The sequence below is a fragment of the Zosterops lateralis genome (genome assembly GCF_965231275.1).
Source record: "Zosterops lateralis genome assembly, chromosome: 19".
NCBI classification, from domain to species: domain Eukaryota; kingdom Metazoa; phylum Chordata; class Aves; order Passeriformes; family Zosteropidae; genus Zosterops; species Zosterops lateralis.
Window position 1 is genome coordinate 10,532,651 of NC_139779.1, and position 120,722 is coordinate 10,653,372.

Below are 120,722 nucleotides of genomic sequence, written 5' to 3' on the forward strand. Positions count from 1 at the left end.
TTCAAAATCTGATCCCAAGGAAAAGTACTGCAATTAAAACCAAGACATGCTAAATCAAACTACTGTTTTCATAAATAACATTTTATTTACAATGTGAAGACTCCCAAAACTGCTGATATATTTTCAAAATGTTCACTGTGTTTTAGAGTTGGACAAGAGTAACCACCAAACATTGCATCTCTAAGTAAATCTTATTTGTAAAGAAATGCAAGCACGCAGCTTCTTCCTAGTTATAATAAATAGCAAGAAATCCATGTGGGGAATAAAGCTCAGAAGCTGGAAAAGGGCCCTGGAGGATATTCTTTGGCCATTCTTGTACCATCACTGAAGGCTCTGGACTTCTGCAAAACAAGAACCCAGCTGCATACACTGAGCAGAGTACCCTAAACAAATGATCTGAGGGATTCAAGATAAGGCTCTTGTGGTTCATTGCCACTGTTCAGTTGGACATAACTGTCCTCATCATTTACGTTGTGGGAGACAGAAGCATTCTGCAGCAGCCTAGAAAGACAAATCCCAGGCCCCAACCACCCAAAAACACTTCAAAACCCTAAAAAGGTTAAAAATCATTCCCAAATGATTAAAAACCAGTGGATTTCACCCTGCAGTATGTGGATGGTTCCTTTTTTCAGATCCTGTGCAGGTGAAGAACTGCTAGTGAAGAACTTCAGCACAAAGAACACCGAAACTTTCTAAGCAGCCACAATTATGTACTATATCAATTTGTCAGTTCCCTTTGCTGTTTAGATAGCATTTTCCATAGAAGGCATCCATAACATCATGCTCCACCATACCTGCTCACTGCTGTCTTCCAGTTGCACCTTACTGCACACACAGCCAATACTGACCATTTCTTGTAGGTTTAGATGTCATTGGTACACTCTGCTCAAAAGTTACTCAAGCAAATCCTTTTGGAAGACCAGGGGAGTTTACTTGCCTAGGAAATAGAAGCTCACTGCCAGGACATTAATTCAGAGGCTGTGTCCAGACTGTTGCCCTGCAGACATGGATTGTTCTGGTGGCAGAGAAGGTGCCTTTTTAATACACAACATCACAATCATTCATTTTGAGTGTTATATGTGCCAGGTGCTTTCTGCTGGTAAGACCATTATTGCTATGATATGAATCCACAGAAGAGTTGAAATCTAGTATTTCTCCAGTTCAAGATTCTTCCTACTGTATCCCTCTGTGTGAATCAGCACATAAAAGTAACCACGGATAATCCTCAAACCACAGCCCAAATACAAAGAGTAAATTTATTTCATTACCTCGCTAATAACACCTTATGGAAGACAGATGGGGACTCAGGCTCTATTTGACTTAGTTCATTCTAGCAGAGAAGGGGGTAGAGGATGCCAGCTGCCTGCCTCACAATAACAATGTGGCAGAACAAGGTTGCATATCTTTGGCAAAGCAGAGGATGAGCAGCATTCTAGCATTCCCAGCTGCAACTTGGATGAAACTGTTCTCTCCTCCTCACCAAACCTTCCAGCTTTAACCCTTTCCTCCCAACGCAACTCTATATCACCTCCTCCAGCCACATGAGCTATGAAGCTGGATAAAATTAACTGGAGTCATAGAGTTAAGTCACTCTTTCTGTGGAACAGTGTTTATCCAGCGTGATTACAAGATGACTAACTGAAAAAAATTGGGTTTTAAGACTTCTAAATCTATCAGAGGTGTTTGCTGTATGCTGTTAATCAATGTCCAGATTAGAAGTAACTTATATGCTTTTAGCAGATGGAGTAATTAACAACTGTAATGTATTACCATGGACCATAACAATTGCTCCATCAGTACAGAGCCTGGAAATTCAGGAACTTCCTTCTAGGAAAGATGTTCAGTGTAATCACAGCCTCGATGGAGTTTTACTGTCAGATTCTTGAACCAAGTATAATATATATGAAACACCTAACCAGCTAATCTTAGTATTCCTTCTAGATTTGAATTCAAGAACAAGCCTTCTGGAAGAAAATATTTTGATCTAAATTCCTTGGTTTAAAGTATTTAGTGCCACTTTGCTTTTCTACTTCTACTAGTTAACCAGCTGGACTCCAACAACAGATTGAATGAGGTTTTCATGTAATTGGCTTATGTACAGTAACTCTTCTAAAAGAAGAGGAAAGCATTTAAAATAATTTACCTTTTGTGCTAGAGGGTTACAGTGACAGTAAATATGCATTTTTTTCAAAGTTCACAAATAAAACCCCTCAATTTAACATGCTATACAAAATTGCAGGCACTAGTAATACATCATGGGGACCCCCGAGGCAAATCTTCTTCAACCACAAAAGAAGTTGTCACTTTCAAAATCCAGCAAATTTGTGTGGTGAGATGCTTCAAACACCATACTGGTTAACAGGGACATTACAGTCATTCATGGCTACTGAGTAGCTATTCATGTCTCTGAACCGTTGCTGCCATTGGCTTGTACAGACACTGTTGCAGCAGTTTGTGTTTCACGAATTTTCCTCCAGCTGCACTAGCCAGGGACCAAGTGTCTATAAAATGAAAGCCAAAAGGGCTGTGCACAAGCTGGCAGAGCAGGAGAGGTGCCAGCCTCCACCAGGCTCAGACGGCCCTGCAGTGTCCTAGGCAGCAGACAGGACAATAATGTTATTGATAGTCTCATAAAATAGTAGATTTAATCATATAAAAGACAGTAGAAAATTGTAAAGTATAAGGTATCAGAATGTTAGGATTGCTTTTTAAAATATGCAAACATAGAAACTTCACTAAGAGGTCACTGGAGTTCCTTCCTATGCTTTGTTCAAGAAACTGTGGAGACTGTCATGCACACCAGTGATGCTCCTTGCAAACCCCCTATCATTCCCATCTAAATTTGAATATCAGGGATTCCAACTTTCAGCTCAGACCAATGACTGTCATAGGGTAGAAATATTAATGAAGTTGTACAACTATAAAACCAATAATTGTAAAGGTTAAATTTAAGAGTGGGAATACTATACATAGCATGTAAAAGAACTTACGTAACAAGGATTCATCAGAAAAAGTACATAAAATGGATGAGGTTTTTTTATTAAGCCAAGCATGTTTGGAGACTTATCCTCCATGTTCCCAGTACCGAGATAAAGAAGTGTCTGCTTATTCACATCAGATTGCTTTGGATAAGTTCTTCCACTCTATTTGGTGGCAGTTTCTTGGCAGCCCAGATGGGACCTCATTAAGAGAGACCACAGGACTTAGGAACCTGGCTGGTTCCAGCCAGCACCCAGGAATTCTCAGGGATACCCACTGATCCCCAATCCAAAAGGCTCTTGTTGATATCCCCTGGAATTGGTAAGAAAAGATACTTCTTTTGCTATTCTGAAAAGGGAGGGGGTTAAAGGCCCCTGGTCTGCCTGTCTGATATAGTGAGACCTGTGCAGGGTTGGGGTAAGTAGAGTACCCAAGTGGAAAGCCTTTGTACCATAAACAAAAGCTATTGCTGGGCTGGACAATCAGAATTGATAAGTTGAAAACTTACATGCCTGTAAGTTTCTGTCAGTGTCTCTGTGTGTTTTAATATTTGTTGGTGTTTGTGTATTACTCGCTATTTTGAACACAGCTCAGCTAAGAAACTTGGAGTGGATATTGCAAGTATGTTTAAGATTGTTACTGATCTTACTGATAATGATCAGATTCCTAAAACCTGGATTTTGCAGAGTTGCCCAGGCAGAATGGGGACTTGTACATTTTGGTATTGGAAGATACTTTTCTGGATGGCCTGAAGCCTTCCCATGTCACACCATTCAAGCAAAGGAAGTTGAAAAACTTTGACAGAACTGAGAAGCTTTCTGTTTTGGAACTGACCTTTAACTTTGGAAAATCCAGTTCATGACCTCCAACCAGGAGATTTTGTCTATGTGAAGACATGGACATGTGAACCTCTCTAGGGACCCTGGAAAGGACCCTTTCAAGTATTGTTCACTACCTTCACTGCCATTAAAACAGAGGAATCAAAAGCATGGGTATATTACTCTAGAGTGAGGAAAGCCCCACCAACATGCAGGATTGCTAATAGGGATCCTAAAACTTCAAATCTGACTTTTAAATATGTCATCTAATCTTATATATCATCTTGAAGTTCAGGGGGAATGGATATTAATCTGGAAAGTAATATTAGTGGGAGCTTGGGTTGACGTAAAAACTGGACAACAAGGCGTATCAGTAATATATGAAGACCCATTGAAACTGAAGTGTGATTTTACTCAGATTCCAAATTTTAATTCTGGTAAATTGCAAGTGAGCTGGAAAAATGATAGAAAATAATTGTTCTTAAAATTAGATGCAGAGCTAAATAGCACAGTAGCACACTCTATCACCATGAAGGGTGATGTTCAGTATCATTGTTTGTAGAATGAAGACATTTTTTGTTGTCAACCAATTCAAAGTGAAGAACAAAAAGGTCTGACATATGACCTAGTGTTACAAAGTCCAAAACAAGAATTGGTTTGTAGGAAATACCAAAGACCCTCGAAGACCCCCAGACTATGTCTTTCATAGTTCTATTTCTCCAAAATATCTAGTCTATTTGTAACTTGTTTCTAGTTCTATTTCTGTCTCAACAGCATCTGTCCTATTCCATGGCCTTTCTGAATCAGCATAGGTTATCTCAGCGTTTGCATACAGATGCACAGGACTATGTGAGCCTTCTATCAGGCTTTGAGAATTCTCTACAAATCCATTTCCCCACATTTTGCCCTCTTTCTTAAACAGAAAAAAACTTTTTTGATGGCCTTCATCATTTCCTGTACACAGTGAAATACACAAGGTACTATCGCTAATATTGCCACTGTAATAATCAATGATAGTAGAGAAATCCTCCTCCTTTCTGCAAGCAGAGGTAGAGGCACTGGCAGAGCTACAAATCCATTTCCCACTCACTGTGCTGGAGAAAGACCCTGCAGAAATCAGTGCTTCTCACTGGGATCACAGGAAATGTTGATATGGAAAATCCTGCCATGGCCAGGCAGGTGGGTGTTGGACGGAAAATCACACTATGAAAAGCCAGTGTTCATAAACGAGACAGAGGAATCCTGCAATTTTATTCAAATACAGGGAGAGAGTCCATGGGCCTTTTCTTTCCTGAGGTCTTGGAGGGCACAGCCTCCTTTTATCCTAAACTCCCATCTGCATCTTGCCCTTTTCCTTTCCCTGTTGGCTGGGGTACTGGGAAGGTACAGCCTTCCTGAACCATGTACCATATATACCCCCTTGAACCTGTCATTTTACCCCAAAGTTCAGAAACTCAAGCTTGTGCAGACCCACTTTTCTGTTTCAGGAGTCAGGCTATTTGGGCTCTGCAACCAAGCTGCTGCTTGGAGTTAGCAGAGACATTAGGACCCATTTCCAAGACACCCATTACTTTCACTCACAGAACTGTTTGTAAAGACAATAGCACAGGTCTTCCCTATCAGGGTTGAAGGGCAGCACTGAGCTCTGGCTGGAGCTGCCTGGGAGCTTTAGCCTTGGATAAGCATCTTGCTTTAAGCTGTGTAGGCTACAAAGAGCTACAGGTAATGTCTCTGCAGCCATGCCTGCTTTGTGCACTGCTGGAAGGGTCTGGATACTGCAGGAAGGAATGGAAAACAGTCTGAAACTTGGTTGCAGCTAAGACAAAGTCTTACTTTGGCAACAGATGAACTCTTCAAATATATAAATAAATATTTTAAAAAAACCAAAACAAAACAAACTACTCAAAGAAGGAAGCAACACCTCACTCTTGATTGCATTATTACTTTCCCAGCCTTTCCCTAGGGTCAGGGGAAGTAGAATCCTGGGGAGGTACCCTCTGCCTGCCGAGCTGCATCCCTCAACCTGAGATTGCTCTGGAAGGCATTGCAAAGGGAATACTCAAAAATGCATTCAGGCTTCTGAATAAAAGCACAGATGCTGTTTATGCTGTTCTTTAGTATCTTGGTGCAATATATTTTCTTAAAATTATTTGAATCAAAGCTCTCATTCTTTAATTAAACTTCATTTAGTTGCCATCTGCCTGGGATCAAAACAGCTTCATGTTTTGCAACTCTTAATGAGGATTGTTATTGGATTTGTAAACATATAAATACCACCCCACCACCCCCTCCAAAACACCAACAAGTTTGAAAAGTAATAAATGAGAAACACAGCTCAAGCATTAAGATCTGCATATTCACTCATCTAATTGTAATTGTCAGGAAAATTAATCCACAAACACCAGAGGTTTTTGTCCAAAAAGGAAACAAAGGAGTCCTGTAACTTTATTCCAATAAAGGGAGAGGCCATGGGGCATTTCACCATGAGGTCTCTCCAATTTTTGGAGGATGCAGCCTCCTTTTTATCCTAAGTTCCTGACCTCATGTCCCTCTCTCTTTCCCTATTGGCTGAGGTACTTGAGAGCTACAGACTTCCCAAAAAGCCTAAGAATGCCTTCTAATGTATAACCTCTCCCTTTGTTTTTCCCTTGTGTCACTCAGTGGAATTCCTTATGGAATTTATGATTCTGTAATAAATGAAAAGCTAGGCTTAGCAATGCATCAAGCAATAGAGCCAGTTTATTAATTTGTTCATAAAAGAGTGAGCAATTACACTGCCCCAAGCAACGCACAAATTCAGCTCTCGAGTGGTGGTCTTTTATACCACTCTTGGCACTTCACTTCCCCAAATTTTTAGTTATTTTTGGCTTGCTTTTCTTCATAATCAGCAGTTGTGGTTTTTGAAGATCTGTTGAGGAGGTGGTCCGAGATGGTCGTCTTCTCTCCAGCCTCTCATTCTTCTTTTAAAATATCTTTTTCCACTAGCATTATTTTTAGTTATATAGTTTGCTTAAGCAAGCATATATATTTTGTTAGTCAGCATACATTTTGCAAGCCTTCTTTTAGTCATTACACAACCCAAAGCTAGCAGGGCCCCAACACCTGTCTGCGTGAGGCCCCTCTCTCAGTCACAAAACCTCAAAATCAGCAAGTTTCAGAATATCTCTGTAAAGCCCCTCAGTTTATGTTAGTCCCAGTTCCCCTTTAAATTATTACAAATTCTTCTATACTTGTACAAAGGACAGTTTAAAACTTAGACAAAGTAGTTAAGGCTTACATTAATTGCTTGCAAACAATTGCAATTTTGTTGTTAAAACAAACTGTTTTAACAAACAAGCCTACTCTTATATAGTTGCCTTGTTAAACCCCACTTCCATGCCTTACTTAGCTGATTTAAAACTCTTCTTTATAATAATCCCATGGTCCACACTGCCCACAGACACACATGCTATTTGATTGACACCAATCACAACCTGATTTCTTACAGTTCTTCCCATTGTTTCTTTCATCTCTGGACCGGTACATGAGCTAACTTTCTTACTTCCTCTGTTATTTGTTTCACCTCTTTTTCATTGTCATTTATTTGCAAACAGCAGTTTGAGTAATTTAATTTTCCACACATTCCCCCTTTTTCTTAACTGATTTTCCTAAGCTTGTGGTAGCAAAAAGAACAACAGTCTAATATATCCATATACATCCATATATGACAGTCTAATATATAACATATTCCTGACCAGGTGGGAGGTAACCTGCAGTAGGCAGGTTGGCAAGCCATGGCCTGTCATCAGATTGTCCTTCTGCAGGTCCAACAATTGCTAATTGTGATAAATCTGGTGTAAAAATTCGTGAATAAAATAATAATCAAATGTATAATAAAATGATGTTAATAAACTGTAAAGTCTAGTAGGTAGAAATCTGTATCCCCAGTCTCCGCGGCTCCAGTTGCGAAACAGGACAAGGACCATCAGACCAAACAAAGACGCTAGCCAGCCCCAATAAGAATCTCATCCTTTCCAATGCAAGGAGAATTCCTTCTTGAATGGCGAAGCAGAATTCATCAACGCCCTGGCACGATATGCATACCTGAATCAACATAAGACTGGCTGGTACAACTTGCATAAGAAAAAGACCGTCCCGGAACGGATCAATGGGACTTGGCAAATCTGGGAAGGCCATCGAGAAGAAATTTGGACTATTTGGCCCATCCTGGACACCTGGACTGCCTAAGGGCAGAAAAATCCTATAAAACAGTGGACTGAGAATCATTCGGTGTGGATTTGGGCGACCTGTACCCTGGTGTGCAGACCCCTCATCCACCCGGTGCAGCGCTGCTAATATCCTATTTTGTGGTTTTCTCTTTTATTGGTGGTTGGTATCATGTTATTAACAAATTGTTTCTTTGTTAATCCGATATTTGCCATTGCATTTATAACATTAATGTTAAAGGGTTTTGCTACTTCTTCTCCTAGGACTAAAAAACCTCTCACTTCTGGCGCAAAGGTAACTGACAATATAAAGGTAAGATTGTTAAGAAAAGCATTCTAATGTTGTAATCTAATTTTCTAATCTAATTTTCACAGTTGTCTTTCACACCACCCGTGGCAAGGGAAGGCACAGAAACAGTTTAACATAAAGAAAACAATGACAGCAAGTAGTAACCCCCCAGTGACTGGAGATCCAAAAGGAGCAATGCCCATACAGACAATTTCAGCAGACAAGAGTGTGGGTAGGCACACGCAGCTTCCTTCAATGTTGATGCACTGGCTGCTGCTCCAGTCCACTTCTGTGGACTGTCAGTCACAGCCTCCTGTCCTTCTCCTTCAGCTGAGATGTCCAAATCTCTGGGGTTTCAGAGACCCTGACCTGAGTGTGATGGGTCCCCCGTGTGCAGCTGTCTTGATGGCTGTTTCTGTAATCAGTAATACTAGGAAAGATCCATATCATTTCAGCACCAGTGGTGCTTCTTTCCACTCCTTAACTAGGACCCAATCTTGTGGGCCTGATAGTTCTGGATCTGAGAGATTTTACCCTGCTGGCAGCTGCTAACTTTTTCTCAAGGAAAAAATTTCTCAAGAAAGCTTCTTCTCAAAACCATCTTGGCAAACAACTCTCCTTTCTCAAAACAATCTTTCTCCAGGTGGTGTTTTGCTGTTTCTCTGGTTTAACCCATATTCAGAAACCATTTTTTAACTGATCAAATGGTTGCTGAAGTGACTAGAAACTCCTCTGACCACTCTGACAGCTGGCTTATCACTACACTATCTAAGCCCTCTTGCCTAGGTCATCTCAGCAAAATACACTCGACATCCCTGGAAAGGAAGTATAGCCCAGGATCATTTCCCCTGCCTTGCAATCCCCTCTGCAGACTGACTGTTAACTTTAGCCAGGCAGCCCTCAATAGCTCGTTTTGCTAAAACAAAAAGAGTCAAGGCAGTCCTTGAGAGTCCCAAGGACTTTTCCCATGGAGCTATCTCAGTATTTGCAGGCTCAAAGTTCTTGGCATCTACTGTTTACTGTCCTTTTAAAATCAATTCTCCCCTCTTTCTTCTGCTCTACCACCTTTAATTATCTCCAAGCCCTCTGATGGAAAAGACAAGGCTGCCATCACCACTTCCCCCTTCCCCCTGGCAACAGCTGAGCCACAGGGAGCAGAGGGAGGATCCCAAAACCTCTGGCAGAAGTGCTGCTTTTTGAACATCTCCACTGACCAATTGATTACCTATTGTCTCTTCTGAGCCCTCTGCCTGATGTCACTTAACAGCTCTTACTTCTACCTCTTTTGGGAAATTCACCACTTCCAACAAGTAACTGAGTTCTCAAGGCAGATGTTTTCCCTGCAAGTTAACAAAACCTCTTTGCTCCCAGCTTTCCAAACTCACATACTACCCCACATGCATGCATAAGACCTTTAGCCACACCTTTTTTTAGTAAAAAGACAAGACAAGGTAGACAAAAATCAAACTCAGTAATATGCAGAATGCTTTAACTAGTATTTGATCTCCCACCAAGTCACTCAAACTAAAAACACAATCAAATTACAAACATTATCAAACTGAAAATGCAACTGTGAAATGTGAGGTTGTTTTTCGTGTCAGGTAGGAAAAAAAAAAAAAAAAAAAAAAAAAAAGTGGCCTGTGTAGTTGTGAAATGTGTAGAATGAGGCCATGGGACAGTTATTAAAATGAGTTTTAATAAACAAAGGAAAAAGCATGGAAAGAGGCTTTTTGGACAAATATTTTGCATGCTCATAAGTGAATAATGTGAGTTTTAAAGTTTTCACAATATAAGTTTTAAGGGTTTTTTTAAGGCCTTTAGCATGTAGGATAGAAGAGTGCATAAGTATTATTATTTGCTTTGAAACAAAATTATTATAAGCTTTGAACTGTTTTCTAATAAGAGGTTTTGAACTACAGCTTTAGAATGTAAAAAGTGGTAATCACCTAAATAAAAGAACGAAGTGAGCTTATCCTAAGCTAAGAAAATTGAGGATCCTGGAAAGGAAAACTAGACCTCACCATCACAAATGTAAGGAAGCTCGACATCACCTTCACTGATTTATGGCCCTGGGAAGAGAAGCTGGTCCTCACCATCACTGATGTATGATTGTGGAAAAAAACTGGACATCACCCCTACTGATTTACAACTTTAGGATACAGAAATTCGACATCACCAATAGGAACTGATCACAATGGGGTATAGAAATTGGACTTCACAAATAGAAACCAAGAGGAAACCACCAAAAAATGCTGAGAAGTGCTTTATGAAGATGCTCAACAAATAGCAGCAAAAATCAGCATTCGATGTGCAGCTGGGGGAGAAATATTCACTGTACCCAGCGTGATGCTTTGCTCATATTTTATCATTTGAATTAATAAATTGATTATTGCTTGATATATTGACAGAGTCAAGCTCTTATTCTTTGCACAAGTACTTATGGTGGCAGTTTAAATTTCATTGGTTTTCATGTGGGCCCAACTTATGGATTGGTAGGTTACAAGAAAAAAGAAAAGTGAAAATTTGGCCTACTAGAACAATTATTAAAAAGAAGTATAAACCTCTTATGGCTAACACAAAGTGACAGAGTCCATGAGAAGAAATGGTTATCACATTTAGGTGTGATTTTGCTGCTTGCAGTTTATCTGGTCTCAAAGTGTTTTCTTTATCTTCGATGCAGGGATGTTTGACATTCCTAGAAAAGAGAAGAGAAACAAACTGCCCAGCAAAATATGCCTGAGTGAAACAATTAATTGCAGTAACTTATTCAGGTGGAGTTTGAGCTTTTATTCTATGAAGTGCTGGTTGCACCACTTCTGATGTTTCCCACAGGTCTTCAGTGAAGTCTCCTCTTGAAAGGAATGAGGGACTTCTCTACTTGTCTTTAGAAACAAACTGTGGATCTTCTGGTAAACAAAGATAGATACTGAGAGATAAAAGAAGCAATAGGAAGGATTCCACTGATTGAGAAATGGAATGAGAGATTTTTCTTTACAAATAAACTGTAGGTCTGCTGATAAATAAAACTGGATACTGAGAGATGAAAGAAACAGTGGGAAGAACCATAAATTCTATACAGAATTCTACTGAGTGACACAAGGAAAAGACAAAGGGGGAAGTTATACATTAGAAGGGGTTCTTGGGCATTTGGGGAAGTCTGTAGCTCTCAAGTACCTCAGCCAATAGGGAAAGAGAGAGGGACATGTGGTCAGGAATTTAGGATAAAAAGGAGCTCCATCCTCCAAAATTTTGAGAGGCCCCATGGTGAAATGCCCCATGGCCTCTCCCTTTATTTGAATAAAGTTACAGGACTCCTCTGTTTCTTTTTTGGACAAAAACCTCTGGTGTTTGTGGATTAATTTTCCTGACACTCTGATTGACTGTTCAGCAGATGGAGTGAGACTGCTTTTAAAACGTTTTGCAAGAGTTACAGTCTGTGAAGCAAGTGTTCCCTTTTTGCCTTGGAGCCGTTTGTCTTATCAGTTTGCTCATTTTGTTTCACTGATTTTCCTTTTGGACATGATTGAGTTTGGCAGCAAGCACTGCCACTGTCCAAAGCCAATCACTTTTTTTTAAAGTAACCAATTGCTCCCTATCCCAATTTTTTTGTATCAAGTCCCCCCTAGATGTAGGGAGGTGACTAACAAATTAACCAAGGAAGGATAACAAAACATTTTCCCCTGATTTCTTCCTATAGCCCCCACAGAGGAAGCTGAATGATAAATACCCAGGGAACACCATAGGGACAACACCACCCCACAAGGCAGCAGCTGTAAAACTGGCTTCAGGATTAGAATCTGCTAATTCTAGTTCTCCACAACAAACCACAGACTGGTGGGAGGTTCTCCACAAGATAGGAGTTGCAGAAATGGCTTCAGGATTGAAACCTGCCAATTCTGGCTTTTACAACAAAGCACATAAAATGCAAAGGAGCATGGGTCCCCTCCAAACAGGAGTCTTTTGGCTCTGCACAAAACCTCGTGTAGACAAAGGAATTAAGTCCCCAAATTGTTATAAACACATACTATAAAGTTGGCTTTTTGCCAATATGAAAATGAGTGCTATATGTATAATGTTGGAAAACTTTGCTATATGAATATAGGGGGGGGTTTATTTCTGCTATTAACAAAACTTAGAACTAGTAGTGCAGTAAATACGTATATTTCTTAGGCTATAGCATAATATTAAAATGGAAACTGTGATGTAAAAGGCTTTTTGTAGCTAACTCAGAGAATGATAATCAGGAAATTCCTCACTTTCTTGGATTATCCTATCTGGATAAAGATAACATGACAGACACCAGAACCCCAAAGGAAGAATTTATTGACCCTCTGTTATCAGGGAGTGCAAGGACAGAAGGATGAAAACACAAGGAGAAATAAAATATTGATTTAATCTACAGAATGGAATGAAGGCAAGTCAAAGGTTAAAACCAAGCAGAAGAACAGCTAAACTCAAAGGAAGGTTTGAATAATGCAGGGGGTTATATAATGAACATATAACAGGTTAATACATTTAAAGAGTGTTTCCCAGTTAGTCCTAGTGCTCCTGGCTGAATGCCAAGCACCTGGCTACCCCTTTGTTTTCTGTCTCTTATTGTCCTTTTTTAATTATTATTAAACTTTTAAAATTTTTGCCAGAAAAGTGAACCTCATTTTTCACAATTTACCACAATTTCCACAATTCTCTCAGAGAGAGATGTGTTCAAACTTTTAAGCCTACAGAAGAAGCCACAATTTTCACAAACGCTCAAGCAATCAAAGATGTTAAAAACGGGCGAGGATAATATTTTTCTCCTTAAAATGCCTTTATTAATCAGCTCTTACAAGAGTGTCTCAAGGGGGCCAGCATCCAGGTTCGCCCTTGAGGAGGAGGGTCCTGGTCAGCTTTGCAGCCGGATGTTCCTGCAAAGCTGGAGAACTCTTCCCTCGCCGGGAGTCTCCAAGAAGTTCTGATTTCTGTTTGTTTGCCTCGGGGTCTCACCTTTTGTTTGGTATTTTTAGGTTACAGCGAGTTACAAAAATTGGATTAATTAGCTCTATTGATGCTCTAGGGTGTATACAGCTTAGTATTGGTCTTTGTGGGTTTAAATCTTACTTAGATTTATTTTTATAGGGGGTTTTTGGTGTTAAAAAGGGTTCCAGAATGCATTTGGGATTTCTAATCTGCATGTTCTACGGGGTCGCCCCGGTGAGGCAGGGGCTGCAGCAGCCTCATGGTCATTTCGCAACTGGTATCAGCGAGATGGCCACGCTCCATGGAGAGGGGGTGTTCCAGAGGTCCGGCGGGCTCGATGGTGGCGGGGGGGGGCGCTGGTGGTGGCACTTCAGCGGCGATCCGCCGTGGCTTGGGGAAGCAAGTTCTTTTTGGAGCGGGGCGGGGTGGGGGCCGCCTCGTCGCCAAAGCCATGCCGGCAGCGGCGGCGGCATGCTAGGAGCCGCGGGTTCTCCGCACTGGGCTTGGGCTGGCTCGGCAGCCCACGCCATGCAGCGGCGGCTCTACGGGCTCTGGGGAGTCAGGCCGGGGTGGGGGCGGGCCGCCCTGTCGGTCTGCGGCGGAGGTGGCAGGGGGGGAGAAGGCGTGGGCAACCGGCATTCCACGGGGGTTGGGGGCCTCTCCGAAGCGACGGGTGAGCCCGCTCCAGCGTTGGAGGGGGGGGAGGTGCAGGCTCTCTCTCAAGGCAGCGAGTAGTCCACTCTGGGGTCTGGGGGGGTGCAGGCTCTTTCAAGGCAACAGGCGGTTCACTCCGGCCTCGGGGGGGGCCTGCAGGCAGCCTCCAGCGACTAAGTAGCGCCCCCCCCCTCACTGCCCCCTCCAGGGGGACCACGGAGGTGGCTCTTTACTGTTACATTACAATTTAAGATTATTACATTTAAAATATTAATACACTTATTTTATGACAATCAAGGGTTTCAACTCTTCAAATCTTTAACATTTTTAATTTTCATTTTTATCAAAAGACCTTTTTGACAAATTTCCTCCCTTAGGGATAAAATTTAAGGTCAATCAAGAGGCCCCTGTGTAGCCCTGGTTTCATGCCTGATATGTTTTGGTTTTCTAAAATTCTTTTCCCAAGGAATTTTCTGTAAACAAGGGACACATTTTTGTAAACTGTACCTATGTTTTCATTCTTTTCCCCAGGAGGGACTTCTTGATGTCCCTCTGGTCTGAGCAACGTAATTGAAGAAGTTTGTCTTTGTTTCACCAATCGAATTGGTCTGTGTAGAACAGTATATAAGAGAGACACATCCCAAAAACAAAAAAGTAATTTTCAGCCTTCTGAAGTCAGAGTCTATGGCATTGTAGTGTACAACAATGTCACTCCTGTATCTACCAGGAAACACACCTCCTCTCCACCCAGACCCACCTTTTAAGTTAACAAGGTGTTTGGGTTGGATTTGTTTCCTTTTCTTTCCCACTGAGTTGCTAAAATGCCCTGATGGCTGAGTGCTTGAGGTGGAAGGAGGGGAAGGCAGGGAGGAGGAGGTGGCCCAGCCTCAGGGAAGGAGGGTGTGGCTGGTGGCACTCCTCTGGTTTTTGGGAGTTTCTCTCAGAGGGTCAGGGATATAGTGACAGGGCCTGGGGCAGTTGGGGGTTCTCACTTGCTCTTGGCTCTGTGAAGAGGACGGTTGAGCTGCTGCTTGGGGAAAGGAATTTTGCTATCCCTGCTACAACCCATCCAGGAGCTGCCTTTCCTCTGGGGCCCTGCACCCCCTGCCCTGCTTTAATGTCCCAGCTATTGCCATGGAGATTAATTCTGATATATCCCATCCACTGCCCCAGGATTTCTGCTCATCCCTGCTGTCCCAGCCTGCTGCTCCTGAGAGTCCTGCCAGGACACTGGAATCGACAGCTCAAACTAATGTACTGAAAAATAAGTTTGATTATTTTAATACGGCGCTGGATTGTAGGATTGATAAAAATGAAATGTGGAATGTTTATCTTGTAATGTAACAGTAAAAAGCCACCTCCGTGGCACCCCCCGGACCACCTGAAAAACAGACCTCGAAAGCGAGAGTCTGTTCCCTTCAAAGAAGCTCGGCACCGCGGCTCCCCCACCCCCGCCGACGCCAGAGCAGCCAGCACTGCCACCGCCGAAGCAGGGGAAGAGAAAGCCGGCCGCTCCCCCCGTGCTCACCGCGGGGCAGCTAGATGCTGCCGTGGGGCTGGCTCCCCGCAGTCCCCGCCGAGTCGCCCGCCCCCGCAGTCCCGGCCCGGGCCCAGCGCTGCCCACCGCGAGGACTCCGGCCGCCCGCGGCCGCTGCCGTCGAGATTCTGCCTCGGGCTTCCCAGCGCAGTGTAGCTGGCCCCGTCCTCGGCCCGAGCCCGGCACGGGGGAATCCCAGGGCCCGCAGAGCCACCCGCCCCGGCCCGGACCCCCCGCCGCTGCCGCCGCTGTGAGGCGGCGCGTCCCAGCCCGATCCCCAGCGCAGAAAACTCCAAAGCCCGCAAAACCACCACGTGCCGCATCCCCGGGCTGCCGGACCGCTGCCCCGTTCCAAAAGAAGGGAACCCACGCCTGCCACATTCCATTCCCACCTCACAAGCCCCGGCCCAAACCCCCGCAAACGCTGCCGCCGCTGTGAGGCAGCGCGAGACCCCCCGAGACGCCATAACTGCTGCAAAACTGCCATGTGGTCGTTAGAGTCTCCAGCCGCCCGCCCTGGCCGACCCCACATGCAAATCAGAAACCCCAGGTGCGTCTCGGGACTCTTTTAACACCAAAAACCCCTTATAAAAATAAAACTAAGTAAAATTAAAACACACAAGAACCAATGCTAGGCTGTGTGGACCCTAAAGTATTGGAGGAACTGATTTTTCCAGTTTCTGTGACTCACTGTGACTTAAGAGTGCCAAGCCAGAAGTGAGACCCCCGAGGAAAACAAAGGCAATTCAGAACTCTGAGAACACTCCCAGCAAGGGAAGGGTTCTCCAGCCCTGCTCAACTCCCTGCAGCAGAGCTGATCAGCACCCTCCTCCTCCACGGCTCAGCGGGCAGCCAAAAACCCCTCGAGCAACCATTGTAAGAGCTGATTAATAAAGGCATTTTAAGGAGATTAATATTATCTCCGCCCATTTTATTTATAACAGGATCATCCATGGAGGGCAGGGAGAAGGAACTCTGCAGACCTGAGATATTCTAGACACACGTGGTTTTATTGTGGGTAAACAGGGCTTTGCCTTCAGCCACCAGCCTGGGCTGAAGGGAAGCCCCAAAGAGAGAGGAGGAGAGAGTATGAGATAAGGGAGATGGCAGGGGTAAGGGAGGTAAGGGAGCTAAGAGAGCTAGGGCAGGTAAGTGGGCAGGGGTCAGAGCGGTAAGAGAGAGAGAGGTAAAAGCGGTAAGAGAGAGTGAGCACCTTATTACAATACATTATATCTCTTTTCGTGTTGAATATTCTAATTTACAGTGACCAATGATACAAAACCTATAAACTTTGCATGCAGCCTATGAGAACGACTATATTACCATATCATCCTATATTTTAAACTCTAAAGACTTCTTTTCTTATTTACTTTTCCCCTGATGCCTTGGCAGGGTGGAGAGGGGCTGCATTCTTGGGTCCTTTTGTTTTCTGTCTTTCAACCGATCTCCAGCTAATCACTGTCTTCCTGCCTGTCATGATCACATCTCAAAGCTGGGCCCTTCCTCTCCCATCTTTCCCAACAGACAGCCCCAGGGGTTTGTGCAGCGAGGCCTCTTTTCTATCCCTCCTGTCTGTGACAAACCTGCCATTGCCGCTGCTGCCCGAGCCTGCCCACAGCGCCCCCTGCGGCCGGGGGGAGCCATCGCACCCACCCTGCCTGCCAGGAGCCGCCAGCGCCCCTGCCGGCCGTGCCCGGAACTGCACCCCAGGGGACAGTGCTGTCTTGAAGTTCCTGCTCCTGTTTGTTGTTGATGCTGTGGTGGTTGTTTTGCTTGCCTTGTTATACATACTAGTAAAGAACTGTTATTCCTATTCTCATACTTTTTTGCCCGAGAGTCCCTTAATTTAAAAATTGTAATGATTTGGAGAGAGGTGGTTTATATTTTCTATTCCAAGAGAGGCTCCTGCCTTCCCTAGCAGATACCTGTCTTTCAAACCTAGACACGAGGCCTCCACAGAGGTGGGTCCGTGGTGTAATGGGAGCCCCTTCCATCCCTAACAATACATCTCCAGTATCCTCTGGACTTCCTCCTCCAGAGGGTCTACCTGTCTCTGTGGACAGTCCCGCTTCCAGTCTCCTTCTGTCTTTCCCCATTGTCCAAACACAGCTCCCCCACAGGCAGTCAGGGTGTCCCACAGCCTCATGGGGCCAGCAGTCACTGATGCTCCTACCCGGGGGTGGCAGGGTCAGGCACTGCCCAGCGTGGTGCCCCAGCTGCCCCACAGTCCCCACAGGCCCTCAGCCCATGCTCCCAGTCCTGCACCTCCTCACCTGGTCCTGTCCCTCCTTGCCTCAGCCATATCTCTCCACTCTCCTTCAACCAATTCTGTTGTGTTCCAACACACCAACAACTATCCATCCATCCCCTGTTGTCAAGAGTCCTTCTCGGCTCCCCTTATTGCCCCTTGAGGCATGGATTGTTGAGACCCCTTCTTGACTTTCTCCTACTACCCCCTTTGGCCATCTGTGTCCTTATTATTGTGTAATTACCTTTGGGAGAATGTGTAAACCAACTCATCATTCTTCCAAGGTATTTGTTGCCCTGATTTTTTCAGCCTTCTGATTTCATTCTTAGACTGGAGAGTTCTGACGCATTGTAACAAAAACAAAGACTGATATCTGGTAAACACATTCCTATCCAGGTAGAAAAAACAAATTGATGGACTGCTGGCTTAGCTGCTGGGGTCAGAAGGGTGTTCCTTTCATCCCCCAATCCTTGACCAAATCTCAAAAACTATGTAAGTTGAAATTCCCAAAATAAAGGCCTTTTTTTCCTTTGCATCACACATCCTGATGGGTGAGAGTAGTTCTTTTCGTATCCTCTTGAGACAGGGATTCTTTGGAGATATTTTGGGATCATCATCCCTTTTGCTGGGGCCCCTTCCCTTCCAGGCTTTACAACTGTTATAAATAACTATTTAGTTGTTGGCTTTCATTATTATGTATTGGCTTTTGCAAACTATTATTAATCCACCAATTTTGATGTAATACAGTTTGTAATAATTTTTAACTGCTTTAATATAGTATAATTTGTCAGTTTTGGTGGCCAATGCTCTGGCCCTGTGTAGCTTATATATTATTGTAACAAGCATATGTTATAGTTTAGGCTTTCTCAAAATATTAAAATAGTGACTCTGTCATGTTAACTTTTGCAGAAGTAGCTAATGCCTTTATTTGTGTAAGTAACTGACAATGGTGAGAATCACTCAGATAATGTTGTAAAACAGCTCATGGTGATTTAATGTACTTGTGGAGTATCTTATCTGTATGATAACATTGAAAAGAACCAGGTAAATAAGCGTTGAAAGAAAGAATGAAAGGAGCGATTTAGCACTGACCTTTCGGTTATCAAGAACTGTCAAACCATAGAACAGAGGGTCTGGTGAGGAAATAAAATATATAAATTTCATCTGCAGTATGGCATGGACTTTAAGAAGATGGATCAAGGGTTGAACCAAGCCAAAGAATTCCCGGAACCTGTTAAAGGAATGTTTGAATATGTATAATCTTCATGAATATGCATGTGACCAATGTAATGAAAAAGCAGTAAGAAAATTGATTTAAGTTAACTGGCGTGCCTCTGGCAGTTTGCCAAACACCCAGCACTGTTTACTATCCCTTTTTTTTCTTGTCAAACGTTAAAAAATTTTAAAGAGTAAGCCTTGTTTCACACACTTTGCAACCCTCCATGAGTGCCCTGTTTTACCTGTGCTACCCTCCATGGGTGCCCTCTCAGGTTTACTCCATGAAGATCCCATTGTGCTCACCGATGAGATTTCCAGTGGTCTTCCCCTGTGGACTCTTCATGGATCCCCCTGATCTGCCACTCACCTGTCTCCTGGACAGTCTCAGGACCTCCATCAATCTCCCAGTGCTGCCTGAGGGGACCTGATCACCGAAACTGGGTGAGGCACCTTCAGCTCTGCTCACTGCCCGCCGCCCATAGATGGTGGAAATATCCTGGACAAGAGCCCTCAGATTGTCAGGAAAATTAATCCACAAATACCAGAGGTTTATGTCCAAAAATGAGACAGAGGAGTCCTGTAACTTTATTTGAATAAAGAGAGAGGCCATGGGGCATTTCCCCTGGAGTGTCTCAAATTTTTGGATGATGCAGCCTTCTTTTTATTCTAAGTTCCCAACTGCATGTCCCTCTCTCTTTCCCTATTGGCTAAGGTACTTGAGAATTACAGACTTCCTAAAATATCTAATACCTAAGACCCCCTTCTAATGTATGCCCTTCCCCTTTGTCTTTTCCTTGTGTCACTTGATGTGACTGTTATCCAGACAGTAATATAGACACGCTCCCATAGAGAGAAGACAGACAATAATATAAGCACGCTCCCTTGGAGAGAGAGAGAGCAGTCAAACTAGACAATAATCTAATCTCTCCTCTGGAGAGAGAGCAGTTAAGCCAGACAGGAATACATACACAATCCCCTAAGGAAGAAACCTTGGTAGACAGCTCTCTCTATTACAGCGAGGAAATATGTTACCCCCAGGATGCTTTGCAACAGCTATGTAAATCTTTTGTACCCCATTGGCCCTTCTCCTTTGCGTCCCCCTATTCTCTCTGTTGATTGGTCCTTCCCTTGATCCCTCAGTTGATTGGTTCTCCCCTGAATCCCTCAGCTGATTGGTTCAGATGTTTTTACCCCCCCCCGCCTGCCCTATATAAACCCCTGTTCCCTCCAGTTCTTTGTCACTGGGCTCTGAAGAAGAAGAAGCTGCATAAAGCCTCCTGCAGAACTCTGCACGAAGGCTCCGTCTCTTCCTTCAGTGTTTCCCTGAAGAGCTGATTTCACTGAAGAGCTGAAATCACTCAGCAGGCAGCAGATGTGCCTGTGCCTCTGGGACATCCTTCTAAGGACACTTCTCCAGGAGGGTCATGGCACTCTGACCATTGCCCTCTGTGACAGTCACTCAGTGGAATTCCTTATGGAATTTATGGTTCTTCCCACTGTTTCTTTCATCTCTCAGTATGCAGTTTTATATATCAGCAGACCTACCATTTATTTGTAAAGACAAATCTCTTATTCCATTTATCAATCAGTGGAATCCTTCCCATTGTTTCTTTTATCTCTCAGTATCTAGCTTTATTTAGCAGGAGAATCACAGTTTGTTTCTAAAGATAAGGACCTCATTCCTTTCATAATGGAGGGGCTCCCATTCAGCAGATAATCACTTTATACACAAAACCCATGTGTAGAAATACTCTGCCACTGCAGGATCAAGATTAGGGAAGCTGTGAGAATTACAGCTGAGGGAAACCAGAAACAAAGAGCAATCTGTCATTTTTTTCAAATTAGGTCAGCATTTCTGGGTCACAGTGCTTGGATTCATTCTTTCTACTTTCCTGCTGCACTTGGGTCTCCACAGAGTGTGCAAGTCTCACTTCACCCTAACTGTTTTATTTGGCCTTTGCCCTATTTCAGCAATGAAATGTGAATCTCTGTCTGATGACATTCCCACTGGCAGTCCAGACCTCAGGATAATTTCTTTACCACCTTGGCCAGCTCTGTTGGTGTGACAGAGAAAAGCTTCTGGCCATCCTGAAAATGTATCTACTGGTACCCGTTTTGTGGAGGAAGCTTTGCAAAGTCTATTTGCCAATAGTCTCCTGGACAGTCTCCTTTCTAGACACAGTCCCAAGTGTAGGCTGCCTAATTTATTGTGCCTTCTTCTTTAAACAGTTTTGACACTTTTAAGCAATGCTTTTATAATACCAGTCATTCCTATGCTTGAAATTGAGGTTTCAATACTTCTACCATAGACTATTCCCCACTGAGCAACCTCCTGTTGTTTCTCTGCCATTTTCCTCATAAGATATTGGAGAATTATTATGTGTTTGCTGGGTGTAATTCACCATCCTTCAGGTTTCTTTTCAGAACTTAACAATTTTGCCAACTTCTCATCTTCAGTCTAATAATCAGCAGCCTCCTTGTCCAAATCCTGGTACTTCTTAGGTGAGGACAACAGGATGTCCCCACTGGCAGCTTCCTCGGCCAATTTGTCAGCCAGGCTATTTACAATATTTACTGGGGTCTCTCTGAATTGATGAGCTTTACAATGCCTTATTGGCACCTTTGGAGGTAGCTGCCCTCCTTCTAACAACCTTTGTATAATATTTCTATTCTATTTTCTATTTCTATTATTTCACAGGAGATCCCTGAGAAGTTCATAGCTCCCTCTCTTTCCACATGCATGAGTTTATGTAGATCACTCCAAAAGTAAATTTTGAGTCAGTCCATATAATTACAGTCTTATCCTGTGAGAGACATAATGCTCTTGCCAAATGCAATCAGCTCTGTTTTCTGAGCCAACATGTTGGGGGTCAGATCTTTCACCTCTATTACCTTGTGCTGAGTTACCACCACATTCTCAGCTTTTTGCATTCCATTTTACACAAAGCTGTTCCCATCCATGAAGAGTTCCCAATTGTATAGAAAATCACACTATGAAAAAAACAGACAGAGGAGTTCTGCAACTAAATTCAAATAAAGAGAGAGATGCCACTGGGGCACACCTCTGGGGTTTTCTCTCTTGGGGTTTCAGGAGTGCACAGCCTCCTTTTATCCTAAACTCCCAGCTGCATGTTGCCCCCTTCCTTAATGTAGAGACATTAAGACCCATTTCCAAGACGTTAACACCCATTACCTTCACCCACAGAACTGTTTGTAAAGACATTAGCACACATCTTCCCTATCAATCCCTCCTCTTGTATCTCTCAATGTCTTTACAAACCCTAGTCATTATTAACTTAACTTCTTTTAACAACCTGGCAGGGTATAAAGATTAACATTTGAAACATCCCCTTCCAACTTTTCTCATCTGGCCCATGCACGAGGTGCAGGGGAAATACATAGAGAGAAACAGAATACAGTAAATACAGTGAATAAAGTAGACAATAACAGTTCATATTACCCCACTAATGACTAGAGGTTGTTATAAATGCGTATTATGTAGTTGGCTTTTTGCAAATATTAACATGACTACAATATGTACTGTATTATTCATAGAGTTAAGAAAGGGAATGAATGTGTACCAGAGGGTTAACAGTAAAAGACTGGTTTTTTTTTAATATCTTCTTTGTAACATCTAAACCACCAAGCCAGAAATTATGGGTGGGGGGGGTGGGGTGTCACCTTGTGATCCTTCATAAAAAGACTGTTAACTTTCTGTTTTCTTATCAAAATGAAAAGAAGCAGAAAACCTCAGGAGAAAATTTATACGCACGTTACCAGACTAAATGGAGCCACCCACAAAATAAATCTATAAATCTATTAGATAAAATGATCGGGAATACTTAAAACTAAACAAAAAAGGAATGTTTGATTAACATCTACTGAATATTCAACACAGCTCTCCTTAAAGATAGAAGTCCTAAGAGGGTGAGCAGGGCTACTGGCAGACCTTGTGCCAAGTCCTCTCAACCGAGAAGCTTTGCTTATTCTGTCTCCTAATTTGTCTAATTTTTTTTTTTTATTAAACTTATCAATTTGTAAAAGAGAGTGGAACTCGTTTTTCACAAGGTCCTTGTAGATGATCCATGGCTAGCTAAGTACTACTATCCTTTCCCTCCTGCTGAGAAGTCCAGATCTCTGGGATTTTAGAGACCTGGACTCAAAGATGATGGGCCCACCCGTGTTCAGCTCTCCTCATTGCTGTTCCTGCAGTCCTAGTTGGATGCTATGAACAGCAAAGTCCAAAGGCAATATCTGTGCTAACTGGGTTTCCTGTCAGAGATTTCAAGAGACATGGTATCCGGGACAGGTACTGGTTTACATCTTCCCTCTCCCTGCCACAATGAAAATTACTCGAAAGAAGAATGATTTCCTCAGGATTTGGCTTTTTTTTTTTTTTTTTTTTTTTTTTTTTTTTTTTTTTTTTTTGCCACAGCTAATGGCAAACTGTGCCCATGGAATCTTAGTTTCTATTCATCCTTTGTACTTGACCTGAATTCTGAGGATGCCAAGGGGGTGTGGAGGTCCCACTGAATTCTCAAAGTAGCCATAACCCATTGCAGGATTCTCCTGTAAAATTAGTTCCTCCAGCCTAGTCTGCTGCCTCCACAATCCCATATCCTGGAATTATTTGTTCCAAAAATACTTTTAATAATTGATGCAACAATAGCCGATGAGACCAGAAACGCCTCTGCTCACCCTGCCAGCTGGCATAACACTACCAGAAGATATTAAAGCCTTTTTGTCTGGGGCATCTCAGCAAAATACACCTGGCATCCTCATAGCCCAAGGTCACTCCCCCATCTTGCACTCTCCTTTGTAGTCTGGCTATCAGCTTTAGCCAGGCAGCCCTCAATAGCTCATTTTGCTAAAACAAACAGATCCAAGGCAGTACATCTTGAGGAAGGTCTCTACCAATCTTCAAGAGCCCAAATTACTCCATCCATGGAGTTGTTTTAATATTTGCAGGGTCAAGGCTCCCGGCATCCACTGTTTACTCTCCTTTGTAAATTGATTCTCCCCTCTTTCTTCTGCCCCAGAGAACTTTTCATTATCTCCAGCTTCTCTGGTGGAAAAGACAGCACCTTTTCCCCCTCCTCCATCCCCCCCCAGCAATGGCTGAGCCACAGGGAGTAAAGGGAGGATCCCAGAGACCTGGGGAAAAAGTACTGCCTCTTGAACATCTCCATTGGCCAACTGATTACCTAAACACCCCAGAGGGTTTGACTCCTGAAACAGACAAGTGGGTCTGCTTGAGTTTCTGTCCTTTGGGGTAAAATGACAGGTTCAAGGGGGGATATAAGGTAGGAGGCTCAGGAAGGCTGCATCTTCCCCAGCCATGGGGAAAGGAAGAGGGCAGCAGACAGCCCAGAGTTTAGGATAAAAGGAGGCTGTGTCCTCCAAGACCTCAAAAGAGAAAACCCCTCAGGCGTGTGCACCTGTGATAAAAGCATATGATTCGTGCTGATAAAATTGAAACAGTAATCAATATTTTAAGATAGTAAAATAATAGTTAAAATGTAACTTTGAGGAGAGGGAGGGGGAATGTCCCCCCCTCCCCTTCTCAGCAGATGTTTAGTGAATGTTTAGTGATGAGTAGAACACAGGAAGAAACTTAAGATATCTAAAATTATCTGAGAGACTGTGCTATAAATGGGCGGAGATAATATTTTCCTCCTTAAAATGCCTTTATTAATCAGCTCTTACAATGGTGGCTTGAGGGGTTTGGCAGCCTGGTGCGCCCTTGAGGAGGAGGGTCCTTTGGTCAGCTCTGCATCAGGAAGTTCAGCAGGGCTGGAGAACTCTTCCCTCACTGGGAGTGTCCTCGGAGTTCTGAATTCTGTTTATTTGCCCCGGGGTCTTACTCTTGGTTTGGTACTTTTAAGTTACAGTGAGCTACAAAAACAGGACTAATCAGTTCCACTGATACTCTAGGGTACACACGGCCTAGTATTGGTTCTTGTGGGTTTAAATTTTACTTAGGTTTATTTTTATAAGGGGTTTTTGGTGTTAAAAGGGTCCCGAGATGCACCTGGGATTTTTAATTTGCATGTACGGGGTCGCTCTGGGGGCGCAGGAGTTGCAGAGGCTCCAGCCGCCTCATGGCATGGCTGCGCTTGGGGAGCAGGTGTTTTGGAGGTCTCGATGGTGGCGGGGCTGTGAGGTGGGGACGGAGCGTGGCGGGCCGCTCCCATCGACTGTGCCACGCCGGAGCGGTGGCGGGAGCGGGTTCTTTTTCGAGCGGGGCGGCGGTCTGGCGGCCACTCGACTGGTTGTGCCACGTGGTGGTTTTGCGGGCTTTGGGGTTTTCCGCGCCGGGCTCGGGCTCGGGGGCTCGGGCCGGCTGCGCCGGGGAGCCAAGTTGGAGCCGCGCGGCATGCCAGCAGCCACGGGGGCTCTCCTGTGGCCTCGGTGGTGGGTGGGTGGCTGCTCGGCGGCGGTCTGGCGGGAGCGCCCGGCCCCGCGGCTGTGGTGGAGCGCGGCGGGCTGGGCGCGGAGGAGGCGCGGGGCTGTGCGGCCAGGCTTCTTTGAAGGGAGCGGGCGAGCCCGCTCCCGGGGTCTGTTTTTAAGGTGGTCCGGGGTCTGGGGCGGGTATGGAGGAGCGGCAGCGCCGGGGAGCCAAGTTGGAGCCGCGCAGCACGCCAGCAGCCACGGGGGTTCTCTTGTGGCCTCAGTGGTGGGTGGGCAAGCTTTCCCTCCCCTGGCCCCGGCAGCGGGCGGCCCACTCCAGTGTCTGGGGTGGGGGTGGGGAGCCGGGAGCCGCGGTACCGGAGCTGTTTTGCAGCGGGGGAGGCCGGCTTGGGCTGGGAAGCCCGAGGCAGACTCTCCCCCGCTAGCAGCCGTTTCGCGGCGGGCTTGGCAGCCGATGCCGCATGGCTGCGGGCGTCTGCCCCTCTCTCTCGGCTTCTCGGCATTCACTTTGGCATCGGGGAGGCTGCGGTTTTTAAAGAGCTCCCTCTTTTTTGCTTACCAAGGTGGCTTCTCGTTGTTACATTACAAAATAAACATTCAAGATATTAATACACTTATTACATAACAATCAAGGGTTTCAATTCTCTAAATTTCATTTCTTTCAACTGGAAATTCAGGGAAATTCCAAAGTAGTGTTAATTAGATAAGATTTATGGCCCAAGTGTTCTCAGCAGGGTATTCCCATATGTAATATAAGCTTAATACCCTGTTGTAACCCAAGGGGTCACTAAAAGGACATGTGAGGAAGACTTTGAGCCTTCTTCAAACAACCCCTGAAGGTGAGGAGACCCCCAGAAAGGGGATGGTGGAGCATGAGCAGTTGAGGTGGTGATGGGTGGAGATAAGGGCAATGTTATAAACACATATTATAAAGTTGGCTTTTCACAAGATGTATGCTATATGATTAATAACGTTGTGGTAAGGATATAAGTTTTTATTTCTGCTATTAGTAAAGAAAACTAAGCATAGTGGTAGTAGTTGATATGGTCTGCTTAAACTGTCTGTTTGGTCAAGATAACATCCAGTGAACATGTAAAGACGACCCTGTTATTGATACACCAACTATCAGCATCTCCCATCTGAAGAAAGCACAGACCCAGGCCCAAGCTGGAGGCGATAATAAAGGCACAGCCACAAAACACAAATGCTCTAAAAAGGCAAACCCAAGGAGGGACCATGCAAAACAGTTCCTGGAATATGGAAACTAGTTTATGGAAGAATATGAATATGCAACAGACTGATACAATAGAAAGGGTATTTAAAGAATGTCTCTGATATACCAGAGTGTGGACTTGGCTGAATGCCAAGTCACCCAGCTGGCTGTACTTTGCTTTTTTATCTCCTAATTGTCTTAATTTTTATTAAACCTATTTCTTAAAATTTACATAGAAAGTGAACCTCGTTTTTCACAGGCAGTGACATCACTGGGCAGTGACATGGAAAATAGGAGGAGATGGAGGGGTGACTGTACATGATAAAAGGGGTCAAATGGGTGATTTTGCTTCATAAGTGTGGCAAGGCTCCCAGCCCTTCTTGCTTACTCCACGGTATATCTTTTGCTCATGTATTATTTTAAAGAACCAATATATATCTATATTATTTACTATTAGCAAATTATTGTAACTTTTAAGCTGCTCAAATTAAAATTGCTGCTATAATTAATTTTGTTTGGGGTTTTTTTTTTGGATTGGGTAATTAGGCAGCACATCTGTTTATAACACACCCAAGTGGCCTCTCTCCCTCTATTTGAATAAAGTTGCAGGAGTCCTCTGTCTCCTTTGTCAGGAAAAATAATCCACAAGCACCAGAGGTTTATGTCCAAAAAGGAGACAGAGGAGCAGGAAACTTTATTCGAATAAAGGGAGAGACCATGGGGCATTTCACCATGGGGTCTCTCCAAATTTTTAGAGGATGCAGCCTCCTTTTTATCCTATTTTTTCAGCCTGATTTCTATCTCTTTTTCTCCATTTGCTGAGATACTTGAGAGGTACAGACTCCCTGAAAGGCCTAATAGCCCCTTCTAATTTATACCCCCCCCCTGTTATTCTTTTTCCTTGTGTCTCTGTTTTTTCCCTGAATCCAGAGATGTAGCACAGTCTTGAGTAACAGTCTGTGTTAATTGGTGGAATTCCTGTGGAATTTATGGTTCCCCCTGTTGCTCCTTTCACCTCTCCATATCTGGCCTTATCTACCATCATCCCCACAGTTTGTAAAGACACCTCCTACTCATTCCTTTCACTTTTATGGACACTGGACATAGCCTGACTTTTCACAGCTGGGAGAAACTGTCCTGTCACCTTCTGTCAGCCCCTCATGGCTCCTCCTGGTCTCTCTGACCCTTCTTGCCCCCTCTCTCCGGGCAAACCCATTCCAGGCCCTTCACAGAGAAAACAAAGTCTCTCTGGGGCTCTTGCCAACTTCTCTGGGATTGGGTGCATCACTGCACTGAGTGCCCTGCAGTGCCTCTATCCCTGGGGTGCACCTGCCCTCTCCATGCAGAAATGGTGCTGCTTGTACTCACATTGTTGTCCTGGCTCTGGCTCCTCTGCCCTCACCCACTGCCCCTCCTTTGTCCACCCTGTTATGTGGCTAAAAACTTTCACAACCATGGTCTATTTCATCTTGCAATTCCACGTGCTCTCTCTGTCTTTGTACTCCTCCATGCTCCCCCTTCTTGATTCAGTCTCCTCTTATACACTAATAAATCCATGTACTCTGTTTTCCTGTATTTGATACAACATTCACCTATACTTGCAGGCAAAACAGCATCTTTTGAGTGGGTTTTTTTGGTGGTTTTTTTTTTGTTTTGTTTTGTTTTGTTTTTTTGTTTCAATCCTTTTAAAACCATGCATGCATTTCTTCTGCAACTCAGGATTATTCTGCAAATCAAAAAAATAAATCAACATACAACTCCATTCCACTCCTTCTACAAAACAGCATGTCCTGGGTTGCAGTGTAGGATGTACACAAAGTATTTATTCTATCACCATCTTCGTGAACTGTTGAAAGCAGGTGGGCTAGTGTTTTCCCAAGCCCCCTGCCTCTTCTGCTAATGGCCCATTAACGCCTTTGGGGTGTCTTCTGCTAATGACTTTTGAGATGTCTCCTGCTAATGGCCCATGAGTCACAGGTAACTCCCTCCAGGGGTTATCTCTGTTAATGGGCCATCAAGGACCCATTTCACACTTCTCATCCTATTGTGAGATGCTCCGCCCAGGGGGAGGAGCCAAGTATTCTCACCTGGATATAAGCTGGTATGTGGGACAGTGCAAGGGCACTTATCCACTGGATTCCCAGAGGACCAGAGCTCCCAGACCTTTCTACAGGATCACTGCTTCAGGAAGAGCACCTCACCTGGACTGCTTCCACCATCCTGCTCAGGTTGTATTCTGACTCTGTCAGTGATCCTTTGTGTTATTGTATTTATTTTATTTTACTTTTACCTTTTTACCTTCTTATTAAATTATATCTCTGGCTTGGAGCCTCTCATTAATTTTGCTCTCAAACCACAACACAGCATTAGTTGCAAAATGGTCGGTCCCATTAACATGCTGCTTTTTGCAATTGTTTAGCTCAAACATCAGCCACCAAAGATAATATTCAACAAGCTGTTTTCATGGCAGAGGATCACATACACACCCCCCACCTTTTATAGTTCCTTAAAAGACAACTCAAGGGGAGATTTTGGGAATCTCTTCTTCTGGGAGCTGTGAAGACACCGCATTTACCACTTTATGAAAAAAAAAAAAACCTTTCTACACTTTTAAAATAGTTTTAAAACCTCTTACATTTTTTAAAATAACCTTTTACAATCTTTTAATAACTTTTCACAGCATTTCCTGAGACTGCAATTGTGCTATGGGCATTCTTGTGTTAGCTAGAACATGATCTTACATAAGTCAGCACAGTTACAAAAACCTCTGAACGCTGCATTTCTTCTGTTAACCACTTAGAGTTTTCCACTTAGCTGGGGACTTGTACTCCCTTAAAAGTACACTTTTCTGATTAGCTGGGGACTTGAAATCTTTTTCAAGAGGCTCAAAACCTTGAAACCTTTTACAATCATTCAAAAATGATTGTAAAACTGTATAAGTGAGTCCAAGATACTCACTTATAAAATTTTACAGTAATTTTTAATAGAAGATAACAAATTATATCATTACTTTCATGACTCAGTTGTATTATAGAGCTCCATTTCTGGAGGGATTCTCTGCTACAGCTTATGGTTAGATATAATTTTACACCCTCAATAATGCCTTAATAAACCCCAGAGTTTTTACATTGAATTAATTGGATTATAGGATCAAATGATTTCTCTGAAAAAAACCTGTGATGCACATCAGAGTCCTCCATCCCTTAAATCCATGGAGCATCAAAAGCATTGCCCCATCTGGAGTCGCAAGTAAATTGTTGCCAAAATTATCAGGATAAACAAGACTCTCTAACACTGTCTTTTTAGTGTTAGGGAGCAAAGCATTACTTTATTCTTGGCACAAAGGTGTGTGTGTGGCTGACAAAGTTCTGGCCTCCACACAGAGGCCAATACGAATCTTTTTCACTTTTTTTTACATTTTTAGAAATGTAAAAGAAATTAATGTTCATGGGTTCTAAGTTACATGATTCTTTTGTTTAATTAGCATTCAAACCTCTATTGGTTATTGATTTCTTGCTCTTCATGCTAATTTGATCCACATTCTTTAGTCCTCTTATCTTTTTCTTAGATGGGGGTGTCCAACTTTCTAGGTCTTAATCACTTCTGTATCTTCAGGTTACTCCAATGTCCTAGAAGGGTTATAAATTTAAGATCCTATGTGTCCAATCTCCAACTCCCTTTGGCTTTGTTTATTGAAGCTTGTCAGGGTTACTTTTAGCAAACTTAACATTTCAGTGATTTAATGATCAAAGTAACAATAAGAACCTGTAAGGAAACTTAATTAGTGCTGGCTAAAAGTGGGCACTGCTCACAATTAATTAAAACAACTAATTAAAGGTAATAGTTAGGAAAGTTCTATCATTTCCAACAACAAACAAGCACAGGCACCAGGGCAGGAGTTTCCTACCCCAGCCATAGAAAATGGCAAGTGGATGTTTGTAGCCCTGGTTCTGTTCCTGAGATGTTTTGGATTTGTGAAATTCCTTTCCCAGGGAATTTTCTGTAAACAAGAGAAATGTTTTTGCAACTGCAAATTGTTTACATTCTTTCCCTAGGAGGGACTTCTTGATGTCCCTCTGCTCTGACCAGTGTGATTGAAGAGGTTTGTCTTTGTTTCACCAATCAAATGGGTCTGTGTAGAATAGTATAAAAAAGAGAAATCCATCCCAAGAATAAAAGAGTAATTTTCAGCCTTCTAAAGTCAAAGTCTTTATGTCGTTGTAGTGTACAACAGTGCCAGATGTTGTGGCCCTGAAACTCTTCAAAATTACAGCAGGATTTCCTGCTATTCACTGCTCAAAATGTATCTGTTACCAGAACCCAGCAGTCCCCAGATCCAGCTGGGGGCCCTGCAGGTGCCAGGTGGATGCAGAGTTTCCCACCTAAGCAGATGGAGCAGGGCACTAAAGCTGTCCTTTGGTGAGTGGGGCTCAGGGCCTGCAGAGCTCCGTATCATGGGTTAGGAAACTTAGGGAAGGAAACTTGAGCACAGTGTTTTGACTCAGCCCATGCTGTAGTGGCACAGCCAGGCTCTCCCTGCCCCATCTTGCTCACCATCAGGCTCTGAGCTGGGGATGCTGGTGGGGGGAAGAGTCTCCTTGCTCAGTTTCCACATCCCCCATCATTTACAGCCTTTGTGATCACATTCAGCTCTCTGAACTAAATCATTAGTCCCCAGCACAGTTCCCATGCCCTCATTTAACTCCACTGCTTGCATTCACCTCTGTCTTTTGGCAGCATCAGAAGGGCCTGTGTGGGTGCAGCACTCCAGCCCCCACCCTGCCAGAGCCTCCATCAGCAGCCTCAAACATCCCTAACATTACTAAACCATTACTAAACCATTCTAATGCCCTTTTTTGTGTGTAAAGGTGTTTAAAGTGTTAAACTTTAATAAGTGTGCCCTCTTTATGAGACATCTAGTTGGTGGGGTATAACCTGCAAATAAGCCCCTTCCAGACATTTGAAAAGAGAAAATGAATTTTTATCTCTGAGTTATGTTTCTCAGTTGAAGATGCCACAGGTTCGAGTATCAGGCAGAAACAAAAAAGACTCAGATTTTGATGCCAACTGCTCAGATATTAAACTGTATTTCTAACTGGGGTCACTGATACAGACTTGGCCACTTTTGTGGCATATCCTACATTTACTTGGGATTTTGTTATCTCATGTGATTATTTACATCCAACTCCAGAGCAAATTCAAGTCCAGATCCAGGAAACTGCAGCTGCCTCAAAACATGTCTACTCACTATCAAATAACACTTCTGTGCAATGTCCAAAGCCTTCCCATGGCCTGAAGAGACAGACTCAAGCAGAGCAAAAACATGTAAAACAAATAAAGCAGCAGATTCTATTCAGAAAAGTCCATCAGGAGTGACTTTTATCCTCTGTCTGCCACCATCTCCCCACCAGCAGACCACAGCTACTGCTGTTGGGGCAGGTTTGCTGTGACAAGCCTGTGGTGAACCCATCCTGCTGTCCTGGAGGGACACTCAGCAATGGTCACAGTGATGCCATCTATCACTGTTTATAATGACTCCAAAGCTAGAAACACCAGGGTTTCTTGTTCACTGGTGGGTCCTGCTGGGCTGCATTTACCTGCACACAAGCCAGGATGTTTCTTCTCCTTGGTTTCTTACACTGACATTAGTTCCCACCGTGTCTCACCTGTGCACAGCTCTCAGCAGGCACAAAACACAAATTAAACACTTGCAGTGGAAAGTGACAGCAGTTGTGGCCATTTGCTTCTGCTGCCAAACTCCAGGAATGGAATAGAAATAAAAGGGCAGGAATTTCAAATTACATCCCTCAGTTTATTGGTTTGTTTATTATATGGGGCAAACTAGTCCAGGGAGGAGTGTAGGGCCATCCCTGGACGCATCCAGCATTGCCACCTGCAGTGGTCCAGTGTTACAGAACCTGTGCAGCAGCAGAGTGAGCAGCCTGCAGAACAGGAGGCTTCAGGGGGACCTTCTTGCTTACAGCTACCTGAAAGGATGTTGTAGCCAGGCAGGCAGAGGTCTCTTCTTGCAGGAACAAGAGGGAATGGCCTCAAGTTTTGCCAGGGGATGTTTAGATTTGGTATTAGGGAAAATGTCTTCAACGAAAGGGAGGTCAGGCATTGAAATAAACTGTCCAGGAAAGTGCAAGCATCACCAACACCCTGCCACCATTCCAGAAACATGTGGATGTGGTCCTCAGGGATGTGGTTTAGTGGTGAACATGGCAGTGCTGGGTTAATGGTTGAACTCTTACAGATCTTTTCTAAATTAAACAATTCCACGACTCTGTTGTGGGAGCTTCCTCCCCCCCAAAGGCATCAAAGCCTCCCATAAAATCACAGAATGATAATCATAAAACCTTAAATTGTGAAGGACTTCAGTGGCTGAAAATTTTTCCTGGTTCAGATGCCAGTTAAATGCACACAATCTAATCTTCCTGTGCCTTTCCAAGTCTGGGATGGCAGGAGGCTGGACAGGGAGGGCTTGGGGGGAATCTCACCTCTAGGGGGGGCTGAAACCTCCTTCTCCCATAATCCAAAGGCACTTTGGCTTTGGAGCCAACAGAACTCATGGGTGAAGGTGACTGATGCTTGCTTCAGTACCACTCCTCTGGCAGCTCTGCACATTAATTTTTACACCTTTGAGCTAAATTAAATGAAGCATCAAAACGTTTCAGATCTCTTGGCTTCAGACACTGGTGACACTAAGGATTTACTGAGCAGTCAAAGCCCAACAAGGTCTGTCTCAGGGATGCCCTTCTGCCCTCATTCTTACCTATAAATGTTATGTATCAATACTATATGTAATAAAATAAGTACTTTTAAGAGCAAGGCAACACTTTTTATTTTTATTTAAAAAGGCCTTGATGGCAGGAATATAGTGTAAAAATCATTGGAAAAACTAAAAAGCATCGATACATATTGGAATATACACTTTTTACATAAATTACATTTATTTATTTTTTCTTTCATTTGAGGTTCTTATTTGATATTGAGGTCTAATAGTTAATAGGTCCTGGGATCTGGACGTTTAGACCACCATAGTCTAACATGTACATGTTCATGGGCCATTGCTGAAAGAGAGGAAGAGAAAAAGAAGGCAAAAGTCTCCGTTAGGACACAACACAAAACCATGCATACATCAAATCTCTGACATGTTCCAACAACTGGCTGTTGCTCCCACTTTCCAAGTAAAAGAACCAACCCCAAACCAAAACACCACTAGCAAACTTGACAAAAACCCTTTTAAGTTTATATTTCTCTTGTGCATTTTTTGGGGAGTTTTATTTAGTATCATCCACAATTGAAGCCAAGTCCTGAAGGAGTGCAGTTGTATGCATCCCCCTGACTTTATCTCCTATTTTTCATGTTTTGTGGTATTCTAGAGCTCTGCATTGCTCCCAGAACTGAGCTAGAGTTACACCCGGCACAGCCTGGACCCTGGGGAACCACGGGGTTCTGCTGACAGGCACCACAGACCTGAAGGGAAGTCGCCAGCACTTGTGTTTTAACCCATTGGGGTGGAGGGATTTGCTTGAGCCTGTCTCACAGGCAGCACCCACTAAAGCTGAGCACACTGCAGGAATGCAGGAGAGCCCCAGGGGATGTCACTTCACTCTGCTGACCTCCCCCAGACAAACCCTGCAGAAAAGGACAGCCCCAGAGGTGTGTCCCCTCCTTCACCAAACCTGCTTGTGCCATTTTACATCATATTTTACAGTGTTTGTCAGGTAGAGGGAGGTGGTGACAGCTCGAGGAGAACAGAGAGCAGCATCCTGAAGCAGAAAGACAGGTAGGCAGTAACCCCCCTAATATCTGGAAGGCTTTACCACAAGCGAGATCTGATTTGTTGATGATGTAGACTCCATATTGGAAGAAGAGGAAGAGGAAGAAGAGGAAGAGGAAGATACCGAGTTCCCTTCGGAGATCCTCTTCCGCTTCCGTTTGGGAACACTGATGTCTTTCTCTGCAAGGAGACAGGGAAGGTGTGAGGTGTCTGAGCCCTGAAAGTGCTCCCTAAATGTGGGGACTCATCTTCCCACTCCTGAGCTGGCCTTCCACAGAGCAGCCCCCTGCAGGGACCTGCTGTGCTGTGGCACAGAGCTGTCAGCTCTCCTCACACTCCTGCTTGCCACATCTCCCTTCTCTATTCATCCACCTCTTGACATAAACTTACAGGACTGTAGTTATCTCTAGGACTGCTAATTCTGACACATTTGGTTAAAAATGTCTGAGATTTATGGGGATGATGGGACAGAGAGAGAAACACATTCCCAGTGATGTCAGAAATCTTGTTGCCTTAGAAATTCAACTGCTAAACGATGGCTCAAATTAAAGGCTTTAACCAGGGAATAAATTGCTCATGGTGAGTAAATTGCTAATGGCAGAGGGATAATCATATCCTCCAGAACAGGCTGGAAGTTTAAGCCAAACAGCCCAGTCTTCCCACAGCTCACAGAAGTGGAATCCTCCAAGAGGATAGTTTAGTCTGGAACAGATGTTGAGCCTAACTTTGTAGGCAGGACCATCTCCCTACCCTGCCCTGGGGATGTGGGAGGTTCAAATGCCACTTCACATCTCCCATCCATTTTCTCTCCCACAGTGCCAGGAAAGCCACAGTTATGTCCTACCTAGCCCTTCCCTTACCTGTTTGTTTGGCCTCGGTGCAGATTTCAGCAAATGGCCTGTGGAAGAAACAAGGGATGAGTCAGTTGTTTCACCCTGTGTGCCTGCCTGTGCTGGGACACAGCCCCAGCCCCTGACCCTGACTCTGAGCTGACTCCTCCACACCCCTTTGTGTGGAGAGGGACTTGGAGCATCCCCAGTGCACCCTGGAGAGAAGCAACCTGAAAGAACTCAACTAGGTCTCTGAGTTACCAGCCCCCATGTCACAACCCTTCCCAGCATCATCATCCCAAACTGCACAAGAAAGGGGGGACAAATCAGCCCTGTTAACCCCTGACTGTGCCCACCCATGGGCAAGTACCTCCCCGCAGCACAGCACAGTGGATGCCAGGGATGGAGCAGGTCCTCCACAGGTATGTGGTGGCTCTGGTGGCCTCATGGGGAGTTGCTCTGCTTATGGCTGAAGGAGTGAGGACTTTGTGTATTTTGTCTGTATAAGAAAACTTTCATCATTGGCTACAGAACCCTTTTATCTCTGTAGTGTGAAGGCAATAAGGATGTCAAGATGAGAAGCTTGATGTGATCTAAAAACATGCACTTGCAGCCCAGAAAGCCAAACATCTCCTGGGCTGCATTAAAGGCAGCATGTCCAGTACTCTTCTACTCTGCTCTCCTGGGACCCCACTGGGATTACTGCATCCAGGTCGGGGGTCCTCAGCACAAGAAAGATGCAGACACAAGAAAGTTAGAGACAGCCTAGAGGAGTGCCACAAAGAGGTTGAGAAGGATGGAGCACCTCTCCTATGAAGACGGGCTGAGAGAGGTGGGGTTAACACTTAACAAACAGAAATCTCCCTCATCACAAAGCTGGGAAAACTTACTGGAGCTGGTTTATAACCACTATTCGGATGCTCTCCCGTGCCTTCAGGATCTTCTCCAGCCGATGGATGTCATAGGTGTTGGGATTTCTGAAAGGGATATCGTCCGGCAACCCAGTGATCTCCACGGAGTCAGGACTGTCCCTGATGAGTTTATAGGGCACCATGACAGGCCTGTTCAAGCCCAGAGCCTCTCCTGTAATGGCAGAACAGAGGACAGCACAACAGCTTTACCATGCAGGGCTCCAGAACCAACTAGCTGTAGGATCAAGAGCCTTGGGGGAGTTTGAGATGCCAGAGCTGCTGTGATGCCCAATTTTTGTTGCAGTCACATCCCACCCAGGCATTTTACATGCACCTGCCCAATTTATTGTCTTCTCTGTTATTCTCCATGTAGAATTCTGCCAGGAGCCTCAGGTGAGTTCAGAAAACACACACTGTCACACTTGCCCAAGCCCATGGCTGGACCAGCAGCAGGAGCAATGCAGACAGCCCAGGACAGAGGGGAAATGGAAAAGATTTGCCCATTTCCTCTTGCCTCTGTATGTCAGCAGGTCTGGGGGTCACTGGGATAGACATAAAACCCATCCTCATCATCACATCACATCACTCCTGCCCATTTCTTGAATCAATTAATCTCTTTGGCCTCCACAACATCCTATGGCAGTGATACACCTTAGTTTAATTCCTTGCTGCATTAAAAGCCCTTCCTCCTGTAAAATTAAACCTGCTGCTCACCTCTCTGGGGTACCCCATCATTTCCAACTCACTGGGGAGCAGAGAACATCCCTCACTCCTGCACTGTTTCTGACTGTAAGAGCCTGGTCCCACCTTGCATCTCTGCAGCCCCAAAACCTGAAGCTGTTAGTGGCCACACAACCACATTTCTAACTTTCTTCCCAGAGATTTTGTCCCATCAAAGGCTGAACTCAGACTGATCAAATCCTGCTTCTGTACTGCATTTTGCCACACTCCTTCCCCTCTCCAAGCATGAGTTGTGAACAAGAAGGTAATGGTCCCACCTGCCAAGAGTGAGACACAGGGACATCCCTGGGGACAGGCTGTAACATGGAGCAGCAGGACAATATCTGTTCTGCAGTGCTTGGGCTATAAATAGAGGTCTTTGTGGAAATAATTTTAACTGTGGCTGCTCTCAGCAGAACCAACCTCACCCTCTGATGTGTGCAAGCAGAGGCTCACCGTATTTTTCATTGAAAAGCTCCTTCACTTGCTCTCGGAGAATCACCTTCTCTCCAAGCCTGTTGGCATCATCCTCATCTGCAAAAGCAAGAAAAAACAGGAGTGAATTTAATTTCTTTCCTTCTGAGCCCCTGGAAAACCAACCTCACTGACATAATGAATACCCCTGTCCCTCTGCCCCAGCAGGGCTGGGGACACCTCAGAGGTGCTGCTCTGTGCCTGCACCCTATGACACCTTTCAGAGCTGTGCAAAGCAGCTCTAAAGTGCTCCCAGATCTCCATTTGCCATGTGCTGCCACAGCTAAAAGCATTTTATGTCTACTCTGCAGGGCTGTAAATGACTAGAAAAAATGCAAAGCAATGAAGACTCAAGCCCTCAGTGCCATGAATGCTCCCACAAGTGACATCAAGGAATGAGAGAGCACTTTTTTGGCCAAGCTCCTAAGTGAAGTATTGTTTTATAACATGCCATATAATCAGCTTGGCTTTACTGGCTTTTTAAATTATCCTCACTGTGCTAAACAGTTTCTCTTTCATTTTCTCATTTCAAATGATGTGCCTAAGTCAGTAGATTTTTACACTCAGCTATTTAGCACCCTCAGGAGGCTCCAGGACAAATGACTGGGGTCATGACCCTAAACCCTGACCTAGGGTCAAATGACCCTAATCCTAACCTGTCCCTTTCAATGCCTTTTTCTCCCCACAGGTATAAAGTACCAAGTGAACACACCTCATCTACCTCTTGCTGTGGTCACCCCTCCAGCTCCCAGCAAGCTGGGATGTACAATGCAGGACCAGCTCAGTGCGGTGGACTCTCCACCTTCTCTCCTCCCAAAGGAGATCCTCACTGCACTCAAGGCAGGCACTGTCACCCAGGCTGGCAAGCCACTGGGTAAAAATATTGGAATCACTGAATGGTTTGGGTTGAAAAGGACCTTTTAAGACCATCCAGTTCCAACTTCCTGCCATGGGCAGGGATACCTTCAACCAGACCAGGTTGCTCCAAGCCCTGTCAAACCTGGCCTTGAACACTTCCAGGGATGGGACAGCCACAGTTTCTCTGGGAATCCTGTGCCAGGACCTCTCCACCCTCACAAGGAAGAAATTCTTCCCAATATCTCATCTAACCCTGCTCTTTCTCAGTGTGAAGCCATTCCCCTTTGTCCTTTCACTCCAAAGTCCCTTTCCAGCTCTCTTGGACCCTCTTGGATCCTCTTTAGCCTCTTTCATCCTTATGAAGGGGCTCTAAGGTCTCCCTAGAGCCTTCAGGTGAACACCTCCAGCTGTCCCAGCCTGTCTCCAGAGCAGGAGTGCTCGAGCTCTTGAGTAAGTTTGTAGCCCTCCTTTGGACTCATTCCAACAGGTTCAGGTTTTTCTTGTGTTGGAGCCCTCAAGCAGATGCAGTGCTTCAGGTGGGGTCTCACAAGGGCAGATGGCTATTCATGGTGGGTTTTTACAGCATCAAGGTAATCCCTGCAAACCTTGGCATGAGGGATGAAGGCATCCTCTGCCCCCAGTCTGCAGCTGTTGAGTTTCATTTTGAGCAATAACATGATTATTATTTTTTATTATTTTGAGCAATCATATGATTTTTGTTTTGGCTTCAAGCAAATGCACAGCTGGAAGTTATTTTAAATGCAAGGTGAAAATCCACTGCATGTCCCTGCCCCCTGCATGGAACTGATTTTAGTGCTCAGCACTCCAGGCAGAAAGATCCCCATCCCACATCTCAGCCACTCTGCTGCTGTGGGTGCTGGAGAGAAGCTGGCAACCTCAAACCTCTGCACCTTGCTACTGCAGGGTACAGCCTCAAAAAAGCCTCTTCTCCACCTGGAAAACAATTCCTTTGCCTGGATATTACACACACAGAAAAAAAAAAAAAACCCAACCAACCAAAAAAACCCCAAGAACTTTCTGCAAAGAGAGCTCAGGGGCAAGTTGTGCTTCAAATCCAGAAATGGCAGCAAAGCAGCTTGAATGGCATGGAGCAAAACATAAATATAATAGATGAAGTGATGCCTTGTGGTGCCACTCTGGAGGTCATGGTGGACCAGAGGGGACAGCCCTGTGGGCTCCCTCTGTGACTTCCCTGTCATCAGTGCTCAGTTTCTGGGCTGTATATACGTACCCGTATGGATGTGTAGATGGTAGCAGACAAAGACACACCAAAATTCAGTGTTCTCACTCATTTAATTCTCTGGGACTGAAAAACACAGCAGCTCTTTCCTTTCCACTCATGCCCCAAGTGACCTGAGAGCACAAAACAAGATCTCAAGGGATCTTGTTTTTTCCACCTTGAGGTGGGCACTACTCTCAAATTCCCATTGAAGGACACAAAGTAATGAAAATCGTGGAACTGAGCAGGCATAACAGTGAAGCCAAAGAGGAGCCACTGGCACTGCTTCCCAGGGACTTACCCCTCCGTGCCCAGGCAAGAGGGATCTCCATCTCCCTTTCACTTTACCCATTTGGGTTTGGGAATTTATCAGCTCAAGGAGTAAATTGAAGGAAGGAGTAAATGAAGAAAGCCACTAGAGTGCTCCTGAAATGTGCTGAGTTCTTCCCATAAAGCAGGTTTATCCATGCTGCTGGCTTCAGGTCCGTGTTATCTTTTTTTTTAAATTATTATTAAAATAGTAGCTAATTGATGAACTTTTTTTCTCAATTCTGCTTCTGGTGAAGTCAGCACCTTTGCACTCCACAGACATTTACCTACAAGTGGTCACATTTTTAAAGCACCACTTACTTTTTATTCTATAGGACTTGTCAGAGCTTAACATTTCTTTGAGAGACACCAAGCTACTTTTAGTAATTATTAAAACTGAGTTTTAGGTGTCTGCTGTTGGGCAATAGAATCCAAACCACTGCTTATACTTCTAATGACTCAAAACTCCCCCACAAAACCAAATCCAAGGTATCCCATGGACAAATAATGGTTCTGTCTGTGTTCATGATGTCATGTGCAGAACCTTGTTCTCAGTGGTGAAGCCACAGCATAGTTGGGCAGGATACCCAGTGGAGCCTTTTTCCTTTCCATGCCACCACCTGTGCCCTCAAACTCTGCTCAAGGGGAGGCCTGTCTTCTGCTCAGCCACTGCTCATGGAGTAACAACCTCCTGTTACCCAAAGACTTGTTGCAAAGCCTTTTCCATCAGGAAAACTGTCACTGCCCAACAAATCCCACTGAGACTATGGCTCAGATCCCTTCTGCAGGCAATCCCAGACTCATCAAAGAGATACTCAGCCAGCAGGCTGAGGGCAGGCTCCTTACAGCAACCTGAGATCTGGCCCTGAATCCTAAGAGGATCCTTTCCCCTTCCAGCTTCCATGGCTGCAATTCAGTTATACCCCTGTGTAAATCCAGAATAAATGTGCTGACTTTACTGAGGCTATTCTGCAGTAACTCAGGTTTAAATGCAGTTTGAATTATGTTAACATACATGTATTTTCAAAGCAGAGCTATAAACTTGTGGGAGCAGCAATTAACACCTATACCCACAGCCAAAATCCCAGGGGATGGCAGTAAGGCTGGATCTGCTGTAGCTATGCCATATCCTGCCACAGGCACAGGCAGGTGAGCTCTTCCTTACATTAGTAAGTATCTTACATCCCTGGAGTAAGGGATCCCCAGTAAGTACAGTCTGTATCTCACATTCCTGGAGTAAGGGATCCCCAGTAAGTACAATCTGGATCTCATATTCCTGGAGTAAGGGATCCACAGTAAATACAGTCTGTATTTTACATCCCTGTAGTAAGGGATCCCCAGTAAGTACAGTCTGGATCTCATATCCCTGGAGTAAGGGATTCCCAGTAAGTACAGTCTGTATCTTACATCCCTGGAGTCTTCATGGCTGACACCAAACCTGATCCAGAGTATGTGTTAAAGCAAAGCAAAAATACCCCAGCCCAAATCCATGGAAGCTCTCCTTATGTATGGCAAGTGGATTTGTAACAAATTAATTGCTGGGACAAATGGATGAAGGATGAGAAGAACATGGCAGGTTCTTTTGGCTGGAGTGATGGGATCGATGCTCAGGGACTACAGCAACGGTGCTTAGGAATGCAGAAAGGGTTAATAACAACAATAAAACACTGTATCATTCACTTCTGGATCTCACAGGGAAACAGAGCAGCGGGGAGAAAACAATACCTGAAATTTGGGGTGGGGGTTTTAGACATTTTCATTCCCATATTAAATCACAAGTGCATTTCTTGTCTGCTACCACCTACGATGCATCAACTGAGCTACGTACCATTCAAAGCAGCATAGGCTTTTTCCAAAGATGTTATCCGTCTAGGGGCTACAGCACAGGTTAATGGAGGACAAAAAAAAAAAAAAAAAAAAAAAAAAAAAAAAAAAAAAAAAAAAAAAAAAAAAAAAAAAAGGAGAGAAAGAAAAAGAGATCCATGAGTGCTGCAGCTTGGTTTCTTGGTCACAAACAAAAGCAAAACCCAGGATTAAAATTCCTGTGGTCCCTTGGCACAGAGACATTTTGGTAGCTAATAACTGCTGGGTAGCTAATAATTTGCTGGTGAGCTGGGCTCTCCACCTCATACCAGGACCTGCTTTGCTGGAATGTGCTTCAGCCTGCAAGCATCCCTTTGGCTATGGCACTCTCCTGAGCAGCTCAAGGTCCACATGTGCATAAGGATGCATGGCCAAATGGCAGCATTTATGGCATGTGCCAGAGCAGCAGCAGCTGTGTTGCACAGCTGTTCCAGTCCAGAGGAGAAAAAAAAATCTCAGGGTAAAGCAGATGAAAAGCAAACAGGAAATTGTGTCAGTTCTGCATCAACAGGAGAAAAGGGAGAAAAAGGAATCCCTAAGGAGAGGCTGGTGCTTGCCACTGACTCCAAAGTGATGAGTGACATAAAAAGAAATTAACTTCCTGTGGGAAAACAAGCAGGGATGGGACTATGGCCAGGATTTGCATGATGGGCAAAAGAAGGAATGAAGTGGCTCATCCTGCTGAAGCCACAGCCATGGGAGAGTTAGTGGGGAGGTCAGGGCTGCAGTACCAGGGCAAGGAAGGGGCTCAGAGGGGAGGCTCTTGATGCCAAACTGCAGTGAGCTGACACCAGCAAACTGAAGGGGATTTGGGAGACAGCAGGAGCATGTGTCCAAATTTCCTAAGCAGAGGCAAAAGCAACCTGAAGTAGCTCCAAATACCTAGCTCAAAATACGTGTTCCCCATTTCAAGCAGGCTCAGGAAAGCAGTCACTGCAGCACAGAGCTCTGCTGATGCCCCCCATGTGGGAGAAGAGCCCTCCAGTTTTGGGGTACAAAGGAACACAAAAAACATGTCCTGGTTCTGCCCGGGACAGCTGCAGGCACTGAGATCTGGGTGTAGACCCACATGAGCTGGGGCTCTTCACCCCTGAGCTGCAGGAAGACAAATTCTGCTATAGGCAGTTGCAGCAGTGCCACTCACTGGCATGCTGCAGGATCCCACCCCAAAAAAGGGGATGATCTCTGCAGCTTGATCCCCTAAATCGCTGGTGACACCCTGTGGGCAACACTGCACTAAAGGCTTATGCAAAGGGGAAGGGATACAGATGGGTCATGCTGGTGCTGGGAAAGCCAAGCTAGAGCCCAAGCCAAGAGGGAGCAAGGTCCTGGCATGACTTCTGTCAAGGAGGAATACAGGCAGGAGCACAAGCAGACTGCAGGCAGCAAGGGAGAGCAACATATGGCAGGATCTTTCCAACATGGCTCAGAACTGGTTTAGAAAAGGCAGCATGGCATTTCCTTTGGTTGGCAGCAACTCAAAGGCTTTTGCAGCATTTCAAGGTGCTGTTATGAAATTACCTTAAGAAAGATAATTCAAATTTCTTGTCCTGCTAACTCAGATGTGGCATTCAGCCTTAAGCACAGGAAGCATCCCACCAGACTTGGAACTGTCCTGCAAGGCATGGGGTGCATCCCAAGGTGCTGCACTACAGCCAGGATGGAATGGCACCCCGCTCACTGTTTGATAAGCACCCTGAAAATGAGGGGGCCTGGGGGGTCTCTGAAGGACACAACAGGACATGAGGGTGGTGGAGAGCAGGAGGAAGGAAAGAGCAAAGTAAACACAAGGGCTTGGATGAGCTGGGTGATGGTGCTGCCCTCTCAACAGTGAGGACACCACACACAGAGGCCAATGGGAAAAAGAGACCAAAGCTAGGGAAAGAAAAAGGAGATTGGAATCACAAACATGCTTATAAACAGGCTTTGAAGCTCCACAGCTATTCACACCTCCTTGAATTTTAACCTTCATAATTATCCATATAAAAATATATATATTTTTATACACATACACACATATATCTGACCTGCCTGAATTTTCACCTAAGACTAGTTGAACACTCAAAATTAATCACCCCGGGCCTGACTGGTGGGTTAAAAATGGTTGGGGGGTGAAGGGAGATGGATATGGACCTTGAAAAGCAACCTGGCGATGGAGCAAGATGTGCTCAGCCCTCATCACAGCTTTCCTCTTTTCTATTTTTCTTGCTAGGAGTTTCCAATGTGAGGCACATCTCATCAAAGTCTTGAGGAGGATTGTGCTCTTGTGATTAAAAAAAAAGTATGTATATATATATATATATATATATATATATATATATATATAAAGGATGCCTGGATGTGTGGGGTTTTTAATTAAATAACACTGCTTGCCCTACTTTATTAATTGGAATATGAAAAATAATCTTTCAGGGTGGTAGGGAGCTTGGGGAATAGGACAGATGGAGCTGGTCTACATTTTCAGTCAAAGCACATAAAAATTAACATACAGAAAGATTTTATGTGTGTGTATGTGTGTGCGTGTGCTAGATTACTTATGCCCGATATTATTTTCCAAAGGCTCATATTAAGCCAGTTTTGTATTGGTGCCCCAGGAAAGAAAAAAACAAAGGAGAAGTGTAGTGTTTATAGCACTAGAGCTTCACCCCTGCTCCCTCACTCCTGTTTAATGCTGAAAGATCATGCTGCTTTCAAACAGGGGTTTTGAAGGTGTCTTTTGCAGAGCAGAGACCAACAGTGTGGAGAAGAGGCACTGGAAATCAAAAGGGAAACTTCTGGATGCCAGGAGGGCTGCGCTCCTGGGTTAAAGGGCCTGGGGAAGGCATCCAGGTGAAAGTGCTGGCACTGGTGGCCTCAGGGCCAACCTCCCATCTTTGACATGCACTGCAGAAGGTTGATTTTTTTTTTCCAAAAGGAGCCTCATTCCCTGCAAAATCCACCTTCTGCAAACAGCATCCCTGCAGGCACACAGCCCCCAGCTGCTTCTGCACTGGCAACTCCCCCACCTCCCATTCCAGGAAAAATGCAATCTCAATATACAAATTACAGATTATCTTGAGAAAAAAGCACATGAGACGTTCAGATTATATTGAAATCATTTTACCTGTTTCTGTTACAATTAAAAAATGGGTGCCCCCAAAAGAAAGAGATCTGTGGTCCTGCAGTTACCAGGAATGCTCTTTGCAATGTAGGAAGAGGTGCACAACTTTAAAGCATACAAAACCCCATAAAGGTTTAACCTAAAAGGTGAAAGGCTTAACCTAAAGGAAACTAAAATCACTCCAAAGTGATTTTTTTTTTTTTAGAATTACATTAAATTTCCTTTTTCCTAAACACGTGTACTCTTCATGTAATATTTTAGCCAAAATGATCTACAAAATCCATTAGCTTCCCTTACATTTATGATGTTACCTCCTGAGCTTTCCAGCTTTTAGAGACCTCTGCAATGCCATACTTGGGAGCAACTACTGCTTTCATTTAACTCTCCTCAATGAAATAAAAGTGATTTTCATTTACTTTATTTTAATGCCAAGCATGCTGCTGCTCTTCATTTTACATGGCAGGGCTTTACTACACAATATTGAGGGAAGAAGAAGACTCTTTAATTTAAATTTTTAGTGACCTATGGCTAGTTGGAAATCATTCATTTTGTTAAGGCAGATGAAAAGCAATCAAAGTCAAGGCAGTGACTGCATCACTGTATTGCCATCAACCACTTTGGTGTAGTGGGGTGGAAAAGCAAACAATGAGTTAATTGCTGCCCATGGGGATTAGGGAGGGGCAAAATACAATCAGCTCTTTTCTGGAAGAGACATTCCAGTGGAAATCTGACTACTACAAAATACTTATGAGTCCTGACACTGTCTCTGAAGATTTGGCAAATATGGGATATTGTCTATAACAAATTGAGATGTCAAGTAAGATAAACCCCTCACCTATATCTGCTCTTATTTAAAATCTCAGTGGGAGGAGAGGGAGTGAAGCACTCAGCCTGGCAGGGATGCTGTGACCTGCTGAGCCCACTCTACTGAAATACACATGAAATATATTTTTGGGTTTGTGCTAGAAGGCCGGTCTGTGAGGGGAGCATTCAGCTGGAGAAGGAGGGAAAAAATGTAGTGCATGGAAAAGAAAATCCATTTCCTCTACATCTCTGTTTCTCAGACCGTGTCTCCCAGCCAGGTAGCAGCATGAAGTATTTGCCTTCTGATGTGCTCCTTTGTTCATGGTGTGATTTGTGTCAGATCAACGTCTCTTAAAGCAATTATACCATTTAGAGTGGGGAATGGAAAGACAAGATGTGGCTGGAGGAGTGTATACACAGCCATGTAATTCCATGGAAAACTAGAGTTCTGCATAACTTGTGCTTCAGTGAGGGCTCATTTTTGGTCCAGCTGATGCCAACTGGAACATTGCTGCTTAGGACCAAAGGATACAAGTCTAAGGCCACAGAGGTCTTGGGGGACCTCTCTGTCATTGGCTTGGACCCTACACAGGGACACAGCAGTGAACACATGGACCATGTCTGAATTCTCCTAGAACTGAACACATGGACCATGTCTAAATTTTACTGACAGCTCTAACACCTTTCTGCTATTCCCAATAAGGGCATATAAATGTTTTCCTGTCTGTCATATTTGTCTTTCCTAAATTGTGCCATTGCCATGGAGGCTGGCCAAGGAAATGGGAAGTGATGAATAAAGATGACAAGGTTCTTTGCACCCATCTGTGCTCTTCCAACAGTTGTAATTACAGACATTTAAAACTGAGACAGGTTTTTAGCCCCGTTTCTGACAGCAGCTCTCTTTTCAGCAGCCAAGAAATGAGAGACAGCTACAGCAGGGACTCACGGTGAAGGACACCGCCCTAGGATGGTGATTTGAGCAGCTGTGTATGGAGCTCACCCTGGACATCCTGTCCTCTCCTCTGCCATGTCTTCCCTGGGATATCTGCCTGTGGAATGTTCAGGACCTTCACTGCCATGCTACTGCAGCCCAACATGGACCCTTGTGGTTAATCACTACTCACCACGACCTTCTCTTGCCACCCAACCCACCAGCTCAGTACAGCACAGGTTCATTTTAAGAAAACACTTAAGAAAGTGGGTGATTTCTTAAATATAGGAAACAGATTCCTGCCCTAGATTAGCTCTTGAAAAATGCCATCATTTCAAGGCAACAGCAGCAGTGCTGATGGGTGATGCTGAGGGCAGCTGTCTCAGGCAACAAATGCACCACACAACAAAACCAAAGTGGGAAGCCCAGGAAAGTGAAGTCAGAACCACCTTCCTCCAGCTGATAAAATTATTGCTTGCCATCCACAGTTTACAACTCCCTGACCACCACCAAACACATAGCCAATGCATTGCTTAGGCAAAAAGGTATAATCTCTTACCAGGTTTGGGGATGAGTCCTTGAAAAGGCCTGTGAAAAATAAGGAAAAAAAGGAGATTTAAAATTAAATGGTACCAGGAAGCAAGCATGCCTGGGCTGAAAACCCTCCCATGGCCCATGGAAGGCTGGGGATCAGCCTGTTCTTCACACAGTTCATGTGGGACCAACAGGAGCTCTGTGGGGATGAAGTCCCTGCTCGGGGCAGCATGATGTACTTCATGCTGCATTGGTAAGAAGACAAACAACATGGTCCAGCAAAAGGGTGACAGAGCCCCTCTTAAGCCCATTTCTTTCCTGAACTCAGCTTAGTGTGATACACAGCTGAAGTGCTTTTCCCTCCCTTCCCACCCATGTCCATCCCTTTGCTATGAAATGCAGAGGACTCTGTCATGAACAGGGGGTGCTAAAAGCACAGCAGGGCTCTGAGCACTGCCCTGCATCAGCAATAATCTGCCTCAAACCTCCTAAAAAAGAGGCTGGGATTTCTCTGCCTGGAGATCAATCACACCAAGCACCTCTTTCTCCTGCCACTGCCTTCCCCGTAATCTCCTCAAGCAGTGGATGGGAAGAAAGCAGGAGTGTCTGTTTTATGGTCTACTCCTTTCTGATGAACCATTAGCTGCCACTTGAATTGCTGTCTTGGGGGACTGGAGGCATTTACAGACCTGCAGAGCAGGGAGTGCATTTAGGTGGGTTCCCTCCTCTCCCCCTCTCTGGCTGCAGAGGATGGCTGACCCCTCTCACCACATACCGTGTCACAGTGAACTTGATTTTATCAGCGACGGCCAGGATCCTCTCCAGGTTCTGGGAGCCAAAGGTGCAGGGCTTCCTGAAGGGGATCCCAGGAGGCAGCCCCTCTATAATCACTGACCCTGGGTTGCTCTTAATGCGCTTGTATGGCACTTGCACAGGGTATTTAATCCCCAAGGCCTCACCTAGAAGAGAAGTGAGTGGTAATTAAGTAGTGAGTGTGCAGAATGCCAGGGATGCCATTTCTGCTGCAGCTCTGGCTTTATCCCCAGCCCTGCCAAGGCACAACACAGTGTGGGCAGGCTGCTCGAGGCACCAGGTCAGCATTAGATCAAGGACCAACATTTTCAGGCTGCCTCCATGAAGGCAGTGGAGGGGGCCAAATACAGGCACATGTGTGCAGCAGAGCTCATGGGGTCAAGGAGATGCACCATCCTGCATGATGATGCCCATGCACTGTAGTGGGAGGGATGGAAAGCTGCTGCTCTTTGCTTTGGGACATTATTTGGAGATAACTCTACAGGTTATGTTCCCTCTCTTAGACCTGGCTGCAGGATTCAGGCTGCATATTTCCTTGCAAATACCTGGACAAGTCTTACCCCTGCCTAGAAAATGGCATGTCCTGGTTGTGGCCAGGACAGGGTTAATTTTTGCAGTAGCCTAGAGGGGTATAGCTAGGACCCAGAGGTTATTAGGTACAGAACCTCTGGTTACAGCCTTGCTTGGTTTGTTCACATGGTTGTGGCACCTAATCCTGTATATGCTCCCATATATGAACCAGGTGCTCCTCATGGTGCTCTTTTTCAGACCAGGGAGAGACCCCGTCTCTTCTATACTGACACTGCAGTACACTGATGACATCAATGTGTGGGGCAACACAGCAGAAGAAGGTTTTGAGAAAGGGGAGAAGGTAATCCAAGTCCTCCTGAAGGCCAGCTTTGCCATAAAGCAAACTAAGGTCAAGGGACCTGCTGGGAAATTCAGTTTTCAGGAGTAAAGTGGCAAGATGGATGTTGTCAGATTCCAATAGATATGGTCAACAAAACATCTCGGTCCTCAGCAAACAGCAAAACGGAAACAGAGGCTTTCCTTAGGTGCTGAGATGATTTTTAGCCTTTGTGCTTCTAAGTTTCCTCTCTAACCCACCACAAAGGAAGGGAGAGGGGGAAGGACAAGTGAAGGAGCAGTGCATGGTTTGCAGTGCTTCAGAATGAACACTGAGTTGAGGTATAACATTCCTTAACCACAATATGGGGATAACAGCATTTCCCTGCTCTAGGAACAGGAGGAGCAGTGTCTTCCTGTCCCCCAGCACTCACTATGGCCTGTTCCTATTCCCTTCCCAACCTCCCACCACTCCCTGTGCTCCCACAGCTCCTGCAGCAAACCCCAGATCTGCCATTCCCTCCTGGCCCTCCTAAGGACCAAGCAGCTCAAGAGGGAGATGAGAGAAAGTACCTGGCAAGAATGAATCAGGAGCAGAGGCGAGAGATAAAGAGCAAAAATTAGGAGGGAGTAGGGGGGGGTGATAAAACAAGCCTGTTTTCTCACCATATTTCTTATTGAACAGGTCCTGGACTTGCTCCCGCAGCGTGTTAGCAATGTCTATTCTGGAAAGCCTGGCATCATAATTTTCTGTAAAATAAAGAAACAATTATAGATTTCTGCTGGTATATTAAAAGGCACTCTGACTTTTAAGTAATGCCATTTTCTAATTATAGGAAAGCCCTTATCTTGCAATTAGCTAATCTGTGGAGTGGGTCATTCAAAGCCCTTAAAAATAATCTAAACAGAAATATGTTGGGTTATTTTTCCCTTGCCTGTTTGCTAAGAATAAAAGCCACGTGAAATTGAAGATTCAGTTGTGATAATTACTGGCATTAAAATATAACACACTCCAAAGCCTCTCAGAAAAGCCAAAGGCTTTGAAAAAGCTCCCCATCCTTGTGCAAACCCTCACAGGCCCCCAGGGCCCAAGAAGAGGTGCCTGAGCAGGGTGGCACTTGCCTGTCCAGTCCACAGGCTTCTCACCATCACTCTGTCCCCCAAGGGAGCCACCATGCTGCTGCCAGCCAAACTCGAGTGGCATTTATACAAACATCACACAGGTGGAAAAAGCCCCAGAAAAGGCAAACCCCTAGGCTTGGAAACTTAATTATGCATCTCACAAGGTCAGACAGGGAGATAAGCCACGTTGTTTACTTAGGGCATCATGCAGAGCACTTCAAGCCTGTTCTGGGACCTGTGGGACTGCCTGTCCTGGCTGTGCATCTTGTCTTTTAGTTGCCTGGTGGTTTCCATTCTCATCCCACCTCCTCTTCTCCTTCTTCCCAGCTTTGTCTTGTTCCTCTGCCAACCCACCAAGCCCCAACACCCAGGTCTGTCCCATGCAGCCTCCACAGTGGGCCAGGGGCTCTGCCTCAGCCCCCACATTTGCCTCCAGCCCCACACCTTGAAAGCCCTGTCTCTTCACAGCGTCCTCCAGCAGCACCTCGCTCGAGTCCCTCTCGTCGGCAGCTGAGACAGGGGACATAAGAGGAATTAGGATCCACAGTGCTGCCAAGGGGGATGCATGGGAGGGGGTTTCCAGCCAAAAAAAACCAAGGTGGGGAGGGAAGGCTGCAGGAAACCACTCTCACACCTCTCCTACCTAGACCTCAACAGCCCAGCTGCCAGGTGTCTTTCAGCCTACCTTTGGCTGCCGGGCTGTCTGACACCGACTCCTTTATGCCCTCTGCCAGCAGCTCCGGTCTGGAAAACAGGGAGAAGTAGAGGGCATGTGAGTGACCCCCCTGCCAGTGACAACCTGCTGCTCCAGCATCCTCAGGACACCACTCCTACAGCCACAAACCATTCACTCTGTCTGGCTAATGCCATTAAAAAGCTCCTGCAACACAGTGGGAGAACTTTGGATATAGTTTTCATGCTGACAGACTCTTTAATGAGCTGATGTGTCACTCCTTGGTATGAGATTAAGGAAGTGATGACTGACAGCTACACTTATAGTGGATATGGTCCTGAACATTTCTTAGGGATAAGAGAAGCTGTGCATGGTTTCTTTAAACATAAAATTGACCCCCAAAATTGCCGTTTACATTGCCCAATACTAAAGCTGTATAGTGAGGTGATAGTAGGGCTTGTTAGCAAGGTGCACTGAAGCTGTGTCACAAAGTAATTGATCTGAGATCAGGACAGGAGGAAACCCCAAAATGCGGTTGGGCTGACCTGAGAGCTGCTATTCTGACACCACAAAATCTCCATGCTTCCAATATTTATTTTCAGTTTCAGTCACCTGCAGCATTGGCTGTGCCAGCATTTGGATGAGAAACTGCCCCCAAAATACCTAAGACATCTTAAAATCCATCTCTGCTGGATCTGTTCCCTCTTTCAGGGCAATTCTATTGCATTACACTGGTTGTGGCTTTTCACAGTCCTCCCACAGTTCTTTTCCCTTGCTCCTCAGCACAGGGTGAGCATCTTTCCTCATGTCTGCAGCATCCCATGTGCATATATGCACATCTGAACCTCAGCTGGAGCCACTTTCTGCAGGAAAACCCCCCAGGGCTCCAAGCCCCTGTCCTTGCTCCCACATCAAGGCACCCAGAAGTTTAAAGGCCTCTTCACCCATCCTGCTAAGGTGGCCAAACCTTTGCAAAAGCAGGTTAAAAACGCAAAACACATGAAGGGACAGATGACAACACCATTGCTGCCTCCCACAGATGGCTCCAACAAGGCAACAACCCTTGTCTGCCTCTAATAAAGCAAATTTACTGAAGTGATGGATGCTCCTCAGGACACTGCACAGCAGCAGGAGCTCTGAGCAAAAACATCCTCCCCAAGGGACAGCCACCCCACCTGCCTGCCTTACCTTTTAATGACAAACTGGATGTTGTTGCTCGCTTGCAGGATCTTCTTCAGCTTTGCAATCCCGAAGCAGTTGGGGCGGCGCAGCAGGATGCCTTCTGGCAAGCCCACAACAAACAGGTCCTCAGGGTACATCAGGAACTTGGAGTAGGGGACTTTGACTGGCTCTGATATTCCTATGGCTTTCGCTGCATGTGGACCCAATCTCATTAGTTTGCTGGACCTGCATGTCAGGTCTAAGCAACAGCAACATGTTATGTTGCTGGAGGGACTGAAGTGGTTTTTGGGGAGTTTGTGGTTGCATTATGCTTCATGGGGATGTCCCTGACACTGGTAGACATGAGATGGGGGAGCCATCTGGAGCTGGCTTTTGCATTTGCTGCATTATTACAGCCTGCCTTCCTAAAAAGGCTGCAAGCATCCGTCCACAACACAATGGAAACACATCCCTCCACATCCAGACCCCCATGGAAACTCTTCTGCTAAGTGAGGGGACAGGGAATGTGTCTCTGGGGATACCCCATCAGCCTGTGCAGCCCAGCATGGTGAGGACTCCTCTTGCTCTGCTAAATACTGCCAAAAGCGACCAAACAGCCAGTGCCAAGCAGTGGTATTTGGATAGATGAAAAAACAGGTTTGTGTGGATTTGGCACAGCCCAGTTTCTGGTAGCAGGGGCAGGCCACAGAAGTGGCTTCTTTGAGAAGCTGCAAGAAGCTCCCAGCATGTCTGACAGAGCCAATCTCTGATGGAAGATGGACATGCTATGGGGTCAATTAGAGCAGTTTTTCTTCTAGTCAGAGGAAAGGAGGAAGTGAGGACATGTGAGGGAAAACAACACAGTGGCACCAAGGCCAGTATAGAAGAGGGGGATGAGGTGCTCCAAGTGTCAGAGCTAAGATTCCTCCACAAGCCATGGTGAGGACTGTGGTAAAACAAACTGTCCCCCTGCAAGGCATGAATCCACAGGTGATGCAGAGATCCACTTGCAGCCCATGAGAAAAAGGCTCACGCTGGAGCAGGTGGATGCCAGAGAAAGCTGTCATCTAGTGGGAGACCCAAATAGAGAGAGAGGGCACTTGCTGCCAAGCTAGAGCAGCCTGGCCTTGAAAGACTGCACCCCATGGATGAGTGACCCATGACACAACAGCTTTGGGAAGACTATTTGCCCATGGGAGGGACCCCATGGCATAGCAGAAAAAAGACTCCTCTCCCTGAGGGAATACAAAAAGAGCTTGAACGACAAACTGACCAAGACCCCCACACCCTGTCTCCCTGCACTGTGGGTGGGAAAGAGGGAGGGGCTGGAGAGAAAAATGGTGCTTTAAAGGCTTATTTTACTTCTCATTATCCTCCTCTGACTCTGTTAATAATAAACTTACTTTATACCTTTAAATTTGAACCTGTTTTGCCCTTAGACTGTTTTCTCCCAGTCCTTATCTCAACTCATGAGCCCTTTGTTAATTTTTCCCCTCTCCTCTGCCCAACTGTAACAGAAAAAAGTAAGCGAACAACTTTAGTGGGTATGTGATGTTTGGGCAGTGTTAAACCACAACAAGGTTAAAGATCCACCTCATCACTGTGGGTGATGCCTTCCAGACTATTATTACAGTGACATGGGGAGCAGTGAAAGCCACTGCTCCAATGGCTGTTCCAGCTGCATCCCCAGTGCCCAGCCCTGCCTGAGAGCATCCTGGCTCATCTCCTTTCCCTGGTCACAATGGGCTCAGCTATGCCCCTGGCTTTTGAGGATTGTCAGACAGTACTACACTCCTAAAAGTGGCAAAAACTGTCAGCCAGCTCTCAAAATACAAGTGTGACCTCACTTGTGTTTCTTCTCAGTTAAATAACCTCTCTAAATAGAGGTGAGCAGAGCATGCTGAGTGCCAGCCTCCACCACCAAGGTGGACCAGCCTTCCTGAGCCATGCAATGATCACCATGGGTGGAAAACACTCTCTGACACTTCAAACAAGTGATGGGGGAACCACTTTGGGCCTTCCCTCTGCAGGTTGAAGGCTGAATGTCATGGCAGCAATTCCTGGGCTGCAGCCAGTGAAACAACTTCAAGGAAACCAAGGGGAAGGGCTGCAATAACAAGGCTGGAGGAGGTTTCAAATGCATTTGTGAGCCCAGCAGACAGCAGATGAACAAATTAGATTGCACCTTCACCCAGCTGCTGGTTTTGGAAATGGCCAGTGACAAAGCCAGCACCTGGCATGATGAACATGTGTTAATGACCATCTTACCGTATCGCGAGTTGAACAAAATTTCAACTTGTTTCCTCAAATGACTTAAAATGTCCCCTATACCATCTGCAAAAAAAACCCAAAAAAAACCAAAATGACAATACAGAGAAATGCTCTGAGCAACCAGCTGCTTCCAGGGCAAGCACTTCCCTGAGCAGCTCGTGCCTGACTTCTGGCAGAGACAGCCATTCACTCTCCATGCCCTCAAACCAGTCCTCTGACAGTGGCCTCCAAACTATCTCCTAACAGGGAAGGGCAAGGATGCACCTGCTACTGAGCTATGCCAGCAGTCAGAAGCAAAAGAAAAAAAAAATAGAAGGAAAAGTAAATTCAAGCACAAAAGGAGGGGACAGAGCCCAGCAACACAATGGTGCCCTTCTGTGGGCAGAGGTTTTGGAGGCTAAAGGCTAAAAGCTAAAGACTTTGCTGATAACATAGGAAGTTCACAAAACCCAACCTAAAATACATCTATGTGCATCCATCCATCTTTCCAAAAACCTGCAAGGATGGGCAACGCTCAGAGTTCACCATACACTCACCTGATCCCTCCATCTGCTTTTCTTCGTGTCGAGACTCCTCACTGGACCCCTTCTCTGTCTCTGCTGAGGAAGAAGAGGGTTAGCAGCAGCAGGGACCAGCAAAACCAGAGAAGACATAAGCAGTGGCCCTACAGGCCACTCAGCTGCTCCCTCCCCTCACTAAGCTCTGAGCATGTGTCCCAGCAGAGGCTGGGCTGGTTCCAGCATGCCAAGAGCTGCATTGGCAGAACAAACCCAGTGCTTCCATACAAGAGGGCTGCCCAATCTTCAGCATGGGCTCCCTGGGAGGGGAGAGACCTAGGAGGAGCAAGGGCAGCCACAAGGCCAGCATACATCCCACAGGTAAACTCCAGGTGTGCCCTGGAGAAAGAGGCTTAGGTTTGCAGCATGCTGAAGCTGAAGAGAGGATAGGAAGGAGCAGCAGTGCCAGGAAACCCACCAGTCAGTCTGTCAGAGCTCCCAGCTGGCCTCATTGAGGCCAAGACTCTGGAACTGGGGTGACTGAACTCCACCACTTTGGATCATAAATGGTATTCACTCATTTTTGACACATGCATGACCTCCCGTCCTACCGTGCAGTCTCCCAGCTGCTTCACTTCTGGTACCTGCTACTGTCTCCAGGATGTATCTTGACTCCTCTGAGGCCGCCTGCGCGGGCACGGGCTCGTGCATTTCAACTGGACCCGGTGATCGCTCTGTGGACAAGAACCCATGGGCACCTTTTGTTCTGTCCCCAAAACAGTGTTCAGAGGGTCCTGGAAATCAGCAAGGACTGAGTGAAGGGCCCCCCACTCCCAGGAGTCCCACAAACCACCAGAAACTGCTCTGGGGATGCATCTGCCTTCTTCCTCCCAGAACCACCCAGACCTCATCCCTGACACAGACCTGAACTTTCAGTCTGAGGGAAAAAAGCAAAAATCTCTTCCTAACCTCCACAGAAAGTGAAGAGCTAAAGTAGTTCAAATTATTCACTTGGCTTAATTCAATCTAGACACTCAATTTTGACTTTAAAAGCTAATGCTGCTGTGATTTAGCTACTACATGAAGGAAAACAGTTCCCTAATGCTGCCTTCCTCAACAAAATCACCCCTCTTTTGGTTTCCCTTACATTAAACCTGTCTCCCCAAGTGCTAGGCTGTCTAATGCCCTCAAAGACCCATTCAAATTCAGCTTTAAATGAAGTTTCATGTAGTTTATATACTTCAATCAGGTCGCTTCTGACCTCACAGGCTAAATAATCCCAATTTCACCAATTTGTCCCTGTAGGTGAGCACCTCTTTTCTATTAATCCTCCTCCTTGCCCTCAGCTGTATTCCCTCTGATTGAACTCGATCTTCAAAAAAGGCAAGAAAAGGTGGACTCTGGACTTGAGGTGTGATCTCCCTGGCACTGGACAAGTGGTAATTCTTCCCACTCCTCCCATGGACCTCCAGCTTACTACATATCAACTTTCCTCTCTTCCATTAGCTGCTAAGTTGAAAAAGAAAATGTTTGATCTACCACTATACTTTGTTCCTTCTCCTCCCCCTATATTAACCACAGATAAGTCTATTCTACACCAATCCTGGAGTGACTCCTCAAGTATTACCTTACTAAGGGGACAATACAATACAATTTGGGTGCATCAGAGATTGCACTGGTGTGGTGGGGCCTGGTGTCATTGCTGTCCCCAGTATCACTCACCCTCAGGCATGTTAGAGTTCTGTTGCTGCCCTCATTCTATGGAGCTTATTAATTAATGGTTGTAAAGCAGACTGAAAATGCAAACTGCTAACAATCCATTTGTTAAACCCTGAGGATCATCCTACCATTTGCTGCACTGTCCAGGACAGGTAAGTGGAAAACTGACTCTCCCAGCTGCCCCTCAAGCATATCATCTCCATCACAACTCATTGACACTGACCTCTCTAGGCAGAAATGTGGGTAACTTCCCCCATCAGTGTCAACAATTCCAACACCTTTTTAGCACAGTGCTTAATACTAAACCTGCCTACTATTAGACCTGTTTTTATGAACTTTTCAAAACCAAGCTGGTTTTCTAAATGAAAGACCTCTTTAAAAGCATCCTGTACTCAATACCTGGGATCCTTCACATGAAGCAAAGCAGCAAACCAGGCTCGCTTTGTCCAGGGGGAAGGCAAGTTAGGAAAGCAATGAAGGAGAGAAAAAAACAACAAAGAGCCCTAAAACACCTTCCAGTGCTCCCAGGAAACCTCAATACATTCCTCCATATGTTCCTTCCAGCTAAGGAAGGCTATTTCAGGTATGTGGGGGAACCTCAGGTGCTGGGAAACACCCTGCAAATGCCTCTTCTCAAAGCAGAATGCTGAAACACCGTGTGGCAAACCCTGCCTGTGCATGGTGGGACCCCAGCAGCTACCTGGTACGGTGATCTGGATGATGTTCAGCTCGTCTGGTTCGATTTTGATCTGCCTGATCCCACCTAGCTCTCCTGAGGTACCTATGGGGGAAAGGCAATGGAAGGCAGTCGCCAACAGGATCCAGCAATGCCACACCTGCCCAGTACAGCATCAATAAAGTGTGACCAGCTGGCACATCAGGACCAGCTGAGCTCGCCACAACAACAAGGTTCAGTCAAGTGGCCCAGCAGCATTGAGCCCACAGCATGGAGGGGCACCTGTGGGCATGGCTTCTGCAGACAGCTTGGCTGGCAGGAGCTGTTGGTGCCCTCAAACTAGCAGCTGGACTTTGTTAAGTGCTTGTTTCCTGGCTTTCTTCACTTAAAATGAACCAGGCCACCAACAGGTGCTGCTGGAGACACTGGAGGAGCTCTCTCCAGTGGGTGGCTCCTAGCAATTTTAATGCTCCCAAACTCATGCCTGGAACTTGCCCCTATTCTGAGAGGGCTGACTGAAGCTGCATCACACCAAGATGAGACCAGCTGAACCCTGGCGAGACTCAGTGTGGGTTCAACCCCAGCAGGTGAAAGCCTGTGCTGACCAGTAGTCCCAGAACAGGCTGCCCACAGGCCCAGCTTCCTCTTCTCTCAAGATAAATTTCCTCACTTAGGGTGGGATAGATCCACTGCAAGGTGCTGAATCCCAGCTTGCAGCTTGGAAAGGCAAGACAGCATGGCTTAGTGTGGTTTCATTGGGTCCAAGCCCCTAAATCTGTGGAAAAGCACTTCCTTTTCATTGATGATGCTCACAATACCAACCCTACTGACTTCTCAGTGGTGGCTTTCAAAGGAATTCAGAAAGCAAAGATTCCCTTAGCTTTGCTTTTAAGCACATGCTTAAGTCTCCCTCTTTCAATTTATGATTTTTAGGCCCCAGGTGGAGTGTCAGAGGGTAAAGAGCCTTCATCTCTGCATCAAATGGGGATAAAGTCCTTAGAGAACTGCACTGTGGCACAATCATGCAACTAATGTCACACATTCAAGTCACTTTGCAGGCATGTTTCTCTAGTGTGCCCCCCATAACACTGTCTTACAAGAGAAAGTGAATTATTCCTCACCTGGTTCACAGCCTTCAGAAACATTACACTTCTCAGACCTGAAAGGGAAAGGCAGACAACAAAGGTAGTCATGGTGTAAGAAAAGAGAGAGCTTAAAAAGCAGTGGTGTGTGGACTGATCCTGGCAGGAGGGAGAAATGCTGCCTGGGATTACAGAGGGCTGCAAAAGCTACAGAGGGGTCCCCAGGGTCACTACACCCACGGTTCCAGCAATGGCAGAGCATCCATGGCTGCAGGGTCTGTGAGTTTCTCTGCAAATAATCCCTGCTCTCAAACCCAGCCTGGTCCTGGCACCCTTGCTGATGGCAGCCCTGCCTCTAGACACTCATGGATGGAACTGCAGCAGAGAGCTCCTGAAAGCAAGAGAGGTTGCTTTTAAGCCCAAAATTTGGTTGGCTCCATCCCTTTGCGACAGAGAGCAGTGCATAAGTATTACTACAATGTAGTTGCTTATGCAGGTAAAAAAAATAGGGAGAAAGGAAAAATCAATTGATTCAGTAAATATTTATTCTGTTCAAAGCTTTTCTTCACTGAAAACTGGGCACTATCCCAAATTCCCATCTACAGTTAACTTCACATGCTCAGGAATTTACACAAGTTGTTCTGCATCCAAATGAGATTATTTTGCATTCTCAGGATGCATGTGCTTTCTTGTCTCTCTCTTGAATAAGGACAACCATGGCTCTTTGGCAGTAAGGGACCCAAGGAACCACTCAGGAAAATTCACTCCTGCACAATGTTGGTCCTTCAGGGGGAAGGAAAATCCTTCTGAGCCAGTGCCTGTTGGCTCAGGAGGGATGTTCAAAAGCACTTCTCATTTGCCTAAATCCACTCAGGAGCATCAGCAGAACAAACCACAAAACAAGCCAGGAGTGCTCTTGAAATATTCTTCCTAATTGTGGAAAAGGATCCTTGGTCTAGAAGGTACTCTATGGACTACCTGGGAGCCTTGGGAAGGGTTTTTAACTCTCCTGCTTCAGGTCAAAGTAAACCTTTCACCAAGGAAATCTGGAGGGGAGGCTTCCCTGGGGAGTGCATTACACCTCACAGTGTCTGGCCCTTCTTCTGGAGTATTGAACACTGCACTTTCCCTGGAGCAGGACTCTGACATGGGGGGACCATTCCTACAGAAATACTCCTGCCAAGGCACAGAGGTTCCTCATTTGCAGAAAGAAAAAAAAAAACCAAAAAACCAACAATCTCCCACAAACCCTCCTTTGAAGCTGAAGATACCCAGAAAGCTGGAGCCAAATGCCAACCCTGCAGGCTGGGCAGCTCAAGAGGTCTCTGCCCCTCAAAGTTGTGGTATTTCAGTACTTGCCATATTCCCAGGCTCACTCATTGCCTGCTCTAACGCTGCAGGTTCTGCTGTCCCTGACATGCTTTAGGGGCAAGCAGCAGCCACATCCAAGGGGACAAACCTGAAACAGCACTGAGGAGAACCAAAAGACTCCAACCTGTCACAGGTTCATGTCATTGAAGAGCCAAGAAAGGGAAGGAACCCAAGGGATGTCATGGATGGGACAAAGACAAGTTGCCTTATTTCCCCACCCTAACCTGCACAGGTTAGCAACCACAGCACTGTCTGAAGCACCAGCTTTGTGGAGCTGTCAGTGCTGGGCAGTGAGGCTTTGTGCCAGAGAGGCTGAGGAGCATTCTTCACTCCATTTGTGTGAAGCAAGGCTGGGAGAAGCTTCCTTGTCTTATAGCAGTTCGTAATGTTATAAACTGCTGCCCCACCTCTCTTCCTTAAAGTGATTTTAAAGGCTAAATTACACCTTGCCTCCACTGAATTAAGAATGAAGGAAACTGGGGCTAAAAAGATAAAAAAACCTCCTGGATCTCCCAGTCTGGGTTGGAAAGCTGTTCAGTATGTGATATATGCTCCACAGGTGCTGCCAGCATGTTTTGGACCTGTCTAGCTCATGGCACAGTTGTAACAGAAACAAGTGCTCTCATAAAAAACCTCCTGCCCTGCTGGAGTGCATAACCCCCCCTTTACTAAATGCACTGTTAGGCTCCCTGTGAGCTCTCTAAACAAGCAACACTTAATTAGCAGGATGCTGCTACAGTGTGGCCTGAGGGTAAATCCTTTAGGTCATGCATTAACACCAGAGACGGTTCCAGCAGATAAGCCCAACCATGGCACGAATTTCATCAGTTTTGCTCACAATTAGTGATTCCAAACTTTTGGCTTGCAAAAAGACGGGTCTGCTTGGCCTCCTGTGCTGACTAGCTGTACCATTGCTGTGGGATTTTAGGGAGGCAGGAAAGCAACACCAGTTTAGCCCCTCATCTTCTCATTAGGGACTTACAACATCTCCTTGATGCTCCAGCTTACTCATGGCACCCTCCTGCACCCACTGGACATTGCTGATGAACACATCAGTAACCTGCTGTGCACATTAATAGCCCCAAAATAACTCTCTCAGGGATGTCACTTTACAGGGAACAGGGACAGAAGTCCCACTTACCTGCTGTTGGCCTGAGAGGTCCCCACCAGTTCCAGCATGGCCCCACGGTGAGGCTCGGGGGAGATCTCCCGGGGAGGGCTGGAGGGCTCCAGCTTGGTTGGATCTTTGGTAAATTTGCTTCCTGTTGCCAGGTGTGCATGGTGGGTTTTGGGAGAAAAACAAAACCAGGATTAGTGACTGGGGATGCCAATGTTGCAGCTTGTTCCCCTCCTAGTCCCAGAGCTGAGGTCAAGGTGGGAGAATAGCCTTTCAAGTGCCACCTGCTTGCAAAGACAAGGATGCCCATTCCACTGGGTTCAAATGTTAAAATATTAGCAAGATATCTGCTTAAACCTCTCCATAACTATGTGTGTGCTAGGAAGCCCTGCCAGGAAAGAGCATCTCCAGAAAGGCCTGGCTGACAGAACAAGGGTTCCAAGAGGTGAGGACTAAGGTCAGAAAACCCACAACCATGAATCACTGCTCTAGGAGCAAGCCCTGAAGTGGGAAGAGCCCTGTCCCAAGGGAGGGGATGTGCTACACTGGATGGAGCTTGACAAAACACTGAGTAGCAGAGACACAGGCAGCCCTGTCTCACAGCTCCAAGCCCACTGAGCAGCAGGAGAAATCTCTGTCACAGTGACACAGAGAGGGACAGAAGCATTCTGCCACCATGAAAAACTTCCTCTCTCCTTTCCCTGTTCCTCAGCAGCCTGAAAGGAACTGAAATGAAGCCTCAACAATGACCTTGGAGATGGAAAGAGTAATCTGAAGGTGGAGTAGGAAATAAAATCAGGCAGGGAAGGTGAGCAAAGAGCTGAAGAATGAGGGCTGGGAGAAGGAGGGAGTGAGATTACATTGTGAGGCTGCAGAAACCACAAGGTGTCTTGGTAAATAGATGTTGTCAAAAAGCCCTTTGCTGGTCTCAAAGCACCATCACAACATCCTCACTCTTCTAAAACATATTCCATCTATGGGAACCTGATGCCACTTTCCTTTTGGTTCCAGCCTGTGAGAAAGGGCAGGGTTCTGGCAATAGGATCAGTAGAAATACAGAACCTTAAAGATACTATTTATCTACTGACAGTCTAAAAGGCTCCTTTTAATTTGTGCTTTCTATGAACCAAATCTTGTTCTTGCACCAGCAGAGCCTGCCTGAAGCTGCTACCCAGGGGAGTAACAAAAATAGGTTTCCGAGCAGTGGTGGGTATTTTAATTAAAGGGTGAGCAAAACTTTCTGGGGAAGCTTTGGGATACTTCGCAAATGGCAACTTAAAATACAGCTCCACTCAGAAAATAATGTCTTTGCAGAAATGGCACCTCCTGACTCAGCAGATGCAGGGGTCTTTTTGCACAAGCTGATGTGCTGACGCAAACCACAGCGAGCCAGGTTTAATAGGTTTTGCTTCTGGTAGCCCTGCAGGGACCTATCAGGAGAGTGGGACCCGTCACCTGCCTCAGCTCTGCTGGGTTTGCTTCCTCATCTCTGAATATCCACTTGCACCTCCCTACCATGTAATCCACAAGCTCATAGCACTGTGGTCTCCATCAGCAGGATGTACATGATGCCTCCCCCAGACCCTGTGCAGCCATTATTCAAGGAAAATCCAAGCATCCCAAAACACAGTTCAGTGCTCCATCCCTAAGAGATGGGCTAGAGCTTAAAGAAATCCTTTTCTTGAGAGAAAAAAAAAAAAAAAAAAAGCCATTAGTGGCTTTAGACAAAGAAATCCCCCATGCAGATGGGATCCCCTCCAGGTTCTGCTAGAGGTCCCCTTTTAGTGGCTCCAGCATCATCATGCTCAGAAAGCACTCTTAGGGCTGGGCTGTCGTGGGGCCAGAGCTGAAATTTGGCTGGCAGAGATATCTGGGAAGAAGGAAGCTCTGGAGAGCTACCAGCATGTGTGGTTGGCAGCTCAGGGAAAAAAAAACCAACAAAAACACCACCCCAAAACATGTCTTTACTTGTGAGCCAAGCCCAGGCAATCCAGGACCTGGGTGTGATAAATTTGGATGCAATGCCATATTCCAGGTGTGTATGAGGACAGTGGGATGAGGGCATTGCTGGAGTGCAGGCTGAGTCTGACAGCACTGGTACGTGACTCCTTGTATGTGCCAAGAAGCACTTGTCATGGTCACAGAATGGTTTGGGTTGAAAGAGACCTTAAAGACCATCTTGTTCCAATCCCACCATGGGCAAGGACACCTTCCACAATCCCAGATCCCTCCAAGCCCCATTCAGCCTGGGCTTGGACACTTCCAGAGATGGGGCAGCTGCAGCTTCTCTGGGCAACCTGTGCCAGGGCCTCTCCACCCTCACAGTAAAGAATTATTCTGGCTTCTCCAGCTTAGAGAAAAAAAGGAGTAAAAACACAGAGCAAAGAAAGTCAAAGAACTCTCTCCCCACCATTTCGTCACTGAAAAAACTAACTTTTGTTACTTAAAAAAAAAAAAAAAAAAGGTTAGCAGCTAGATGATGCCTGCAGTTCCCAGTCAAAAAAAAACCCCAAAAACCAAAACACCACCAAACAACAAAGAAAAAAAAAACAAAAAAAAAAACAAAAAAAAAAAAAAAAAAAAAAAAAAAAAAAAAAAAACAAAACACCCAGTGAGGAACACAGCAGTGATTTTCTTCCTCTTGAAAGTACAGATCTGTACCATGTACTGCCTGTATTGTGGCTCAGCCTGATTCAGGAGCCAGCCCAGCCTCACACACCAGGAATTTTCACTTAAACCTTCAAAACTAATTTTTCAAGGGGAGTACAGAGCTTGTACTGATACCAAGTAAAGGAAATCTCAGCATGTCCTGCTGTGGGGCACAGAAAAAGCTTCTCCTTACTGAGCAGAACTGCATGTGTCCTGCACTTCTTCTGCTTCCAGGTGACATTATTTCAACTCTGCTTCCCTGGATAACCTTTCAATTTTGTGGGCAATAAATCAAAGGATTTGGAGAACATACCTGTAAAAATTCTTTCGTCAAACATCCTAGGAAAAAAGGAAAAAGAAAATAATTAGAAATAGATGCTGCTAATGACTGAATTGGAGGTTTAATAAATGAATAGCATTAAACCAAGTCAAACTAGTAGTTTTTTTCATTCTCTAAATGACTTTTTCAGCTAAAAAAGGCCTTTTAGCCTGTTGTGCAGCCCAGCAACCTTACGGCATGAGCTTTTTAACTAAAGCACCTCTAAATCTGCTTGTAAGTCATTCTCTTAATTTAACTTATTAAATGAGGCTGCAATAGGCTTGTTTTACAAAAAGAAACAGTGGGACCAAAGTAGCTGCTTCAATTTCCAGTGTAGACCATTGACCATGATGTCACCTGTCTCCTGAGTATTGTATTTTGGTGCTACCTGCAGCTTTGCTCATAGGAGCCAACTATATCCAGGGCCACATCCCACAGCCTGATTCAGCCTGGTGCAGCCTGGACAAAGCAGGACAAAGTATCTCTTCTTCCAACTGACATCAAGAAAGCTAATTCCTTTTAGGATGCCTGAATTCCATTGATGTTGGTGATTTTAGCCCCCTTGGGAGCCATGTCCAGGATTCTTCTGTGCTGTAGTTTCACACCTCTAGGAAGAGAACAACACAGATGCTGTAACTAACCACCTTCAAATGTCTGGGGTGGCATCAGCAAAATTTGGTGCCCATGATCACTTAAAACAGGGTGGCAGAACTTGGAGGGTGATCATGGTACAGCCAACTCTGCCATATCCTTGCAAAAAGAGAGAGATGAAAATCAGAGATTTGCAGGGGGAAAGAGCTTTCAACTGTCTTTTATGAAAGAGGGTGAAGAGAGTTTTTCATGTCAAAACAAACCCTGTGAGCATGGAGGGAGCACTGCTCAAATCCCTGACACCCTTGAGCCATACACTTCCTTTTGCTTTTCTTGCCACCCACCTTTTGATGACAAAATGGATGTTGTGCCTCTCCTCCAGTATCCGTTTCAGTTTGGGGACACCATAGGTGCAAGGCCTTTTGAAAGGAATTTTGTCTGGGATGCCAATGATCTCCACTGCCTCAGGGTCACAGGCAATCTTCCTGTATGGGACAGGGACCATGTGGTCTAACCCCAAGGCTTCAGCTGAAAGGTGAACACATGGTTTTTTCATTTTCACAAGTGCTTTGTCTTTTACAGATGCTAAAACAAAGGTTTAAGTGCTTGAACTTAAGCAGAGCAAATGCGTTCTGCCCTCTCCTCTGCTTGTCCCAGAAAGTGAGCCCCAGGAGGAGCTCCCCCATGGGAAATGGGACAAAGAGGAAAACAGCAGTAAACACAGCTAGATGTCTTCCCAAACATGCCCAGTGATGCTCCAACCAGGAGTGAGCTGGCCCAAATATCATTCCCAAACTCCTTGTGACCCACTGCAGCAGTTTATGAGCTCTATGATTCACAGGCTGCATAGCACATGGGATCATAAAATTGTTAATGTTGGAAAAATCCTCTAAGATTGATTCCAGCTGTTAACCCAGCAGCACCACGTTCCCCAAACCACATCCCCAAGTGCCACATCCATATGCTTTTTTGAACATTTCAAGGGATAGTGACTCCATCACAACCTTGGGCAACCTGGGCCAGTCCCTAACCATCCTTTCAGGGAAGAAATTTCCCGCAGTGTCCAATCTAAACCCTCCCTGGAGCAGCTTGAAGCAATTTCCTCTAATTCTATCACTTGTCACTTGGGAGAAGAAACTGAGTCTCACCTGGCTACAACCTCCTTCAGCTAATTGTAGGGAGTGGGAAGGTCCCCCCAGAGCCTCCTTTTCTCTGGGCTGAGCCCCCACAGCTCCTCCTCATCAGATTTGTGCTCCAGACTCTTCCTAAGCTCTGTTACCTTTTGGACACACTCCAGCACCACATATATAAATCACAAATTAAAGGGCTTGTCTCAAGCCCATATACAACTCACAGGTGACACTGCACACATCTACAGCCCATCTGTAACTCAGGAATTATACGGCCTGATTGGGATGGCACAGTTGAAGAGTCCACCAGCCCCAAGTGGTTTCCCAAGCTTCCACCTGCCCAAATGCGCAGGAGCTACACCAAAAGCACTGCCCATGGCAAAGGGAACACTAACAGTATATGCAAGGCATGCAGATGGAGAAAAAAGCAGCTGAAACAACCACCTTCTTTTTACCTGCCACAAGTATGTAAAAGGGCCACATGCCACCACTCCTGGTGCCCCAGTGCTATGATCCAGCACGCCACATTCCCAGACAGGGCTGCTTTACAGCCCAGCTATAAATTCCTTGACAATGGTGTGGGGTTCCTAACAGAAATATTGACATAACCTTCAGGAGACTGGGAGCTGCTGAGCTAAATGTGTTAGGAAGAGCAGGGAGCTCTAGCATATGGCTTCTGCTGCTGTGTTAGGGAACAAAAATGATTGCTATATAATGATATGCAATCCACAAGCACTGCAGATGCATAATGGGATATTAACTCCTACTCACCATATCTGCTGTTAAAAAGAATTTGCACGCACTCCCTAAGGGTGTTGATGTCTTCAGTTTCTTTTATAAAACTGTCCCACTTATCTATCAAAACAAAATACAAGAAATAAGAAACTTCCATATGGTTCATACACAGCAGATGCACTTTTTTCCTGCAAAGTGCTGCAAAGCAGGAACAAGACTTTAAAAATCATTTCCCTGTTCCTGAGCGAATTTTGCCAGGCTGGCAGGCAAGGTCTGGGCCTCTCCAACCCTAGACCCAAGCACTCTCCTTGGCATGTGCCAAGCAGATTCCTAAGAAATGACCCCATAAATCCCTCAGCCCTGGAATGAAAGACCCTCTTGGACAGAGCCAACTCCACCTGGAATGAACCCTTGAAAGGTACAGCCCTTTCACAAGTGTATCTTTTCAATCTTCTCCTCTTTCCCAACCTTCCCACCTGTATTTTTTCTCCTCTTTAAGGCAGGCATGAATTTTCAGGCTGCATTGCCCTTGGGTGCCGCAGAGGTGGGGAAATGGCAATCTCCTCCCCACTGCTGATCCCCCCAGGCACTGCTGCAGAATCCCACCGGGATTAGTGGGTTTCAGCCATTTTGAAATAATGCCAAGTTTTCAGCAGGTATGTGCTGCTTGCAGCTGGGGCAAACAGCCTCTTCCAAAGCCCTGCCCTGGTTCCCTGTGCAGAAAGCAGAGATGGGAATTCCCAGCCAGCCTGCAGTGCTCAAGGACCACTAGCAGCATCTTGGAATGGCAGGGATGGACCAGAGCAGAGAGGAAGGTCTTGGCTCCCATGTGAGATGCATCGCTTCCAGCACTGCGAGGTCTCTGCAGGGCATGGAGAGGGCTGGGAGACCACTGGGGAGAGATGTGGTGAGGGGAAACATTTCACTAAGGTTGCCAGCTCCCTTTAATGCTGGAGCAGGACACAGACCTGTCTTGTCATGGACGATGGAGAAGAGGATGCGCTTGGATGAGTGCACATTCTGGATGAGGGGACCTCCAGAGACTGATGATTTCTGTCCTGGACAAGAGGGGAGACAAGGAGAAAGGGCTCATGAGAGCCTGACCAGTGCTCCAGGCACCACAAGAAGATCCTGGGTGCTGTCCCCACCAACCCTTGTCTCTCCTCAATGCACCCTGGCTGTGACACTAGGTGCAGTGCTGGCCAGACCAACCCCTGCTGGTCATCCCCACTCCTGCTGCCTTTATGGCTTGGTGGTGCAGTGCCTCTCATTTTGGGGCAAAAACAGAGGTGTGCCCTGTCAGCACCTTGCAGAACCCAGGGAAGGGCTGGAAGCAGTGCAGTGTGGCAAGGGCTCTGCTCATTTCCATACAGGCCTGGTGGTGCAGGATTGGTGGTGGGGCAAAAACAGAGGTGTGCCTTGTCAGCACCTTGCAGAACCCAGGGAAGGGCTGGAGCATTGCAGCATGGTAAGGGCACTGCTCATTTCCATACAGGCCTGGTGGTGCAGCACCTGTCATTTTGAGGCAAAACCAGAGGTGTGCCCTGTGAGCACCTCGCAGGCACCCAGGGAAGGGCTGGAGCAGCACAGCATGGCAAGGGCTCTGCTCATTTCCACATAGGCCTGATGGTGCAGCACCTGTCATTTTTGGGGCAAAACCAGAGGTGTGCCCTGTCAGCACCTTGCAGGCACCCAGGGAAGGGCTGGAAGCAGCACAGCATGGCAAGGGCTCTACTCGTTTCCATACAGGCCTGGTGGTGCAGGCTTGGTGGTGGGGCAGAAACAGAGGTGTGCCTTGTCAGCACCTTGCAGAACCCAGGGAAGTGCTGGAGCAGCACAGCGTGGCAAGGGCTCTGCTCATTTCCATACAGGCCTAGTGGTGCAGCACCTCTTATTTTGGGGCAAAACCAGGGGTGTGCTCTGTGAGCACCTTGCAGAACCCAGGGAGGGACTGGAAGCAGTGCAGCATGGCAAAGGCTCTGCTCATTTCCACACAGACCAAACTCTACACTGCTTTCCATCCAAAGAACACACCAAACCCCCCAGCCAGCCCCCTGCTACTACAACTGGGCTGCACACCGGGCCCCCGTTTGTGAGCAAGCTCCAGGCTATTACCACAGCAGTCGCTGTACTCCTGTGAGGAAGGCACCTTCAGCTCTCCCGCCGGCCGGGCCAGCAGCGCCTCCCCCGCCGCCGTGGGCCCGGGCAGGCCCGAGGACGCCTCCTGCTTGAGGTCGATGGTGCCGGGGGCGGGCAGCGAGACGCCGTAGAGGAAGTTGGTGATGGCCATGGCCGAGGGGGCGTCCTGGGCGCCGGGTTTGCCCACAGGCCCGTTGGCACCAGAGTCTCGGCTGCCCTTGGAGGCGAGGGAGGAACAAGTTAACTCGATGTTGGGGTTGGGCTCTCGGCTGGGCTCATCTGCTGGCCTGAGGGGAAGGAAGGGAGAAGAGGAGGGAAAAACAGGTTCCTTTGGGCCCACGGTGGCACTGCTAAGCTGCAAGAAGCAAGGATGTGGACGGGGAAAGAAGGGCCGTGCCTGGGAGGGTGGGACATGCTGCACCACCGGCTGCCAGGCTCCATGATCAGGAGTGCCATGAAAACAATTACAGGGTGAGAGCACCTCTCCTGTTTGGAAAGGCTTGACAGAGTTGAGACTGTCCAGCCTGGAGAAGAGAAGGCTCTGGGGAGAACATACTCTGGCCTTCCATTACCCAAAGGTGCTGGAGAGCTGGAAAGGGACTTTTGACAAAGGCAGGGAGTTACAGGACAAAGGGGAATGACATCAGACTGAAAGAGGGCTGGTTTGGATTGGATGTCAGGAAAAAATTCTTCCCTGTGTGGGTGGTGATGCCCTGGCACAGGTTGCCCAGGGAAGCTGTGGCTGCCCCATTCCTGGAAGTGTTCAAGGTCAGGCTGGATGGGGCTTGGAGCAACCTGGGATAGGGGAAGGCATCCCTACCCACAGCAGGGGCTTGGAACGAGATGGTTTTTAAGGTCCCTTCCAACACAAACCAGTCTCTAGTTCTGTTCCATGATTCAGAAGTTTCATCTATCACACAAACTCCTGAGCATCTTCAGGCACCTAAATGGTTCTTGTCTTCCTTAAGTGGAGCTGCTTAGTCTTACAGCAGTTCAAAGCATTTTTATTAGCTAGGACCAAGCTGCCCAGCTCCATGCCTGGTGCATTTAAGGGGTAAAACTTTTAATGACCACAATCACTTGGCTCCATTGCCTATGCCAGCCCCCAGAACCCATGGCACATTCAAAGGGGAGCTCAGTCAGCCCACAAATGAGTTTCAGACTGAAGAAACCAACCTGCTCCACATAAGACAGGGACCCACAAGCTCACAGACAGCTCAAATTCTGCGTGTCCTACTTTTAGCTGTCTCAGCCTGATTTTCCAGAAGCATCAAGCCTTTAGAGGAGGTATTTGGTCATGCTCAGCATTTTTCTGAATGGATCTGAGGTGCTGCCAGCCAGGCAAATGCAGTGGAAATGCACCTAAAACTACTGAACCCCTTGTGTAAATGTGGCCAAAAGGGGGAGTTTGCTCTGCTGCAGTCCCCCACTTCCCTCCTTGCCTGGCATTAAAAAACCCATTTCAGCCTGGGAAGACACTTGCAGCATTTACCCTGGAAATCCCTCTGGAGATAGAAAAGCACTTAGCTTACCGCAGTGGAAATTTTGGCAGAGACACATAAAAAGATGCAGTTAATGTGCATGTTTACACACACTTTTTATAGAAATGCGTCTGAAATTGACTCAAGCCCCCCAGCACGAACAAATCTCTGTGCAAGGCTGGATTTGGCATGGCTGGGCCCGGGTTTGTGGGTCTCGAGGAGAAGCTGGGACATGGGAGGGACCCTCCCGCCCGTGCCACTCAAAATCATCATCTGCCAGTGTTGTAAGACACACCACCCCAAGGGCTCGCTGCTTTCCTGCTCCTTGGAGGTCCCTAGAATTACCTTTTTAGCCTGAAGCGGATGCTGTGGCTGTGCTCCAGGATGGCCATCAGGGATTTCACATCATACTCCAGGGGTTTCTTAAAGCTGATCCCCTCGGGCAAGCCGGTAACCACCAGCGAGCCCGGCTCCTTAATGAACTTCTCGTAGGGCAGAGGGACCACACTGCTCTTCCCCATGGCTTCACCTGGGGAGGGGACAAGAGTTACACACTACTGACAAATACGCTGTGCCCTTGACCATGGCTGAGCTGGGCTGGGGCGGGGGGGGGGGGGGGGGGGCGGATAAATGCAAGAGCAAGAAATACCAACAGAATCATTAGGAGAAAAAAAAAAACATTCCTACCTTCGCACTTAGCATGCAAGGCACTCCAGCTCCTTTCTAAAAGCACTAATTAATAAGAAGCTCATAAAAAGCCAATAAGCAGATGTCTCATCATTCAGGTTTCACAGCAGAATCCTCAGTTTGGGTCACTTGGCACAAGCCCACCCCTGGGAGTGCCCAGCCATATGCCAGTGAGGTACATGGCCATCAGCAAGGTGGGAGGGAGCCAAGGGCTGACAAAGAAGGCAGAGGAGCTCGCAATGATTTTTATCTCATGCTTACTGAGATATTCTGGGAACCTCATTTCTAGTCAGTTTTCTTATTTTACCTCCTGGAAGAACGGAAAGCAGTTTGATTGCTGTTGCTGTCAAGCAGCTTTGATTCACTTTGACAGACAAGGGAAAAACCCCAAACCAATAATCTCCCTCCATCCCACTATTCACAGACAGTGTGAACATCAATACATTTGACTGCACAATCACCTCCAGCAGCCCCAAACTCTCACCTGCTCCCCTCAACACTGGCAAGACAGTCCTACCATGTCCCCACCATGTGCCTCTGGCTCCATTTTATTTCTGTCACCAAAATCTCCCTAAGGGGTCAGGTACAAATTTCTTTCCTCCCCACCCCCCGGCAAGCAGGGAGCATTGTCATTATATTGTGATTTTCTAAACCAGATAAAGAGCCTGTGTGCCCAAACCAGGGCTGCTCTACTATGCTTTGCAGACAAAACACCATCAGAAAAACAGCCTTCTCTGAAAGATTTCAAGGAATGACCAAAACCTTCAAGCTACTCTCTGGGGGAAAATTACTTTGGAAACGAACCCAAACCACTGTGATCAATAAACATGGTGCTGAAAGCATGAAGCAGAAGAAACAGCCATGCAGGAATGCAACCTGTCTGGCAAGGCACTGTCCAGATGGAGAACACCTGGTGGCATGATACAGTGCCTCCACCTTCATCTCCAGGCTGACGGGCAGACAGAGAAGATTATGGGACCTTTAAGTTGTTGAGGGATTCTATACTGTGGATTTTCTTTTCAATCTTTTACTTTTTCTCTCTTCTTAAAAGAAACCCAAAAAAACTCCAATACCAAAAGATCTTACGGAAACACTACAAACCTTGTGACAATTTGTGAAGAAAGTGATTTCTTCAACATCTCCTTTGAAGGAATGCATTATAACTAACGATGTGCAACTTCCAAGAGCCATTAAGGCTTTTTATAGGGAGGGTTGGTAATATTTTAATCAAGCAAATAACCAAAGTTTTAAAACAAGCCTTTGAGCCATGACACCATAAGTTTACTTTCTGCAAGCTGACAGTTTCCCTGCCCCAATGTGCTGGCTCTAGCAGCTCTTCACCTCCCTTTATCACCTCTCTTCATGACTGAGAGAAGCTCCCAATGTCCACAGTGGCTCCTTATCAACCCAATGCTCAAGAAATCCCTGAACATATTTTTATGGGTACCGTGTTATTGTCAAGGTGACCTTCAGAAGTCTTGTGCTGCTGTGCAGAGACTCGTGGTTTAGCTAAAGAGACAATAATCATCATTAAAGCCTATTTAATAGAAGCCACTGGTAATCAGTCATCCTGTTGGTGCAGAGATTACCTGGCTCTGGAGGGAATCTTTTTGACTGAGCATTTTAAAAGATTTCTTGTTTCCAATCCTTATTGATGAAAGGATAAAAAAAAAAAAAAAAGCCCTAAGAATCATAACTGTTAAACTCTCAGAGTCCTCTCAGTGTTACAAACAGAATCATCCTGGGGCATCTTCTATCTCCTGTGTATTTCTTCCCACTCAACCAGGAGAGGCTCTTCCCAGTGGGAATGAAGAAAGGGCAGCAAGCAGCTTTGTCAGATTTCATCACAAAGGAGCTCAAGGATGGAAACAGCTGATATTACTGAAGGAGCAGCAAAGGTAGAATTACACCCAGTGCTAAAGCCAAAACTATTGTCCCAGGGATGCCCAACCTCCTTCTGCTATGGCAATGCTGGCCATGCTGGGTTGAGGATGTGGCCAATATGTCCTCACACACCTCCATACACCCTGAAACTGTAAAGAGCCTTACTAATCATCCAATGGATGGACTGCCTGGCTCATGAACCCCATGCAGATGCACCCTGATCAAGCTTTTCTAATGCAACTATATATTTATTGATGTCAGATTTTAGTAATTCACATATTCCCAAGAGGACAGCAAAGTTTGGCACTGTCCCAGCAGCAGGACAATGAGACCTGAATAGGGAATTCACCAGCAAAAAACACCTCCTCCATTCTGTTCCCTTGGTTTTCTGCATCATCCCTTCCTTCATTCTTGGGCCCAGCCTTTGGAAGGCAGCAATAGGATCTGATTGCTCCCATTAATGGGAATATTGCCTCTAAGTCCTTTAAGTGGCTTCAGAAAATTTCAGTGACTGTCTGTCCCAAGGGAGAAGGGATGCCAACTCCCTTTTCTGTCTGTGAAGCCTGTGAAAGATGCTAGCAACAGCCAACAGCAGCAACTCCTGCATGTGAGCCCGAAGTAGCTGGTGGTAGCTCCTGTTACCCCCTTCTGTTGTGTGGGAATGCCCGTTCCCAAATCACATACACAAACAGAGGCAAAGCCTGCACTTTGCACTCAGGGAGACCTGAATAACCCCAGCAGGGCTCTACCAGGCCCTGAATCTCAGATGGTGATGGGGAGCTGCAGCCAGAAAAACCAAACACCCAGTTCTGCAGGTAATCCAGCCACAGGGCCTGAACTCCCACAAAGCATCATGAAGAACTAACACAACCCACTCAGCAACATGAGGGAATAATTTGGGCTCATTTTCCCAAGCCAATATTGCTTTCCCTACCCTGACTAGCATGGCTCTAGAGGTGCTGCCAGGGGATGAGCCAGCAGCCTGGCCACTGCTGCCAGCCACTCCATGGGGGTTCCAATGGGTCCTTGTGAGCAAGAAGAAGGTGCTGCTGCTGCTCGCTGCAGATTGGGCCTGGAAGGAGCTTTGCAGCCCACTGGGTTCCATACCAACAGCCATATGGTCATCTATATTTAATTGCAGAAGCTTTACTGCTGGGGATGATGCATGTGCTGGAATGGCACCACCTCATCTCTTGAAGTTGGGGCTGCAGGGCCACGTGCTAGAAAATCATCTGTTTTCTTTTAAAATAGACTTGCCAGAGAAAAGAGGGAGCAAATCTGCAGAGCTCCAACACAGTACGATGAAAGAGGTGCTGTGGATGCAGTGGCAGGGATAAAGCTGTGCTTGGAAATCACATTCAGGGCATCACAGAGGCTTCCCCTGGTCAGGGGAGACAAAGGATGCTTCATCCTCCAGCATAGGGATTTCTTTGTCTCAGTTTGGGGCACTGGAAAACTAAGAAGCAGTGGCCAAATCCCATCTCAATGCAGTGCTAACTCCATACAGGAGCATGTTTCACCATGCTGCCCCTGCCAGGCACCTGCTCCTGTGCCAAGGAGCCAGGCTGGTGATGAAAGCCACAGCTGGTGGCAGTGCTGGGCAGCTCAGTGAGCCCCAGGGACATTCCATATCCCCAAAGGGAAGCATGAAGGTTCTTACTATAAAGCACATCAAACACTTCCTCTACCATCTTCCTGAGGAGGTACACATCTGATCCCTGGTCCGGGGAGACCCTGAGCACCCTTTGCCCGCACTCCTTTGCCTTCTTCTGCACCTCTGCATCCTGCTCCTTCCTCTGCTGGATTCCTGCAGGGGGAGAGGAGAAAACAGGAGTCACTGTGGTGAGAAGGGGTGACGCCTCTGCCTGCAGGCAGGTGTCCCAGGTCTCCCACCCACCTCAGGCCCCAGCTTGGATGAAATCACTCTGGGTTGATCCCAGGATCCCCCAACATGCAGAAAAGGCACTGGCAATAGACAGTGGTGCCAGCAGCAGGGTCAGTCATCTGGTGCCTGCCGCCTCTTCCCTGGCTTTTCCCACTCAGCCAGACTGAAACAGTTATGACTAATTGGGCAGTTCATTTCTAGTCTCTGGTTTCAATCTGCTTAGCCTTCAATCTCTCAGGAAAAGAAAATCCGCCTTTCTTGGAGGCTTTTTTACCCTTCAGCATCATGTAGCTCAGTAATACCAGCTATTTCCTGCTAATTTCCCCTATTAAACTTCAAATAAAGCATATCTTCAGCATTGACTTCTTTGCATCTCTAAATGCACCGAAAATTAAACACTACAAATGCATTATTGCTGTTCTATCCACAGTAATTTGCAAGGGATTTTCGGTGACAAAGGACTAATTCCTTCATCATCCTCAACAGACTCCTACTGGCAAACCTGGATGCTGCCAGGGTGCTCAAGAAGGAGCTCACAGATCCTTCTGTGGAAAAAGTCCATGGCTGGGACATCACAGAGAATGGGTCAAGAGCAACATGGGATACACAGAGAATAGACACAAGAAAGTAAACAGTCACCATGCCACCTCCTGTAAGGCTCCACATGCCTCCAACAGCATGGTGTAACAGGCCCTGACAAACCTTTTTGGGGTGTTTTACCAAGGTTGGTTGTAAAATGCAATCTGCATCCTCCAAGTGCTGCCTCTCCCTCCTCCCCTGACATTAATTCTGATCACTGTCAATTCCCTCCATGCATCATGAAAGGCAGAACCAGAGGTTCAGATAAAGGAGGGTGCTCAAGCAAGGTCTGTGTCCCAAAGAGATAAGAGGCTTCTTACATCTCCAAGTGATGTCTGCTCTAGATTAATTCAAATCTTTCTAAGAGGGCAGCAAGGAATCAGAGGCACTTCCTGGGATACTCTCCACTGTGTGCCAGTTGTAAGGGCTTTATGGAGTGGAGTTGAGCCTGGGCCTGTATCACTCAGGACAGAGTTATCACATTTCACCCTGTCTGCAGCATCATATACTTTACTCAAATCTCACGCTCAAGATTTCTGTTTTCAACCAGACATGACTATTTCTTTTTGACAAAAAATTAAACCAAAGAGAGGGGAATCCAGATCTGTTGCCAGGTGGTTTGCCCCCGGACAGTGGTAGGTCACCAACCAGGATATGTCACTGATATATCAGAGAACAGTTTGGGTTAAAAGAGACCATAAAGACCATCTGATTCCACCCCCCTGCCATGGGCAGGAACACCTTCCACTAGACCAGGTTGCTCCAAGCCCTGTTCAACCTGGCTTTGAACACTTCCAGGGATGGAGCAGCTGTAGCTTTCCTGGGCAACCTATCCCAGTAGCTCAAAACACTCAAAAGAAGAATTCCCTACTAACATCTAATTTAAATCTCTCCCCATTTAGTTTAAAGCCATTGTCTCTTGTTCTATCATTACCTGCCTGGGCAAAAAGTCACTCTTTCCTCTTTTTTATAAGCCCCCTTTAGTTACTGGAAGGGGCTCTCAGGATTCTCCAAACCCTTCTCTTCTCCAGACTGAACAACCTTACTCAGCCTGAGCAAACACAAAGGAGTTCCCTCCCTTTGGCCACCCCACTGCCATCCACATCTTGTGGGTGGTGGGAAGGCAGAGTTGCCTATGAACATAAGAAACATCCCCCAAATGCCTCCTGTCCTGCAGAATACAGTGGAGGATAACTAATGCTGTCTCTTGTGAAAGGATGGAATAGTAGAGTTGGCCAGCAGCTGGCCAGGGCAGCAGGGGTAGGGGCTGGGCAGAGCCATGGCAGAGAGCTGCTCCTGCAGAGCCATGCAGTGAACAACCCACGCAGACAGTGACCTGGGCAGCTTCACAGCACTGGTGTTACCAGAGCAAACCCTTCCTGAACAATCTCTCCAATGGATTAAACACCTACGTCGTTTCTGTCAACACCATGTATTTCTCTCCACTGACATCCCACTGTAGAACAGATCTGGGTCTGGTGTCCTCAGCATCACCAAAACCAAATCCCATTCCAGCTTCTGCATTGAGTGAGGAAAGCAGTAGCCAGCATGTTGGGGATGATGCTGTCCAAGAAATAAAGTCTCCATTCACAGAATGGCTCCCACCCTCACTTCAGCTCCCAGCCTGTTTTTTGGAAACTGGCAGAGATACAGAACTGGGACAGAAGGCTTGCAACACACAGGTATCCCTCAGATACTTGGTGAATCTCATCTGAGACTGGGGGGAACACAGCTCCTGCTCAAGGTATCCTGTTACCACTGTTCATCCCTCAAAAGTATAAGCAACTCCACAACCAACACTTCTAGCTACCAAATCCATTCCTGTTTTTCCAAAAACCAGGAAAAAAGCCTTGGACCAAAAAAGCCCTTCTGCTTCTGGGAGGATCACTAGGACAAACTATTTCTGCTAAGTCCTCAAATAATACTCCAGTGCTCTGGCAGCACTGCCATAGGCAAACAGCAGCAGGGCAGCAGAGCAGCATTCCAGCCCTGAGCCACCTCAGGGATGGATGAGAGAAGAGTCAGGGCATGCAGTGCCCTCCCTGGCAGTGAAGAGGCTCTGGCTGCAGTTCCCTCCCAACTTCTCCATCCCTCCAAACACCACCCAGCCCCATAGACTGACAGACAACCCCTCCACGCGCTGTAGGAGTCCCAGCTGGCACAACCAGAGAACCAACCTTGGCGTGGACATGAGTGCCGGTGCGGATACTCACTGCAAAACTTCTGGAAGTCAGCCTGCAGCTCCTTGCGGGCACTGAGGAAGACCCTTCCCTTCTCAGTGCCCACCACGAAGGCACTCTCCTCGTGCACGGCGATGCAGGCCACCTCTGCGTTCAGCTTGGAGAGCGCCGAGCACTGCGGGAGGCACCGGGTCAGCACAGCACCTCCTGGGAGAGCATCCTTGCTTCCCACCCCTTCCCACTTCCCAGTGGGTTTTTGGTTTGGTTTTTTTTCCCTTCCCATCAAACCACTGCTCTGGTTTATGTCTGAATTTTGTTGTGGGTTTATGACGATCCCCTAAAAATTTGGGTGACTTTACAGCTCTACAAAAATACCCAGCTGGAAAACAAGAACTATTTACCCATTGTTTTATTTCACTTTTTCCTATCCTAAAAATAAAGATTTTATTGCATTTCTTTAAAAGAAAACGCTCCTGTAAAAAAGAGATCTAACAAAAAACCCACACCACAACCGATAACAATTTGCATTTTTCCACCAGCTCTAATGGAATAAGGAACACAGGAATCTTATTTCAGCTGCAGAACACTAATATGGTCAAAGTCCAGATTAGTTGAACGATTCTTCTTGTACAGTTATGCAAAACAATAAAGAGATGGAAAAAACTTCTTCCATTAATCCATTTTATGTAACATGCCCTTCCTGCTCGACATAATACACATGTATATGCATTTTTATTAGTATTTTTTATATTATAATAGTTACTCAGTGCCAGCAGCCTGAGTCATATTCCTACAGCTACAGCACTGGTGCTAGGAAGATGCTATCCCCAGGTCATGATTTAAATGGGTAAAAAAGGGAGATTTTTCCCATCATCAGCCCTGGTTAGACACATCAACAACCCCACCGAGGAGTTGGAGGATGCTGACAGCCAGGGAGGGAGCAGGAGAGCAGAGGGGTTACATGGACCAACCCCCCTGAGCTCCCTGCACACAAATACTTCACTGGTGTGGGCTTAAACCAGCTTCCAATACTAGGTCATTTTACCTCCTGCTCACCTTCTTTAAGAAGGCATTGAATCAAATCCCACAAAACAGATATTTTTAAGAAACCTCCTTTCAAAACCAAGTCGCAAAGATGGATATTTTGCTCAAAAAGTCCAACACTCAAAAAATAAACACAAAAACTAAGGTATGTGAGATCTGGATGCAGAACAAATCCAAACCCCAAGCCTGCTTGGTGACATGCACATGGCCCTGTGGTTTATTTACCAGGCACACAGGCAGATAGGTTTCAGTGAGCACAGAGCCTGCCACTGGTGAAATGCTGGGATAAAGGCTGAATTTCAGGAGCAGTTTGGCTCCCTGGCCCCAGTGTAAGCACCTAATAAGGACTGCATAATAATGTATATTCATTAAGAAGCCAAACTATGGTAACATAATTTGCTGTACAGGATGGCATGTATATAAATCATCAAAGCTGCTTGGGGTGTGTAGGCTCCAGGGAACCTGCTCCTTAGTGGGGTGGTGATGTCAAAGAGAAGGAAATTGGTATTAATGAAAAAACCTCTCCCTGCATAGAGAGGAAAACATATCCTAGATAAATACATTACATATGACTTGACTTTAAAAAGAGAGAGCTATTTAGCACATCTCATTGCATTAGACATTTGTTACTACACATCCACTTTCCCTTCCTGATCACATTCACAGTTAAAAATAAGATTAGCTCTGGTCCACGAGACTTAATCCAGACAGTTATCTTGTTTATGTAAGCACGGCTGACTTAGGCAAGGTTTCCACTGGGAATTCTACGTCAAAAGATATGAAAGTTCTTTTCTTTGTTCTCAGAGATAAAAAGCCATTGTTCTGCTGTTGTGTAAATGCTCACGGTAACATTGGTAAAACAGCAAGGAAAAAAAAAAAGCCAACCACCCTTCAGCCAGTTGATACCAACATAAATATTAATGGGAAAACAATACACATCTGAGATTAACTTGTGCTGACTTTATGATCCTTATGGCTGTCAGGGCAGGAAAGGGTTTTTATTTCTCAGCAGTTCCCTGGGCTTTCCAGCAGCAGAGGAGAGCGGAATGAGCTCACCAGGCATCCTGTGCCAGCCCTGCACCCAGACAGCCTTGCTAAATGGAGGCCAAAGGAGGGAGGGGGATGGGGACAGGGGTGCCACTGGCCTCTTACCATGGAGTCTAAGGCAGACACTAAGCTGGTGATGATTTCATCTCTCTGGGGAAAAACCATATTCCATTGGTCAGCTCTGGAGGTGGTGAGTGTCACATCTAAAGGCTTCCCTGCCAAGGCCATATTCACCTGAAAATAGAAAAAAATAAAAGAACTAAGCATCACTGTTACTAACAGAGAGCTGGAGCTGGGCATCACCACAGAAGCCCCACTACCATCATGTGCTATGAGAGCAACGTGCCACAGGTACACAGGGGAAACTGAGGCATGCAGAGAGGCCAGAGCAGCCTGAACCCCACAATCCCCATGAGTCCTCTGCTAAAGGCAGACAGCTGCAGAAGCTGTTGAGCTGTAATCAAACCCTGGAGCCGATGCTGTGTGTACCAGAGGTGGCTAGATCATCTCTGCATTTGGAACTCACCCTCGAGGAGATGCCACCATTGTGGCGGGGGCCACTGGACCAGCTGCATGGTGGGACACCCCAGATGTCCAGCCTGTGGCCATGCAAGCCAGAGGATGTGGTGCTGAAGTGGACACAGAGCACTCCTGTGCCCAGGCTCTGAGCAGAGGGTGGTGGCTCTATCCTCACGAATAGACACTGTGCTGGCCATCCTTGTGCCTGCCGCTCTAAATCCTGGGCAAGAGGAGAGCCTGCCACCCAAAAGTGCCCCTGAAACAGGTCAAAGTCACAGGGTGCTCTGCTTTCACCCCAAGGGAGAGACGCAGTTCATGCCAAGGGATTCCCTAATCAAATCACCCAACTTTGCAGTTCCTGGTATCAGGGAGAACAGGACAAGGTGGTGTGCAGGGACCACATATCTGAAAAGAGGCTCAGCCCCAGAACCTCCACCCCTTACAGTCAAATGGGGAAAAATGCTGTGACCCAGCTACAAGTGCAGCAACAGCATCAGTTTCTACACCTCAGTGTTCATGTCTCATCTCAACTCACAGTAATGTCAGTGCTGCAGGAAAACTGAGACAAGGTCTCACCCTGCTCAAAACACCCACACTGGCGACAGCGTCACCTCCAGCACCCAGCACAGCCCTCCCAGCTATCCCCTCCATCTGGGGATAGCTTTTAACCTCCACCACCCAGCTTTAATCCTGCAAATAAAGGGCAGCAAGTTAGCTCATCAGCCACTTGAAGCCAGATCATAAATCATGAGCTCACAAATGGATGAAAGAGCCTGGAGAACCCCTAACAAGGCCGGATGGGCAGAGGGCGGGGAATATGAATGGAGCTGCCTGCACATAACTCAATTTGCCACTCAGTCAATAACCACAGCTGCCCAACCTCACTGAAAACAGGGGTTAAAGGCAACAGCAAATCCCCAAATTCACCTTCCTACCCTAGTTTGCACCTGTACCCAAGCAGAAGGAATTTCAATGCAAAGCAGAGCTGTGCTGCTGGCTTTTACCCCAAAATAACAAGCTCCCCCACACTGCCATCTCTGCTGGGCCTGAGCACACACATGTTAACAAAGAATCACAGAACAGTTTGGGTTGGAAGGGACCTTAAAGATCATCTCATTCTAACCCCCTGACATGGGCAGGGACACCTTCCACTATCCCAGGTTGCTAGGACAGCCACAGCTTCTCTGGGCAAACTTTTATAAGGATGTGCAACAAGCTAATGAAAAGGGGAGACAAATCCCATTCAACAATAATGACTGAATTTCAGGGATTGCTCTGGATGAGCCCTCCAGGATTTTCCCCATGTTGCCAGCTCTTGAAAGCAGCCAAGCAGAGGCTCCAGTGGCACCTGCAGACAGCAGAGCTGGAACCTCAGCCACCATAACAGTTTCCCAGGAAAATCCTTTTCCACCCATCTGACACTTTCTAACAAAGCTGATGGACATCTCCTCCATGATGATCTTGGGGGAAAGAACCTGGCCTAACTAGGCATCAGCTTGGAAAATAAAGCAGGAAACTGAACATATGGTCCTGCAGCTGGGCACAGAGCCCGGGTGTCCCCATGCTGGGGATGGGTCTCTGCCAGGCACCTCCAGCTTTACCATCACAAGAAGCTGCAGCAACACCATGAAGCAACCTGCCTTGCTCCAGCCCTGAAGTTTGTGCATGCATGGACAGACAGACAGACAGACAGACAGACAAGAGCCCATTTCACCTGCAAGCTCCCGAGCAGCTTCCTGAGCACAGCTCTGCACGAGTGGGGAACTTGAGATTCCATATTTTCATGGATGCTGTGTTAATAGGAGGTGCCTTGTTGCAATTGGCAGGAAACAGCGAGGTGCTGGCGGTGCAAGTGCTGGGCATCAAGCTGAGCTGGGGACCAGCCCCTGCCTTGCTCCAGGGAGCATCACTCCCTTCTGAACTCCCTCAAGTACTTGCTTAGAAAACAGCTTTACTTTGATGCCCATACATGTTTCTGAGAGCCTTATTTATTATTAAATGTGGCTGCTATGGCATGGACATTCTGCTGCCTTCTAGCAGCATTTTGGAGAACCAGTCCCTGCCTTGGTGGGGCTGGTTGCATCCACTCGAGGAGCTCTAGCTGCACCAACCTGCTCAGCCACGGCCTCCCACAGGAATCAGCACTTCCAGGGAAGAGATGCTCCTCTCTTGGCTGCAAAAAGCAAAGCCACAAGCTGGATCTGGCTGCAGGGAGGGAACCAATAGGAAAGACAGGGGTAACATCAATGAGAAGTGAGGCAGGGTCTCTGCATCCCCTTCCTCTCCTGCAGGAGATCGGGACAAAAATAATCCCTTTCCCCTGGCTGATTGTTTAGTAAGTAAAAGCAAGAATCACTCAACAAGGAAAAAAAAAAAAAACAAACCCAAGATGTAACAAAAAGATGACCCAAGTAACACAATGGGATTTTAAGGGGTGTGGGGGGGAAAATATTCCAGTAAAGCTTTTAATCATTTGTGGTCACAAAGAGCATTACAGTGGATTTACAAAAGGGTGGAATAAAAGGGAGGAAAGAAAACTTCACTAGCAAGTGCTAGGCTTATTTAAATCAAATTAAGACATAGGGCTTGAAGTTGTTTGTCTAATTAAAGGGAAAGTACTCTTCAGGAAAACTAGGGTAAGCCATTCTTACAGCAGTTGGGGCTGGCAACAGGGAGCAAGGTGGGTAGGATGGTGCAGAGCAGTCTGTCCCACTTCCTAGGGCTCCACACATCTGTCCTACTGAAATCTCTCCCTGGGACACCACCAAAGGGTCGATGTCACCTTCCACAGGGGCCCTGCTCCAGGTACAGCCCCATCACACCTCTGCAAACTCAACCCCAGGAGCAAAGGCTGGCTCGGGGACCAACACACCACTGTCATGGGGACAGAGCAAACATTCGCAGATTGTTTTTTTCATTTTTTAGGGCTTTAAAAAAAAAGTTAACAAATTTTATTATTTTCTTAATTATTTCTTGTCCACAAAGTAATCTCAGGGGAGCAGGGTGCTGTGCAACTGCTGGCACAGGATGTCATCTCCTGCTTGGCTCTTACAACATGTCCCTTGATAATCCTGGGAAAGATTAGAAACTTGGCCCCGGGGCAGTTTCACTCATGAATCACCTGTGCTGCAGCAAAGGAAAAACCAGGCACTATTGGGAGGCTCATGAATTTCTGTGGAATGGGCCAGGGGCTCCCCAGCCCTGCACCCACAGGAGGCATATCCCCTCACCTCATCCCTCTAACATTTCCATGGGGCAGCATCTCATCAAGATAAACATTCTCCTGCGGGGCATCCCACATCACCATTTCCAAATCCTATGGAGTTAACAAAACAGTAAAAAAAAAACCCACCAGTAAGCCAGTGACAACCCTCAAAAGGAAATCTCATGTCAGAAAGCTGTTATTATACCCCTCAAATTATAAACAGGTCCCATTAGGAGAAGTAGAGGGGTCTTTCCCTGTGCAACTTGCACAGTTTGCCTCTGGCCCATGCAAAGACTGAACTGGCAGGATTAAGTATTAAGAATTAAGTATTAAGAGTGGGAGAGTTTTCATCCCCCTTCTTCCTTATCTTCCGAAGTCTTACAACGATTTTCAACCCCATGTCACACCCAGAAGCAACAGCATCTTATTTATTAAGCTGAGCTGGTGTTTTCACACTGCCACAGTCCTTGAAACAGATCCTCCACCACCATCTTCCCCTTGCCCCTCACCTTGCTGTACATGAAAGCCTTGTATAGTGTAAATCCCCAAAATCTCATTCCTCAAGGGAAGCTGAACATTTGTCCAGGACTTGCAAATCTGAACTGAATTACTGGCTCTCCCCACCCATACTTTCACTTCTCTGGGCCACCCTTGCCAGCAAAAAAAAAAAAAAAAAAAAAAAAAAAAAAAAAAAAAAAAAAAAAAAAAAAAAAGGCAAGGCAATGACCCCTTTTTTGGGAATTACCCAGGACCAAACCCAGTGCAGAGTAGGGGATGCTGTGAGATGGGAACAACTAAATGCCCAGGAGGGATGGAGCACATCCCACAATCACTGCTTGTTACACTGACTTCTACCAACTCTGGGGGTTTGCTACCAATACTGAACCACAGAATCATGGAATGGTTTGGTTTGTGAGGGACCTAAAAAGTCCCTCACTTTCCAATCCCCTGCCATGAGCAGAGACACTTTTTGCAAGACCAGCTGCTCAAAGCCCTGTCCAAACTGACCTAGAACCAGGTTTAAACCAATTAATTTGTTTTTTCCTGTTGGTCTGCTGTGTCTTACAAATATAACTCCGGGTCCACTCCCACCATGTCAAACATCTCTCGTACTGAGGACCTGGGAAGGACATCAGACCTCAAAAACATCTCAGGGAAAGGCATCCTCAGTCTGGGGCCCTGACCCAAACCCATTAGTGGATGTCATCGTCACATATTCCAGCTCAGCCCTTAAGACACCAACTACACCCAAGGGCAACAGGTTGAAGGGCACTGGCTCAGACCCAGCATCCAGTGAGGGAAAAGCAAAAAGGTAGGGAACACCACAGAGAGCCCTAAAGAGCTGTTGCCACTGCTGCTGCTTGCCCTAAGGAGATCCCAACATCCCCATGGAAATCCCCCCATGCCTGCCTACCTGGAATGCACAAAGCCTCCGATGGTGTGGACAAGTTCCCCGTTCAGGGAGCTAAACAGGAATAGAAATTAATGAGAGCTTTGGCTATTCAGCACGTTGGGGGTTAAAAAAAAGAAGAAAATAAAAGAGGAAAGAAAAAAAATTGAGCATTGCACTGGTCCTGCCCACAGTTTCACACAATAGTGGCAAGAAATTATCCACTTATTCATTTTTCCAGGAAAATTCTACCTGTTGCCTCAGTGGTTTTGATGAGATGGTGGGAGGCACAAATGAAATAAAACAGTTCCAGCAAAATAAAAATAAATAGTGTATATATATATATGTATTTTAGAGGTTGGTCTTCAGATGAATTACAGGCCCTTTACCCTCCCGGGTAGTGGAGGGACAGCCTGGGGGTATATTAGAACAGAGGAAAGCACAGCTGGGGATGGGAGATTTTTAGAGGTACATGGGTTTCTTGGTCACCTGAAATGTTTGATAGGCCACAGGATGTTGGGCACCACATTCAGGCATTTCCATCCTCCTAGGACCAAGGGAACAGGACCAGTGCCCTCAAGCCCATCTTCTGGGAGGACACACCAGCCCATGAACATATTGATGAGATGACAGTGATTTTATTTGTAATTGCCTGTCACTCCATGAGGGAACATTTAAAGGAATTTTTAAAGCTTACACTCTGGAAGATACTTAGGCAATTAGCCCTGGCTATCATTAAACATGTTTAAAATGGATTCATCATGACTGAAGCCACTGGGAGAAATAATGTCCAGGACAGTGACCCTGCTCCAAGTGAGGGGCCCATCCCTGTGTCCTATCCAGGGACATTGCTTTGGGACAGGACCCACAATAAGGGTTATCCCACCAATGAGGAAGGGGCAGTGACCCAGAGGGTATTTCCCTGTTCCACTCCATCCCAGGGATTTTGGAGGTCCCTTTTTTGCAGGTAGTTGTGATCAGTGAGGTGACTGCTGAGCTGGAGCCATTTGGGCAAAAATCCCTGGAAACCACATCAGCCACAGCAAGGGCAAAAGATAGGGTAGAGACCTGTCTTGAACTTCCATTTGTGGGTTTTTTCTAATTGCTTAAGCAAAAACAGGTGTTTGTGGAGAAGATGTGATCAAAGCCATCTTGGATGCAGGAGCACTGTGACAAGAGTCCCATGCTTGCCAAAGAGCTGTCCTTGGGGATTTTGCTGCACCAGTGGAGATGCCTGCTCCACATGGACAATTTGCTTTAAGCCACTGTCCTGCCCAGAAAAACCCTAATCCCTCACACCTAATTCAGTGCCAGCCTTCAGCCTCTCTGGCCACATCATCTCCATCTCAAGCCATGCAAAGCATGCCCATGCCAGGATGGTTTAATGCATCCCTAAAAGGTGGTTGGTGAGCTGCTCCATTAGCACCAATGCCAGTGGTACAGCAGATACTACTGTGGTCCAGGGCACTCACAAAATGCCCAGAAATACCCTCAACTGTCTAAACACCCTGGAAAGCTCTAATCTATGCCCTGTGTGTGGGTGTCCCTGCAGCACAACCCTTCTGGGACAAGCAAGGAGCTCTGAGTTTTGAGGGACCCCAGGTGCCACATTGCCACATACCCCTGGTGTGAGAACCATCTGCTGAGGACACATCTGATCCCCTAAACAGGGGCATCCATGCATCCCCAGTCCCAAACCTGGTGCAACTGCTGCCTCACAACTGCTGCCACTTCTCTCCATGCATCCAAATTTTTCCTTTTGTTTTGCTACTTTTCACAGAATCACAGGATGAATTAGGTTGGAAAAGACCTTTGAGATCACCAAGTCCAACCCGTGACCTAATGCATCCTCATCAACTAAAGCATGGCACTGAGTGCCACATCCAGTCTTTTTTTAAAATTAATCCAGAGACAGTGACTCCACCACCTCCCTGGGCAGACAATTCCAGCACCCAATCACTGTTTCAGTGAAGAAGATTTTCCTGATGTCTAAACTAAACTTCCCCTGGCTCAGCTTAAGGCTGTGTCCTCTCATTCTGTCAGTGGTTGCTTGGGAGAAGAGACCAACCCTCACCTGAGCACAGCCACCTTTCAGGAGGTTGTAGAGAGTGATCAGGTCACCCCTGAGTCTCCTTTTCTCCAGGCTGAACAACCCCAGCTCCCTCAGCCGTTCCTCACAGGGTTTGTGTTCCCAGCCCCTCACCAGCCTCGGGGCCTCCTCTGGATGTGCTCAAGTGTTTCAATGTCCTTCCTAAACTGAGGGGCCAGAGCTGGACACAGCACTCAATGTCCTTCCTAAACTGAGACACCCAGAACTGGACACAGCACTCAAGGTGTGGCCTCACCAGTGCAGAGCACAGGGGCAGAATGACCTCCCTGCTTCTGCTGGCCACACCATTCCTGATCCAGGCCAGGTGCCCTTGGCCCTCGTGGCCACCTGGGCACTCTGCTGGCTCATGTCCAGCTGCTGTCACCAGTACCCCAGGTCCCTTTCCTCCTGGGCACTGTCTAGTCACACCATCCCCAGCCTAGAGCATTTTGGGGGGTTATTGTGGCCAAAGTGCAGGAATTGGCACTTGGACTTGTTAAACTTCATGTTGTTGGACTCAGTCCACCTATCCAGCCTGTCCAGATCCCTTTGCAGAGCCCTCCCATCCTCCAACAGATACACACATGCTCCCAGCTTGGTGTCATCTGCAAATTTACTGGTGGTGGACTCAATCCCCTCATTCAGACCATCAGTGAAGATATTAAAAAGGACTGGTCCCAGCACAGACCCCTGAAGGACACCACTGGTGACTGTGCCCAGCTATTGCAGCACCATTCCCCACCACTCTCTGGGCCCAGCCATGCATCCAGTTCCTAACCCAGCAAAGAGTGCTCCTGTCCAAGCCCTGGGCTTGGTTTCAAGCTGATACCAGCTTTTCAAGTTGATACCTTTCTCCAAAGACTGAAAGCAGCAGAGCTGGGAGGGGCAAACACCCTCTGGTGCAGTCTGGGCCACAGTGTTATGGCACAGTGAGGATGCAGGCCCTGCTTTGTGCCCCAACTGTACCAGCAGCTCTTACCTCACTGCCTCTGTTGGCTCTCCCAAACCCTCTATCTCCCCTGCCTGTCTCCTTCCAGTGGGTAGTACAGGGCAGAGCCAGCTCTCATGACCAACATCTCCTTCCCTGTTTTATTTTACCCACAAATCCCAAGGCACCTGCTGGAAAACCTCACACAGACACCAGCAACACAACATTCACCAGCATCACTGGCCTCGACTCTGCCCTCCTGGATAATCTGGCACCTGCTGTTTAGTCCCACTTATAAAAGAAGCAAAGAGCAAACTGGGGGGCTCCCACAGGGAAAAGTGTCTACCACAGGAATTTTCACTTTCCATCTCCAACCAGGGCATTGCATTCTCCTGCCACCTTGATTTCCTTAAGCCTGGCCTAGGTGCATACCTTAATATAATATAGTAAAATCATAGTAGGCTTCTGTCTAGTGCAAAGAGAGCTAGAAGAGGATCAAGTGTCCTTCAGAAGCTGTTTCTCATCTCCCCCAGGATAAACACTTCGATGGCATGGCAGCTGCTGGGGGATCACTCTGCCTGTGGAGCTCCAGCAGCACTGCTTTCAGCTCCAGACAAGTTTCCACACTGCAATCTCATGGCAGGCAGGCACAGAAGCTCTTGCTTCCAGCAACTGCTTCTTCCTTTATTAAAGAAATTTTAGAGAAAAACAAGTAAGGGGAAAAGTGTTAATTGGAGCATTCCCACCATAGCAGGGAGGGATGCTGAAAGCACCATGCATGGAAAGCTGGATCCTGCCTTGGCAGCCCTGCAGGAATGGTTGAGGTCAGGGAGGCCAAGATGAGCTTCATGGTGGCTTCTGGGTGAGCAGAACCACCCAGCCACAGAGACCTGGGTGCCTGCAGCCCCTTCCCAGGGGGATGCCCAGCCCCAAAACTCTGCCTGCAATCAGGGAGCTCAGCACCTCTTCCTGTACAAAAGCTGCCTGGCAGTTCCTAGAAGGAGAGACGCAGATCCGGCACCTCAAACGCCAGGGCTCAGGTTGCACTTCCCAGAAGCAAATGGCATGGGGATGCCAAAATTAGCAAGTTGATAATTCTACCCCCTGGTACATCCCACTGGTCTAGTAGAAGGTGTCCTTGCCCATGTCAGGGGTGGGGGTGGAATTAGATGACCTTTAAGGTCCCTTTCAAACCACATGATTCCATGAATCTGTGATGATCCTCCACTCCTGCACCATCATGACTGCTGGTTACTGCAAGATGATGCTGGCAATCCCATGCTCAGTGAAAAAAAACCGAGGTGAAATGAACTCAGAAGCCATAAGATAACCTGCAAGGCAGGTCTTGGGATTGCACCAACCTGGGCTCCCAGCCCTGTACCCCCTTGCACCCCTCCATCAGCACTTGGGTCCCACCTTGCATGCCTGAGTGGGTGCTGGAGCAGGGGAAAGGCAGACAGACTCTGTTCCCTGCCTCTGGTTTGGCAGTGCATACACTCACACTGGGGTTATTTAAAGCCCAGTTTTAACAGCATTCAGCTACTGGTTGCGTGATCAGGATAAAAAATCGCAATCCTAATTCCTGGCCCCCGGTGCCTATGGCAACTGGTATCCGTCTCCTTGGAAACTAATCTCGTGGTATTTGAACAATGTACCAAGGGCCTTTAATCTCCCAAAGACTGTAAATCTTTATTCTAGCCTGCTCTCCTCCTACCCCAAGAGCCAATATAAAAAGCCTGTTGTTTTCCATGAAATCACCAAGAGCCTAACTTGAATTTTATATTACACAGACACACGCTTTTTTGCTTTTGTAAAATATTTTTTCTCCCCACTAAATTAAGGAAAAATCCCATATACATGATGCCCCTGGTGTTGCAGCCCTAGCCCCACGTCCTAGTAAGGGGTTTGCTTTCTCTGAACAGTGCTCAATGCCCTATCCTGGCTCTTGCCTCAACTGGCATGTCCACCTTGTCTATCCAACCAGACACTGCTCCAGATTATTATTATTATTTATTTTTATTATTATTAATTACTATTAATTATTATTCATTATTATCTAGCAAAAGGCTACTCAAACTGCAAACATACAAAAGCCTAGCAGCAGCAGCTCATTGCTGGGGACAATGAGTCCACAAGGGCTGAGCACAGGATGCTCCATCTCAGTCTCCCAAATGCTGTTGGGCTCCTCATCTTGCTCCCCAGCACTCAACTCCAACGCTTTTTTCTTTTGCAAAGCTGCTGTTGATGGCACCAGCCCCTCCCTAGCTCCCAGACACTGCTCATCACCCACTTTCTGCTCTGCACAGGCAATTAGTTTGCTCTGCATAAGGTGGTCCCTGACAGAGAGATACCACATAATCTCATTATGTTTAATTTTATCTCTAGTATTTCTCTCTGGTTACTGGTGTCTCAGTACTGAGTATTCCATGTGTTACAGGATGGGCTGTTTACTGATCCAGGCTGGCTACATAAATAAACTCATTAAAAAAAATAAAATGGCTTTTTAAAGGGATGAAAGAAAGCTCATCTCATGCCCTGAGTTTCCCACTCCTGTCAGCTCCCTGCTCTCTTCTCCCTTATTGTATCTTATGGGATGAGTCACAAAGGTGAGAGCAAGTCCTGGGTCATCCCAACCCCACAGCTGGATCTGTATAGATAGTGCCAGCAGCTCCTTGCCACCCACAGGCTCAGTGCCTGCCCAGAACTGGGCACCCTGCACAGGGCAGGTGACTCACACTGGCAGTGGAGGAGTCCTGGGTGAAGCCAAGCATACACCCGCCCTGGTATGACCTGTCAAGTGAGGCAGGTATTGACAGAGGCACAGCCAGCCAGGATCCCAATTTCCTCCCCAGGCAGTCTCTGGCCATGACACTAGCCCCAAAACCTGCAAACCCTGCCAGCACTGCAGCACTGACAGCTGGGTCACTGTTGCTGCCAGACCCAAACAGCTGTGGGTGCCACAGCTGCCACCAGCACCAGGCAGGGACACCTAGATGCAGCCCAGCATCCCAACTGGGGCAGAAACACAGGGTCCTGCTTTGCAGCTCAAGGGACCCCACTGGCTGGTGGAGCCACCTCCAGCCAAGGTGTCCCCACCAGGATGACCATCCCCAGAGCTGCTATAGGGAGATTCTCCAATGTCTAATACACCTTGGGTGAACACCACAAGATTACCCCCACATCCACAAAGGCTTGGCTTTCTTAACACAGCCCTGAATGCCATAAGCCTTGCTGTGCTGATGGCAGCTAGCCAGGGACAGGGACAGATGGATGGAACAGACCCATACCCAGGGATAGTTGCTGGTTGCAACCCCCCAGCAACACCTGTGCCTCTGGGGGCTCAGTGGAACTGTGTGAGACATGGGCACCTTCACCTGGGCAGGACAGCACAGCATCTTGAGGTGGTGCCAGGGTCTCACCTGGTGCTCCCAGAGGGATCTGGACTTCAGTGGGGAGTGTGCCAGCCTAGGCCAGATGCCGTGGGAGTGGCTCTGATCACAGCCCTGATTCAAAGGCTGCCTGGGCTGGCCCCAGGGAGCCCTGTGAGGATGGCTTGGGGCAGCCCAGGATCTGTCCCCAAAACAAGCCAGGTCCTCTCCCACGTGTTTCTGCTCAGAGTCACATCAGGACAAGGTGACGTGGCTGTTGATACCTCCTCCTTCCCAGGACTTGTCATCACTCAGGCTCAAACATGGCAGCTTGGGACAGCATTTCCCTTCCCAGACACCTCGACCCACTCCACGGCACAGGAGGCCTTTCTTTTTTTCTGCTTTCCCAGGAAGAAACTGGCCCAGATCAGCCCCAGTCTCCAAAATCCCTGTTTGCCAGTGGGTCAGCTCAGCTCCCTGAACCTGCAGCCACCCAGTCCTGCCCTCGTCCTGCTCACACTGTTTCAGAAAGGATTAGCCAGGGAAATCATTGGCAGAGGTGTCCCCCAACACCATGGGGCCAGCAGAGCCCAAGGTCTTGCAGAAACACATGTTCCCTCCTGCTAAATTCCAGCTTAATTCTCATTTCCATTGTGTTATGAAATACATTATCTATTGAAACTAAGTCAACAGTTGTTTGCATTTACATGTAAACACAGCGAATATTAGGAGCAGGGCCAGCATTATATTTGCATCCAAAATGCTGCCTGCATTGCTCTCTCTCCCTGGCTCTTCTCCATTTTTGCAGCTAAAGACACGAAGATGCAGGAGATGGTGAAACCCATGACCAGAGCAGCACAAGAACCAAGAAACCCCCCATTTTTCTCTCTCTATTTTTATTTTTCCGCAGCAGGAAAAGAAACATCCCTTTAAGCCCCCACACCATATCGACACACACACCCCTTCATCTCAGGGCCAAGTCAAAACTGCTTCAAATTCCCAATGACACACATATCTTATCAGAGCTGCTTTGCATAATGCATAAATATTTATTTGCTTTTAATCCTGCAAAGCAAACCTGCCTTGTGGCACGTTTCCCTTAATCGGCAGCTCTGGCGCCAAGAGAAGCAGCATCCCAAATTCTGAGCCTACTTTAGATGCAAGGGCAGGGAAATAAGCACCCAAGGTCCAGTACTCACCACCTCCTGGGGTGCCCAGGGCAGGATTGGGGTGCCAAAGCAGCCATAAAGCACCCTGCTTCTTTGCCTCCAGGCAAATGAAGAGCTTGGCTCAGGCACCTCATAAATAACAGAAAATAAATATATCTGCATTGTGATGCCATGAGAGTGTGTGTGAGAGGTGTCTTGATGCTGACCTAGCTCCTGACTGGTGATGCTTCCCAGTAGACATTACACCAGGGAGAGTGGGTCTGGGCTCTCAGAAAATGAGATTTTGGGGGCTGAGTAAAGGAAGAGCACCTTGTGATAGGGAAGACAGAGAGCATATGGATTATTTTGGGGGTTCACAGCTTAGTTCTTGTACACGGGCTTGTTGAGTTGGAAAATGGGAACCCTCCATGGGGTGGGCAAAGAGGGGATGTGCCACCAGAGACCAACTCAGCCTCTCCAACATCCCAGCTCAGGACATTGCTGAGCACAGACCCAAACCCTGTCAAGACCCACGCAGCCTCATATACCACAAAACTTGTAGGAACCGCTAAAAAAAGAGAATTTTCAAACATCAAATCACCTCAACACCAAAACCCCCTAATTACCTCTTGCTCCAGCCAAAAGTACAGCAAAGCAGCACACTCACCCTCATCCGTCCCCACTCCACAGCAATCACAGCATCTGCATTTGGACCCTTGGGACTGGGAATTCATTTCTCAATCAGTTCCTTTTAAATGGGTGGGAAGCAATTAGGCAAGGGGTGCAGCAAGGGTGTGAATGCTGTGCCAGGGAGCTGCTGAGCACTCAGCACAGCTCTTCACTGCACTTGCAGCCAGAGCAGGTAAACACAGAACTACTTTATAGTGGGCAGGTAAATATTTAAATAGGATTTATTTCAGCCACTCTGCCTCATCCTCTGATAACCTGTTGACCCAGACAGAGCCCCAAAAACTGATTCAAAGCAAAATGCTGTTTTTCCTCAAGATGGGAGGAATTACCTTAACCTCTACCCAGGGCCAGTGATTTGGGACTGGGAGGAGAAACCAGCCCAGCTGAAGAGGCTTTGCCCAGGAGCTGAGTGTGATCTTACACCTCTCCGGCACCTTCAAGGAGTGTTTCTTTCAGCCCCAAACCACCACCTCCCTGGATATCACCTCCAAGGAGGGATACTGCTCCATCCCCAGCCCCCATGTCCCCTGCCTTGCTACTGAGGGCACAAAGCACCCCAAAGTGGCAGCCTGTCTCTCTACAGCATCCTTTAAGCTACTCCAAATACCAGTGGCACTGCACAGACTCAAGCAGAAAGCAAAATCCATACTGGGAAGGAAGGTTCTGGGCTTAAATGCCTGTCACAACATCACTGGGAAAAGTGGGTTAGTAAAGGGGGGAGGACAGAAAACCTGCTGGCACACCTACAGCACACAGGATTGGGAGGAATGGGGTTTGCTGGAGGGTTTTCCATAGGTATCACCATGGCTTTCAGGCAGGGAGCACATGCTGGGGGTATAGACTCAACTTGGCACTCCCTGAACCAGATCCAGGCACAAACAGTGTTACAGGGAGGAGGAAGAAGAGAGAGACCCCAACAACGTGTCCTGGCTCACAAACAAGTAATGCTGTACACACCAGTGGCTGCTGTTTTGGTTTTCGGGAGTGTAGAGCCATGGGGACATGGGGCAGCCCATGCAGACAAACAAGCCATCAGCCAGCACTAGGAACAGAGTCACCCTCCTGCTGCTCTCCTCACCTGCAGCCCTGACAGGACATATTTTCCCTTCTGCTCTTTTGGTCTTGCACCTCCAAAGTGCCAGCTCAAGCTGCCAACAGGCACCAGCTTCCATGCCCCATGGGGATAATGCCACAGCAAAGTCCATCCAGTCTGGACATGGATGAGACCCCCATGACCTGTGAAAGCTGTATTCTGCAGCATCCACAGCAGCAGCTCCCCACAGCAGAGACAATTCCATATTATTTTGAATGATCATGTTTAAAATAATAAAGGACGCCTACGTGCTCAAGTGCATTGATGGCAACCCAGCACCAGCCCAGCAGTTAAAAATAGCTCTTTCCAGGAGTGTCCTGCCAGCCTTGACCACAGACACCCCTGAGGGACACACACACACTCTGCTCTGTCCATTGGGACCACCACATTAGGTCCATGGTGCACCCAAAGGTCAGCAAGTGCTGAAATATGCATCTTGCTTGCTGAAAAAAAGAAAAGAGAGAAAAAAAAAAAAAAAAGGAGCAAAAATACATTCAAGGACTCTATACTGTTAGGGGAGAGAGCAAAAAATCAAGGGTGGGGGGAAGATTTATTTGGGTTCAAACCCCAACCAGAGCAGCTGATGTTCAGAGAGCACTGAGGTGAGGTGAGGTGCAGAGGGTGGAAGCATCACCCTTTGCCAGACGTGAAAATAGAGGAAACATTCACATTACAGCAGTGGTGTTGGAGTTGCCTTTGATCATGGAGAGCCTCGTGCAGGCAGCAATAGGGCTGGATTTCTGCAGGTGTAATTCCCACAGAGATAAAGACCTTGTTTTTCAACGAGCAGTGGTATTGTACACAAATTACAACAGAAAATGTGGGGAAACAAAGAAGTTTTCAAGAGAGCACATAATCCTCAGACAGGCAGCACAGGGAAAGCTGGTGGGTGGCTGTGGGAAGACAGCACCAGTGAGAAGTGGGGCTGATCTCACTCTTCCAACCCTCCAAAGGAATAAACCTTTAGACAAGTGGAGAGAAAATCAGCCCACCCAACCAGTAAGTATTTAAAGGGCACAGATGAAGGTCAGGGCAATGGATGCAGCAGGATCCAGCAAGGAGCCATGGGAAGGGCACAGGTGGATCTGGGTCTGTCCCAGAGGCAGGTCTTCACTCTGAGAGCTCATGTGGGAGGGGATGCATAAGGTAGATCAACTCATGACACCAGTCATGCTTGTCTCTCTTAAATGTCTCTTTTCCCTCTCTCATTTTAAACAAACAAACAAACAAAACAAAACAAACAAACAAACCCCAAAACAGCCTGACACTAATTCTGACAGGTCTTATAAATGTTTAATGTCCTGTTAAAGGTCACCACCCACTTGCTTTTGCCTGTGGCTCTGCAGGAACAGCACTGGGGCACTCTGTTTGGGCCATGCTGTTTCATAAGGGTCCTGATGTCCAGCATGCTCCTCTCCCAGCCTGCATCTCCCAGGAGCTGCGGGGCACATGCAGTGAACCCCAGCTAACCCCTCACCTGCGATGGGACAGGCTGCCCAGAGCAGCTGTGGCTGCCCCACCTCCTGGAAGTGTCCAAGGCCAGGTTGGACAAGGGACAGTGGAAGGTGTCCCTCCCCATGGCAGGGGGCTGGAACAAGGTGATTTTTCATGTTCCTTCCAACCCAAGCCATTCTGTGGTTCCATGATTCAAGATCCTGGATGAACTTCATCTGAGGGCATGGAGATAAACACATTTTGGGGGGCAAAAATACCAAACTCTAGCTCAGGGTAAAATGCTGTAATTTCACATAAAGGGTTTCTGGGAATTTTTCCCTAGAAAGACAACATGAAATTACAGCCCAGCAATTCCCCTAAAGGGTGCAGAGCAATTTATTTCCAGTGATCCTCTTCTAATGAAGCCAATTTTTAACCTTGTCAGAAGGTGCATGCAGGCTCAGGGCACTGATGCAGCGCCCTTCCCCCCACTCCTGCCTTTCCCAGGATGAAAACCTCCAACCTAAACCCCAACCAGGATGTTTATTTAAGACCCAAACCCCAAAGGCATTTTAAACAAGCAAAGTTCCTCACATATTTTGCTGACCAAGTGCAATCCTTCATGCCAGTGATTGCAAGTTTGCACCCAGGGGGGCATGAGGGTCCCCACTGTCACCAGGATGGTGTTGTCCCACTGCTCGGATGGAGCAAAGATGATTCTGTGGGACCCAGGGACCTGGTGGCATCTTGTGGTGTCCTCACAGACCAGAGCATTCCCACACATCTGGGTCCCCACAGCTCAGCAGTGTGGTGACCCAGTTTTTGGGAAACTTGCCAATGACTCCACCATCACCCCAACAGCCTCACTACGCTCCAGGGGGAATTGGTCCTCACCAGTTGGAAGGGTTCAACAGCACATACTCCAACTGATTAAGAGGGAGGAAGGCATAAGAAAAAAGCCCTCCCTCCATCCATACCAGCCACTGGTGTTTCTCCTAGGACACATCTGACACCAGCCAGCAGGAAGTAGCAGGGGAGCAGCAGTACAGCAGGGAGCTCCCACTGCTCCCTGCAGCAGCTCCTCAGCAGATGGTGGCTCGTAACATCATTATGTTTACCTAACAAGATTGCTTTATTGTAGCCCTCCAACAATAAAGCCAGAGTATCTAAAAGCAGTGGCCAACGCCTGGGCTTTGACAATCCTGGTTCCAAATATATACATATATATATATATGTAATTTTAAATCTCTATATAAATCATGTTTTTAGAGGTCACAGTAATACACTATATTTTTTCCCCCCATACTAAACCAGATGTGACTCACATGCAAGCAAAAAGACATACAATTCAATGCTTAAAATTCTTTTAAGTGCTGGGGTGGAGAGTTGATGTAGCAATTTGGGTAATGCCACGGGCACACAGAGCTCAACCCCCAATCTACCCAGGCCAGAACGCCAGAGACAGAGTTCCTCCTGGCAAGGACTGTCATTGCCTGTCTGCACAGCAAACAGGGGCCCAGCCTTCTAAATAATAATGCAATACAAATAATAAAAGATAATTCCCACATATTTAATCATTACCAGAGCTCTGGGAAGAAATGATAATCAGGCCTCTACTAATTAGGGAGACATAATCCTGCCTTTCCTACAGGTTTTTCCATCCCTGTCTCCTATGCTGCAGTGAAACCAGCAGAAATCCAGCCCAGTGGGAAGGAGTTTAGCTTTGGTGGAAGCCTCAAACAGATCCCAAAGCACAGCCACAGTGGGCACAGCCCCATCCTAACCAATGCCAGGGGAGACATGCCAAAATACCCATCACCACGGGAGTCAGTATCCACCCTACCATGAATGCAACCCATCCTTTATGGTACCTCTTGTCAAAGTCCAGGGAGCAACATCCACCAGTGTCCCTCTGGGATCTCAGCCCTGCAGCAGGGTATGGACCAGCAGCTTGTCTCAAGCCTCATCCAAAACCTTTCAGCACCCTGCAGCATTCACCAGCACCTGCCGTACTGGCACCAGCCCTGGTGTCACCATGCCATCGATGTGCCATGCACACATCCTGGCACTAAGTCCTCATGAGGCAGACAAGGTTAATATCTGGCACCAGGATTGCTGCTAATTAGCAGCAGGGCTGGGTTTGTCTCTTTCATCTGTGCATCCTGTCATCGTGGGAGTTCTGCCCACCTCCAGGGAGCCACCTCCAGCTTGGTGTGATGGCCAGAGCTGCCCAGGGCCAATCCTCTGGTGCTCCCGGGCTGGAGCCCAGCAGCAAATGAGCAACCTGGCAGCCACTGCCTCAAGGCAAGGTGACCTCTGGCAGGTACTGAGTAGTAGGTGGCTTCCCAGGCAGGAGACACATCCACACAGACACAGCTGGAGCTAAAGACAGAGTGTGATCTCTGCCAAAACCTGGGCACAGAGATGCACTCATCCCTTTAAAGGTGGGTGAAGCATCTTCTAGCACAGCAACCAGATAAAACCATGGAGATCCTTCTCACCCACTGCAGTGTTTTCACTTTCCAATGTCATCTTGCTCCAGAAGACTCCCACTCTATAAGTTTTCCCCAAGCCAGACCAACAGCCTCTATGTTCTTCCAAACAACAGTTACCTGTTGAAAAACTTTGAAGATTGGTTTTCTTTTTTTTTTCTTTTTTTTTCTTTTTTTTTTTTTTTTTTAGCAAGGAAAGCCAAGGGCTCCTATATGGCCACGCCACTGGCACAATGCATGACCAGGATCCCATGTATCCATCCTGCCTCATCCAGGGATTTGAAGTGGGACTGAAAAGTCTGCTGCTGGCCATCAAGGCCCAGGCACCATGGTCCTCTCTCAGAAGCACCTAAGTCTGTGCAACTCCTGTGCATCCATCGCAGGGGGAGGTTTCTCCTCCAGGGTACATCCAAGCCAAGCAGAACACACAACCCTGGCAGGGAGCAGCATCCACACACATCACCAGAAAGTTCAAGAAATTATCCAAAAATTAAAAATGGTTAAAAACATCCTGCCCACCAGCTTTCTTCCCAGCCATCTCCAGAGGGATCTACGCCTCAAAGCACCCTCTGGTTTTCAATCTGCCTATGGGGCTTTGGGAACAGATCAGCAGCAGGTCTGTGGTGCCCATCACAAGCCTTTGCACCCACCTGTTTGCACCCACTTGGATGGCTCAGGGGCACTGCCAGACCCCAGCACACCCCATAGGGGATGTCACCCATGGGCAGGAGGCTTGTCTCTTCAATCTCCTGGGGCAGAAGTCTCAGGCACACAGGTGGGCACCAGACGGCACCTGGACCACCATTTCCAGGTCTCATCCTGGGTCCACACCAACCTACCCACTGGCAGTTGCTCTGTTTGAGGTTAGAGATTTGAAGAAAATGAAGATGGACATCTCAGCCCCCATGTGAGAGGTGGAGATTGGCTGTGAGGAGGGACACATTGGCAAAGGACAATGACATCCCCATGGCCATGCAGCAGCAGAGTGATGTTCCTCACTGGTCCCCTACTCATTCCACTGAGATTAATTATCTTTTAAAACCAGCTAGACCAGCACAGAGCAGAGACAAGACAAACCAGAGAACTCCAACAGAAGCTGTTTGCATGGACAAATGTAAATACTGCTCAGCACACTCTGCTCCCAAGGAGGGGATCCATGTACCCAGAGCTTTTCTCCACAGCATCCCACCCCAAGGGATGCTCTCTCTTGCTCCCACAGCAAGGAGAGCCTTGCTGTGTTCTAGGTAAGTTCCTAAGGTAGTGTTTGGCAGCAGCTCCTGGACCAGAATGGGACATGAGATGGTCCCACTTGCCCCAGCTGATTTGGGGGGTCTCTCTGGCAGAAACACCCCAGCCAGACCACTGCTCCACCACTCTTGGGATTGAGGCAAATTTAACCAAGGGGGCTGCACCAAGAAAATGAAGAATCAAAATGGCAAGACAGAAATCCACATGGCCACAATTCCTAACACCCACCTGGGGCCACTGCAGCTTCCTGAAGCTCTTGACTGCTTTTTAAAGACAACATTTCAAGAAATGTAAACTGTACATGCCCTGTGAAGGGAAAGGGCTGCCACAGGGCAGAGCAAAGTCCTGGGAAGCTTCAGTCTGCAAAGAGCTGCCACCTTCTCTGCAAAGCTCCAGCTGGGGCTGCTCTCTACCCCCAGCCCCACTGCTCTGGCCACAATCCAGATGGATACCAGATGCCCTTCCCCATATCTTCCAGCTGGGCTTTTCCCAATGAATGAGCCAATAAATACATATTTAGCTCACAGATAGCTATCTCCATCTTGGGAGGGGCTCCCAGTAGATCTTTTCCTCTCCTTCTCCCTGTACTCGAGAAGGTCTCTGATGGTGGCAAACCTCTGCTCCCCCCTCAACGCCCTGAAGAAGTTGTGTCACTCCCAGTAAGGTGTTAACACAGCCACACATGGGGCTGGAGGAGCAAATAAAGAACAATAACACAGTCCCTCTCCTGCTCATCATCCCCCGTCCCCAAACCATCACATACCACTTGCACCTCAGCCCAATCACTCTGGAGCAGCAGGATCCATTCACACATTTTCTTCCATTATGAACCACCACCACCTCCACTCACCACAGGCATCTGCAAATAGGTGCTGGCAGCACAGAGAATAACCATGCCCCAACACCAGTGCCTGAGATGGGGACAGTCAGCACCAAGCCCTGCACCCAGCCCAGGGGTCAGCCCTGCAGCAAACATCCAGCTGGAGTCCCCATGCATTCCGCCAGCCTGGCTGCTGGGGTGCTGCTGACAAAATTCCTGAAGGAAGTACAGGGCATTGATAATTGCCAAAAAAAATCTGAGCTATTTCCTGTGGGAGAAGCAGACGGGAATCCCCCATTAACTCCAGTAGCCAGAGGTCGTGTTTTGGCCTGGGACTTTGGGGGTTTGGCATTTTTCTCCTTCCCTTAAACAGAACATCACTCCAGTTACATGCAGTGTACACCATGTGGGACAGCCAGACCTGTAGCCTCTGTGCTGGCCCCAAAGCCCACCTTTCCTGTCACCTCCTGTCCCATGCAATGACATGCAAGGTTCTTGTGAAAGGGCTGGGCTGCCAGTAAGGCACTGTGTCTCGCCCAGGCAGATAGAGCCAGGTTGCTAAACACGTCCTTGAGCAGCTTCCTGCTCACCTGCCCCAGCTTCTCATTAGCAAACCTGAATGAGCAGCGACCAGTGGTAGTGCCAGCAGCTCCTCCAGAGATGGGAAAGCCCTCTCAGGAGGGACAGCAGAAGCAGGCAGCAGTGGCCACCACAGCATATCCCTGGCATCATTCCTTGGCTGCTGCAAGCACCATGTGAGGGCAGCTGCCCAGTCCCTTCTCCTGTCCACAGAGTGGCAATACATCCCTGGCAGGTGTCACCCCAAAAATGTGGCTTTGAGAGGCCATGCCAGCTTGGAGAGCCAGGGTGCATGGGAAAACCAGTGGCACAGCCCCAAAGCAGGACATCCTGTCCCTTAGTGGCTGCTGGTGTCACAGGGACTCTGGCTGTGCAAGGCTGAAGGGAAAAGAGCAGGGGACCCACGGGTGTTCATACAACCACACTGCCCTGACACAAGATTCTGACATGCTGCTGACACTGCTCCAATGGCAGCACGTGCTGCTGTGCCAGGGCTTGGTGCTCCTCCTGCAGGGGCTGCAGCAGAGGCACTGGGACATGGTCTCCAGCACCCAAGCACTGGGACACGGCCTTCAGCACCCCAGCACTGGGACATGGCCTTCAGCACTCCAGCCCCTCAGTTGCCAGCAGGGTCAGGTCTCATCCTGGTGGTCCCCATCTGCTTTTGCATTTCAGAATGAGTGCTGCAGCACTTCCCACAGAAGGGGATTCTGTGGGCTCACATGGGCAACAACCAGCTTAATGGGTCTGGATGCACTGCTGGGGACTCTGTGGAATTAAATAATCCACAGGATTGTTCCCCAGCTGCAGCACTTCTGACAGCTCCTTCAGTGGGAGCAGCATGCAGAGCAGACACCCTGAAGCTGAGGGCTCCTGTTATGCAAGGCCACATGCTGATGTCCCCAGGCTGTCCCAGTGTCCACAGCCTGCACACTGACAGGTGATGGATGTGGCAGCAGGCTGGCTGACCAACCCCAAAGTGCCCACAGCACCGTGGCTCTGCCATGATGCTCAGTGGCACCATCACCTCCCAAAGTGCCCTGGGCTGGCAGTGCCCAGAGCCCACGACAAACACCCAGGATTACCTGCACAGCCCCGCCAGGCCCAAGGCTCACTCCTGCACAAGGCATATTAATAGGATCACTCCAATTCACAGCTTATCCCAGATAAACCCACTGCCAGCCCCACAGGCTGGAAGGACAAGGGCACGAGCTCCTCAGGGAGCAACTTTCTCCCAGTCATAGTCATCCCTTGGTACTGAAAATCCTCCACTTGCCCCTGCAGAGGATGGCTGTTCCTTCAGGCCATGGGCCACAGTGCCAAGGCCAGTGGCCAGTAGCGCGGAGCCCCAAGCGCTCCATCAGCTCAACACCGTGTTTCTATTTCCAGCAGCACTGCTGCTAGTCCCCACACCAGCAAAAAGGAGGCAAGAGCCCTGCTTCCAGCTCCCCTTCCTGCCCGCCACCGTCCAACACAGCCAGGGCAGGTGGTGGTCCCAGAACTGCCCTCAGGATGTGGGGCACTACTGAGGGCCAGCCTGACAGTCCCATCCAACACTCCCAGCAAGCCCCAGCTCTACTGCTCCCTGCACCCCCCCTCTGCAGCACCATCACCCCCAGCTCCTAAAGCCCTCCCAGCCTTACTGCTGCCTGGCATCCCTTCACAGCCCCCATGGATCCCACCAACCCCAAGGCCCATCATCACCCCCACCAGCCCTAATGACCCCCTAGCCCCAGTGAGCTCAACACCCCCATCAGCTCTAATATCCCCAGCATCTCCAAGCCCTACAGAGCTTCAATATCCTTCCCAACCCTAATACCTCCAGAATTCCTCCCAAGCTCTTTTGCCCTGCAGCATCCCCCAGCCCTAATGCCCTCCCCCAGCCCTACTGCCCTGCAGCACCCTCCAACACTATCAGCTCCCAGTATTCCTATCACCCCCCTGAACACTGATGAGCCTGGCATTCCTTCCCCAGCATCCCTCCTGCCCCAATAATCTCATCATCACCCCCAGCAACCCTACTGCTCCCCAGCATCCCCCATACCTTGATGCCACAGTGCACCCCCACAGCCCTATCAACCACCACCTGCCCTAAAGCCCCCTGAATCCCCCAGCCTCACCATCTCCCCAGCAGCCCTACTGCCCCCAGCATCCCTTAGCCCTAAAGAGCCCAGTGTGCCCCCCCTCCCCCCCCCCCGCTACTGCCCCTCCAAACCCCGCAGCCCTAACATCTCCCCAGCAACCCTACTGACATCCCCTGTGCCTTGGATGTGCTTTAGCCCCCCTGCAGCCGTATGACCCCTCCAGAGGTCCTGCTGCCCCTCCGCATCTTCCGGCGCTCACCCTGAGCCCGAACGTCCTGTGCTGCATCCCTGAGCACCACCCTCCCCCAGGATCCCTAACGCTCTCCTGCACACCTCCAGCCCTAACACTCCCAACCATCCCCCGAATCTTGATGCCCCCCTCGCATCCCTCAGCCCTGCGTCTCCCAGCCCCAGCCCCATCACTCCCCAGCACTCCCCCAGCCCCAATCTCCCGCTGCGCCCCATCGCACCCACCGCCCCCGCACGCCCCCCGCCGCCGCTCCCCCAGGGCCGCTCCCGGGGGTGGAGAGGGGACCCACGGAGAGGGGAGGGGAGGCCAAAACTTTTCCTTACCGCGGGCGGTTGGGGCGCGGCGCTGCTGCCTCCCCCGGCGAGGCTGCGCGGGAGCGGCGGGAGCGGCGGGGGCGGCGGGAGCGGGCGGGCGGGGGCCGGGATGGAGCCGCCTCCCGCCGCCTCCCGCCGCTTCCCGGGCGGAGCCGGTACAGCCCGACAGGGGCCTAAAGGAATGAAAAGAACCCGAGAGAGGGGAGGTGTGTTGTTTTGGTGGGTTTTTTTTTTCCTCTCCCCCCCCCCCCCCCCAACACACACCCCAAATCGGGCAGGGAGAGCAGTTCTTTGTTCTGTAATCCCAGTAAAAGTGCCAGCCATTCGCCCCGCCGCTAATCCCAACCCCGCGCAACGGCCGCATCCATTGGCTGCCCTTTACACACGGGATTAACCAGCCCGAAAACGGAGAGGGGGGGCTTGTGAAGGCGGGGGTGAGCTCTGCCAAGTCCTTTCACGCCGCGCCGGGGACGCGCCGAGACCTACCGGGGCCACGCGGGCGCGTCCCCGGCGCGGCCGGTCCTGGGGGTGCCGCGGGGACGTGTCGCCACCTGTTGGTGTTGGCACGGCCGGGTCAGACATGGCACCCTGTGGGTTGGCACCTCTTGGCACGGCTTGATGCGTCGGGACACGGCGTGGCGTGGAATCGTAGCATCGCTTCATGGGGTGGGTTGGAAGGGACCTCACAGACCATCCTGTTCCAGCTCTCCTGCCGTGGGCAGGGACACCTTCCACTAGACCAGTTTGCTCCAAGCCACCGTCCAACTTGCCCTTGAACAGGGATGGGGCAGCCACAGCTGCTCTGGGCAACCTTTGCCAGGGCTCCACCACTCTCACGGGGGAGAAATCCTTCGCTGCCCTCTGGCAGTGTGAAGCCATCCCCCTTTGTCCTTTCTCTCCAGGCCTTTGTTCAAAATCCCTCTGCAGCTCTCATGGAGCCCCTTTAGGCACTGGAAGGGTCTCTAAGTTCTCTAAGGTCTCCCCAGAGCCTTCTCTTCTCCAGGCTAAACAACCCCAGCTTTGTCAGCCTGTCTGCATTAGCAGAGGTGCTTCAGAGCCGCGGCTCAGCTCAGCACAGTCCATCCCTGCTCAGCTCAGCTCTGCACATCTGGGCTTAGCACAGCCTAGTTTGGCATGGGGAAACAACCCACCAGGAGTAAGCCATGCTTCTCTGAGTTCTTGCTGCATGTTGATGAATGGCAAGTTGAAATGAATGAAAAACTGCTAAAAATAACTTGATGATATTTTAACCTCTGAAGTTTTAGACGTACTGACACTTTTTCCCTTGAAGTGTGTGTTAGGCAGCTGTTCCATTATCTGCCCTCTCCAGGACCACGGGGAGAAGAAAACAATTTAAGAGGAAACACTCTTTTCCCCGGTTTCTGGGGGAGCATAGAAGGGGTTTTTTTCTGTGCTGTTGAGCAACACGCAGGCACCCAGCACCTCATGTGCCACTCCCTGTGTCATCAAATCTGGCAAACTCATTGCACTCTTAGCCACAGGCTGAGGGCTTCACAGGGGCCCAGCAAATCCCAGTAGGTATCTAGTAGGAGCATTCAGGTCCCACTGGGGTGGTCAGAGCAGTCCCTAATTCGTACCTGTGCTGCCTGGGACCATGAATGGTGCATAAGGACACACTGGCTGACAAATTAAACGACAGATCTTACTGTGAAGAAAGAAACCAGGGCATCTTTTGGCTAATTAACTTTAAGCCAGCACCCCACCAGAAAAACAACTACCCACCAAAATTAATTTAACTAGGTCACCAGGAATAGTATGGGGGAGCTGCCTGTTCAGAACAGGCAGATTTCCCTGTCCTGCTTTTTCTGGTGCCCTCTGTCACTTCCCCCAGTACACTGCCCACCCAAGCCTGTGGCCCCTGATTGGGGAAACCTGCATGATTAATAAAAAGTGGGTGAAAAAAAGTGAATTTTAATGCAACATCCTTGTGCTGTGGCTGTGTATATCCCCTGCTCTGTGCCCTCAAAGCACTGTGACCCCACAGTGCCCATGGCAGCAGACAAAGGTTTGGGCAGCATGGAGCTCCTGCCTGCAGCCTGGAGTCAGGCTAATGCCAGCATTTATAGATCAGTCCAAGGAACATGATGGTGTCTGTTTGGGGAGAATTAAGTGTCCCCTAGCATGTGTTCAAGTCATCCCCACTGCAGATAGGCTGCAGGCAAGCAGCACTTGGGATCCTTTGAAAGGATGCTGCCCCTCAGACCTTGGCAATGAGAGAGTCCAAGGTTCTCTGGCCAAAGACAGGCAGCTGGCTTGTTCTAACAGCCCAGGAAACTTTTCTGCCCTTTGCCTTGTTGCAGCAGAGCTGGTCCGAAGTCTGGGACCCAAATGCTGAGCATTGGGGATGGCTCTGTAACAGTTGGCTTTGGGATCTCATTTTTCTCCTCACCATTGGAGACCATGAACTGAAATGAGGTTGGAGACCCATGGGTGTCACCTTTGGTCACCAGTGTATGAACAGGGAGTTCAGTCCCAATAGCTCCTAGCAGAGCCTACTCCTACCTGAGTAGGGGTATGAGAGCTAGGGACAGGGAGAGGCCAAAATGATCCTAGGATTTAGAGAAGAAGCCCAGGAAGATGGTGGCAAGGAGAGCAGGGCCACTTGAGGACATCTCCTGGAGCTGTTACCAGCTGGGGCTGTGGACTTCAGGGAGGAGATGGACCACCTGGTGGTACTACAGATGTTCCACAGATGTTCCACTGAATCTGAATCCACTAGGTAAGCTCAGCCCCCCACCCTCTGGGGATGCTGATGGAGAGGACACCTGGTCCAGCTGAGGGACAGATGCTGTGGCTCAAATGTACCCTTGCATCACTTTCCCATCGAAGAAGAAACCTGTCACAACAGGATAAAAGTGGGGACAGGAGGTTTTATTTAGGGACCAAAAGAATGGTTCACACAAAGGCATCCAGTGTGACAGGGATGGTTTAATCTGCTCTATCTCAGCAATAAAGAACTTCCTTGTCACAGTGCCAACAAAAGAAAAGGCAACATCACCAGGAAACAATCCTATCTGCAGAACTCTTTTTTTAATATAATTTGTTAATTAATGACTGCTGGGCATCACAAGGATTGTTGCTTTCTCTGATATGCTGATTTCTTCTGTCTCAGTGGAATTGGAGATCACAAAAATATAATTTAAAAAAAAGAGGAAAGCTGCTTCTTCAGAAGAGGGAACAGGGGAAAAGTTTTAGTAAAGTCAGGAGAAATTTAATTGAAAGAATGAGTATATTTCTTCTTCCTGAAGGGGTATTGTGTTCTTTTGCTATAGCAAATTGCTGGTTAAAGCAACCAAGACAAAACAAAATGGTTTTTAAATTATAGATCAAAGAGCAGGACGTTTCTGGAAGCCTACCCCCAACTCATATTCCCAGGCAGGTCTCTGGTGAGGAGTGTGGCTGCAGGGGGCTAGCATCACCCAGAGCAGGGCTGGGAGATGCAAAAGCCACATGAGAAAAAGCCTAAAGGAGAAAATACTGGGATCTACATAACTGGGTGGGAGGCTTTGAGGTTTATGGAGGGGGAAAGAGCTTCTCTAGCCATCATTTTCCCTTGGAAGAGCAAGATTTTGCACTCAGAAATTGGCCACCAGGCTGTATTTGTAACAAGTCCATCCTTTCCCAAACCAGTTCCTACAAGGAGAGCCATGCTTCAAGGCAGCCCAATGTAGTGTTAATTCTTTTGCAAGGTACATGCTACTGCTTAAAAATCAGCAAGGATTCCCTGCAAAACTCAGGCTGATATTTGTCGGTCCCAAATATATTTATGGAAGGACCAAAAAAAAAAAAAAAAAAAAAAAAAATGCCCATCCTCTCTCCATCCCTGCCCACTGGGGCTCAGTGGTGGCTTACAGTGATTATTTGCTCTGCCTCCTGCACCTCACACACCTCATTGCCCACCAAGTGCCCACAGCCCTGCTGTTTTTTCAAGCTGTACTGCTCAAAGGGTTGCTCCAGAGTGACAGAAAAAAGGTTTTTCTGGCTGTCTTGTATTCCACAGAATTATCTCCATGCTACTGAGAGACAGTGAAGTGCTACTGAAGCAGAGGCTCTGAACAGTGTCCTGGAGAGCAGAGCAGGGAGATTTCCACGTTTTGACTTCCTCCATTGTTCTGACCCTCATGTCACCTGGCAGCAGTAAAGGGCCCTTTCTTAGGCTGATGCCACTGGGGTTGGCTTTGGCTCAGGAGTTCAGGGGATGGAGAATCCTGCACACACCCCTTCGAGTACCAGCAAAATCCCAGGGGGACCCAATAACCCAGCCCTTGGTTCTGGCTTCCCCTCTGCAGACTTCAGGCACTGTAAAGGGACAGGTGAGGCTCAACCCATGGAAATCCCACTCTGTGAGGTGGAAAGGCAGGCATCAGGGTTATGCACACACCAGGTTTTGGCTGAGCATCACCTCCTCCTAAGGGTCTAAGGGGTGTGCCTGCCTGAGCCCTGCCCAAGGTCAGGCTGTTATTCATCCATTTTTAATGGAATCTGCAGCTGAGGTTACAGCCTCAGCCTTTGAAATCACTGCAGAATTTCGCAATGTGGCTCCAGCTTTGCCTCTTGTCACCTTTCCCGTGGGACTGCAGCCCCAGCAAAGCTCCTTGTTCTCCCCTTCAAGGCTGCTTTCAGCCCTTGATGGCAACCCCCTGGCACTCTACCTGGCTGAGCCATCACCACTGAAGGCCCTCTCCATCCTCCTGCTCCCATGCTGGGAATGAACTAAGGGGGTCAGTTCTCTGCAGGCCTGGGGTCTTGGTGCTGGTACCCCCTTGGTGCTGCTGGCCTGGCACAGCCCCCTCAGGGCAGCTTGGGGCACCCACCTGCTTGTGCCCTTGCAGCAGTGATGCCAAGGGCAGGAGGCATTGACATTCCCCCAGGGTTCACACAGTGCAAAAATAAACTTAACAATGTTATCCACTGATCTGGTAATTAATACCCTGCATTCTTTTTATTGGAATGAGCGAGGGCCAGAACATGCTGGGGATTTTAATTAAGAGATGGGCTGGAGAAGCACTTTTTCCCAGTTTGCCCTGGGAGGGACTGTGCTGGGTGGGGGGTTGAGGTCTGGTCTGCATGGGGTGTCCAGGCCCCCAGGTTGGATTCCTCTGGAGTGGTCCCAGCCCTGCACCCACCATACCAACCCACACATCTGCTCTACCTACCCATGCTCTACATCTAAGTGCCATGCCAGACCCCGCTGGGTCTTTTTTTAAGTGAAATGCTCTCAAGTTCTTTAAATATTTAGGCACAAAATCTTTTCCCTGTGCTGTGCTCTGCTCTGCAGCACCCATCCAGGGCAGGGAGCAGGCAGGAATGCTCTACCCAGCAGAACCAAGGATGCCAGGGTCGTTTTGCTCCAAAACTGCTGTATCTGTAGTTGATCCCGCTGCTATTTTTAATACAGATGCCTTATTGAGATTCAAATGAATGTTTCAAATCCTTGCTCCTTTGCATAATTCTTTTTAATTAACACTTCAAAGCTTTGAACACAAGATCCATACTATTTCCCTAACGAAGTTGACTGAGCCTCCTTTTCCCCCTAAGCTTCCTCGACACATTTCTGAGGGATAAAGTTGGGTTTGGAGCCGTCTCCTGTGACCTCTCTGCAGGGGCATGATGGCATTTGGGATCAGCCTCTGCAGAAACAGGAGCTGAAGGAGTAGAGGGGGTCGATGGCTGCAGTGGCCACCATCACTCACCCCTGCAGCCAGCTGGACACACACCGGGCAGCCAAAGGCCTGAGCTTGGCACAGAAATCACCATGTTTGAAGTGAAAATGGTCAAGCTCCCTGCTTCACCACTCCCTGCCCCAGCACCAACTGGTGCTCTAACACATTTTCACCCCACATCGAATAAAACCTCCCCAAAAGGAGCATCACGTCTCCAGGGTCACATTTTGGTCAGTCACATTTTCAACCTTCCTGGCACTCAAAAAGACCCAGAGGCACCTTTCTTCCTTCTTAAATTGTACTTAGAAAATAAACCTGGAATTACAATTGCATTCACTAGGATGAGCTGTAGCTTTTCCTCAGCTATCGCAAGAGCTGGGAATGATAAAAGGTCCCAAATATGTAACAGAGACATAGGCACAGAAAAAACAGGCCAGGTCCTTATCTCACCTTCCCCCCTTTGCTGTACCCACACTGTCTCCCTTTCGTGAGTGGGAGCATCCTCACTTTGCAGGATTGGGACTCCAAAGAACAGCATGGTTCAACACATAGGAAAATAAGCTTCAGCTTTAATTTCTGCAAGTGCAGAAATGATTAGACACAACAAATGGTATAATTAGCAGGATTTAATAAGAGACTGTCCCTGACATGCAAAGGAAGTGGGCCTTTGTTCATCTACAAAAGACATTAATTTGCAAATACTCTCAATAATAATTTTTTGTTATTTAGACTGATATTTTGAAAGTCTCCAATAAAATGAGAAATCTGGACTAAGCATTCCAGTTGCCTTTCCAAGTGCAAGAATCCAGCTTTGATGTTCTTCTTGATAACATCTTTTTAGAGCCTTGACTGCATCAAATTAAATTCTGATTACCCTGATAGTGCAGCACAACTTCCAAATGTATTCAGGTAACTTTGTTCTGGAATGAAATAAGCTGTTTTGACAAGGATGCTTGCTAGGCAGGAAAGAGATGGAGAAGGAAAGAGCCCTGCCAGGGAAGCAGCACATCCCCAGCCTCAATTTCAGCCCTGGGGCTTCTCAGCTGTGATGCCCCAGCAAGCCAGGAAGGGGGACACAGGCAGACACTGCAAAAGCCAAATTATACCTTTGGTGGTTCACAAATCTCCCAGCACCAGAGCCCTGGACCATTTGCCCCTTCCAGAGAGGTCATCCCAGAGGGACATGCCCTCAGGTGGTGGGTCCCCAGAGCATGGGCCATGGCTGGCGCAGGATGTGCTGTTAGTGCAGGACAGAGACATCCCTGCAGAGATGTCACCTCTACATGCAGAAAGGCCACTTCATGTCTCTTCCCAACCTCAGTCCCAGTAAACTCAGCCTTATATCACTGGTCTAGCTGTGGGCAGAGGCACAGCATCCCAAGGATGTCCAAGTGATGCCCAAGGTGCAGGCTGGGATCCCTGTGGGATCCTCACCCAGTCCATTAGCAGTAGTGCTGCTCCCTGGCCCAAGCTTCACTCCATGGCTGGATGTTGGGATGAAAACAAAGTGCAAATATTATTGTTGGCAGAGATTATCAGCTCCCCCACTGTGATTTCAGCATCTTTAAACTTCATGTTTTATTAATCCTCACTATACAATTAACGGCATCAGAATGTGATGTCTGCAAACAAAGGGATGCACTGCAGCATTATCTCTGTAAAATACAGGACCTGGGCACTTGATTGTAAATATGCACGTTAAGGCATTACGTAATGGGGCTACACAAAAGGTGGAGCTGGATTCACCTGCCCTCAGCAGGGATCTGGTTCTCATGGCCTTTGCTTCCTGTCTGTGCATATTCGCCCCTCGGGAGGGCTGGCTCGATGGAAAACTCTTTTTTTCTTCCAGCTGTACTGGATAATGCCTCCTGTCCCCAAAACCTGCCTTGTCCTTTAAGTGTTCCTGGAGGAGTTTTGGCTGCAAAAAGGGGACTTTCTTGCTGACCTGGAAGCTGGTGTGGGGACAGCTCTGCTGCTGCTGGAGCTGTCCTCTCCCTCAGCATTCAAGATGGGAGAGTGGAGCAGAGACTCCTTGAAGCCACTGTTCAGGGATGAGCTTTATTAAAATCTGTTAAATTCCAGATGCCTCTGCCCAAATTAAGGTGCAAACGAGACCATATGTGAGAGTCATTAATACTGATTTTATTTAACAATAATTGTAGGGTAAAGATATTTTTCTCTGGCAACAAGTTGCCTACATGGAGGGGACACACAGAAGAGTCAGTAGGACATAGCATCTTTGCCAGCAAGGTTGCCAAATGCTCTACAGAGCTTTAAACTCAGCACACCTAGGCAGGGAGACAGTCCTGGGGCCAGCTCCCAACCCCAAGCAGCCCTGGCATTTAGGGATCACCTTGGCCCCTGCCCAGCCAGTGCCCAGCCAGTGTGAAATGTGGAAATGGGATCCCAGCAGTGAGCCAGCAGTGTAACCATCCCTGGATTGGGCTCTGAACCACTTCCATAAAATTGTCTTCAGCTGTATTTATATCAATACCATTATGTGTGACAGTCCCTCCATCTGTCATGCTGCCATGGTGGGTCACAGTGTCACTTACTGTATCTGATTGTGACTGTGTGAAGGGAAATGTATCTGTGAATGTGTTGCAAGGGAATTATTAGGAGAAGTCATTGTTGTCGGGCTAACTAAAAGCATTTTATTAATGGCCAAACAATGATCTGATGGTAATTAATCAATGAATGAAAATCAGAGAGTAATCAAATAGTGAGTAATCAAGAATTGAATATTTGTTATAAAGGGATTTGACCATGATTTGAAGATTACTTAAATGATAGTGTAGACAATTATTTAAATTATTATTTGCATTATTGAGACAGTTATTTGTCTCAAACACTCTGCTACTTACTCCACTTGTCATAATTAAGCTATAGCTGGTTATATGGAAGTCTTGCTAGCACACAACAGACTTTTTTGCCTCATGTACAATATTGCTCACATCTTTATAGATCCTGGGTGCTCAGGAAGGTCTCTCAGCCTCGAGGAGCCACCTTGACTGCTGGGTCTGCTCAAGGGAGATCATTTCCATGCAGCCTGCTGCTGTACAGGACAGCTCAGTGAGCTTGTGGGGGCTGCAGGGATCCATAGCATACGGTGAGGGCCTGAGGGACTCAGGCTCAGTCCCCCTTTGGGGCTGTGTGTATATGTACAGCTATGGCAGTTTTAGCTCTGTCTTGTCCCAGCTCAGGCTGGTGGTGTTGTCTCCTCATGAGAGATAACCAAGATTCCTCATCTGAGTACAAGGACCTTGATGAGCTTACTTGAGGAGTAAGCAGTGGTGGTGGGGCTGAGGGATGAATGACACTGTCCTGATGTCCCCAGCTTGACCTCCTCTCTCAACAAGCACCTGCACCTTTTGGAGTACAGGGCAGAGGGTGGCTGCAACAAGGAGGAATGGCAGCAGTGGATGCAGACACTGGTAGATGCAGAAAACACCTTCCCTGACACCTCTGATGACTGTGACAGCATCCTATTGAGGACCTGGTTCTTCAGTATGACTCTGTGTGAAGGGAGGATAGTCTCACCTTCACCAGACAGAAATATTACATATTGTAATAGCTGACAAAAGCCTGAATAAAGGTCATGTGTGGGGAGAGAGAGCCACAAAATGATGAACACCTGGTACTGACAGAATACCTGTAAATGCTACTGTGAGTTGGTATTTGTGGTTGTTTGAAAACCCTCCTGCAAGGAAGATATGCTTGTCCCAATGTACTCTTTATTAGAATTGTGGCATTTTGGACATCGACTTTTTTGCTGTACTCTCTAGAAAACATTTATTTGGAACTTCATTATGATGTAATATTTGTTCCACTGCAATGGGGAATACTATTTTTCCTCCATCTGCTGTTTTGTGGCATATGAAAATCAGAAGCCTCAGAATACCAGAATGGGTAAGGCTGGAAAGGACCATAGTGGGTCATCTGGTCAAACTTCCTGCCTCAAAACAGATCATCCTTGGTACAACCCATTGGTTGGGGGTGTAGTGTTCATTTTAAGTTCTTGTCAGGCTGAACAAAGACACCAGACGTGTCAGGGATCTTTTGTGTTTTATTGTACAGTGCCCAGAACTCCAGCAACCAGCCCACAGTTTAGACTCAAAAGATGTTGGCTAACAAGCTCTTACAATTGAGAATCGCTTCCACAAGTGGGGGCTAACAAGGCCTTAATTCTGTACAGAACACTTCAATAAATTTTCAATTCCCTCAACAAACTCCTCAAAGGTGCTGCCTAACAAGCCACAACACAGTTCCACAATCTCCCCACTCCCACAACAAAGTTCAGCATGTGGGAGAATATGATAGCTGTGTTCTCCCAGGTGGGGAAAAAAAGACACAGAATAGAGAGAGAGGGAGGGAGAAGAATATCACCAGTCTGTAGATCTTGTGTTGGTCCTGCCACATGGTGTGTCCAGATCTGGGGTTGAGAGACAAAGAAGAGACAGAGGAGAGGAACAATGAGACAGGGCAAGGGGCTGGGAGGGAAATCCACTTCCTTTTATAATTCACTTTGGTGCATACCTCTTATAAAAACCAGATATTTCACTCTGGTTTTTTGAGTTTGTTTTGGTTTTTTTGTTTTGTTTTGTTTTGTTTTGTTTTTGTTTTTGTTTTGTTTTGTTTTGTTTTGTTTTGTTTGTTTGTTTGTTTGTGCATGCACAGCCCTTCTCCAGGTTGTGACTTGGAGGTGGGGACTGAGCATGACACTCTAGGCAGATCAGAAAATTGGCTCAGGACAGCACTGCCCCACCTCTGCAGGATTCTCACTTTCCATCAGAGCTTTCCTGTTTTAGCAGTCAGAATATATGAGATAAAACATGTTCAGGCCTAGTCCTGGAGCACATAGCTTGGGATTGCATCCAGATGGTTCTGGAATATTTCCAGTGAGGGAGACTCCACACCCTCTTCTGAGCAACCTGTTCAGTGCTTGGTCACTCACACAGTAAAGAAGTTCTGCCTCATGTGCAGGTGTAACTTCATGTGCATTGATTTCCACCCAGTGCCTTTTTTCTTATTGCTTGGCACCACTGAGCAGAGGCAGACTCCACCCATGATCTTCCCTTATCACAAAAAACCTGAGCTCAAGATTAATTTCCTCCTCACCACTTTCTTTTTAAGCAGCTATTTTCCAATGCCATTTACAGACAGAATTGTGTTAAATTCCTGTTGTCAATACACACATTTCAATGGAAGAGTGTATTTCACAACAGTAAAGTAACTGAATCCAAACAGAAAGGAAGGGAAAAAACCCCAAAAGCTACCACTACTGTAGCAAAAAGTATGAGAAGTGCCCTCATGCATTTTTGTTTCTAATGACAAGTAGTTTTGAAATAAACTAATCACAAAAGCTTTTAAAGTTTTCATGGAGGGGAAAGGGCTTGTTTCTGACACCATTTCTTTATGTTTGCTAGTCAGACTAATTAAAGGCTACTCACAGAAGGGAGGATTTCTTAAGGGACAAAAGGATGCTAACAGTAAGGAAAACATGAATGGGACTCCAGTGGGACAGGAATATTTGAGACTGGGAAATACAAACATGTACATTCTTGACCCATGAAGCTTTGACACAAAGCCAAAAAGAAGATGTATAGATTTTTTAGTTACTGATATCTTTTTGATAGATATTAGTTTTAACTGTCCAATATTAAATTGTATTAATTTTATGTTGACTTGGTTTAAATCTAAGTTGTATTAAATTTCATTAAACTTTAAATTTTAAGTAACACACTGTTCAGAAGAGGTCTGTAGTTAAAAAAAAAACTTTAAAAATATTGTGTTCCAAACTCTATCAAATCTTGCTGGCTTAACTGGGGCCCAAGCAGCTCTGAACACAGGTATTCCTCCACCCTTAGCTGGCAAGGACTGAGCCTTCTGCCCAGGCCAAGTGTCTTTGCAGACACTGGGACCATCCAGAGGGACAAGTGCATCTGGCACCTCATGGTCACAGCAGCTGCAAGAAACACAACCATAGAAAAACCCCCAAAAAGGAAAAAGGAACCAGCTGTTGCCCCGGGGTTAAGGATGTGAAGCCTCTGATTCTCCTTTGTGTTCCAAGAATTATTTTTGTTCCTGTTCAACGGTGTACAAACAGTCAGAGAAGAGCAGAGCTGTACCTGCCTTCTCCAGAGCCCCTCTCTGGGTCAGTGCTCAGTCCCACAGTTTGCCCTCCCACAGCAGCCTCTGCCCTGGGGGTACATCTTACACCACATGGGGCTGGTGGACTTACAGATTCACTGTCAGAGATTCAGAGATTCACTTACAGATTGACAGAGCTGTCAGTGTTACAAATGGGTCTGGGGGTTCAGACAAGTCCTTGTCTTTTGCCCAGGCCACTGGCAGCAGGCAGGAGCTTTATTGAGGCGGCCAGCACCCCAAAACCCACTCTCGTTTGCAGCTGCTTTAATAATAGTTGATTTGGTCTGTTATCAAATGAAATATTTATTTAATAGACATAAAACTCGCAGACATAAGACTTAAAACAAACTAATATTACACAGGAATAAGGACAAAAGGAGAAACTACTTGTAGATATATACTGTAGATACTAGTAGATATATAGTGAGAGGTTAAAGGTACCTGCTAATGTTACAGCTAGCAAAGAAATATTATAACTTAGGATTCAGTGTATCTGTCCTAGGGTGACTTTATGATACTTGTATCTCCAGTTGTCTGTTCTGTTTATATTGGATATCAAGTTTTGCACCTTTAAGACTGGTTCTGAGAGTAAAGGGGGGAAAAAGAAGTTTTTAGAAACTGTACTCCCTCTTCCACATTCTCTCTCATGGACTGTGTGTTATCTGTAGCACAGACAGCAGGAGAGAGCTCTTTTATGCTTTTTAGTTAGTGTTTTTGCTAGCTGAGGCAGAGAAGTTGCCCAGATGGTGGCTTTTCTTTTTCTTGGAGCTGACTGGCCTGCTCTGGACTAAAAACCCAGGAAAACACCAGGAGCTCACACCTGTGTCCCACCAGGGCCTGGGACATGGCATTTTCCAGCACAGGAGGGACTGATAAGAGACTGAGTGAGCCGAGCTGCACTCCATGACAGGGACTTTCTGAATTTTCCATCTCTTCAGAATAGCGAGAGGTTTTATTGTTTCATATTATTAATTCTTATGCTTGTGAATACTTTGCTTGTTACATTATGAGGTTTTTTCCACTTTTCTCGAAGGAAATATTTTCCCAAACCAGTTGAAAGAGGAGCTGCTTGAATCTGCTTTCTAGAAGGACCACTTAAAAAATTTCCTCCCAAATTTGCCCTAAACCAGGACAACTTTAGCTCCAAGGGAGCTCCCTGAAACTGCTGCCAGGCAGCTCCAGGGCCACTGATGTTCGTTCTGGAGACAGGTGAAGTCCCAGGTAGTCTATGCAGAGTTTTCTAGAGCTGGTCACCAAAGCTCACTGTGTCTTTTAGAGGAAGTGCCACACCTGGTAGTTCTGATGGACATGTCACTGGCAGTTGTGAAATGCTTGGGCCTCTCCTAGAGATGGTAGAATGTTGCCAGTGGAAGCCTCAGACCATTCTTGGGGAACTGTCAGTGAGCATTTTGTTTTTCTTTTAAGCCCCTTTTAAGTGTTAGAAGGTGTCAATAAGCTCTCCACAGGGCCTTCTCTAGGCTGAACAAGCTACTTGCTGGAGACCAGCTCCAAATTTTGAAATCCATCACAAAAATTCTATATGTTTGAGGATTGCTGCCGCACAAGAGGTAGAAGGACAGAAAACTGTTCCTTGCCCTTGCCTCCTCTGGGCACCCAATCATCTGTTGCACCAAACCTGAGGCTAGGTGTTTTCCAGCCTGAGGAAAGCCACAGTAACCCACTTGCAGAAATCCACCTAAAAAAATTTTCTATATCACCTCCAAAATATAAGGAATCCAGAGATGGCTGCCACACAAAAGATGCCATGAGAGAAAGCTGTTTCTGGACCTAACCATCCCTGGGCACTCTATGATCTACACAATAAACACTAAGTATGGCTGCTTGGCTTCCACAAGAAATATATTGTTATCATCTTGGAGGAGCCCAATGCCAAATTTTGGATCCCAGCTCCAAAATTGAATGCATCCATCAAAGGATTGCTCCCACACTGAAGGCGCTGGTTCCAGATGTTCTAGTAAGGAAAGCTCTTTCTGGCCTTACCTTCCACTGTGCAGCCTATAATCTAAGCCATGAAAACTGGGACTAGGTGCTTTCTTTCCCCAGGAAAGGCACTGTCATCCTCTGTCAGAAGCCCACCTCCAACATTTGAATACCAGCTCCATAATTGTATACATCCAGGGATTACTCCTACACAGAAGGTACCAGGGCAGAAAGCTTTTCCTGGCCATTACCTCCCCTCGGCACAATTAGCTGGGTGGGGTCCATGCTCGGTTTAGCCACTCATCATCCAAAGCATTTGTTTGCCCCATGACCACCTTCTGCAGAAGCTATTCAAGGTTTGATTGTCATTAACTAATGAGTCTCTACTTCAAGAGCAGGCAGAATTGTGCCAGGTTTACTAGTTCACTTGCTTTCTACTCCACAGCTGTAATAACATTTCCCCATGGAGAAACATGTGGCAGCATCTCAAACCGGTACAGCTGTTCAGTATTCAAGTGTAATTGTTCTTCCTTACCACTTAGAAATTGAAATTAGACTTGATATCAAAACAGTTTAAGTAGAGTGCCACAAGAGGAGTAAAAGGTAGCACACTCCTTTAGAATAAACTAAAACCATGCAGTCTGTCCTGGGTTGCAGTGTAGGATGTACACAAAGTATTTATTCTATCACCATCTTCATGAACTGTTGAAACCAGGTGGGCTAGTGTTTTCCCAAGCCCCCTGCCTCTTCTGCTAATGGCCCATTAACGCCTTTGGGGTGTCTCCTGCTAATGGCCCATGAGTCACAGGTAACTCCCTCCAGGAGTTATCTCTGTTAATGGGCCATCAAGGACCCATTTCACACTTCTCATGCTATTGTGAGATGCTCTGCCCAGGGGGAGGAGCCAAGCATTCTCACCTGGATATAAGCTGGTATGTGGGACAGTGCAAGGGCACTTATCCACTGGATTCCCAGAGGACCAGAGCTACGAGACCTTTCTACAGGATCACTGCTTCAGGAAGAGCACCTCACCTGGACTGCTTCCACCATCCTGCTCAGGTTGTATTCTGACTCTGTCAGTGATCCTTTGTGTTATTGTATTTATTTTATTTTACTTTTACCTTTTTGCCTTTCTTCTTATTAAATTATATCTCTGACTTGGAGCCTCTCATTCATTTTGCTCTCAAACCACAACACAGTCTTATATGCCCACTGATCTAAGAGAGTGCAAAACTCACTGTTATATGATTAAGTCCTTGATGTTTTGTCTTTAAACATGTATATCTCATTAGCTTTAATACTCCAAGCTCAAATCCATTGTACTGGCACTCACAAAAGGCTGTATTACCATCTGCAAACTGGGCAGGTTTTGAATGCAGTTTGCCCAGACTTACAGTATTATAATTTCTCTGAGAAAAGCTGCTCCTTGAAAAATCTTGGGAAACTTATGCTTATACCAGAAAAGTACTGAGCATGAACAGGACCATAAGTTATTCTCAATACTAAATTCACAATGTATTTTCTTTATAATCTTTCCAGTACATCCTGCAGTTGCTGCCATTTCATTCATAAATCAATTAATTGATCCTTAATTATTGTATGACAAATTATCAGTAGCTTTCTTGTAATGACAGAGTCAGAATGAGTTAAATTCTGTTGTATCTGAATCCTTTGAAGGGTCACTCTGAACTTTGAATCTAGTCATGGGAGAAAAAGTGAACTTACAGCTCTCTGGCTGTTACCCTTAACTTCCACTGATTTTCGTCTGCCAACAATTAATGCTTTCTCCCTGCTGCTATGGAAGCTACCCACATCTAAGGGTATTGGTACCTACAGGGAGCCTGTGCTTAAAGTAGCCATGTACACAAATTGAACCAAATATTTGCTTTTACCAGAGCTTAATCAATACATTTGTTGTCCAGACAAAATAATTTAGCGTATAGTTAAAAGTGTCCCTTTCATGTATCATTGACTGGGAGTTGTAATTTGTGTTTATCTGTATACCAGACCACTGTCTCTTGACAAAATTCAAATATTTTCATACAACATTAGCAGATTTTGTGACACAGATTTTTTTTTGCTCTTTATCTTCAGACCAACTGTTGCAAAAATGTTGTTTATTTGCCTTTAACACTAACAAACTCTGGTGTGTTGTAGCCTTATTCTTGGTGCACACAATGTTTTTAACTGATAGATTAGGACATGCAGTGAAGGCAGTTGTTACTTCTACTTCTTACTAAGGCAAGAAGATCATTAATGGAAATATGCAATAAATCAAGCAGGTTGCAAGAAGATCATGATGCAATCACTCAAACAGGCAGTTCCCACTCATCAGGGTGAACACTGTGCAGTAGTGTTAGCTTTAAGGATTTTTACACAAGAAGCTCACAAGTCTCTACTTCAAGAGAAGTAGAGTTAATTTGATTAGTGGCTCTGAATATGTTGTTTATACCATAATGTTAATACACAAAGTTTTTATAAAGGAATTTAGCCATAAGATATTATTTAATGTTACTTATGGGCATTCATTGGTTGCTTGTAGGTTGTTCATGTTAAGAAACTCTTTCAACAGATATTAATAGAGGTTTGTTTGTAGGATATGTTAGGGAAACCCTTCCAGTTAAAGTGTTGGCTCTGGCCAAGCCCTAGCCTTGGCTGGCAGGGGAACTATGCCATAAGACCCAGGTGCTTCTGCACTAAAAATTTAATCAAGTCACTTTGACTTGCTGGTTTGGTCTTATAACAGCTGGACCCTCTTTTGAGGTAAACTTGGAAATCTTATCTGGGAAAGGTCCTCCAGGTCCTCACTGTGAAATGGGGCTCCCCAGTGATTGTAGGCTCTGGGTGAGTATTTAGGCATCTGACTATTTTATTAGTTTTATTGTTTTACTGTTCATAGTGAAAGAAGTGCATGTTATCAAAAAACAAAAATGAGAGAATATGGTTCTTCAAGAACATTTTGTCTTCTCAAAGATAAGGGTTGGGACCAGTGGTTTGTAGAAGAGCAAAATCTTTCAAATAACACGAGGCAATTTGAAGTTAGCTTAGAGAAGAGATCTGTAGTGGGACGAGCCCCTTGCAAATAAAGGAAGAGGATTTTTCCTCAGTGTCACCTAAGCTTTTGTCAGACAGGGCAGTTCCATCCCATTTCCATGCTCTTGTGAGGTTTGTCATCAGTCTTCCATGTTATCTGCCTTCCTTAAGTCTTGATGTCATCATGGGTCTTTTTGCCTGAAGAGCCTATCTTTCAGCTCTAGTGCAATCATCAATGTCCCAATCCTACCTACTCACTGGCATAGCTGCCCTTGCATCCCTCTGAGTTTATCACACATGGGTCTTGCATACTGGCCATTTTTTGGTCAGTTACTTTTTGTGATGTCAATTCAAACTTCAGCAGCAAGCAGCAGAGGCATTCTCTAGGGATCCCCTTGTATTGCCTGGTAGCCGTTCTCTGATTCCCTATGCATCTCAAGCTTCTCAACCATCCTTATTAACAGTCCATCCTTTTTAACAGTTTTGGCACTAACTGTTTGTAACAAGCAGTTATATTTCACTGTTAAGTGTCCCTACTGCTATAGTAGTAACACTTTTACCTTTAGTATCATAGGCCTTTGGGTCATCTTGCACAATGAATTCTGGGTCCGTAAGGTGAAAGCACTGGGCAGTTTCAACCTGTGTTTATGCTGTGTAGTTTCTGCCCATCGACTTCTCTGTTGCAGGGCTCCATCACATCTTGATGTCACTGTGGTTGTTTTTGCCCTGGGAGTATATCACAGGTCTAAGGTGCTGTGGCCATGATTTTTCAGCCTTCTGATGTTTTTACATTTCTGTACTGGAGTTTTTACATTTGTAACATAAACAAAGACTGATGTTTTGTATATAATACATTCCTTTCCAGGAAGAAAGACAAATTGATAGACTTCTGGTTTGACCAGTGGGATCGGAGAAGTGTTAACCTCCTTCCCAATCACTGGTCAAAATCCAAACCCTATTTAAACCCTAAACCCAAATAAACTGTCTTCTTTTTTCTCATCTCACAACCTGACGGGTGAGTGTAGCTCTTTCGTGTCCATCTAGTGACAATCACCAGGGTCTCAGGTGTCTGCACTCCTCAGCATAAAGCCCCTCGTGTCTGTTTTCATGCACTGCACGCATGGTGTGTCTCACAGTCTACCTTATCAGCACTGTTCCAGGCTGCATTGGCAGCTGCCATCTCTAACTGTGTACTTTCCTGGGTTGAATTTATTATAGTGTTTTCACATTTTTGCTTTTTGAGCAAAAAGCAGAAAAATTTGGTTAAAACATTCCTTTATGGTAGCACTGGCAGAGCTGGGGACATACTGGCAATTTATTCGCCATGAACATGCCCGCTGAAACATGATTTCCAAGGGTTTAAATACACTGTAACACTTAAGATTCCCCACAGCCCCCCTTCACAGTTCCACCTAGTTCAACTCAAAAATGCTGCCTCCAATTTCTTTTTAGTGTTCTTCCGTGCAGCAAGGCTGCCATCTAATGTGCTTTCTTCTGGTATTTTTGAGTAGGGGGGCTTTCATTACTTTGTCAGAAAGTTGTCTTTACCACCGTCCTTTGGATGGCCTTTCGTGTTGACAATCTCCCACACATGCATATTTCACTTCTTCTGAGACCCAGTTTTCTTATTTTATTGTTTTAATTACTACTAAGACACTGAGTTTATCATCAGTTAAA

General features: G+C 46.9%; 1 protein-coding gene across 10 annotated transcripts; it reads right to left on the reverse strand.

Moving 5' to 3' along the window:
• Positions 1-33,404: 33,404 nt before the first annotated feature.
• Positions 33,405-102,282, reverse strand: GTF2IRD1 (GTF2I repeat domain containing 1). 10 transcript variants are annotated; one of them, XM_083875174.1, is made up of 28 exons: positions 102,247-102,282; positions 78,692-78,820; positions 76,529-76,670; positions 73,512-73,658; positions 69,626-69,809; positions 67,776-68,086; positions 66,629-66,718; positions 65,697-65,780; positions 64,140-64,323; positions 63,199-63,224; positions 60,261-60,381; positions 57,788-57,825; positions 56,691-56,771; positions 54,916-55,005; positions 54,311-54,373; positions 53,772-53,837; positions 51,531-51,714; positions 50,355-50,413; positions 50,114-50,179; positions 49,214-49,297; positions 47,664-47,847; positions 46,914-46,942; positions 41,485-41,532; positions 37,232-37,309; positions 36,035-36,227; positions 35,175-35,212; positions 34,358-34,494; positions 33,405-33,601 (listed from the first exon to the last, which is right to left on the reverse strand). In XM_083875174.1, exons 2-28 carry the CDS (start codon positions 78,812-78,814, stop codon positions 33,527-33,529), a joined length of 2,925 nt encoding a protein of 974 aa, XP_083731300.1. In that variant the 5' UTR covers positions 78,815-78,820; positions 102,247-102,282; the 3' UTR covers positions 33,405-33,526. The 10 variants fall into 10 exon arrangements, with proteins under 10 accessions (XP_083731300.1, XP_083731301.1, XP_083731303.1 ...); XM_083875175.1 differs by having other exon boundaries at positions 54,916-55,065; XM_083875177.1 differs by lacking the exon at positions 102,247-102,282 and adding an exon at positions 81,217-81,279.
• Positions 102,283-120,722: the final 18,440 nt, after the last annotated feature.

Excerpts from the sequence above, each read along its gene's own strand:
- GTF2IRD1 (XM_083875175.1), bottom strand. The coding sequence starts at position 78,814 with ATGGCCTTGGCAGGGAAGCCTTTAGATGTGACACTCACCACCTCCAGA. Across the intron at positions 41,533-46,913 it reads AGGACTCATCCCCAAACCTG|CCCCTAGACGGATAACATCT; the intron begins GTAAGAGATTAT and ends CCTGTGCTGTAG. Across the intron at positions 36,228-37,231 it reads GCTTTTCAATGAAAAATACG|GAGAGGCTCTGGGCTTGAAC; the intron begins GTGAGCCTCTGC and ends CTGCCATTACAG.